Source organism: Syzygium oleosum, unplaced genomic scaffold (genome assembly GCF_021117445.2).
Source record: "Syzygium oleosum isolate NSW1041296 unplaced genomic scaffold, Sole_v2.1 Sole_v2.01, whole genome shotgun sequence".
In the NCBI taxonomy this organism is placed as follows: domain Eukaryota; kingdom Viridiplantae; phylum Streptophyta; class Magnoliopsida; order Myrtales; family Myrtaceae; genus Syzygium; species Syzygium oleosum.
In genome coordinates, this window is record NW_026607485.1 from 26,586,343 (window position 1) to 26,712,757 (window position 126,415).

General features: G+C 40.0%; 9 protein-coding genes across 9 annotated transcripts; all 9 read right to left on the minus strand.

Annotated features, from left to right (window-relative positions):
* Nucleotides 1-1,855: 1,855 nt before the first annotated feature.
* LOC130134357 (uncharacterized) lies at nucleotides 1,856-2,877 on the minus strand. The gene has a single exon (XM_030611591.2). The coding sequence runs from the start codon at nucleotides 2,688-2,690 to the stop codon at nucleotides 2,169-2,171; it is 522 nt and encodes a 173-aa protein (XP_030467451.2). The 5' UTR covers nucleotides 2,691-2,877; the 3' UTR covers nucleotides 1,856-2,168.
* Nucleotides 2,878-5,119: 2,242 nt separating this feature from the next.
* LOC130134992 (uncharacterized) lies at nucleotides 5,120-5,998 on the minus strand. Its single transcript, XM_056303138.1, has one exon. It carries the CDS (start codon nucleotides 5,901-5,903, stop codon nucleotides 5,385-5,387), a length of 519 nt encoding a protein of 172 aa, XP_056159113.1. The 5' UTR covers nucleotides 5,904-5,998; the 3' UTR covers nucleotides 5,120-5,384.
* Nucleotides 5,999-12,577: 6,579 nt separating this feature from the next.
* Nucleotides 12,578-13,311, minus strand: LOC115686336 (uncharacterized). Its single transcript, XM_030611593.2, has one exon. It carries the CDS (start codon nucleotides 13,236-13,238, stop codon nucleotides 12,696-12,698), a length of 543 nt encoding a protein of 180 aa, XP_030467453.1. The 5' UTR covers nucleotides 13,239-13,311; the 3' UTR covers nucleotides 12,578-12,695.
* Nucleotides 13,312-17,201: 3,890 nt separating this feature from the next.
* LOC115686335 (uncharacterized) lies at nucleotides 17,202-18,139 on the minus strand. The gene has a single exon (XM_030611589.2). It carries the CDS (start codon nucleotides 17,953-17,955, stop codon nucleotides 17,398-17,400), a length of 558 nt encoding a protein of 185 aa, XP_030467449.2. The 5' UTR covers nucleotides 17,956-18,139; the 3' UTR covers nucleotides 17,202-17,397.
* Nucleotides 18,140-31,881: 13,742 nt separating this feature from the next.
* On the minus strand, nucleotides 31,882-32,405 carry LOC115686325 (protein RALF-like 32). The gene has a single exon (XM_030611577.2). The coding sequence runs from the start codon at nucleotides 32,375-32,377 to the stop codon at nucleotides 32,024-32,026; it is 354 nt and encodes a 117-aa protein (XP_030467437.1). The 5' UTR covers nucleotides 32,378-32,405; the 3' UTR covers nucleotides 31,882-32,023.
* Nucleotides 32,406-46,980: 14,575 nt separating this feature from the next.
* On the minus strand, nucleotides 46,981-51,417 carry LOC115686324 (selenium-binding protein 1-like). The gene is made up of 7 exons (XM_030611576.2): nucleotides 51,022-51,417; nucleotides 50,298-50,493; nucleotides 49,129-49,356; nucleotides 48,681-48,912; nucleotides 48,454-48,561; nucleotides 47,614-47,886; nucleotides 46,981-47,488 (listed from the first exon to the last, which is right to left on the minus strand). The coding sequence occupies exons 1-7, from the start codon at nucleotides 51,140-51,142 to the stop codon at nucleotides 47,207-47,209; spliced, it is 1,440 nt and encodes a 479-aa protein (XP_030467436.1). The 5' UTR covers nucleotides 51,143-51,417; the 3' UTR covers nucleotides 46,981-47,206.
* Nucleotides 51,418-60,000: 8,583 nt separating this feature from the next.
* On the minus strand, nucleotides 60,001-73,891 carry LOC115686294 (probable acyl-activating enzyme 16, chloroplastic). The gene is made up of 18 exons (XM_030611527.2): nucleotides 73,492-73,891; nucleotides 72,438-72,629; nucleotides 71,463-71,577; nucleotides 69,492-69,579; nucleotides 68,734-68,945; nucleotides 67,829-67,947; nucleotides 66,727-66,876; nucleotides 66,425-66,492; nucleotides 65,635-65,740; nucleotides 64,818-64,976; nucleotides 64,256-64,309; nucleotides 64,103-64,183; nucleotides 63,344-63,481; nucleotides 61,916-62,075; nucleotides 61,491-61,570; nucleotides 61,221-61,366; nucleotides 60,481-60,538; nucleotides 60,001-60,401 (listed from the first exon to the last, which is right to left on the minus strand). Exons 1-18 carry the CDS (start codon nucleotides 73,744-73,746, stop codon nucleotides 60,309-60,311), a joined length of 2,274 nt encoding a protein of 757 aa, XP_030467387.2. The 5' UTR covers nucleotides 73,747-73,891; the 3' UTR covers nucleotides 60,001-60,308.
* A 20,232-nt stretch (nucleotides 73,892-94,123) lies between these two features.
* On the minus strand, nucleotides 94,124-95,563 carry LOC115686278 (probable glucan endo-1,3-beta-glucosidase A6). Its single transcript, XM_030611506.2, has 2 exons — nucleotides 94,267-95,563; nucleotides 94,124-94,161 (listed from the first exon to the last, which is right to left on the minus strand). The coding sequence occupies exons 1-2, from the start codon at nucleotides 95,552-95,554 to the stop codon at nucleotides 94,124-94,126; spliced, it is 1,326 nt and encodes a 441-aa protein (XP_030467366.1). The 5' UTR covers nucleotides 95,555-95,563.
* Nucleotides 95,564-103,445: 7,882 nt separating this feature from the next.
* LOC115686312 (receptor-like kinase TMK4) lies at nucleotides 103,446-107,076 on the minus strand. Its single transcript, XM_030611546.2, has 2 exons — nucleotides 104,790-107,076; nucleotides 103,446-104,315 (listed from the first exon to the last, which is right to left on the minus strand). The coding sequence occupies exons 1-2, from the start codon at nucleotides 107,056-107,058 to the stop codon at nucleotides 103,801-103,803; spliced, it is 2,784 nt and encodes a 927-aa protein (XP_030467406.2). The 5' UTR covers nucleotides 107,059-107,076; the 3' UTR covers nucleotides 103,446-103,800.
* Between the last annotated feature and the right edge of the window lie 19,339 nt (nucleotides 107,077-126,415).

Consider the following 126,415-nt stretch of genomic DNA (forward strand, 5'->3'; position numbering starts at 1 on the left):
TTATTATTACAAAATCTTTTGCAATGTATCATTTTGATCAGTACAATAAGAACAAGGAACAAGATACATAGATGAAGTAACAGCTAAAAACTTTAGTAGTAGTCAGACAGTAAAGTGTGGCTTGACCCTGAGTCCTCTCCTGGTTGGGTTGGAGGCGAAGACCGGTGAAGATCATCATTCACCAGTGGTGTCTTTACAGAAAGGGCGGCCTCGCCAATGAATGGCGATCAGATCAGATAGCCCCTCAGGCAATCAACCTTATCATGTAGACCTACCAATGAAGAGCTGAATTACGAAGCTTACCCATCAAAGGGCAATGGGGTTTATGCATTTCATATTTTTTCAGTGTCTCGGTAGAAATAAGAGTTCCTGAGCAATGGATATCATGGGACTATGTTTATAAGTGGGGCGATAGCCATACTAAAATAGACTGGTGTTTCGCTCGAATTGAATTCAATGACAAAATATCTTTTATTGAAAGTCGTTCTTCGATTTTATTAGAGAAGGCGGGTTTAATGGCGATTTCGGATAGGAAAAATCACAAATAGATAAGAGAATCGATAGCTTCACTTCAAACGAAAATAATGTACACAAGTTGTGTCGGAATTTAATCGACGACAGAGCTTAAGAGCGCGAATATGCAACTCCAGAATTTATAAATTGGGAATGATAGCGTCATGGTTGAAAATGGTGATTTGCTTAAAATTTTCCATAAAGGTGATGCTCAGATCAATTTGGGCTAAAAGAGTATTGACTTAAAAAATCTTCTACTTGTTTGTTAGATGAAAAAGAATTTATTATCGGTAAGCCAATTTATGACTGACTATCCTCTAAATTTTGAGTTCTCTGTCGCTGGTTTTGTGATAAAGGATAGGAAAACAGGAAAAATTCTAACAGTTGGAAACCATGAAGGTGATCTATATACCTTGAAGGTGCCAAAAGAAGCATTATTTTCAAATCAGTTTAGAAAAGCTGATGAAAGTACTTGGCGTCAAAGGTTGGGACATCCACAACCAACGACAATCCGTCATTTGCAAAATAAAGGCGATATTAGTGTTACTACTTGGAATAAACCTACATAATATGTAATAGTTGTCAAATGGGTCCGGCATCTAAACTTCCTTTTATGAAGATATGGAACCCAAAGCTCCGGAGATGTGAAGGCATGACTAAAACTGTTGAAAAACTGCTTATAGGCAATTATGTTGTAAAAACTATAAATACTAGTGTTCTTGTACGGTAAAAACTCCAATATGTAGGCAAAATGTTTCTTAATTTACTCATTATATCGATTGCTCAAGACCTTCGATCTCTATCGAGACCCGATAAAAAAATGAAATGCATAAACTTCGTAGTTCAGCTCTTCGTTAGTAGGTCTGCCCTGATTTGGTTGGTTGCTTGACAGCTATCTGATTGGATCAAATGAAAATCTGCCATTCATCGGCGAGGCCTTCTTTTCTGTGAAAATACTAAAGGTAAATGATGAACTTTTGCCGGGCTTCTCCTCCAACCCGATCAGGAGAGGAGGTAAGGTGAAGCCACACTTTACAGTGTGGCTACTATGAACTTTTTAGCTGATACTTTATCTGTGAATCTTGTTCCTTTTCTTACGGACTGATCAAATTGGTACATTTGCAAAAGATTTCATAACAATAAGTTTCTGGGCTTAATCAGTAGAAGTTTTTTGATTTCTTGATCGCCAATTTGGATTAGCCGTAGTTACTTGAATGACAAAGATGGAAAGCAAATGCCATTGTCTGCGATGGGTGCTGTTAAAGCCCTTAATCGCTCAACTGGATCTGGTCAATTTGTTCATGTGTGCCAATAGTGCTCTCATGAGCTCGGTAACACATCATTAGAGTTTAGAACCTTCAAATCTTCTGCATAAAACATGTGGAATCGTTTAATCCGACGCCTCAAACGACCCATATCATCACACTAATTTGTAGTGTACCATTGCATAATATTGGCACACGAACAGTACAATGAAACTTCCATTAACCTCCACAATACTTCAACCGCTGAATCTGATCATCCAGCCGAATTAACCCAAAAAGATAAAACGGGTACTGGTTACTGGTAGGAACCAAAACAGGAAATCCCCAAAAACACATTATTGCTGACACGCGGCGTCCTTATTGTCCAAGCCCCAACTCCGAGCGTCCTCTCTAGTCTGCAGTCAGAGCGAGAGTACCGAGTTGCTCGGTTATTGGAGTCGGCGTCGCAGCCGCGACTTCCTGCTCCTCTTCCTGTTCCTTTTCTGGTTCCGACTGCCCCTTGGAGGTATGACGCCTCCCGCACCGGCCATGCGCATGGCGCCTCCCTTTGTGACCATGACCGTGACCATGGCAATGACCATGATGACCATGTTTGAAAAATCCATGCCCATGGACTAAAAGACCCCTCATATGATGCCCGTGTCCATGTCCGCGTCCGTGTCCATGTCCATGTCCATGACCCGAAATCAGATGATGCCCATGTCCATGACCATGAACCCCATGTCCAACAACACCCCTCAGATGATGCCCATGTCCACGAAACCCATGCCCTCCGAGACCATGCCCAAAGAGAGGTCCTCCTACGTGGGGACCATGCCCGCCATGAAGCCCATGTCCGCCTCCGTTACCCATCTCATGACAAAGATGTGGATCATGATGATGCCTTCCCTCGTGAGCCATTCTCATCTTCATCCTCTGTTTAGTATATCCCCCCAACACTGCTGTTTCAGTCTTGATACAGGAATAGCCGTCTGGATGATGGGGGATGTGAGGAAGAGAGGCCCTTATTTATAGAGGTTCACGAGGCGGTGGTTCAGCTGTAGCACCCTATCAAATATGGCGATCTTTTCACACGCCTCTTCTCTGCCAAATTTCTTAGCTTAGCTATTAAGTACTTAAGCAATCCGTGTGAACGACGCAATCCGTGTGATCGCTACGGAAACTTGGCAACCACGAACGAACGGAAAATGTCGTCGAGTGTTGTCTTGGGGAGCAAGTTCAGGCGTGAATGACTAAATGGAGGTCGGTTTCTCTGCGTAGGGATATGGGACCAGAGATGGGAATGCGGGATGTCGACACCTTCTGATTTGCGGCTGGACGTTTCGGGCTTGGAGTGCACGTTAGATGAGCGGATAATTTTGCTTCTTTGGGCCACAAAAAGAAAGCGATTGAATTGGAGACCTGCTCCGTGAATCTGATTTGTTTTTGTGCTTATTTTATTAACATTATGTAGATCATAGAGCTACAAAGTGTCATATCCTTCCCCATGTGGATGGGGATGTCTCTATTCGATGCTTTAGCACCTTACGATGTCATTGGAGTAACTTTCACGATCTCATCTCCTTCAAATGCTAAAAATACAATTAATAGTACAAGTTTTACTACTAATTATCTTTCATAGTTTTGTAAGATATGTGTATATACTGCCATACTGTCGGGCAGGGTCTCTCATCTTTTTTGGGATCCTTTCTTGGATGAGCTCGTTTTTGGCTACTTTGATAATTGTGAACAAAGCTCCTTATTATGATGCGTAGACTTTGCTTTTCTAAGGATTGAAATCATATCAAACTAGTTTCGTGCAATTTGAAAGCGAAGAACTCCTTATCCTTTCCAATCCGATCCTTCGAAAATGTGATTTGTGGGAATCCCAACCAACCTAACCCAATTCCTTGATTTGGTGGCTCTCTAGCCATTTTATTAATTAAAAGGGTTAATACCACGAAAAACCCCAAACTGGTACATCTGTGACGAATTTACCCCAAATTAATTTTTTGACCACCAAAAATCTCAAACTGGTATATTTGTAACAAATTTACCCTCCGTTAGTTTCCATTAAATTGTATTAGTATCACGAAAAATCACAAATTAGTATACTAGTGACAAACAGAGGGTAAAAAAACCCAAACTGGTATATCTGTAAACTGTCATGGGTCATCCAACTCAACAATTAGACAATAAAATTTAACGAAAACAATTGGAGGTAAATTTGTCACAGGTATATTAATTTGGGATTTTTCGTGGTCAAAAAATTAGTTTCGGGTGAATTTATTATAAGTGTACCAGTTTGGAATTTTTCATGTTATTAATCCTTAATTAAATCTCTCTATCAAAGGCATGGCACGCCAAATACGATTGAATAAAGTGACAAACATAGACAGGTGATATGTGGCGGAGAAAGAGGTGTGGTTGCACAAGCAAAGGCATTTAAGTAAACTTGGGTGGACCTTTGACAAGGTGATCAACTCGCTTTTCCTTGCGCACTGGCCTTGGCCTTATCTTTGCTTCCTTAATCACCCACAACCCTTTTTTTTATAATTTTCTTCTAAGCATATAGTTAGTCGTAGCTCTATACCGCTTCATAAAAAGAATACTTTCACACAAGCTGTTTTGTTTTTTTTTTTAAATGAGCTGCTTTAAACGACTTGCTGCTAGACCAACTGCATTTATATGGCTTTGGGCTTCTATGTGGTGAAATAATTCATCACTCTTAGTGGAGTCAATTTGCAAATGCTCTATAGTGCTCCACTTCTTGAAATGGTTTTGATGATCTAATCAGGGGAAATAACCAAAGACAGTTCGAATTTGGGTGGTGAGTTTGTAGGCAGAACATTTCTTACTTTGCTTGAAGGGCTATCTGATCCGATCAAATCAAAATCTGTCATTCATTGGCAAGGCCTTCTTTTCTGTGGAGACACCACCGGTGAATGATGAACTTTGACCGTCCTCGCCTCCGAACCGATCAGGAGAGGACTCAGGGTCAAGCCAAAATTTATTGTGCAACTACAACAAACGTATTTGCTGATACTTCATCTGCAAATCTTGTTTCCTTTTCTTACAAACTGATCAAATTGGTATATATGCAAAAAATTCCATATTAATAAGCTTCTGGTCTTAATCAGTAGAAGATGCTTGATTTCTTGATCGCCAATTTGGATTGCCGTAGTTACTTGAATGACAAAGATGGAAAGCATATGCAATTGTCGACGATGGTTGCTGTGAAAGCCCTCATCTCTCAATTAAATCTGGTCAATCTGTTCATGCATGCTAATGGTGCTCTCGATGAGCTCAGTATCATATCGTTTCTAAACCTTCAAATCTTCTGCACAAGACATATGGAATCATTTGCTCCGACGCCTCAAAAGGTCGATATCATCTCACTAATTTGTAGTGTACCATTGCATAATATTGGTACACGAACGGTACAAAGAAACTTCCACTAACCCCCACAACACTTCAACCGCTGAATCTGATCATCCAGCCAAATAAACCCAAAAGGATAAAACTGGTACTGTTTATTGGGAAGGAACCAAAAACACGAAATCCCCAGGACACATTGTTGCTGACACGGCGTCGTTATTGTCCAAGCCCCAACTCCAAGCGTCCTCTCTAGTCTGCAGTCAGAGCGAGAGTACCGAGTTGCTCGGTTATCGGAGCGGGCGTCGCAGCCGCGACTTCCTGTTCCTCTTCTTGTTCCTGTTGCTGTTCCTGTTCCGGTACCAGTTGACCCGCACAGGTATGACGCTTCCCGCACCGGCCATGCGCATGGCGCCTCCCTTTGTGACCATGACTGTGACCATGGCAATGACCATGATGACCATGTTTGAAAAATCCATGCCCATGGACTAAAAGACCCCTCATATGATGCCCGTGTCCGTGTCCGTGTCCATGACCCGAATGGACTAAAAGACCCATCAGATGATGCCCATGTCCATGACCATGACCATGACCCCCATGTCCAACAACACCCCTCAGATGATGCCCATGTCCACGAAACCCATGCCCTCCGAGACCATGCCCAAGGAGAGGTCCTCCTGCGCGGGGACCATGCCCGCCTCCATTACCCATCTCATGACGAAGATGTGGACCATGATGATGCCTTCCCTCGTGAGCCATTCTCATCTTCATCCTCTGTTTAGTATATCCCTCGACTCTGTTTCAGTCTTGACACAGGATTAGCTCTCTGGATGATGAGAACTGAGAGGAAGAGAGGCCCTTATTTATAGAGGCTCACGAGGCGGTGGTTCAACTGTAGCACTCTATCAAATTTGGCGATCTTTTCACACGCCTTTTCTCTGCCGTATTTCTTAGCTTAGCTATTAATTATTGAAGCAATCCGTGTGAACTCTGTGGAAACTTGTCTAACTACGAACGAAGGAAAATGTCGTCAAGTGTTGTCTTGGGGAGCACGTTCAGGCGTGAATGAATGAATGGAGGTCGGTTTCTCTGCGCAGGGATATGGGACCAGAGATGGGGATGGGGCATGTCGACACCTTCTGATTTGCGGCTGGACGTTTCGGGCTTGGAGTGCACGTTAGATGAGCAAATAATTTTGCTCGTTTGGGCCACTAAAAGAAAGCGATTGAATGGGAGACCTGCTCTGTGAATCTGATTTGTTTTTGTGCTTTTTTTATTAACATTATGTAGAACTTAGAGCTACTGAGTGTCATATCCTTCCCATGGGGATGGGGATAGGGATGTCTCTATTCGATGCGTTAACACATTTCGATGTCATTGGAGTAAGTTGCACAATTTCATCACCTTCAAATGCTAAAACTACAATTACTGGTACAAGATTCTACTACTAATTGTATTTCATAGGATTGTAAGATTTGTGTATAAACATGCCATATTGTCGGGCAGGGTCTCTCATATTTTATGGGATCCTTTCTTGGATGAACTCATTTTAGGCAACTTTGATAGTTGTGAACATGAATCCTATCGTGATGCGTAGACTTTGCTTTTTTAAGGATTGAAATCATATCAAACTGGCTTCGTGCAATTTGAAAGCAGAGAAGTCCTTATCCTTTCCAATCCGGTCCTTTGAAAACCTGATTTGTGGGAATCTCAACCAACCTTAACCCAATTCCTTGATTTGGTGGCTCTCTTGCCATTTCAGTTAATTGAATCGACTATTAAAGGCATGGCACGACAGATATGACTGAATAAAATGACAAACACAGACAAATGATTTGTGGCGAAGAGAGAGGTATGGCTGCACGAGCAAAGGCATTTAAGAAAACTCAGGTGGAGCTTTGACACGGTGATCAACTCGCTTTTCCTTCCGCACTGGCTTTGGCCTTATCTTTGCTTCCTTAAACACCCACAACCCTCTTTTTATTTTCTTCTAAGCATATAATTAGTCATAGTGCTGCTATATGGTCATAAGAAGAATACTTTTACACGAGCTGCATTGTTTTTTTTTACGAATTGCTGTTAGATGAACTGCCTTTACATGGCTTTGGGCTTTCATGTGGTGCAATAATTCATCACTCGTAGCGGAGTCAATTTGCAAATGCATTATAGTTCTCCACTTCTTGAAATGGTTTTGATGATCTAATCTGGGGAAGTAACCAAAGGAAGTTAGAATTTGGGTGGTGAGTTTGTAGGCGAAACGTTTCTTACTTTACTCGTGATATAGATCTCTCAAAACCTTTGATCTCTATCGAGACCCAATGAAAAAACATGAAATGCACAAACCCACCCGTTGCCCCTTTGATGAATGAACTTTGTAATTCAGCTCTTCATTGGCAGGTTTGCCCTGGTTTGGTAGATTGCTTGACGGGCCATCTGATCCGATCAAATCAAAATCTGCCAGTCATTGGCAAGGCCTTCTTTACTGGGAAGACACCACCGATGAATGATGAACTTTGCCGGTCCTCACGTCCAAACCGATCCGGAGAGGACTAAGGGTCAAGCCACACTTTATTGTGCGACTTCAATGAACATATTTGCTGATACTTAGTCTGCGAATCTTGTTCCCTTTTCTTACAGACAGATCAAATTGGTACATTTGCAAAAGATTCCATAATAATAAGTTTTTGGTTTTAATCAGTATAAGATGTTTGATTTCTTGATCGTCAATTTGGGTTGCCGTAGTTACTTGAGCGACAAAGATGGAAAGCATATGCCATTGCTGGCGATGGTTGCTGTGAAAGCCCTCATCTCTCATTTAAATCTGGTCAATCTGTTTATGCATGCCAATGGTGCTCTCGGTGAGCTCAAAAACATATCATTTCTAATTCGGAACCTTCAAATCTTCTGCATGAAACATATCAAATCATTTGATCAAACACCTCAAACGACCGATATTATTACACTAATTTGTAGTATACCATTTAATAATATTGGTACACAAACAGTACGAAGAAACTTCCATTAACCTCCACGACACTTCAACCACTGAATCTGATCATCCTGAAGAGAAAAATGGAAGGGAAAGCCTTTTTCATATATGTATTCTGTACAATTACATTGATGTATTTATAGTCTAAGAATGTAAGTAAATAGAGAAGTAATATACAGAGAATTATGAATTTCCTATTCACTGTATCAATCACGGATTTATCTAATCAATCAGTCCTTAATTAGAATCGGCACCACAATCAGGATCTTCAAATATATCTTCCAATAATAACTCTAATACTCCCCCTCAAGTTGGTGAGTGCATGAACATCAACAACTTGTGCTTGAAAGAAAGAAAAAGAGCACGAGAAACGGCTTTTGTGAATAAATCCGCGAGCTGTGAATGGCTAGGAATATGAAGAGATCGAAGTATGCCATCCTAAAGTTTTTCACGAATGAGATGGCAATCAATCTCAATGTGTTTGGTACGCTCATGGAAAACTGAATTAGTAGCAATATGGATAGCCGCTTGGTTGTCACAAAAAAGGTCGGTAGTGGACAACGGGACGGCAAGATCGGTGAGAAGCATGCGAAGCCATGTAATCTCACAAGCTACAAATGCCATGGCTCTGTATTCAACCTCAGCTGAAGACCGACCAACAGTGTGTTATTTCTTAGAACACCAAGAAACAGGGCAAGAGCCAAGGAGCATACAGTAACCAGAAACTGAACGACGTGTGGATGAACATGCAGCCCAATCAGAATCTGTATATCCTTGTAATGCAGGGGATGAGTCAGACGGAAAAAATATTCCAGAACCCGGATCAGATTTCAAATACCGGACTATCCGAAGTGTGGCTTTCCAATGATCATCATGTGGAGCATGCATAAACTGGCCTAGATGCTGAAAAGAAAACAGAATATCCGGGCGAGTAGCAGTGAGGTACAAAAGATGTCCAATCAAGTGACAATAAGGGTAATATTGTAATTTTGACATTTTTGGCTTTATTATAAATAGATAGCTTGGGGTCACATAGACCAAACCAAGCATTCAGTTCAGTTTTTCCTCTCAACATGGTATCAGAGCTTTCCAAGATCCTTTATTTCAAATTCTTGTCCAAGAAAATTCTTCAACCAGCTTATCTCATCAATATCATTTCCTGTGACAATAATGTCATCTACATAGAGAATAAGAATAGTGACTTTAGCACCTGATCTCTTCACAAACAAAATATGATCAGCATTACTTTGTTTATACCCAACAAAGATCATAGCTTTATGAAACCTACCAAACCAAGCTCGAGATGATTGTTTTAAACCATAAAGTGCACGTTTCAGCTTACACACTTTACCTTGAGTTTTGTCACAAGAAAAACCTGGAGGAATCTCCATATATATCTCATCTTCTAACTCTCCATGAAGAAAGACATTATTCACATCTAACTGCTGAAGATCTCATCCCTGGTTTACAGCACACGAAAGTAACACTTGAACAGTATTCAACTTGGCAACAGGAGCAAAGGTTTCTTGATAGTCAATCCCATAAGTCTGAGTAAATCCCTTCGCCACCAACCGTGCTTTATATCTGTCCACAGTACCATCCATCTTCTGTTTGACTACAAACACCCACTTACATCCTACCGGTTGTTTCCCAGGAGGAAGACCAACAAAATCCCACGTGTCATTTTTCTTCAAAGCATGCATTTCCTCCACCATTGCTGTCTTCCACTTCTCATCTGCAAAAGCTTCATGCCAATTCCATGGAATAGAAACAGAAGATAGAGAAGATGCAAAAGTACAATAAGAGCTGGACAAAGAGTCATATGAAACAACATTGGATATAGGATGTTGAGTACAAGTTCTAATACCCTTTCAGAGTGCGATAGGAAAATCAGAAAGAGAAACTTCATCAGAAGAAGTAGTAGAATTCGGATCCGGAGATGATGACTAAATAGGCAATGTATCAGTGGTCTTAACCTGCGTGTTGGTAGTGGAATTCCTACGACGATATGTCTTCAATGTTTCCCCACTATCAATTCGCCTTTGAAAGATCCCAATACTTTGCTTAACAGGTGTGGTCTCCCCCTGAACCTCTAATATCTCCCCCTGAAGTATTGCATTATTCTCTACTTGCGTTGCATCGTTCTCCTCTTGAGAAGGAGAAGGAGAAGGAGAACGATCAGAGACTATTGGAGGAGGAAGAGGAGGAGGAGGAGGAGAAGGAGAATAGTAAGTAATATCTTCAGGAATATCTAGAATTGGCAACACCTCTACACTAGGACACTCCCCCTGAAGAGGTAGAGCGGAATAATAAGAAGTAGACTAATGGAAAATCACATTCATAGATATAATACTATGCCCAGAAGGAGGATGATAACACTTACAACCCTTTTGAGTAGCTGAATACCCAAGAAATATGCAGCGGAGACCGCGGGTTCCAACTTACTCTTAGAGGTAGTGTTACGAGCATAACAAACACAACAAAAATTTTTTGGAGGAAGAATAAAAGTTGATGATCCCTGTAAAACATCAATAGGTGTGCAAAAGTCAAGAATTCAAGTCGACATCTGATTGATTAAATAGGCAGCGGTTAAAATAGCATCACTCCAATACTAAGAGGGGATATGACGTGCAAACATAACAAACCTGGCGACCTCTAACAAATGTCGGTTCTTTCTTTCGGCAACACCGTTCTGTGCTGGGGTATCAATACAACTAGTCTGATGTGTGATAAATAAATCAACTTGCCCACTAATCGTTGATAACGACCTTTATCTACAGGATTACCATCATTTTCTCGAAGACGAGTATGGACCTCGATAGGTGTATCAGAGGGACGACATCCTAATAAGCCAACTTTTGTTAAAAGATCAAGGATATACTTCCTTTGGGATAGAAAGATACCTTTTGAAGATCTGGCTACTTCAATCCCAAGAAAGTATCGGAGCCTGTGAGATTTGCCTTGGGAATGTTTACCTCTTGGAGTAATCGCATGATTTGTTTATATTGCTCACTAGTGAATGGTGGTGGAGGCGCAGAAGAGGAGCTCTCGGGATTGGTGACAGGCTTGTTGTCCGAGGGCTTGGTAGGGGGCTGGTCACGACGCCGTTCCTTATAATTAGCGGGAAATCCATGGAGGCGGAAGCAAACATCACGGGAATGGCTTGGTATATCGCAATGGGCACAACGTTCACAGGCACGTGATGGAGGGCCGCATTTTGCAAGGTGAGCAGAAGCTATCTCGGTGTGCTTATGGTACGAAGCTGAGAGTGACAAATCCGTTTGAGGTGGGATATTTCGCATTGAACCATATGTTAATAGTGTGTTCTCGGTAGAGGAACGAGTCGAGTGAACATGGCGTTGAGATTCGTCTTGAAGAGTAAGTGAGTAAGCCCGCGCAACAATGAGTAATGGATTCATGAGCAGAACTTGACTGACCACATTGGAATACTTTGGGTTTAAACCCACTAAGAATTGATAAAGACGTCGATTCTTAAGTTGCGTCACAAACAATGTCGTTGCCTCACAAGAGCAACTCGGCAAGGGTTCCAAATTGTTCAACTCATCCCAATAACGCCACAAATTATTGTAATACCTAGTGATGTCGTCTTCACCTTGTTCAAGAGTGCATATTTTCTGCTCGAGGTGAAATATGCGGGGACCATTAGATTGCGAAAAACGTTCACGAAGATCAGTCCATACTTTCGCAACAGATTCCGTGTACAACACGGTTGGGACAAAATCTTGGTGGATGGAATTCAAGATCCATGATAGTATCATGTTGTTGACATGAACCCATGGGGCATATGTGGCATCGGTTGATTAGGGTTTCGGGATATCTCCTGTGACGAAACCCATTTTGTTTTTTGCTGATAAAGCAATGATCATGGCTCGTGACCAGCTGTTATAATTATCACCTGTCAAAACCATGCTGACTAAATTCGAACCTGGACTATCGGAGGCATGGAGGAAGAACGAACTGCTGGTCTGTTTATGATCTGATGTGTGGCTGGAGAGTTCCTCAGTTCGGGAGTTTTGTTCGGTTTGGGAGTTTTGTTCGGACATCATAATCAATCCAAAAAAGACGGTGCCCAGAAAAATCAATCGAAGCAAACCGAATGAAAGACGATTGATCTGAAGGAGAAATTGACGGATGGCTGGTGGCAGCCGATAAAAAAGAGAAGGGCTCAATGATCACTTTGCTCTGATACCATGAAGAGAAAAATGGAAGGGAAAGCCTTTTTCATATATGTATTCAGTACAATTACATTGATGTATTTATAGTCTAAGAATGTAAGTAAATAGAGAAATAATCTACAGAGAATTATGAATTTCCTATTCACTGTATTAATCACGGATTTATCTAATCAATCGGTCCTTAATTAGAATCGGCACCACAATCAAGATGTTCAAATATATCTTCCAATAATAACTCTAATACATCCAGCCAAATTAACCCAAAAAAGATAAAACTGGTAATGTTTATTGGGAGGAACCCAAAACACGAAATCCCCAGGACACATTATTGCTGACGCGGCGTCGTTATTGTCCAAGCCCCAACTCCAAGCGTCCTCTCTAGTCTGCGGTCAGAGCGAGAGTACCGAGTTGCTCGGCTATCGGAGTGGGCGTCGCACCCGCGACTTCCTGTTCCTGTTCCCGTTGCTGTTCCTGTTCCGATTCCGGTTGACCCGTACAGGTATGACGCTTCCCGCACCCGCCATGCGCATGGCGCCTCCCCTTGTGACCATGACCGTGGCCATGGCGATGACCATGATGACCATGTTTGAAAAATCCATGCCCATGGACTAAAAGACCCCTGATATGATGTCCTCGCCCATGTCCATGTCCATGACCGTGGCCCGAATGGACCAAAAGACCCATCATATGATGCCCATGTCCATGTCCATGACCATGACCCCCATATCCAACAACACCCCTCAGACGATGCCCATGTCCATGAAACCCATGCCCTCCGAGACCATGCCCAAAGAGAAGTCCTCCTACGTGGGGACCATGCCCGCCATGAAGCCCATGACCGCCTCCGTTACCCATCCCATGACGAAGATGTGGACCATGATGATGCCTTCCCTCGTGAGCCATTTTCATTTTCATCTTCATCCTCTGTTTAGTATATCCCCCCGACTCTATTTCAGTCTTGACACAGGAATAGCTCTCTGGATGATGAAAGATGAGTGGAAGAGAGGCCCTTATTTATAGAGGTTTACGAGGCGGTGGTTCAACTGTAGCACTCTATCAAATATGGCGATCTTTTCACACGCCTCTTCTCTGCCAAATTTCTTAGCTTAGCTATCAAGTACTTAAGCAATCCGTGTGAACGCTGTGGAAACTTGTCCAACTACGAGCGACGGAACATGTCGTCACGTGTTGTCTTGGGGAGCAAGTTCAGGCGGAAATGTATCAAAGGAGGTCGGTTTCTCTGCATGGGGATATGGGACCAGAGATGGGGATGGGGATGTCGGCACCTTCTTATTTGCGGCTGGACGTTTAGGGCTTGGAGTGCATGTTAGATGAGCAGATAATTTTGCTCCTTTGGGCCACAAAAAGAAGGCGCGATTGAATTGGAGACTTGCTCAGTGAATCTGATTTCTTTTTGTGCTTATTTTATTAACATTCTGTAGATCTTAGAGCTACAAAGTGTCATATCCTTCTCCACGGGGATGGGAATGTCTCTATTCGATACGGTAACACATTACTATGTCATTAAAGTAAGTTTCACAATCTCATCTCCTTCAAATGCTAAAAATACTATTAATAGTACAAGTTTTACTACTAATTATCTGTCGTAGGATTGAAAGATTTGTGCGTACACATGTCATACTGTCCGGCAGGGTCTCTCATGATGAACTCTTGGATGAACTCGTTCTAGGCTACTTTGATAATTGTGAACAAGGCTCCTTATCATAATGCGTAGACTTTGCTTTTCTAAGGATTGAAATCATATCAAACTAGCTTTGTGCGATTTGAAAGTGAAGAACTACTTATCCTTTCCAATCTGGTCCTTCGAAAACGCGATTTGTGGGAATCTCAACCAACCCGACCCAGTTTCTTGATTTGGTGGCTCTCTTGCCATTTCATTAATTAAATGGTTAATACCACGAAAAACCCCAAACTGGTATACCCGTGACAAATTTACCCTCCGTTAACTTCCGTTAAATTAGATTAGTACCACATAAAATCACAGGCTGGTATACTAGTGACAAACGGAGGGTAAAAAAATCCAATCTGGTTACCTGTCAACTGTTACGAGTGATTCAACCCAACAATTTGATAATATAATTTAATGGAAACTAATGAAAGTAAATTTATCACAGGTGTGCTGATTTGGGATTAGTTTACGGTAAATTTATTACATGTGTACCAATTTAAGGTTTTTTATGATATTAATCCTTAATTAAATCTCTCCATCAAAGGCATGGCACGCCAGATATGATTGAATAAAATGACAAACATAGACAGGTGTTATGTGGCGGAGAGAAAGGGCTGCACGAGCAAAGGCATTTAAGTAAACTGGGGTGGAGCTTTGACAGTGATCAACTTGCTTTTCCTTGCGCACTGGCCTCGGCCTTATCTTTGCTTTCTTAACCAGCCAAAACCCTCTTTTTATTTTCTTCTAAGCATATAGTTAGGGCGCGAATGATAATCATTATGTTTCAAAAATCAATTTCTGACTAGAAATTGATTTTTGTATTTCTATTCCATGTACGAGTTTCTTTGCCAAAATACCAATTTGATAATGATACAAAATTTCTATTCCTGAAATAGAAATTTGTTTGATAATGACACAAAATTTCTTTTTTCTCAGCAGCTGGCGGGCGGTGGACGGCAGTGGCCGGAGGTGGCCGGTGTTGGGTGGCGACGGATGACGATGGGCGGCAAGGGAGGATGGTGGCGGGAGGACGGCGGCCGATGGTGGGAGGTGGCCGGCGGCCGGCGTCGCTCGACGGCGAAGGACTATAGATGGCGGCCGGCAACGAAGGACGGTGGCAGGAGTGGGTCGATGTCGGGTGGTGGCGGATGACGATGGGCAGCGGCGGAGGACCGTGGCAGGGGATGGCCGACGGAGGACGGTGGCAAGAGGCAGCCGCTGGACGGCGGCCGACGATAGGAGGTGGTCGGCGTTGCCCAACGGCGGAGGACTACAGACAGCGGCCGACGGCGAAGGACGGTAGTGGGAGTTGGCCAGCGGGTACCGACCAACGGCGGGAGGTGGTTGGCGATGGCTGACGGCGGCAGGTGTTGGGCGGCAGCGAAGGACGGGAGGAGGCGACCAGTAAAGAACGGCAAAAGGTGGCCTGGGGGCGATGGTTAACGGCGGTGGACAGCAGCGGCCAATGGTGGGAGGCGAACGGCGTCGGGCGGTGGCGGAGGACGACATATGGCAGGCGACGATGGATGGCCGCCAGCGAGTGGTGGCAAATGGCGTTGGGAGGCGGCCGACGGCGAAGGACGGCGTCGAACGGCAATCAACGACGGTGGTGGGAGGCGGCCGGCGGCGACGAGAGGTGACCAGCGACGACGGCGGGTGACGGTGGGTGACCAGCCGGCTAGTAGTGAGGGCAAGCGATAAGAAGAGTTTTTATTTCAAAAATAGAAAAGTAGATTTTTTTAGGGAAAAAACCACCAAAAACCCCAAACTTTACCACTTGTGACACATTTACCCCGAACTTTTTTTTGTGACACCAAAAACCCCAAACTATCCTATTTGTGACACATTTACCCCATTGTACTTTAGTCCATGGGCATTTTCGTCTTTTTTGCTTTTTCTTTTTTTTTTCTTTTTTTTTTCCTTTCCGGCGAGGGTCGCCCTCTCCTGGGCGACCCTCGCCCGACGCCGGCAAGGCCGCCCTCGCCGAAAAGGAAAAAAAAAAAGAAAAAAAACAAAGAAAAAGCAAAAAAGACAAAAATGCCCATAGACTAAAGTACAATGGGGTAAATGCGTCACAAATAGGATAGTTTGGGGTTTTTGGTGTCACAAAAAAAGTTCGGGGTAAATGTGTCACAAGTGATAAAGTGTGGGGTTTTTTGGTGGTCTTTTCCCTTTTTTTTACTTTTGATTTCTATTCCAAATCTATTTACGGAATAGAGATTTGTTCCAGAAATAGAAAAATGAAATTGCGTTATCAAACGGATTTCTGTTCCAACTCTGCTCCCAGAAATAGAAAAATAGAAAAATAGAATGGTTATCATTCGCGCCCTTAGTCGTAACTCTATACCGCTTCATAAGAAGAATACTTTTACACAAGTTGTTTTGTTTTTTTTTTTAAACGAGCTGCTTTAAACGACTTCTTGTTAGACGAACTGCCTTTATATGACTTTGGGCTTCCATGTGGTGCAATAATTCATCACTCGTAGCGGAGTCAATTTGCAAATGCTCTGTAGTTCTCCACTTCTTGAAATGGTTTTGATGATCCAATCAGGGGAAATAACCAAAGAAAGTTCGAATTTGGGTGGTGAGTTTGTAGGCGGAAAATTTCTTACTTTGCTTGAATGGCTATCTGATCCGATCAAATCAAAATCTGCCATTCATTGGCAAGGCCTTCTTTTTTGTGGAGACACCACCGGTGAATGATGAACTTTGCTGGTCCTCGCCTCCAAACCGATCAGGAGAGGACTCAGGGTCAAGCCACACTTTATTGTGTGACTACAACAAACGTATTTGCTGATACTTCATCTGCGAATCTTGTTCCCTTTTCTTACAAACTGATCAAATTGGTATATATGCAAAAGATTCCATAATAATGAGTTTCTGGTCTTAATCAGTAGAAGATGTTTGATTTCTTGATCGCCAATTTGGGTTGCTGTAGTTACTTGAATGACAAAGATGAAAAGCATATGCCATTGTCGGCAATGGTTGCTGTGAAAGCCCTCATCTCTCAATTCAATCTGGACAATTTGCTCATGCATGTCAATGGTGCTCTCGGTGAGCTCATAAACGTATCATTTCTAATTCAGAACCTTCAAATCTTCTGTATAAAACTTACTTATGGAATCAGTTGATCCGACGCCTCGAACGACCGATATCATTACACTAATTTGTAGTGTACCATTGCATAATATTGGTACACAAACAGTACGAAGAAACTTCCATTAACCTCCACAACATTTCAACCGCTGAATCTGATCATCCAGCCAAATTAACCCAAAAAGATAAAACTGGTACTGTTTATTGGGAGGAACCAAAAGCACGAAATCCCCAGGACACATTATTGCTGTCACGGCGTCGTTATTGTCCAAGCCCCAACTCCAAGCGTCCTCTCTAGTCCGCAGTCAGAGCGAGAGTACCGAGTTGCTCGGTTATCGGAGTGGGCGTCGCAGCCGCGACTTCCTGTTCCCCATCTTGTTCCTGTTGCTGTTCCTGTTCCGGCACCAGTTGACCCGCACAGGTATGACGCTTCCCGCAACGGCCATGCGCATGGCGCCTCCCCTTGTGACCATGACAGTGGCCATGGCGATGACCATGATGACCATGAGGACCATGTTTGAAAAATCCATGCCCATGGACTAAAAGACCCCTCATATGATGACCGTGTCCATGTCCGTGACCGTGACCGTGACCCGAATGGACTAAAAGACCCATCAGATGACGCCCATGTCCATGTCCATGACCATGACCATGACCCCCATGTCCAACAACACCCCTCAGATGACGCCCATGTCCATGAAACCCATGCCCTCCGAGACCATGCCCGAAGAGAAGTCCTCCTACGTGGGGACCATGCCCGCCATGAAGCCCATGTCCACCTCCCTCACCCATCCCATGACGAAGATGTGGACCATGATGATGCCTTCCCTCGTGAGCCATTCTCATCTTCATCCTCTGTTTAGTATATTCCCCCAACTCTGTTTCAGTCTTGACAGAGGAATAGCTGTCTGGATGATGAGAGATGAAAGATGAGAGGCAGAGAGGCCCTTACTTATAGAATGGTTCACGAGGCGGTGGTTCAACTGCAGCAGTCCATCAAATTTGGCGATCATTCACACGCCTCTTGTTTGCCAAATTTCTAAGCTTAGCTATTAAGTATTCAAGCAATCCGTGTGAACGCTGTGGAAACGTGTCAAACTACGAATGACAGAACATGTTGTCACTTGTTGCCTTGGGGAGCAAGTTCAGGCGTGAATGTAGCCATGGAGGTCGCTGTCTGCGTAGGGATATGGGACCCGAGATGGGGACGGGGGATGTCGACACGTTCTGATTTGCGGCTCCAACGTGTCTCGCTTGGGGTGCACGTTCGATGAGGAGATAATGTTGCTCCTTTCGGCCACAAAAAAACCAACGCATTTGTTTCTTGATTAACATTTTAAATAGAAACTATACTTTTACAGTGTAATGTTTTTTGCCCGATGACATTATTATTGATTTAATTAAGCGTGTTTTAATCATTTAAAAAACTAATGACTATTTTAATCTGAAGAGGATTGGCGCCATATTTTCCTCCTATAAGAAGAAATCAAAGATAGACACATTTTTTCCATGAAAAACAAAAAATATTTTTTTTCTCCAAAATAATGGATCATGTTAATTTTTGTTTCAGAAATAATTAATCATACTATTGAGTGAATGTCACTGTTCGCTACATTTGCACCTTACGACTTCATTGGACTAAGGTTGAGTTAGGTTTGGCTTGTTGGGAAAACTTTTGGTTTAATGCAAAGAACTTTATGGCTCCATCTGTTTCGTAAAAAATGTAATATTTCTGAAAAATATTTTTCAGGAAAATGATAATATTTTTTCAGTGTTTAATTGAAACCTAAAATTGAACTGGAAAAGATTTTCTGTTGTTTGTTGTGGAAAATTTGATTTGATTTTCATAAATAAACATACATTGTTCGGGCATTGGTAACTTGCGAATGGGCAGCCATGGACTAGAAACGGGCACTAGAGTCTTGGGTCCAACTCCGATGGACCCCGACTCGGGCGCCAACAATCAAGGCACAGGCACCTTGGCCCCGAGTGCGGCCTTAATAAATTTGAGCATGGGCACCAAGGTCCTGGGCATTACCTCACTGGACTTGAGCTCTGGCACTGGGGTCCCAGGGTGGGGCCTTGATGAACCTGGACACAACCTTTGTGGACCCGGGCACAACCTTTGTGGACCTAGGCCTAAATGTTAGGGATGTGAGCTTTGGTATCGGGATCCCGCGCTCCACCTTTGTGGATTCGGCCCAATTGATAGGGCATTGGGCACGGGCACCAGGACTTCAAGTCCGGCCTCAATGGACCTAGGCATCAGAGTCTCGGGCTCGACCTCAATGGACCCAAGCACGGGCTCCGGTGATTCGAGCATGGGCATCAAGGTCTTGAGCCTGGCCTTGATAGACTTGGGCTCACTGGAGACTTGGTCCTGGACACTGGGAACCAACATTAGGTTTTTGTATCCAAGCGTAGAGGTTTGTGTTCAAGACCCGATAACCTACGTAGAATCGACACCAACATGCGACACGACACGACACAATACGCCAACACGTCATTTCTAAAAAATTGAGAATTTCGATACATTAGGACACATTGTATATTAAATGTATATTTTTATATATAAATGATAAATTATCATTTTTATGATTATTTCAATTAAATAAATTTGATTCAAATCCACAAATAAATAAATAATAAAAAAGGAGAGTATCGGACAAATGTCAGTGTCTAACACGTCTGACGCCAACATGGAGGCCCCCGGAGAGTGTCCATGCTTCCTTCCCAATACCTAGTTATATTTGGAAAATAATTTAAAATCAGAATTCATTTTCCTGAATTTAAGCATAATTATCCGTTGACTCATTTTTCTAAGCGAATCAAACGACGAAAAATGAGGATAATTTTTTCTCAGATAATGTTTTCTTTGAAAAAAACGGGGCCTACGTGAAAGGAAATGCTTGAAATGCAAATAGTATTTGGTAAAGTGTTATTTAAAACTAATTTGGGAAGCAACTTTGATTTAAATAGTATTTGAAAAAATCACACCTATAAAGGACTTTTGTTATTTTTTTTAAATTCTAAACTTGATCCCTTCGCTAGATGCCGACAAAGGGCTCATGCCACTAGCAAGCCAGATTGGTACAGACAGTCATTGCCTGAGGTGACACGACCTGAGGTGATCCCGGTGAGAGTTGCTTGTGGTCTACGACCTTGTTGAGGGGTTGCAGGCAACGTTGGGCGGGGGAAAATGGCGAGGGTATTTTCTAATTTTCGAAAATTTTTGCAAAGGGAAAATTGGAAGGAAAAAAAAAAATGCATTAGCATTCCAGAAATGCTAAAGCCCAAGGCATGTAGCTCCTATGGACATGCCTTGGCTATATGAGACTTTTAGAGGATTTTGGAAATGTAATTACATCTCCCTAAAATTCTCCAAAAAATTGTCAAACGGCACTTGCTTTGCTCAATGACCTTTAGAGCCCCTAAGGCTTTTGCCAAAGTGGTTGCCACATGTAGCCTATGTTTGCACGATCTCATCTCCTTCTAATGCTAAAACTACAATCACCAGTACAAGGTTGTAATCTTGGTTGTATTTCATAGGATGGTAAGATTTGGGTATAAACTTCGGTTGTGAAAATAAATGGTTTGTCAGTGAATTTCAGTGGTTTGCCTTTTGTTCTAGTCTTTTGAGGGAGCTTGGTACTAAACTTTAACTATGTCAATGAATCTTACCCACACAGATTACTTGACGATGGCTTGGTATCTGACTGTAAATCGACTTTTATGAAATCCGAAAAGCCACAACAATCACCTCATTGATGACCATAATCTGTTTATATACACGCAAGGTGATTAGAGTGCTAATTGAGATTGTGCCAACTACGCTGCGTAGTTGGCACAATCTCACTTAGCCTAAGTTTTAATTAGGCAAGTTTTGACAATGGCTTCTACCCGTCTTCACATCTCCAATATCTTGTCTCCCATCTGCACTCCAATAGATTAAGCTTTTGAAGTATATGGTTGCACATTCAATTTCAAATTACTATTTGAGCCGGAAATCTTGAGCTTAATTCCTGACATCCCCATTTCACCCATCTGTGGGTTCCCCTTTCATTGTAAGCAACGAGTTTCGAAAATTCTTTTTGCTCGAATCCATTGTATCGGCACCTCTGATAGCACAGGGCTAAGACTCAAAATGTTTGCTTTTAACAAACTCAAGCGCATTATGTGCTTTGCCTCTATGTGCAATGAGTTTTTGAGATTAAGATGTAAAGGATCAAAGCTGAAAAGGAAATGGACGGAGTGAGGAAGGAGGATGGGAGCATGTAAAAAAAGGCATGGAGGAGCAATTTAGTCAAGTTTCATCATAAAATCGAGTGAGGCTGTGTTCCACATGATACTCTTTTTTTAATTATTTTTAATCTCATGTATCAACTTTCATTATTATTGTCACCGCTATAGCTCCAAAACTACAAAGTTAGAGAAGAATTTTGGGTAAATACGAATTCTTAAAAAAATTAAAAGACAAAAGCCCATATGATGCGTGGGCACATACACTAGTTGATCATTATTTTCGAAATATAAAGTATATTCCGCGCGGCACTCTAATAGATTAAGCTTTTTGAGTGAACGGCTGCGCATTCAATTTTAAATTGGTATTAGAGTCAGAAATCTCGAGTTTGATTCCTCACATTTACTGTTTACCCATTTATGGGTTCCCCTTCCATAATGAGCGATGAGTTTAAAAATTCTTCTGCTGAATACATCGAATTAGCATGTTTAGGGCCTTCATCATTGAATCGGTATTCACATGAGCGAGAGTGTTAAGAGATAAATTATATACAGTATTGCCGTTTTAATAGCTTAAACTTTTGGAGTAAACAGTTACGCAATCAATTTCTAACTCAAATCATGGTATCCAATCACATGTAAAAGATTCAAATCTCGACTCTTCCTCTCAATCTCTTTGCTCATATGGTCGGGTTTCTCCTTGCCCGTACACAAAGGAGCCCTATCAATCATCTCCTAGAGTCGAGTCCTACGGAGAAATAAAGAGGCACAATTTTTTCCAATTTTTTTGGACAAGAGAATCAAAGAACGAAGGATACACAAATCCATTACTAGCAACACTAATATTCTCAAGCAAATAAAAAAAACCAACGAAAACAATAACCAAAAACCAGAGACTCGATCCGAGTCGACCGGCTACAAACCGGCGCGATATCGACAAGTTAAAAGACTAATCGGCCAAGTCGGCGACGTCAACAATGGTGGTGATGTCCTCCTCCAAGCCCATGCGGATGTACTCCTCCCAGGCCGTGCTGATGATGTCCCCATCCATGAACGGGAACAGCATGACCTCCGTTCATGTGTCCAAAAAGACCATGCCCGTCAGGATGGGGATGATGGTGATGAGGATGCAAATTCCCTAGAAGCCCATGTATGGCGTGCCCAAGCCCATGCCCATGCCCCTGCATGACCCCATGATGGCCATGTCCCAGGAGCCCATGCCCATGATGTCCTCCTCCCAGACCATACCTGCCGTAATATCCTCCCCCATGATGGCCATGGCCGTGACCGATATGTCCGCCATGGCCATGGTGTCCCTCACCATGGTGCATGTAGTGATACTGCTGCTGATGATGATATCCTTGGTATGACATTTTTCTGCTCTGGGTTTAGACGCTGGCTTTCAATCTCAAGTTGCTGAAATTTCAAGTATTTTATTGGAAGACTGATTAGATGATGCGAAATGAAGAAGGGATTGGAGCTATTTATAAGGATGAAAAGGCAAGAGGGCTGACGTCGACGAAGCTAGGCCACGGTTTCGCTCGGCCGCCAGATCCTACACACGGATTTCACAGGCAAGACACGTTTCTTCATCTGTGTGCTTAGTTTTTTCTCTGCGTAGCCATTAAGCATACGCGTGAATCTGGTGCAATCGTTTTAAAAAATTACAAGATTCGAAGTGCGGTGTTTGTTTAAGGAACGACGGCTCCACCTGCTCCGGTGGGCAAAGGATAAGATAATTTATATTTGGTCTTGAGATGATGAGATGGTAGTTTCCTTCTGCTAAATTTTCAGCAGGCTTTTCCAGGAAATGTTTCTAATGCTAGCATATGCCCCGCCTCTGATCAGATGAGATGTCATGTTCGGAGATATCTTCGATGAAAAGTACGAGAGATGAGTACACAGAATCTCGTAAACTGGTACCGCCCGAAAACATTTACTCTAAACTTTCGAGTAACCCTGTGCACTGGGTACAACTAAACCCAAGAACCGGACTCAGCGGTTGAAGGCCGGTTCTAGTTGGAACCGCGGGTTCTACTTGAGAACCGATTCAAGCAGTATGTTCCAAAGCGAACCAGTACGGTTCCAGTGTTAAACCGGCTTTGAGCATCTAAAAAAAAATTATTTGCACCCATCAGGAATTAAACCATAGTTTCTGGCATTAAAAGAAACATCTTGATTAACATATATTTTTGTAGCGAAACTATGCACCTTTTATATTTCAATGAAATATTTGATTTTTTTTTAATAGAGTACACACGGTTTCCTGTTCTCAAAATTTTAGAACGTGGAGCCACAAGGTTGGTTCTCGATGAGTCCCTGTAATGACCGAACAGAGGTATAAATCATTGAAAGGTACCAAATAATACAAGACGGGAGTAATATTAGATAGAAATTTATTACATGTAATAAATGTATATTGAATTTATATGTAAGCCAATTTAATTTAGGCTGACTCTATTTCCACAATCATACCATCGAAATCTCCACAACTCCCTCGACACGCTAACTGTCAGCAAGTTTTGACTGTGGCCTCTACTCATCTTCACATCTCCAATATCGTCTCACATCACCAACAGTTCATTTTAGAGAAAATCCGTCAAGATCCTCTTCTCTTACTTTTTACTCCATTTCCCTCCCCTTTCTCCAATTCAGTTGAAAAAGTTTCATGTAGCCCATTATTTATTATGAAAACGATTAGGCGCTAAAAGACAAAACTCATGCAAAGCGTGGGCACATCAAAACTAGTTCCCATTATTCTTAATGTCAAGTCGACTATTGTGATCCGAGATTCGATGAAACGATTAGCGCTAAAAGACAAAACTCATGCAAAGCGTGGGCACATAAACTAGTTCCCCATTATTCTTAAATTGATCCGATCGATTGCCCTTTCGCGATAAATTTTAGGACTTGATTACAGTTTTTGAAAATTTAGGACTCAATTACACTTTTGTGATAAATTTTAGGACTTCTAGTATATTTATCCTTTGATTAATATCTTCTAAACATTTAAGTACACATGCGTTTTATTGGGACTTGGCCCCTTTTTTCTGGCTAGGCAGATGCAAATATTACTTGTAGCGTGACTTAAATAAGTAATTCTCATTTGAGCGCTTCATCATGTTTTGATTTCTGTTAATTTTTTTTGGTCCATTTATTTTGCAAGAGAATAAAAGAACAAATAAGAGACAAATTCAGTACAAGCAACAGTAATATTCTCAAGATTAAACAAAAAACGAACGAAAGAATAACAGAAGCCCCGAGACTCGATCCGGAGACAATCGGCCACAAACCGGCGCGATATCTGAAATGTTAAAACACTAATTCACCAAGTCAGCGACATCATGATGATGGCGGTGATGGTGATGTCCTCCTCCAAGGCCATGTGGATGATGTCCCCATCCATGAACTGGAGCAGCATGGCCTCCGTTCATGTGTCCAAAAAGACCATGCCCATGAGGATGGGGATGTTGGTGATGAGGATGCAAATTCCCTAGAAGCCCACGTATGGCATGCCCAAGCCCATGCCCCTGCATGACCCCATGATGGCCATGTCCCAGAATCCCATGCCCATGATGTCCTCCTCCCAGACCATACCCACCGTGATATCCTCCACCATGATGGCCAGGGCCGTGACCAATATGCGCTCCATGGCCATGATGTCCCTCACCATGGTACATGTGGTGATGCTGGTGATGATGTCCTTGGTGGTGAGACATCTTTCTGTCTCTGGATTTAGACGCGCGCTTTCAATATTTCAAGTTCCTGAAGTTTGAGGTATTCGACTGGAATGACTGATTGGATGGTGCGAAATGAAGAAGGGATTGGAGGGTATTTATAAGAATTGAGCCTGGTGAGAGGGTGGACCTCAACGAAGCAAAGGCCCCAAATTTCACTCGGCCACCCATATCCTAAACACGGATTTCTCTAATAGACGCGTGCCTTGCCCCTGTGTGCTTAGTTTTCTCTGCTTAGCCATTAAGCATCCGCGTGAATCTGGTGAAACGTTTTGAAAACCACAAGATTCAAAGTGGTGTGTTTGTTTAAGGAACAACAACTCCAGCTGTTTGGGTGGAGAAAGGAGAAGATAATTGTAAAATATGGGTTTTGAAAAGTCAAAAGGGAAAAGAAGAGAAAAAAGGGAAAGGTGAACAGTGCACGCTCGGCTCTTTTAACAGACCGAGAGCTCGCGAGACGGAGGAAAAGAAGAAAGAAAGGACATAAAGAAATGAAAGGGAAAGGAGAGAAGAGGGGTTTTGCGTATACTTACCACGGACATCTCGCCAAATCAGATTTACTACGTATAGCAATGCCCGATAAGTACTCGCACCTTCATTTTTCCAATTGGTGAAGTTTTCGAAATTAAGGCTTAAATTCGAAATTTTGTTCAATTCGACCCATGAAGTACAATTTTTGAGTTGTTAAGCTATAGGATTTTTTAGAAATTGTGGATTATGGCGTTGTGGAGCCATGAGTTTGATGGGAGTCGACTTGGAGCAACGGTTTACTCGGAGCGAGAATTTTAAGGTGTTGCACTCAAGCTCCGCATTGTAGATAGTTTTGATTATACATTTCGGTAGAGAGTTTTGTTAACGTGTAGAATCGTTTTGTAAGCAATTCAGCTTAGTTTAGCCTATTTGTAGTTGATGTAGCTTTTTGTTTAATTTTGACGTTATTTCTCACTTACTTAATAGGATTACAAGTTTGACAGTTTGAGTAATCGTTGTTTGGTCGCAGGCATTCCAAGGCGAATAGTGTTATCTCTTCTTCGAGTTTGTAAATTCATATTTCGAAAGTAATATGGATTATGTATAGTATGAGTTATAAAATGGCATTATTGTTGCATAAAAAGTCAGATCGAGCATTTACTACTTCTGGTTATTTATTAATGTTTTAAAAAACGTGTTATGCAAGGTATTATGAAGAAATATATACATGTACATATATATGTGTGTGTTGCTTTGCGAACTAGTTTATTAAAAGGATTTCTGAATGATATGAGAAATGCTTTGAGAAAGGTATTTCTAGCGGATGAGATGTATTGCGAAAAGGTTATATGTTTTGGTTTATAAAATGTATAATGGTTCATGAGGTTGATTTTGGATTGGATTTTTGGTATTGTAGAATGATTGTTTGATGCTCAATATAGTTGTAAACCCAGTCAGGAGTTTATGGGTATGCATATCAGTTTAAAAATACCTTTCTGGGCCGACCCACTGGCTAATATTAGATGGAAACCTTGTCAAAAGGGAATCTTGATTGTCATGTCACTAGGAATTATGTGGTGATCATAGTTTGAAATTGAGCAATAGATTAGTCAATGAAATGGACCATTGGCGTGGTTTTTAATAGAGATTTAGCAATGGACTTGACCATTGATGTTTAATTTGAGATTGTGGATTAAATGAGTATTTTTAATTTGTATAAAATTTTGTTAGAATGAAACAACTTATATTTGATTTGATATGCATGTTATATGTTGGGATTGAAGTATGAGTTTTTGGTATGCATAATGGCTGCTCGATTTGCTTAGAAGAGATGCACTATTTATTGGGTTGTGGTTACTCATCCAATTCATTTTACATATTTTTCAGGTCCCTCGGTTTGTGGCAAGTAGAATTAGAGCGCTATTGACATCAAGTTGTACCGTTTTTGAATTGATACTAGTTGGTTGGCTGAGTTCTAAGTTGTACATATTTTTTTTTTGAGACTACGTCCTTTGGTTGGAAGGATGGCCGTGTCATTCCTCATTCTTGATGAATTCGGGGTGCGACAATAATCATCCAGTATCTTTTGCTGGGGTTGAAGATGATGGAGTAGATAAGACCTTGAAACACTTAATATCATTTGCCTCACCTCTAATTAAGATGAGATTTCATGTTTGGAGATATTTTTCGATGAAAAATATAGAGAATAAGTACACATAAATGTCTAAATTGTAACACTTAGACACATTTACCCTCAATTTTCAAGTAGTGTATAAAAAAAACGCAATTGACATTATTATCCAATTTGTACCCTACCGTCATAATTGATAAAATATGCGGGATCGATTAGACAAAGGAAGAAGAGTGGGAAACAAAATATACTATGCTCCCTTCCTTTTGGATCTAGACATACCCCTGGGGTTGGTAAGGTGAAATGGGGCTACCCTAGCCCAATTCTAACCTTTGATTGATAGATTAAGAGCCCTGTCAAGGCATAGACATAAGAGGTCTTTCTCTTAACAAGCATTTTTTCCTCTCTTTTTTCCCAATAAGTCGATGGACTTTCTTCATAGGATCAAGCGCATACCTAATTCTATGTGGCCAATGACGTACTGCATAGCTTTCTTCAAAAGGGCAATTATTACCTTTCTGCTATTTACAACCTTAGATATTTACAGAATTTGCACTAACGCTAAATTTTCTTTAAAAGGACAAGTTTACAATTGTCTACTTTTTTGCCCCCCATTCCATAGTTCTATGGATGCATTGTTTAACCAGGAATCAAATATAATAGCCATAATCAAACAGTTAATTAACATTAAGTCTTGTTGTATATGATTATCACCCAAGCCACAGAGTCCCTATAAGTCCTCATGAGATTAAAAGGTGTGTTAGGGCAGAAAAAGGGTATAAATTGTTGATATATAACTGATAATATACGAGAAGACTAATATCTACTAGAAATTTGACAATGAAATGGACTAATATTAATAAGAAATTAGATAATATACAAATTCATAAAGCTGTCATGCCATTGATGAAATTCGGTCCTTAACTCGTTCGAAAAATCCTTGATATGAAAACGACAATGGAGAACTAGAGGAGAGATTTACATGAAACAATTAGAAGGGTTCTCCTTTAGTAATAGTGAGCATTTGGTATATAAGCTTAAAAAATCTATATATGGTTTGAAATAAGCATCCCACCAATGGTACTTAAGGTTCCATGATGTCATCTCTTCATTCAGTTTTGTAGAAAATGTCATGGATCAATATCTATACCCAAAGGTCAGTGAGAGCAAAATTTGTTTTCTTGTCCTATATGTGAGTGACATTTTACTTTCAACCAATGATAAGGGCTTTTTACATGAAGTGAAACAATTTCTTTCTAAAGTTTTGACATGAAAAATATAGGTAAGGCATCTTATTTCATTGATATTAAGATCCATAGGGATAGACCTCGAGGCATTTTAGGACTATCTCAAGAAACTTATATCAGTAAAGTCTTAGAGAGATTTCAAATGAAAGATTGATCACCAAGCATAGCACCTATTGTGAAGGGTGACGGGTTCAATTTGAACTAGTGTCCGAAGAACGATTTATAAAAGAAACAAATGAAAAACATATCATATACTTATGCTGTCGAAAGCTTGATGTATGCTCAGATTTGTACTCGACCTGACATTGCTTTTGCTGTAATCCAGGTATGGACCACTAGAGAGCTACAAATAAGGTAATGAGGTACCTTCAAGGTACAAAAGGTTATATGCTTATGTAAAGACGGACTGATAACCTGGAGGTAGTTGGTTATTCGGATTCGGACTTCGCTTGTTGCGTTGATTCTCGAAAATCAACATCTAGATACATTTTTATGTTTACTAGCGGAGCCGTGTCCTGGAGGAGTGTGAAGCAGACTTTGATTGCTACTTCCACAATGGAGGTTGAGTTCCTTTCCTATTTTGAGGCCACCTTGCATGGTGTATGGTTGAAGAGTTTCATATCAGGGCTTAGAGCTGTGAATTCCATTGCTAGGCCATTAAGGATATTTTGTGACAATTCAGCTGTGGTTTTCATGGCTAAAAACAACAAAAATGGTAGTCGAAGCAAGTACATTGACATTAAGCATTTAGCTATAAGAGAACATGTTAAACACAACAAAATGGTCATAAAACACGTTAGCACTGAATTGATGTTAGATGATCCTTTAAGTAGAGGCATGCTACCAATAAGTTATAAGGATCATGTGGCTAGGATGAGAATCAGTCCTATCATGTAAAATTTCTTCATATGAACGAATTTGTGAAACTCTTATTCATTTGTGATGTTTTTCTTGATTTTGGTGTACACATTCATTTATTCTGATAATAACAATCACTTTTGACCTAGAGTAAACATAATGTATATTCATTAAGTTATGTTGTCACATATGGGCTGATTTTGAAGAGATAAGGTGCATTGTGATGCACGGAAGATAATACTCGTTTTAATAGGACTTATCGCCATAATTCATGTGCTTTGTCTCCGGCATGAAGTTTTTATGAATTTGATTCAATATTTCGTTTGATGATATGTTGGGATTAAATGGGAGAATGTTATCATACCGACCGACAATGTGATCCCATATTGCCAACATTAATTAAATTTCGTTGACATTTTATTGTCTGCATTAAGCTGCATGATAACTATAGTGATCACCCAATTTTAAGATAACTATATTGATGGAAAACGTTATCTCTAAGGGTGGGAATGAGAATATAAATACGTCTAAGTCAAACCCTCAGGATATAGAAAATCACACCATCAACTTTGAGAGAGCAATTGGCTAGAAGTACTCATTTACACCAATTGTTCAATTCTTCGTATATCTGGTTTTCGAATTCATCAATGACCGGAGCTCAGTACACAATTTTTCACGATTCCGCATTCAATTCTTATTAGGCACAGTTTTTGTTCATTCATCAATAATCGGAATCTTCGGTCTGCTTGTTCTGCCCATCACAGCATATGACAACACATCCGCGAATTCGAGAGATTGGTTTAAATTGACATTTCTTTTAATTTTTCAAGTGGAAAATATGCCTCGTTTTGCTTTTTTAAGTTGATCTGAAGCAAACAGACACTGTTGAACAGCTAGGATGATGGAATACCCCTGCTAAAATCCCCCACTCGCGAACAAAATTTTTCGGGGCACTTCCATGTTCTTGGTCGAAATGGCCTTTGCAAATTGGAAGAGTCAATGAAGAATTTGGCAATCACTTCGACGGTATTTTCCATGGTTCATCATTGTCACGTATACTGCTGTAATTGTGCATTTTCTTTTCTCTTTTAATGTCAATGCAGATCGTTTCGCCAGCCAGATGTTTCTTCAGTTAGGATCTTATCGTCTTCGATTGGCTTGTTGGCGGAAAAATTGGTCGGCTTGTTCTTGCTAGAAAACATGGTAAATTGACGTGCCTCAGATCACCACTTTCAACTTTTGTGACAAAATGGGGTCTGACTTTTCCCCACATCTCCCGGGATAAGTTTAGACAATGTTATCTCAAAAAGGAGGTTTATGTAGTTAATGTCAAAGCTCAGAAGAGTGCTAACGATATTGTCTTGTCAAACAGTATGGTTGTCCTACCAGTATGTTTCTTCTGCTGTTATAATTTCAAGATTTGCAGATGCATAATTTCTTTCTAGACATGCTAATTGTCCAATCTGCTTTTGTCTAAGCACGCATGATTTGAAAACAAACAAAAGAAATGACTGTGTGATAAAGATTCAAACAAAAGAATCATCATGCATTCTCTCAGTCAAAAGCAGCCACAGATTTTGGTGAATTGTGCATTCTTTCTCGTCCCATTTTGCTATAGTTACCTAATTTTATTTGTTTCAAGTTGATATGACGAGTGTCTTGAATAATCTTGGGACGCCAGAAATTTTCGCTCAAATGTCTCACTGTTTTTGTGGAAATCCACCAGGGATCGGGTGTTTTGAACTTTACAAATTTGTTTGCAAATGAATGCCTTTTCTTTTCAGCCCCTAACATGTTTGTGATAAGCTGAACCAACAATATGAGCTACTGTTTTGCAAGGAATTGATTCTTCCTTGTCAAGTACTTCTGGTTGACACGGTTATCTTTTTGAAAGAAACAGACTTGAATGCTACATACTGAGGATGTTGTTGTACTCTAGAGTATCAGAACATAATCCGAATCAAATCGGCAACCGTAGATCAACCCAATAAACTGATATCATCTTGTTAAATATTATTGTTGTCCTACCCAGTATTATTCTTCTACTGTTCTAATTTCAAGATTTGCAGATGCATAATTTCTTTTTAGACATGTTAATTGTCCTATCTGCTTCTGTCTAAGCACGCATGATTTGAAAACAAACAAAAGAAATGATTGTGTGATAAATATTCAAACAAAAGAATCATGCATTCTGAGTCAAAAGCAGATACAGATTTTGGTGAATTGTGCATTCTTTCTCGTCCCGTTTTGCTACAGTTACCTTATTTTCTATGTTTCAAGTTGATTTGACGAGTGTCTCAAATAATCTCAGGGACGCCAGAAATTTTCGCTCGAATGTCTCCCTGTTTTCGTGGAAATCCACCAGGGATCGGGTATTTTGAACTTTACAAATTTGTTTGCAAATGAATGCCTTTTCTTTTCAGCCCCTTACATGTTTGTGATGAGCTGAACCAACAATATGAGCTACTGTTTTGCAAGGAATTGCTTCTTCGTTGTCAAGTACTTCTGGTTGAAACAGTTGTCTTTTTGAAAGAAACAGACTCATATGCTGCATACTAGGGATGTTGTTGTACTCTAGAGTATCAGAACATGATCGGAATCAAATAGGAAACTGATAGATCAACCCAACAAACTTTGCATGAGGAGATCATTTCGAAGCAGTTCATGAAGTATGTTACCGAAACTAATCAAGAGCGTTTGTGTTTCCATCATCTACTTAGCAAGAAACTCAGAGACTATCACGAATCAGACCTGCACCGGTAGTACTTGGAACAACCTCGGGTTTCGGGATTTGACGGAGGAGGTAGACAGTCTCCACTCTTGCTGTAGGCATTGCCACTCCCTCCCCCATTGCAGACCGGCTGGTCTCTCTTGAGCGCACCAGGAGATATATACTTCTTCTGCTCGAGGATTCGCCGGTTGATCTCCGAGTCCATCTGGAACTCTGCTTCTTCGCTGCACTCAGCTATCGAGCCATTGCACGCCGTGGCACGAGCATTGACCTTCTGGGGAGCAATGTTGCCGGTGCTGAGAAGATAGAGGACCACTAGGAACGCGAATGGGAGAAGCTTGATGGGAGAAGTGGCTGCCATGTCCTCAATAGTTTATGTGAAGTCCACTACGGAGGGTGACTTATAGGAGCATCTGAATCCGACTTTCGTTCCTGTGTAAAAGACGGTAGTGGCAGCCGCACTTGGAGGACAGTGGGGACCGCACTTCACCAAATACATAGACCTCTCTCTTCACACCAAGTTCCTCTTTTTCGGCATGAGAACTATGCAAGGCTTGACCTTTCCCTGATTGTGACTGGGTGAATTGGTGGCACGTGTGCGACTTGAATGGGGTTTGGTATGTTCTTCTCCTGCGTCAATCATGTGCACGATCCTCTCGTCAAAAGATATTTATCGTTTGAATACTCTTTAGGACCGTAAGAAAATATGGCGTCTTGTAGACTTTTCCTCTTATTCGTGAACGGCTGCGGAGGGGCAAGTAGCACTGCTACCCCTTGGCCATTACCATAATAGTCTCACGCTCTTTATGAAATGTTTAGATTCAAATATTCGGATTGAGCTATAACTATTCATTGTAACTATAGATGTATGAACTGGTCTCCGCAGCTCTATTCGTACGGTAGAAATCATGAACTCTCTCCATATATGGTAGCAAATACTCAAGGTGCAAGTTGGCTAGAGTTTCGCTCATCATAAACTCGATGTTGCTATAGTCCATTTACATTTCTTGTTATAATCAAACTTGTGGCTCTGGAATGTTGAAATGAGTCCGTTTTGTTTTTTGTAAGAAATGAGGGCAAAACCCTAGAGTTACACTCTTCTAATAAAACTTGATTTCCTATCAACAACTTAAGTAAACCTCCCGATGACTTATCTAATGCTAGAGTCTCATTTGCATCAAATGACTGAAATATCCAATTTGCTAATCAATTTGCACATGAGTATCATTTCCTAAAAGTATGTACAATTTTAAACTGTTGGAAATACTCTAACATTTTCCCAATTCGAGAAAGGAGAATGTCCCCAAAATTGAGAGAGGGAGTTGATTTCTGAAGAAGGAAAATAGCCGCTTGCAAGTCCACCTCCACGATAAGTTTGCGAATGCCCAATGAGATGGCCATTTTGAGACCCAAATATATGCCCCAAAGTTCTTCTTTGAGGGAAGAACACGCTCCCACATTTTGCGCGAACCTAGCAAGCCAATTGCCTAATTCATTAAGAAGAAGCCCACCTACTAAAGCTAGACCCGAGTTATTTTTAGAGGCCCTATCAGAATTGAGTTTGATCCAACCAAAAGGAGGGACAGTCCAACCCACAAACATATCCCGTTTCTCCCTCTGAGAAGACAATTTGTTTTCAGTCATACAAATCGAAAGGATGTCTTTAACATATCCCAAAATTAGGCTCACGGTGCACTAGGAAGAGAAAAGTTTGCCTGAGATAATCTCGTCTCTCCAATTCCAAATATGCCAACAAGTTACACCAAAAACTAGTGGTCAATCAGCTTCTTTTACCAAAGTTGTTGAATAAGTTTGCCAACAACCACTTGTACAAATCATCATGGGCAAAGAATTTGCCCCTAAGCTTGCCGGCAAGATCTTTTGTCAAACAGCTTTTGCGTACTTACAGTCCCAAAGCACATGTAAAATTGTTTCGCAGGATTGCGAACAAGAAGTTCAAAAGGAATTCGCAGTGATTTTACGTTAGAAACCTTCGTAATTAGTAAGTAAGCGCTAATGAGAAACCAGCCACAAGAAGCTTCTAATCCTCTGCGGCCCATCCCATTTCCACACTAAACTCTAGAGTTTATCTGTAGGCAAATGATGTCTCGGTGAAATAAATTCGTGAGCTTCTTTAACCATGAATGAACCACTGCAATTGCTGCCCCAGACCAGCAAATCATCACTGCCATGGCCTGAAGGTGGGAGCATGGTCTGAATTTGCATCAAAATTGGCCGAGACAAAACATCTGCCGGACTTGTGAGACTCCATTGGTTGTTTTGTGACGCAGCGTTCCGCGAATAATTCAAGCAAAACCTTGCTTAGAGAGAAAAATCTCAAAATTCAATATTGATGATAAGAATGTTCTGTCTTCAAAACAACCCTAAACACCCTTTTATAGGGGTTAAACCTAATTACAATAGGAAACCTAATCATAATAGAAAAGTTACCTAATCTGAATTGGAAACCTAATCATAATAGGAAAGTTACCTAATCTGAATTGGAAAGCGTAAAACATCAAAATTAGAAAAGCGCCTTTTTAAATTAACTCATAAAAAATATCCGATGTCGTCGATCGGGTCCACCGGTTCTAGTCACATCATCTTTCGCCTTCCGTTTGACTTCGCCGTCCAATCGGTCCAAAAACGCACCACTAATAGATTCCGCATCATTCTCCTCCACTTGAAAAGAACTCGTCCTCGAGTTAAAATCGGGATCTGGATAAAACGGCTCGTGGACTCATGAAACGGTGACAAATCAGCAACATTAAAAGTGTTGGATATGCCCATGCTATGTGGAAGGTCTATAACATAAGCATTATCGTTGATTTTCTTGCTGACGACGTAAGGTCCATACTTTTTTGCTGTAATTTATCGTAAGATCCAGTTGTAATCGCTCTTTACGAAGAAAAACCATGACTTGATCACCTACCGCAAACACTGTTTCCGCCGATGCTTATCTGCTGCTGACTTTATACTTCGATTAGCTTCCTCCAAACTTCGTTTGACTTCACGATGTACCTCCACAATCTGTTTAGCCATATGATCCGCATTGTTACACTTTTATCCGCTTGCTTAGGCAAGCTGTACGAAATCCCAGTATGCTTGAGGCGCCTTTGTATAAACAACGAAAAATGCGACCGCCAATAGAACTATGAACGCATTATTATAAGCAAACTCGCTTGTGATAAAGCAACATCCCATTGCTTCGGCTTATCTCCACAAATGCTTGAATCAAGTTTCCCGAGTTCTATTAACCACCTCGTTTGCCCATTAGTCATGCGGGTGAGCGTGCTATCTGAAATTCAAAGATGATTCAAACAGTTTCCATAAAGTCCGCCAAAATGCCCTAGAAATTTACTATCCCTATTCGAGGTAATAGACTTGGGCACACCATGCAAACGAACCACTTCCTTAAAGAATAATCGGCCACACTTCGCATCGAAGTTTTCCTACAAGGAATGAAGTGCGCCATCTTGGAAAATCTCCAACCACAACGAAAACAGAATCCACGCCTCTTTGTGTCCGTGGTAAACCAAGCACAAAATCCATGGACAGATCTTCCTATATATTGTTAGGAACAGTAAAGGCATATACTGACTGTATTCTTATATTGACCCTTAGCGATCCGGCAAACATAACGCTTTTGTACGTACTCTACCGACATCTCTACGCGGGGCCGGTAAAATCGCTCCGACTGCAAGAATAGTTTTATCACGACCTAGATGTGCGGCTAATCCACCATCATGTAAATCGCGAATTACCTTCTCTCGTAATGATGTTAGAGGAAGGCAAAGCTGGTTGCTACGCATCAAATAGCCATCCCGCACATAAAATTCTTGTACTGATTGACCACATGACACATGACTCCCAAATTTTTCCAAAGTCATCATCATCGCATAACAGTCTTTCAACCGCTCAAACCCCAAGATGTCTTGGCTTAATGTAATCAACAAGCCAGCCTCTCCTACTCAATGCATCTCCTACGACATTATGCACACGACTTGTCGTAATCTGAAAGGAAATTTTTGCAAGAATTGACACCATCGCGCATGCATATCTTTGCTAATCCTCTTCGACTATTCGATACTTCAAAGCTTCATGATCGAATAAAGGACGAATTCTTTCCCAATCGATAATACTCCCAGGTCTTCAAAGCCCTTACGACGAGAATAGAATTCTTTATCATAAGTGCTCCACTTCGCCTTGCGTCACGAGCTTCTCACTAAAATAGCAAAGGTCTCGCGCTCTTGAGATAAAACGCTCCTATACCCACTCCACTAGCATCACATCCACTTCAAACAGGTTTATCAAAATCGGGTAAAGCAAGAACAGTGCAAGACATAACTTCTCCTTCAAAATAGCAAAACTATTCTCAGCTTCCTCTCCCCATAGAAATTTGCCTTTCTTCATACATTCGTAATTGGGCTGCGATAGTATCGAAATTCTTAATAAATCGCCGATAGAAAGTAGCTAACCCATGAAAACTCCTAACGTCGAAACTGTTTTAGGAGTCGGCCCACTCTCGATTGCTCTTACCTTCGCCTCATCTACCTCTATTCCTTCAAATAATAATAAACCCCAAGAATAACGACTTATTAGTTAAAAAACTGCACTTCTTAAGATTAATATACAGCTTATTAATCTGTAAGGCTATCAACACCTCCTTTAAATGCATCAGATGATCCTCCTCGGTCTTACTATAAATCAGGATATCATCAAAATAAACTACAACAAATTTGCCAATAAAAGATTTTAGAACCTGATTCATAAGCCTCATGAAAGTGCTTGGAGCATTGGAAAGTCCGAAAGGCATCACTAACCATTCGTACAACCCCTCCTTTGTTTTGAAAGCTGTCTTCCATTCATCTCCGGGCCGAATCCGAATCTGATGGTATCCATTCTTCAAATCCAACTTCGAAAACCACTTAGCACCGTGCAACCTATCCAACATGTCATCCAATCTTGGAATTGGAAATTTGTAATCCACAGTTATTTTATTAATAGCCCCGCTATCTACACACATCCGCCAACTCCCATCTTTCTTAGGAGTCAATAAGGGAACAGCACATGGGCTCATGCTATTCGAATGTGTCCCTTTCGCAACAACTCCTCCACCTTCTCTTTTAGAATCTCGCTCTCTTTTGGACTCATCCCGTAGTGCGGTAAATTTGCGACTAGCATCGGAATTAAGTCTATATGGTGCTGAATATCACGCATAGGCGGCAACCCATCTGGAATCTCTTCGGGCATCGGTTCGCTAAATTCCTTCAATAAAGGTTTAAGCGATTCGGGCTGCTCATCCACTTGTAATTCAGCCTCAGTCTCAATTGCTTGTTTCACGACCAGCACGTGAATCGTTGGGTCTCCTTAACCTCGCTTCAAATTTCCTCGTAAGGGTAAGGAAATTATTTTCGTAGCTTGTTTTCCTTTGTTTTTAGTGGCAAGCAACGTATACTTCACTCCATCTTTCACGAGGTTATATCGATTGTTTCTTCCCGAATGCGAGCATCTACGTCAAATTGCCACGGTCTCCCAAATAACACATGACATACATCCATGTCTACTACATCACAATACACTCATCATGATATTTACCGATGGAGAATGGAATTTTACATCGCTCGTTACCGAATGCTTTCCGCTCCGATTTAATCCATCCTAACGTATAGGGATTAGGATGCTTCTCCACGGTATCCCCAGCCTTCTTCACTGCCTCCTTCCCAATGATATTCTCCATACTTCTACTATCAATAACCACAAGAAAGATCTTTCCTGAATGGTGCACCGGTTCGGAATAACCGATGGCGCGCGAATCATCTTCTTGTTTTGGGGCCAACATCATTCTACGCACCACACAATTTACTTGCTCCTCTTCTTCATCTTCAAAATCATCGTCCTCACCATCCGGCGCACAGCAATATCCATCTTCCTCCTCTTCTCTCGCCGCTACGTTTACGCGTCTTTTCTCCGAGGGCATTCATTAGAACGGTGCCGGGCTGATTACACTGTAACACTTTATCGCGGCTGGTTTAGTATAAGGGTTAGGGTTCAGTTTCGTGCTTGCGTTCTCTTATCCCTCGGCTCGTTCATAGGGCGCTTTTCTACCGCCTTATCTTCTTGATTTCGCCGCTTAAAGCGATTATTGAAACTGCTCTTTTCTACCGCCGCTCGAGCTACTACCTCGATAATTTTCGTAGCCTCTTCTTCCCTATCTTTTGCATCAATTCGCGCCTTCGTCGCCATATTCTTGGCTTCGGTTAAATTTCGCAGAACCGCACTCCAATTTTTCTCGAATGAAGGGTTTCAAACCATCAAGATATCGGCCACCTGCTTGTCCCTCCGTCTCGATAAATTATTCCGCTCCGCCAATCTCATAAATTCGGCCGTATACTCATGCACAGTCCGATTGCCCGCCGGCAACGTTGGTATTGCTTTGGAACATAATCGCTCATAGTCGGGTGGAAGAAATTCTTGCTTCAAGCAGCCTCCTCATCCTAGTCCAAGTTCGAACTCTCTCTTTCCCTTCTCGTTCTCTCCTATTCTCGTAATCTCTTCCACCATGTAGACGCACCGCCCTTTAATCTACAGCTACTAATCGCACCTTTTTCTCACCGGGGTCTCCATATAGTCGAAAAATCTATCTATATCGCCAAGCCAATCCGTAAATTCTTCTATGCCTAGACTACCATTAAAATAAGAGATATCGACTTTCAATTTAAAGTCGTTACCTTCACGATCATCATAGCGTCGTCTTCCATCTCTTCGATCATATCCTCTTTGAAATCCTCCATGACGACGCCTGCCGCCATAATCGCAGACGTTCTCATCAAAATTTTCAGTTTCTTCTTCTTCCGAACTCTCGAAAATAGAGGGTTATTCTCGCGAGACATGAACAGGCCTATCAATAGGATCACCGCGAGCAAGATCTCGCACCCGGCCTTCGTCGCTCCGCCGATTCCGGTTCACATCAACGCCGAGACCTTCGAATCGTTCGTTAACTCGTCAAATCGTTCTTGAAACGACGAAGACTTTGATCGAATCGTTGATCCAAGCGTTCCATTAAACGCCGCTCCAAACGCGTTACGCGCGTCGTCCCCAAGGGTTGGGGCTCGGTCTCCCGAGCATCGTCACAAAGACCACCGCCGGTCGCCATAGGCTCGATACCACTGACGCAGCGTTCCGCGAATAATTCAAGCAAAACCTTGCTTAGAGAGAAAAATCTCGAAATTCAATATTGATGATAAGAATGTTCTGTCTTCAAAACAACCCTAAACACCCTTTTATAGGGGTTAAACCTAATTACAATAGGAAACCTAATCATAATAGGAAAGTTACCTAATCTAAATTGGAAACCTAATCATAATAGGAAAGTTACCTAATCTGAATTGGAAAGCGTAAAACATCAAAATTAGAAAACTGCCTTTTAAATTAACTCATAAAAATATCCAATGTCGTCGATCGGGTCCACCGGTTCTAGTCACATCTTTGTTTCGCCTTCCGTTTGGACTTCTGCTGTCCAATCGGTCCAAAAACGCACCACTAATAGATTCCGCATCATTTTGTTACAAACAAAATTTAAAAACAAGGTAGTCAAGATTTGGAATTGTAGCACATGGCAAAATCCAATGGACCAAGGGACCAACTTCATCACCCAAGTTATCTGTCTCTCATTAACCGCTACCCATCTCATATCGTCTAAGATGTTAGACCATACTTCACTGAGCACTTTCCATAGTGAAGAATAAGTTGTACGAGTTTGAATGAAATCAAGTAGTATTTCAAATCAGTTATACTTGTCTCGAATAAAGTCAGCCATAAGGACTCTCACTTCGAACTAAGGAACAAGCAAGTTTCATAGGCAATGCTTTATTACTTTTTCTTGAACTTCGAAGTCCTAACCCTTCCCAATTCTTCGGTTGGCAAAGCTTCTCCCATCCCACTAGATGCATCTTCTTTTTATCTAACACATCTTCCCAAACAAAACTTCGACAATTTCGCTCAGCTTCGCTGCTTGCATCACATATAAAGGCATAGCCATAGCAACAAATTGAAGTAGGGTGATTCTTCCCACAAGAAATAGATTTTCAGCTTTCCACCCACTCAATTTACTGTGTACTTTATCAGCGGTAGGCTGGTAATTTCTTCGAGTAACTCGTTCATGAAGCAAAAACACTCCTAAGTATTTGCCAAGATTACTTGTAAGAGAAAAGCCTCCCACAGTACTAATATGGAGCATTTTGTACCAAGGGACATTCTTAGAACAAAAGAATTTAGATTTAGTAGCACTAACCTTCTGACCTGAAGCATTGCAGAAGGAGTCAAGGCACCATTTAATAACCTACATTTGATCAACAGAGGCTTCAGCAAATGAAAGGAGATTATCCAAAAACATCAAATTAGAGATCACAGACTTCCTTGATAAGTTCGAAACGGCTTCCAGTCACCCTTCTCAACCAAATCCATGATTAAGTGACCATACAAAGAACAAAGATGTAAGGTGAAAGCGGATCCCCTTGTCTCACACCCCTTAAAGGATGGAACACTTTTGTTAGTTCCCCATTCCAAAGAAGCTACGGACCGTTAGTCATAATACATCGCATGATGAGATCCACCAATGAACCCAGAAGTCCAGCCATGTGAAGGGTCTATTAAATGAATTCCCAGCTCAACCTATCGTATGCCTTCTCCAAATCTATCTTGACTAGCATGTGGCCTTTCTTCCCCTTCATTTTGCGTATTGAGGGAATGATTTCCAGAGCAACGATGATATTATCTTGGATTTGGTGGCCCGAAAAAAAGCTCACTAGGTTGGGTAAAGTCAAGTTTGGCATTACTTCCTTTAGCTGATTCACTATAATCTTAGTGATTATTTTGAAGGAAATGTTACAGATACTAATAGGTCTCAAATTGCTCCAACCTTTCAGGAAAATCAATTTTGGAATTAAGGTAATAAGAGATTTGGTTGATACTTTCCAACTTCCTAGCACCAAGCCAAAGTTTTTTAATTTCAAAATTGATTGAACCCTTGCCAGTTACCCATTGATGCTGATAAAATATTGCTTGAAAACCATATAGTCCTGGCGCTTTAAAAGGTCCCATTCGAAACACTGCATTCTGAATTTCATCCCTACACAGATGTCTTGACAAACGTTGGAGTTGAATATGAGCCATTGAACTAAGAGATTCCTTCAGTGTTTTGTAGCGTACAAATTCTGGAAATACGAGATGGCCATATTTTCAGTTGTTCTTGGTCATCAATCCATTGTCCATCATCTTTTTCCTAAGATAAAATGCCTAAGATTACTCACCTAAGACTTGAAATGAAATCCAACAGCTTACAAAATCTTAGGGTTGGAAGAGAGTGAAGAGTCTACAAACACCTGTCACTCGAAAGGAAGCTGAGTCTACAAACCCTTATGGCTAGAAGATAGTGAAAAGCCTTCAATCCCTTACCATTCGAGAGATACCTAGGGTTTCTAGGAATACATCCTTACGAATCAAAGAAATGACAGCCAAAACTTTAGAGAGCTCTTCCTGAAGGGTCTACAAACCTAAATTTCATTAGAAAGGAATTATATCGGTAAGAGTGGTTGCCCATTGGGTGATTGGCCCCGTTTATCACCTACCACAATGGAAACGGGGCATCTTACTTCTACACTTAATTGGATTCAATTTAGGAACAATACACTCCCTTTTGCGTTGAAGTGGATGATTCAACCTCATCATGTTTTCTTGGTAGGAGTTGTTACCATTGTGGCCAAAAACATTCCTTTATCTGCAAAATAAGAGATGGAACATTGAGGATTTTTACTCTGCTGAGGAATTTCTAGATAAAAAGAGAGGATTTATTATTTCCTGAATTAAGTCAAGATATGTCTAGGAACGAATTACTTCCTGCACATGAGAAAGGAACATGTCATTTGATTGTAAAGCATTGGATGAAGAATCGGAATGAGGTACCCCCTTTTGTGTTCAATCTGGAGATTTTTTTGACTTACCAGTAAAGTGAAGAGAGATGAACAGTTCACTGTTATTCTTCAAGCTGTGGCTCATAAAAGAAGACATGAATAGTGCTTTAAATCTAGTCAGCAAGCCACGTGGATTTATTGCTAAAGTAGAATATTCAAGTTGGATGATCAATGGTTCTAAGTCAAGGGGGACCAAATTTGGGATTTAAGTGAAAGTTTGTGATTTTTTTATGAGACAAAAAAAATTGGGGCCAAAATTGTCACTCAACCTAAAATTGGTGTTTTTTTTTTTTTGGAATTAGGCCGTAAAATTGACCGTAAAATTGATTTTTTTGGAAAGTCCCAACACTTGACGCCCTATCATGTCTACCTGGTAGACCTCTGTTCTGTCTCCACTGCCTACAAACGGGAAAGTAGGTATCAATTCTATATTGAGCTGAATGAAATTTAGGAACGAGATACACCCTTTTCAAAACATCGGGTGATTGTTTGTTGTTTCTATTCTAGGTACTTCCATTGCCGTTCGAGTTCATTTTAGGCAAATATGAGCACCAAGAGCCCGCTATCCAGAGCCTTTGATAGCAGCCTGAACGTGCTGGACAGCGGGCCTTGGGCTCTCATTTGGCTCTAACAATGGTATTGGGTTCTCTCGGGGCGCCTCTTTTTAACCTGAGTGTAAGTATCAGTGTCGGAATCGCATGTTTTAGGGTTATTAAGTTTTTATTAGTGTAACCGTGGTCTTATCTGTCGTTAATCGCACTGTTTATTGTAATCTTGTTGTTAAATCATGATGCCATTAGTATAGGTGAAAAAGAGGCACAAGAACTTGTAAATGGAAAGATACAAGAAAAATTAGCATTCTAGGAGATATGGTGATAGTTTAGTGCTAAACTATAGTTTTTAGTTATGTTTGAGTCCTGGTTTAACTCCATATTGTTCAAAGTTAATTTACGGTGCATCTAGTATTTTTAGTGTAATGTAGATGTTAGGTCATGTTATTCTGAGTAAATTAAAAAAGAAGAAAGTTGGTAAGGAGAAAAGATAAAATAAAAAATAAAAAAAAGTAGTTAGTGTGGCATTTAGTTCGGAATTGCGTTTAACGATAGGCTTAATTCGTTGAGATATAGAAATTATTAGTTTAAGGTACCGCTTACGAGGGCCTATCCCGGGGTGTAATAAAAAGGCCATGTATACTCTTTGCCCGACTCGTATTGGATTTACTTTGCTTTTATCATCCCTTATTACTGTTACCGGGCTTGGCTCCAACTGACTCCTCTGCTCATCGGTGAGTTGTCTTGGAATGTCAGCATGATATGTTGCCGTCGGCGCCGTTGACGACTTAGAATGTCCTACCCTCTCGTTGGTAGATAGTATTTGTGAGTTTTTTCCATCAACATTGTCAGGATCGAGTTGATTCCTCATGCGCACCTTTGTATCTCCTCAAACCAGCCACAATGCGTCCCATTGGGCATATCAAAAAGATGTTTCGCCGGAAATTTTCCCGCGACGAATTATCTTCCATCAAATCTTTCCAGGCCCTTATTTGCTGCAATCTCAGGCCAAAGTCCATCAAAGTCTATCAACCTTCGTTACGTCAAAGATCAGAAAAAACGGTGGAGAGGCCTCCATTTCATCGATATCTCCATTATTGTTACATGAAATGTCCAAAGTTCGAAAGTTGGACCTAAAGCATAACAAGTGTCTTCTATAGGAGACACGGGTCATTGTATTACGCGAGAGAAAGATCAAAACCATCACAATTTAAAATGGATAATTGTTTATTTTGCAATGAAGGCAATTTCTTTGCATCTTCCACAGTTGACTCCTGCAGAAAATAATTGAAATAATCTCATAAATAAAGTCAACTCTTTGACCAAGACTCTATCTATTTCAACCCTTCCCTTCTTCATCTCTCCCCACCTCCGTTCTCATCCGCACAGATCCAACTCCGAAAATGGCACGATCGGTATCGACAGTCTATCTCCGCGATCTCGCCCTGTTCGCGGCCGTCGTCTACTACTGCGACGCGCTCATGTTCCTCCTCGAACGCCATCTCCATTACCAAGTCACGTTGCTGTCGACAGCAGCCTCGCTCACATCTCTATACCACCTCGCGTTCCACCGGCTCCAGCTCGGCAAGCTGTTCGACTCCCACTACTGGAGAGTCTTCTTCCTTGCCTTCGTCGTACCTTGTGACCAGGGAGCACGCGCACCGGAACTCTTGGACCGGCCGGATACTAGTCCTGATGGGATTGTCGTTTCTCTTCATCTACGGCTTGGTCGTTTGGTGGTTCGGCCATCTTCACCCATGGAAGCAGATTGCGCAGGGTTACGAGCACCCGATCACGCCTCTCTCGGTGGACATAGCGTTCTTGCTCATCATTAACGGGATCGCGATCGTCGGAATCGGATTTGTCCCCGAGGAGAGTGTCGCGTGGTCGATGATCGGATCGGCGGTCATGTTATGCGTTTCCTCCTTGTTGTTTTGCTGTTTTGTGAAATGTTCAAGGAAATTAGGAGAGTGCCGTGTCCATAATGAATGATTGGAACGAACATTTCCACTGCGCAATCTTCCCGTTCTTCAGTTGAAATGACAGAAATGAGGACGCTTCGTTTAAGAGTAAGACTGACAATTGGCGGCCTTCTTGGCAAGGAAATCTAGCTGAGCTCGAGCACCCACAATTCATAGTTCCCTAATCCAAAGCCTTAACCCAAGACATTTGGGAAAATTATAAAAAAAAAAAAGAAGAAGTCATAAACATATTGCAATTGTGCGAATTCAAACTTAGTCCTAAATTTTTTGCATTTGTACCGATTTAACCCAAGACACCTCTTGCTTGCTCGAAGCCGCTTCCGATTTCGCCCCCCCCACTCTCCCCGGTTGGGGCTCCGTCGTCCTCTCTCTTGATTTTGTTTCTCTCTCCACCATCACGAACCTTTCTCTATTTTCCGTAGTTGTGGTTCGTTCTTGTCTGTCGTGCTAATTCAGGAGTCCAGAATGACGCAGCTGGGAAGGAATTTGTCGATCGCTTTCCTCTTCCTTCCTACACCATCGCGAAGGCGGCCACGGCCTCGCCAGCTACGGGCGAGGTCACCTTAGCCCATGGCCTCAGCCATGACGAGGTCGGGCGAGGGCCAACGAGGCTCCGTGGCCCTCGCCTAGTGGCCGCCACAGTAGGAAAAAATAAAATAAAAGAAGGAAAAGGAAATGAAAAGAAAAGAAAAAAAAAACTGAAAAGGAAAAATTAAATAAAAAATTCAAAAAATTATTAAAATTTATTCATGAGCGCCGGCCGCGCACGTAGAAAGGTCGGCATCTATGTTGGCGATTTCCGATCAAAAATTTGCCGGATGGATTGAATTGGCACAAATGCAAAATATTTAGGACTTAATTGAAAAAAAAAATTAGGATTGAACTGGCACAACTGCAACAGGTTTAAAACTTTTTAATAATTTTCCCCTATAAAGAGTCCATGATCACGTCTAGATTTGAGGTTTATAGTCCATGCATTGCAAGATTGCGCATGGAACTTAGGTTTTTTCCTCAATAATATATTTTATAGCGTAAGTGCAATCAAGCATTAGAAACTGGAACTACCTTACCAAAAAAAAAAAAAACATTAGAAACTGGAACTATATTCCTTCAAATAACTTGTTATTAAGACATTTCCTAGCAATGCTGAATTTTTCCGAAATACATGGAGGCAGGTTTATTGCCATTGGCAAAAAGAAACACAGAGGCTGAACTCCTGTTATATTTTTTTGCCCACCCCCTTCACCTTTTTGCCCGCCGCTTTGTCCCGACTGCTCTCCCCTTTCTCTCTTCACTTGTTTTACATTCTTTTCAATATTTCAGTCGGACCAATCCTTGCCGGTTGTAACCGGTTAAGAATTGGCGTAATGACACCGTGAAGAAATCCCCAGTATCATCGAGAAACTCCTCAGTATATAACCAGGAGCTTCCTTTGAAATTTTGATATTCGGTTAAGAAGTAAATTCACTAAAAGAATGAGAGCTTTCGCTCCTACGAGAGCCTCCGTGGCCTATTCCTATCCTGTGAGGCGGGCTCTATGGGTGCGTTCCTTATTTTTTTAACATGCCAGTCTCACACCCCAATTTTTCCTTTATCTCTTTCTTCCATAGAGAGAGAGGGAATACCCTCTAAATTGTTTTATAATTCGGTCATCACGAAGTCTGGCACATCCCCACTTGATGAAATAAATACCTCGGGAATATTCACAGGCTGGACAAGCCATGTCAAGATACAGACTGGTCAAAACAAAGCTTGCAGGTACTAAATCCCACCTGAGTCCGGCTGGTAACGAGCCGTCTGGAGTAAGTCCACCCTCTCTGAAAATTCCTAAAGCAACTGGTTTGTCTGTCTTGGAAAAATCAACCTTCGCGTGGGCATTCCCAACTTGATGGAGCTTCATCTTCCTAGTACAAAAACTCTAGTCCCTCCACAAGCCATCTGCCCCAAAGAGTTCTGGAGATTACCAACTCCATTTTGTCTGGAAACAGACAGGAATTCAACCCGAAACGGCAGAGACTGCATAGTTCCAGAGGGTCCTGTCATGGTCTGTAGGAAGCCGGAATAGCGTGGTACATTGGCACGCCAGGAAACCGGATGAGCATCGCGGGAGTTGTGGCTCGATTATGTTCTATTTGGGATGGGTTCGACACAGCTGGTTTACAAGGATCGATATTGATAATATTGGGAAGTCGAATTGAGCCACCGGAACGAGCTTTCTGTCAGGCTAGTCCAGGATTTATGCGTCTTCTTTGTTGTTTCAATAAGAATGTGCTTATGTATGTCTTGACAGACGACTCGAACATAGCTACCTATGATTCTGCATTTTTGGATGTAAGTTCATTTCGGCAGAGCAATTTTAACAAGCAATCCTTTGTTAAGACATTGGATTTCACTTCGGGTCGACAATCATGATGGACCACTAGGAACTCAAAATTAAGCATTAAATACAAGAACTCATAATTGATCAAAAAGCATAAGGTTCTTAACTGGAGATTGGCAAATTCAAATATTAACAGTAAAGTTACATTTCAAACCTTCTTGAAAGCATGACGGACATGGTTATTCAGGAGAGACCATGCCCAGCCTTTCAAACCCCTAGCGACAATTAGTAAAGGCCAATGGCCAGCTCAGCACTGAGACGATAAGATTGCGGCACTTGACTCTTTTTTCAACACATCTAGCATGCTCAAATCCATATGTCCGAAGTGCAATCGCCTCCTGGATACCTCATTTCGTGAGCTAGGGATGGGCCATCAGGCTCGGAGCCAAAGTCCACGAAGAAGTTTGGGTTTATTTTGAGGCCTCCTCTCTCGGTGTCGACATCAATCTGCAGCATGTGCGATCCTTTCTCCAGCAGTTGAGGATAGAACTGGCGATCCCAAGTGCTGAAGAGTGAGTTTGTGACGTAGAGTCGCTTGCCATCTAAGCTACACTGGATCATTTGAGGTCCTCCTCTGAGTTTATTTCCCTGAAGCAATGCATGAAGGGGTCAAAAAAGTAATATTCTTGCAATTATCACGCGAGATTAAGAAATCTGTACCGTAATCAGCTTTTACCATTGTTGTTCCACATAAAATTGAAACAGACATATACCTTTATCTCAGGAACATCAACTTGCCATGTCGTACCATCTTCTTTCTCTGCCACAACTGCGCTTCCCTTCTGAATCATTCCCCCGACCCATACTTGGCCCACGAGCACAGGATTTTCAGGGTCCTCAATGTTATACTGCCTCACGTCCCCGTGAAGCCAGTTCACAAAGTACAAATAACGATCATCGAGCGATATCAAGAAATCTGTTATGAGTCCAGGCATTTCAGGAAGGATCCAGTTTTGGACCTTCAGAGGTTTAACTGACATAGCCACCTGCATAAACCAGTGGGAAAAAGACATTACCGGGCTGCATATTATCATAATAGCGGCAATCTGCAGGGTGATATGATAAAAGCCAAGTACCAAATTAGAAGAGAAAGTATGGAGACATGGAAAAAAAAAAGGCATTGAAAAGGGGAGAGATGACGAGAGAAAAAGTAAAATTCAACCAGATCGCTGATTTTATTAAGAAGACAGGTAAGAATTTTGTTGTACTTCCCAAAGTTGGCGAAACTGCAACAATCATAGGTTTTTGTCAATCAATAACAAGAGTTAAATATCCCTTGTAATTTTATCTTTGCACAAATAAAAGATACATTCATCCCGGTCCTGTCACCACATTTTTAAATGACTCTAAAACAGCACTGACCGCCACTGAGATATTTAACTCAGTTGAACCTTGACTTCATTTTTTTAGACATTCTGGCTGGCTCTCAGAAAGAGTTCCAATACAGGTAGTCTCTAAATTTCAAGAACTTGCCATGCCACTTGACACCACTACTAGAAGTTTGATTTCAGCTATTGCCAAGAGCGAAATATCAGGAATCTAAACATGAATACCTCATGGCTCCACGAGCCATCCTGGGTCTTGAAGAAGCGCACCATATTGCTGGTCAATGCACACCCAACAAATCCCACGTCCTTGGAAGGATCATGCAGGAATCTTATCTACAATAAATCAGCAAGGCGTTGTTCTGAGAATTTTGAGCTTGCAGTGGCTTGACAAGAACCAAAACATAACCAACCTAAACAAAACTGAACCTACAGCCGCTAAGTTTTTAAATTACCTCAAGCGGTAAGAGGCCAGTGTCGCCCAGGTCCAATGTTTGCTTGAGCTCACCATTAGGCCAGCTGTACACATGGAGATGCCTCCCGTATAGACCGTCGGCCACATGCTGAAGGTTAAAACCTTTGATGAAAGCTGCTGGGGCTCCCCACGATGAGCTGATCATCGTCTTGTGCCGGGGTTGGTACCAGAAATCATAACCAAAGAGGGGACTGTGCCCAGGTTTCTCCCACCTTATGTACATAAATCAGTCGCAATTGAAATTCAGAGCCGCATATAGATGACAGTTAGGGTAAAAATATAGACATGATACAAAGGAGAAAATAGAAAGAAAAAACTTGAACAATGCCAGACGCGACAAGTCGAATAAATTGGCACCACCGATTGTTTGACATGTATCCAAATGAAAGCGATGAAAAGATCTGTGCACATGATTCGACAGTTATAACCTTCCTTTCACATTGAATTCTGAATCAAGGAGCAGAAAGCCATTTCCCTCAGCTTTTCCATCTTGGTCACCGAGGCACGACACCATGATATCACCAGAAGCAAGGCAATGGGACGTGTGCGGATAAGCAAGTCCAGTCTTCCCAATAATGTCTTTTGGCTCAACAACCTTATGCAGAGCTGGAGCTTGAGGATTGGTCTTTGTATCGATCACATATATGCGGCCGGATCTGAAAGATGCAATGTACTTTGTAGGCTATATGTATATGAAAGAGAAGCTTTGGCTGCTGATTCAATAAAAGAAAGAGAAGCTACAGAAGAATAATTGCCAATCCAGAGTAAGTGAAGTTCCTAGTTTTCCCATCAAATGGAGGGGCATCTTTCATCGAACATAAGTAACTGTAATAAAAGAATAAACTTACGAGTAGGACATAGAAGCGGCAGGCGATCTCAAAAACTGCCTCACTTAAAATTGTAATCAAGCATGACAAGATTTTATAAAGTCCGGAATGCTAACTACTTGTAAATTGTGCCCAAATGATCTCACGGAATTTCAGCAGTAAGACATGTGCATTCCTTTTGATTCAACTTCAGGTAGGAAAGGCAAGAAAACTGATCAGATGAGATCTCACAGCAGGATGTAGGAATACAGCGACTATGACTAATGAAGATGAAAGACAAGGATGAAGACGGGGTCAATATAATGAATCAATTGCATCCACAAAGCATGAGTTCACTGCGTACTGCAGTCCAAAAGCAAGAGTCCAGATGAATTCCAAAAGAAAAAAAAAAGAAGAAACATTTATGTGAAGACTAAGTACTATGTACAGTAACACCGGTATGATTAAATGGCATACTAATTTGGTAAATAGCACACTAGCGTTTTAAAAAAAAAAATAGACCGCGCTTAACATTGCCAAGAGACTGTCGACATCACTTAGTATGCCAATCAATATTCTAAATTACATGCAATCAGATGCCAAAAGATATTCTGGCAGAGGACTACATAAACTGCAAAGGCTGTTATTGTCAGAAATGATGCACTCAAAACAATGAAACTGCGTCAGTTCATCATAATACCAGCTCTCTCCTCAACAAGTTGCCGATCTTTTTCCCCGAACATCAAGAAAATTGTGAAAAAATAGAAGGCTTACGAGAATAAGGTTCTTACATCAAAGATGGCAGGATCAGAAAACGCCTTACGGCCGACGGATCTCCATGGCAAGAGCTGCATGAGTTCCATCCAGAGTGATGGAGTTCGTCGCCCAAGTACGGCATGGGAACCCTGTGGATGACTTCCGAGTAGCTGAGCGAGCTTGGATCGACGTCCACCGTGGCCAGGTAATCGGGTTTCTCAATTCCAGTTCCTGACCCAACAATGAAAAATTCTCACATCCCTTTTCGATTTGGATAATCCAACCACCAACACAAGCCAGATATCATACATAAGCAACATACAGCGTGTTTGGTGAGCAAAACAAGAAACGACAAGTAGGCGCCGAAATTAGCATATTGTTTTCACCCAAAATGGGATCCCTCAATTTAGGAACAGTGAATTGATTCCTCATAAAGAACCCATTTCACCCATCAAGTGAAAATCAACCACTCTTCCTAGAAAGACCTCACCATATGTTCAAAACCAGTACGAGAAGTTACGTATCGAGAACTAAATAAGACACAGATCGTTCATATCACAGGATATAGGCCAAGACCTTGCCATATGAACCTGGTTCCGTTCTTTGTTCTTGGGTTAATCAGTGGACTGTGTCGAGGAACAGAACAGAACAGAACAGAGGAGAGTACCGAATGAAGATGCCAAGACAAACCCACAAAAAAAAATGTCTAAACAAATCCAACGGGCTGGTTACAAAACGAACGGAGCGAAAGTAACGCACCAGAGTAAACGCAAGTAACGTAGAGGAGCTTCTCTCGCGGGCCGGACATGGCCTCCAACGGCGTCGCGTATCCCGGTCCCTTCGCGCAGTACCCACGACCGTTGCTCGCCTCGACCGCCATCCCTCCCTCTCTGTCTCTCTGTCTCTGTCTCTCTCTCTGTCTCACTCTGTCTCTCTCTCTCTCTCTCTCTCTCGCGCGCACGAAGTCCTTGGCTCTCTCAGCGCACAGCTTTATATCTGACGCGACGACGCAGAGAACTGGGCCTCCAATTTGACCCGACGCTCTTGGCTTTTGACTTGTTCCTCTGGTACTCTGAGATGCCGAGGTGGCGGACTACTTGCAGACCATACCGACCCTCCTCTGCATCTGTCCTTTCATCTCGTCCGTGTTCACGATCTCATCTCATCGAAACGCAAAAGGAAAATATATCGGGGAGATCAATTTACCCAAATTTTCTTTACCAAATTTGTCAGTTGACGTCGCGTCTTTATCGAGGATGGAACTCCCGAAAAGAACGGTGTCTAGGTGGGATGTATGGAGGAGCGAGCACGGGATCAAGTTGAGAGTGATCGGGAGCGACATCACCCGAAAACTGTGATGGTTTTGGATTCTTGCGGGATCTAGACGAGGACGCGCGGGTGGGGCCCCGAGGGGTGAGTTGTACACGTGGCAAATCATCATAGGATTTGAGTTTGCGACGTGACTAGGTGCACTAAGATTATCCTATTGCCTTTGAATCTTCCATTTTCGTTTATTTCAAGGATATATAGGTAAAATTTAGGAGCCAGGTTTTTTTTTTTTTGGGGTCAAAAGGAGTCAGATTGAATAAATTGAAAGTTCGTAAATTATACTGCACATCGGGTCAAAATTCATGAATTGTATATGTCATTTTCTTAGTTAAGATGGAACTTGAAAAAATAGTGTCTAGGTGGGATGTATCGACGAGCACAAGATGAAGGTGAGAGTAATCGGGAGGGACATCACCGAAAACTGTGATGGCTTGGTTTCTTGTGAGATCTTGACGAGGATGCGCAGGTAAGGCCCGAGGAGTGAGTACACACGTGGCAAATCAACATAGCAATTGAGTTTGATCGCAATTTTCAAAAAATAGATTGTTAAGATTATTATCAAAATATTTTACCATATGTGGTGTGGTGTGAGGAAAGTTTAGCGTATTAGATATTATTGTTTTTTTTTTTATGAGCAAATGGGTGGAGATAACCAATCAGTCCGACGATGCACTCTAGGTATTCCAATCGGCTAAGAAAGGTCGTTTGAATCCTAATTAATCCACACTACCCTAGACTTGATGTATAAACCCATTGTAATATTTCAACGTGCTTTTTCACGTGCAAGTTGGATTAGGAGCGACACATGATTTGATTGATGAGGAGTGGACGCACATATGCAAAAGATATAGCATTGCCACATCAAAATGTTCAAGTTAAAAACTTAAAATATTAGGTGAAGGGAGATCACATGGATATAAAGAGCAATAAGATCCGCTGTCAGCAATGTAGGACAATATTGTCAATTTGACTGATGTGGCTTGACAACGAGTCTCATATACTCTTTAAATTCACGTGATCTTCATTCACTAAATAACTTAAACTTTTAACTTGGACATTCTAACATTTGAAAGGTCTCTTCGCATGATGTATGTGGTAACTGGAAAACGCAAATGTAATTTTTCATTTAGTTGTTAAACTAGCACTGCAAGTTGACAAAAAAAAAAGAAAACACTAGCGCTTCAAACAAAGTTTACATGTCATAATGGTCATAGTTTAAGACGAGGCATACCTTTTCCAGTAAGGTTTTATTAGTAAGACAAAATGGCAAAAGAATTGGGAATCATGATTGGCTTGACATCTAGCGTCCGACCTTATCCTCTACAAAAAAAAAAAAAAAGCATTAGCATCTGGGAGACTTCATCAAAGGAATTGATATGGATAGTCTTTTTTTTTTTTTTGATAATCGAGGATTCGCCACCATTCCCCGGGGATAAGCCCGCACAGGTAATCGAGACGCCACGAAAGATTTGTTTGATTCACGACCACTTTGCACCATACAAGACCTAGTGTATGCATCGCAGCCATCAGAAAAAATGTTAGCAGTTAAGAAGTGTCTCGATCCGCGCATGATGTATCTCGTAGTTGGGCAACGTAAATGGTATTTTTTTGTGATCTAGTTGTTAAATTAGGGCTTTGGGAAAAGATTGCATGTCATAGAGTATAATTGATATAGTCCAAAACAAACTAGGATGAGCGCTTAGCTACCTTTTTTTTTTTTTCCACTAAGGCTTCGTTTGTTTTGAGAAATGATTGAGTTAGAAAATATAATTTTTTTAAATGATCATTTACACCGCTTGAAATAATTATCCAATGAAACATATTTTATATCATCGATAATAATTTATGTTTAAATATTTTCATGAATAATCATAAGCGATCATTGTTTGAAAACTAATTTTTAAATTATTAAAATAAGCCTAAGATTTTATCAGTAAGACGATGGACAAAACAATTGGGAATCCCAGCTGGCCACGACATCTAGTGGGGGCAACCCTATCTGCTGCCAAAAAACAAATGTTTTCTCTCCTTGGAGACTTCAATTTGAGGAATTGATATGGATCGATCTTGATTGATGACTAGGACCCATGAGTTTTAGAATTTGTCTCCTTATGAAGACATCAACATCACAGAAAGAGATCAGACGGTGGAGATTAGATGATTTTATTAATATGATCTGCAAAGTTTTCCACAAAACTTTTGGGAAAGTCAATGTGCAGATCCTATCAATCTCTATCTATTATATTAAGCCAAGACAACCAATCCTCTCCCTTTTATTTTCTTCTAATTTTATTAACCCAAGTTTCCAAATCAAATTGAATAAATGGTCAAGTGCAAAAAAAATTAAAATCCAAAACATGAATTCCAAAACCGTCCCCAACTCTGCTGTTGACTTTGTTAACCCAAGTTTCCAAATCACATTAAAAAAACGCAAGTTTCCAAATCAAATTGAATAAATGGTCAAGTGCAAAAAAAATTAAAATCCAAAACATGAATTCCAAAACCGTCCCCAACTCTGCTGTTGACTTTGTTAACCCAAGTTTCCAAATCACATTAAAAACGCAAGTTTCCAAATCAAATTGAATAAATGGTCAAGTGCAAAAAAAATTAAAATCCAAAACATGAATTCCAAAACCGTCCCCAACTCTGCTGTTGACTTTGTTAACCCAAGTTTCCAAATCACATTAAAAAACGCAAGTTTCCAAATCACATTGAATAATGGTCTTTTTTTTTTTGGGTCAAAACATTGAATAATGGTCAAGTGCAAAAAAAATTAAAATCCAAAACATGAATTCCAAAACCGTCCCCAACTCTGCTGTTGACTTTGTCAACCCAAGTTTCCAAATCACATCACAACCCTCCCCAACTCTGCTTATCAGCAAAAATGATGTACAAAAAAAAAATTCAACAACATATTGCCCGAAAATTTAAGAATTAATACAACAAAAAACCTTAAACTGGCACACCCGTGTCACATATACCCAGAACTAATTTCGTGCCACGGAAATCCTCAATTGGTACACGCACACCACATTTACGCCAAACTGATTTTCGTAGCACAAAAAATTCCAAACTATTAAATTCGTGACAAATCTACTCTTAATTAAGTTCAGTTTGTTTTGTGGAAAATGAATGGTTTGGCAAATATTTTTTTACAAAAATATTTTGGCACTCAAATGAGCGTTATACGAAAGTTATAGCAAAATCACCTCCCTAAGTTCTGGTCAAGGAGAATTTGTTCTTCTCCTTGTTAGATCCTACAGATAATGATACAAATAGTTCCTGAACTTTGACAACATGGTCTCTGAATTTTTAATTTACTCAATGCAGTCTCGGAACTTTAACTGTGGTCCTTGAACTTTAATTTGTTCAACAAAAAACTTTTGGGAAAGTCAATGTGTAGATCATATCGATCTGTATCTATTATATTAAGCCAAGACAACCAATCCTCTCCCTTTTATTTTCTTCTAATTTTATTAACCCAACTTTCCAAATCACATTGAATAATAGTCAAGTGCAAAAAAAAATTAAAATCCAAAACATGAATTCCAAAACCGTCCCCAACTCTGCTGTTGACTTTGTTAACCCAAGTTTCCAAATCACATTAAAAAATGCAAGTTTCCAAATCTCATTGAATAATGGTCAAGTGAAAAACGAATTAAAATCCAAAACATGAATTCCAAAACCGTCTCCAACTCTGCTGTTGACTTTGTTAACCCAAGTTTCCAAATCACATTATAACCATCCCCAACTCTGCTTATCAGCAAAATTTATTTGCAAAAACAAAAAATCAACAACATATTGCCCGAAAATTTAAGAATTAATATAACAAAAAACCCTAAACTAGTACACTCGCGCCACATATACCCTGAACTAATTTCATACCATGGAAATCCTCAATTGGTACACCCACACCACATTTACGCCAAACTGATTTTCGTAGCACAAAAACTTCCAAACTATTAAATTCCTGACAAATCTACTCTTAATTAAGCTCCGTTTGTTTTGCGGAAAATGAATGGTTTGGCAAATATTTTCCTAAAAAAATGTTTTTGCACTCAAATGAGTGTTATACGAAAGTTATGACAAAATCACCTCCCTAAGTTCTGGCCAAAGAGAATTTGTTCTTCTTCTTGTTAGATCCTACGGATAATGATACAAACAGTCCTTGAACTTTAGCAACATGGTCTCTGAATTTTTAATTTATTCAATACAGTCTTGAAATTTTAACTGTGGTCCCTAAACTTTAATTTGTTCAACAAAAAACTTTTGGGAAAGTCAATGTGTAGATCCTATCGATCTCTATCTATTATATTAAGCCAAGACAACCAATCCTCTCCCTTTTATTTTCTTCTAATTTTATTAGCCCAACTTTCCAAATCACATTGAATAATGGTCAAGTGCAAAAAAAATTAAAGTCCATAACATGAATTCCAAAACCGTCCCCAACTCTGCTGTTGACTTTGTTAACCCTAGTTTCCAAATCACATTATAACCGTCCCCAACTCTGCTTGTCAGCAAAAATGATTTGCAAAAAAAAAAAAATTCAACAAAATATTGCCCGAAAATTTAAGAATTAATACAACAAAAAGCCCTAAACTAGCACACCCACGCTACATATACCCTGAACTAATTTCGTGCCACAGAAGTCCTCAATTGGTACACCCACATCACATTTACGCCAAACTGATTTTCATAGCACAAAAAATTTCAAACTATTAAATTCGTGACAAATCCACTCTTAATTAAGCTCCGTTTGTTTTGTGGAAAATAAATGATTTGGCAAATATTTTCCTACAAAAATGTTTTGGCACTCAAATGAGCGTTATACGAAAGTTATGACAAAATCACCTCCCTAAGTTCTGGCCGAAGAAAATTTGTTCTTCTCCTTGTTAGATCCTACGGATAATGATACAAACAGTCCCTGAACTTTGGCAACATGGTCTCTGAATTTTTAATTTATTCAATACAGTCTCGAAACTTTAACTGTGGTCCCTAAACTTTAATTTGTTTAATGTGCTCCCTGAACTTGGGTACATGTTCAATTTACTCCCCGAACTATATGAATGTTTAATACAGTCTCTGAACTTAGTCCCTGAACTTGAATTAATAGAAGGATTACATCGAACACTTTTATACACTTTATGAACTAAATTGGACATGTACCAAAAATTCGTGAATGATATCGAATATATTAAAAATTCAAGGACCACATTGTACATTAGGTTAAAGTTTATGTACCATATTGAACAAATTAAAAGTTCAAGGACTATATTGCACACTGGACCAAAGTTCAAGAACTGTTTCTGTCATTTTCCCTAGATTTTACACATCAAATATGGTCATTTTCCCTAGTTGATGTATAGAATGGAGAGTATGTTGAATTTTGCATAACGAGGGGGCTAACTTGTTCTTCCTTTAAGAAACGAGACTTGAGAGAGTTTTAAAGTGAGTCCACCTCCAGGTAAGTTGGAGCAACCAAATGAGAGGGCAAAGGTGGGCAATCGCCGGGAATTAATAATGGCATCAACCCGATTTATGCACATGCTCTCTCCACTCTCACTCACATGGCCACTACTGCACTCCAAAATCTTAATGTTTCATTTTACTCGGTGCCAATTCTTGCTGTTCTGCCGCTGTCCGTTCCCCGCCCCCGAGGGCACCGTGTCGGATTCAGCTGCCAATTTGGCATCGAACTCTTCTTTGGCTCGAATAAGTCTCTCATAGTTCCTCCCTTCTCTATCAAAGCTTGCTATTTATCCGTTTTTAACATTTTCGAGTAATATTAAAGGAGTCTATTTGTGTGTTAACCTGTCTCAATCACCCAAGTTTGATGTTTCTACTTGTATATAGCAATGAATGAGCGCAGTGAAAGAAGAAAATTGGTGATCTTGCCAATGCTATAACTCGAAGCCAAGTGCTTTGAGGAAAGCCAGTGTCTTCAGAGACTATTGGTGTGTCTGTGTAGTTGAAAGTTCATTTTGCTGGGCTGCAATAACTTTATGTAGTTGCTTTTTCTTTCATAATTCTAATGCAAGGATGGGAAGTTGGGTGCGATGGCTGTTATGATCTCTTAAACAAGTTTTTTGAAGGAGTCAATTCAACCCAAATTGTATTTTTTTTTTTTTTGTAACCAAGGGAACCCCCGCACGGCCGACAGCCGGGAGGTAAACCCTGGGGGCGACACGTGCTAGCCACCACACACGTGCACCGGTTAAGTCACCCTGCGGCGCCCGGGATTCGAACACCCAACCTTTTGCGAGAGGAAGAGTGCCCTTTCCAGCAGCGCCACCCAGGCGGGTGGTTCAACCCAAATTGTATTCATACTCAAAACTAACAAGAATCATAAGTAATTGAAGTGCTTTGTGAAATGAGTTGGGAATCATCTCCATAATCATTTTGGACAGACCCTGACAAGTGAGAACATGTACACCACATCTAGCTCCATGAAAGTACAGCAAAGTATATACCCCACTTCTTTGGAAAACAGGGGCAAAAATATATTCTTTTTCCAATCTTCAGTAAAATTAGTCTGCCCTCCTTGAGAGTACTTTAAGAAAGATGAGGCATTACAGGTCCTTTAATTGGTGGGGAGCAATATATTATGTTTCCACAGGCATGCCAGAAAACAATTAGCAGTCATCTGGTGGCTGTCCGGAAGTCAAATGAGGGCTTGAACCATGATCAAAGAAACTATTGCTTAAGGTAGCCGCTCTCTTTCCATGCCCACAAAGAGCGTGATATTTCATGGGACAAATGCGCTTTGTTCCTCGCAACAAACCTTATTTTGTTTGTGCCTCCTACTTTTGAAGTCTTGTAGGTTATGCAGGGGAAAGAAGGATACAAAGGGACGACCAGCCAGTAACCCATTTCTCAGCACCATCACACAAGTCATGCTTGCAAGTTGCAAGCAACGCATGATTTGATATAAGTGCAGAATGCATGATGCATGATGCATCATCCCTTTTGAGCCTGCTAAGGTTTTAAAACATGGTTTTCTTTTCTCAAGAGACTTGTTTGGTGCTTCAAACCACATTGCTCTCCTAATCCCTTGTAGAGTGCCAGTGTCACAACTTTTGATCTAAGAAATAGGGGCATTAGCTCCATGACAAAAGATACACAAAATTATCCCGGTACTCACCTCTATCTCAGTAGTCAGCACCATCTACTTCCACACGAACTCCCGGAGGAAAATCAGCAAAGGTTATATCCATTATACTCTTAGCACTTAGCAGACGGCAGTTTTCGTGAACTGCAATGATGGAGGATCAAAAAAGACTATCAGGTGAATAGTTTTAGGAGGCAACTACTTTACTGCCACCATCATCAAAATTAATCGCCGGTAGGTACATTATTATCATGAAATTCCCCAACATATCAATCTCAATATTTCTGCAGTAAACCAAGATCCACAAAACGACTGAACGTAGATAATATCTTTTCTGATGAGAAGTTTTACAAAACTTAAGCCACTCTTATTGACTCTCGGACATGTAGCAGTTTCATTAATGTCGTGACAATGGCTGACGATAACTTCTGCAACTGACCTCAAAGCCAGTATATGGGAATGGCAAATACAAACTCAATGTGATCACCTGACTGTAGAACAACTCTAAATTCTCCTCTTGTAGATTTTGAATATCCAGAGCATCCTGAGATATCGGAATCACATTAGTTATGTTGCATGAGCACCTGCATAGACCTAAGTCCATCGCGCGGATAATGCCGTGTAAAAGCAATGGTAAATGCTTGGAAACTAAAAGAAAAGGAGAGAGGGAGGGGGACGTGCAGAGTCAAAGAATCCAGGATGTATCATGGCATCATGCGATGTGTGAAAGTGCCACTTCTAAAAACCTTCCAAATCAGAGAAGTCCAACCTCAACATGAAGCCTGAAGGAGGGGGCAAGGACATTCTATTCACCCTTGAAGGTTCTTGATTTGTAGATCTAGTGACGCATGGAATCGTTTTCTTCTTTAAGCCTCACAACTTACCCTTTGATTCACGGTTGATTTAACCTACGGTACTGTCCTAGGGAAAGACCCTTGGAATTGGTCAAAGCATACCTATTGCGAGAGAATTCGGCCCGTTTGATTTGGCGACGCGAGAAATCAGCATATCCAATCCAGCATCAGCTGGCGGGACTCAATAGCCCTTTTTCATGAGAAGTCATTGACCACTACTCGGTTGACTTAACACTTCTTTCATTTCCGCCGACGACATTAGGATGTCTACGTGTGTCCGATGTAGAGAATAGAAAGAAGAGGTAGATAAAAATCTGATCATATAATAAATAAAAATGCTTATTGCTTTCATATATGGAGAAACCCTACATCCGATTACTTTAGTTCGATGCATAGAAAGAAAGAGTCACGGATTTATGAAGAAAGCACTCAAAACCGGTATGCATATAGAAGAGAGAACAATTCATTCATTCTGTGTCCATCATCGATATCTGTGGGTCATTCTGACCAAAAGTTGCTTTACACTCGGGGCCATCTGTGGTCAATTATGTATCACAATCTGGATGAGCTCGCTTTTACACATGTCCAGAGCAGCTTCTTGATTCATGAATTATTAACTTACATGAGCTCGCGGAAACAAGGGAGCGGATGTTCCTGACGTTCCTGTGGTAAACCTGTAAACCTTCCACATTCCATGCTGAATGGTCGATAGATGCAGCACAGAATTGAATGGATCTACTCAATTAAAACATGCATCAGCTGTACAGCTTCGAGATCTGATCTTTGTAAAGGTCTACGACCCTGTCCCTCCGGATTTTCATTGTTGGAGTCATTAGACCACCATCGATCTGCAATGAGAGAGTTCAGCTGAAGTCCATGCCACAATGACAAAACTGCTCGAAAAGTTCCGGGAGCTCAACGACATACCGTAAACGGCTCATCCACGATGATCATTGGCCCAATTTGGAATGTGCACTCTGAGGTCCTGCATAAACATATGTGCTGTCTAAAGTAATTCTTTCGTAGGATTCACACCGGTTAAGAATGCAGATATGGTGCACAATTCATCCAAAGCAAGATTAGATACTTTCACGGAACCGTCCTCCACGATTGACAGACTGGTGAAAAATGCAATTGCTTCCAGATGCAGGAGAAAGTAATATATTTTCTAATCATCAAAACCTACTCTATTCCAGCATAATTAAAATGAAGTGACCTATAATTCATATATAGCCATCAAACTGAACCAACCAGCAACCAAAGCTGTATGCATTGTATGGACAGAAAGCAAATCGTCGGGATGATTGAACATGACAATATAAACATGATACAAATACAAATGCCATGTTAACAACCCTTTTATCAATGAAAAATAGACACCATTTAACTTTGTTGCATTGGAAAAAAAAAATATGCAACGTTCCTCCCCTTTTCAGGGGATTTAAGAGGTTAGTGTTGGAGGTTCTCTAAGGAATCAAGTCGATGTAAGAGAAGATAATTTCCAGCTGAAATTCAGGTGATATCAAATGATATTAAGCTGAAATTGTTTTTACAGAAAGAGCAAAGGACTCGTTGAAAGTTAATGTGCTTTAGGCAAGTCAGCAAAGTTCACGTGCTTAAAGCAAATCAGTAACCTAAAACCAAATTCATAGAAATGAAGACATTACCAGGTTCTCAATTCTTCATACAACAGACTTGACATTTTTTCTTTACTAAGTTCCACAGCATTAGCATCTACAATTGACATCCTTTTAGCAGCCAGCAGGGCCTCTTCTTTGTTCGGCACAATTATAGCTCCTAGACGCCGTTGATTCTGCATTTAACGGTCAATGTCATACAGCAAGTGGATAGCATAAGGAGGCCACAACTGAGTGTGTCACTGAAATAGCAGAATTCAGAGGGAAAAAAACACTTCAGCATATAGTCTCCTTGTTCACCTGCCCAATAACAACTATCTGTTGTATCAGGCTACTCCTCATTGCAGCTTCTTCAAGCTCTGCAGGTTCAACATTTTCACCTATATTCCAGAAATACTTTGATTAGCATAAGACAGGTACCAGAAACAGCATGTTTGTTGTTGACCAATCAATTTGTAAGCCAAAACCTTGATATGGCATTATGGAGAATTTAGACATTGGTTGCAATCATCTTAAGGATCACAAGTTACAAAGCCAATTTGTGTCAGACGGCCACAAATATAAACATTGTTTATAATCGACAGGTTATTCATGCAACAGTGCAGCCTATCATGTAAAGTACGTGTTAGTATGCATGTTCATGAAATTACCGTCGATGTACTAGACACGAGTCAAAAGAACCCTCGTATAATTTTAATTGCAGGAAAGATGATTTGGTATGATACCTGTTGAAAGGACAATCGTGTCCTTAGCACGGCCTTCGAGAACAATCACACCTCCAGAGTTACAGCTTCGCCCTGAAGAATGGTGAGGTGCCATCCAACCAACGTCACCTGAGTTGAACCAGCCGCTTGCATCCAAAACCTGACTTGTAGCTGATGGATTCTGATCCAACATTAACATAACAGATTCGGTTAAAACCATCCATTATAATGATAGAAAAGTCAGTATAATGGAGGCTTGTGCTTGAGCCACTTGTCACACCACCACGAAGTCCATTCAGCTACCACTTACATTTAATTCACCAAAATAAATTGACTGTATCACACTAACTCTACTGGTTATATATAAAAAACAATTCAATAGTTATTTTGTAAAGTATAATGTATGAATCTAAGTAACTTGGATTATTATCATAGCCGCCATAACTGAATCCTCCTATTCAAAGTACACCTATTGTACAAAAATTAAGAGAATATCGCATGTACATCATTAATTCTAATAAAGATCGTGCACATCATTTCTAATTCATGTGCATGATTATGTCCCGTGGTAAATTTAGATTCGGTAACCACTCAGCGAAAAAGATTGGTAAACTAAGAATCAGATTTCTATTTTTCCTAAAGTCCCTCACAGTAGTTATCAAAGAAAGCTAACAAATAGAAGTCTTCACCATGCATAAATGGTGGTTAACCAAATTGACGCTATATACGTGTGTGCACACGCACGCGTTAGTTAATTATGAAACCACTTACATAAATAAATAAATAAAAAGATCGAAATGATCTCAAAGTTCACTGCTACTAACTTAAGCCTTGGAAAATTATTTATACTAGCAATTTGTTAAGTATATACGTAACATGTCATGAAAAGTATCGAAGTTATCAATGTTGACCGAAAAAAGATAATACAAAATCGTCTACTAGATAAACATCACGCCAAAGCGAAATTACTAAGAAATTCCATAATTCATAAACCAAAATATTTATTGAAGTAGATGTGTTTATCTTATGGTCTTCCGCTAGTTTCAATAAGTTATGGCAATCAAAACTTGGCATGAAAAATATGGCCACGTGAATGACTCATTTTAGAGAACTAGCGAATCAGAGTTTGTAAATAGAACTATGACAGAACTTACCCTCATTGAGCAGCTGTAAATTTATCAAAACAAAGACATCACCAGGTTCCCCAATATAAAATCACTTTTATGAGGAAAAATGCCTATACTAGACCTATTTCTCCAAACCAGTACTAAACAGTGGCCATCAAGGATCAAAACGTGAAGGACAACACTCAAACTAAAAGCATGGCTCTTTGCCTAACTTGTATGGAGTAAGATTATACCCTCCATATGATTATGAGACTTGTGGGACCTGGCAAACAGCACCAGGCTTCTAGATGACCTCCAGTATCATGACAAATGGGGTTCTTACCTTGTAATAACCGTTCATCACTTGGGGACCCCTCACTTTGACAATGCCCTTTGTGCCTGGGGGAAGAACCTCATCCGTTTCAGGATGCACAATTTTGAATTCTGTGTATCGAATGGGATGCCCAATTGAACCAAGAACCTTCAGAAATCAAATGGATAACACAATTATATAATGTCTCTCTAGATGAACTCATGATAATAATAAGCGAAAAGCAGTAGCTATGGAATCTGCGAGAGAGAGAGAGAGAGAGAGAGAGAGAGAGAGAGAGAGTATTCTCAGCAAAGAGAAACAGAGTGGCAGTTGACCTAAGGGAGAAAACTCATCCAGCAACTAGAAAGTCAAAGCATCAGCAATATATAAGGTAAGAATGATAATTGAACTCTATGTAAAAGAATCTCTACATAATCAGATCAAGTCATGGATGCTTTGATTTTAATAATTGGATAATTTAACGGTGATGAGCGGTATGATTATACCACCAAACCTTCTTTTATTTCCATTATATCTGTTTTTTCCAAGTTCCTTCTCTAAGTGTGGACAAAGATGAGACACAAGCACAAAAATTGATCATGCAAAGCAATTTCAAAAAAAATTTTTTTTTACTAAAAGTGACATGGGTAACTGAATTAATGGATAATGGCCATGCAACAGCAAACTTCATAGTTATCGAATTTGTTTCCTTCTTGATAGCCCCACATTAATCTAACTAAACGGTAAGTATAGCTGTAAAATCTACTTTTGAGTAGCTTTTGCTCTTACATTGCAGGTAGGTCTTCGAGCAGCAGTAACAGGAGAACATTCTGTTAGACCATACCCGTTCTGTACAGTTACACCAATGGCCTGCAGCAGACATCTCAACTGTTACAAGGAACACCAACATTCTTACGTGTCTTAAGTAAATAAGAGTCCAACCTCAAAGAACTTATCAATAAATGTAGGCAAACTTCCACCTCCACTGATGCCAGCCTGCATTTTTCGAAGACAAAGATTCTCTGTCAAAAACATAAATGTTTGTTGCTGTAATAGGAAGGATAATATACCTTTTTGTTGCTTAATAACGAAAGATAGCTTACTTATTAACAACTAAGAAGACAACATAAATCTAAGTTAATGACAATCATCTGGAAGTACAACAAATCTCAGATTTAGTTCCTAAGGGAGAGGAAAAATTTGTTTGACTTGCTTTGTGTCACCAAAATTGATGGAATTGAAAAATATAGAACTGTCTGCCAACTCCAAACAGTAATGTTTGGGTGGAACTTGAGAGGAAAAGACCTTGTGCAAGGAAGAACATCAATTATGCTAATTGCAGAGCAGAAAAGGAACGCCGCATTTTCATCCTCACTTTCTGACCTAATCATCGTTCAGTTACTGTACCCCTATGCAGTCTGCTAATAAAAATAAACTCAGCTCACAAGGGTGATCTCAACGACCACTGCTCTTAATGCCACATAGCAGATCAGAAGACAAGTACCTTTGATATTCCAATGGCTGAATGAATCTTACTGTAAACTATCTTCCTTGCTAACATGTGTAGGGGCCACAAGATAGCAGCAAAGATTCTTGCCAATAGACAATCCAACATTGAAACAAGATATAAGGGTTCCTTCTGATCCCTCGTCAGATATTTTCCCTGTGAAAAAATACAGCTTATATAATAACTCAAGTGCAGATCTTCTCAGTCCAAGTTTATATTGTGATTATTTAGATCGTGTTTCCTCAAAATGTAATCATTCAACTATATATAGAACAGAGTAGGTGCAGTTGCTTAAGAGTATACAAACAATCAACCCTTCTTATTCAGGAAAGGCTTTGTACAGACTGTTGTTATTTGTTGTACATATAGATCATGATACTTGCTTATGAAGTAAGTTGACATAATATATTGTTAGTAGTAGAACTCTGAATTGCACCTAAGGGCAGGGTCAGGCAGCACGTGAAGGAAGGTTTCACCAGTATTGTAAAAACATAAGTTTGTAATGCTGAATGCCATGAAGATGGTCTTATTCGCAAAATAAATAACACTAACTAGCAAATAATTATGAAGACTGAACCTATGTAGAAAGAGTAACAATTTCAGACACTGGTCTTAAAAAAGAAAAATTGACATACTAGAAAGCTGTATATTTTCATGCTTAATGAGATCTTTATTCAATTAGCTTTAACATAGACAAATGGATCCCAACCATGAAATGGTCAATACAACTCTTTAATGTGGAACCTACAAATTACTATTATCTAGTCTTAGATGATAGACATAGATACTTCGTAAGCTGTGATCAAGAATTAACCTCATATATCCTCTTGAAATCCATAAATGCCATACTGATCTTGATGAAAGTGAATGCTATAAGCTTGCGAGCTGCGGAGCCTGTGGATAACTGTTTCTGAATCCCACTTCAGCAACAAAAAAATTTGAGATTACTCAATGCAACAACAGGTCTTTTCTTTAGTAAAAAAGAAACATTGACTAAAGTAGATCCCATTCTGGTATAAGTTTTGCAGAATAATAAAATGTAATGAAATTGATCTTAGGGTCTGTTTATTTGAAGGAAAACTGTTTCCAAAAAATTGTTTTCTGACTTTCTGATGTTTAGATGATGGAAAACTAATCAATCTACGGAAATTATTTTTCATGAACCGAAAACAACAATCTTAGTTTGGAAGAAACGACTTTCTTTTTTGACAAGAAGGAAATCACTTTCCCTAAACCACCAAACAAATGAAAACTTGAAAATGATTAGCATGGAAAATATTTTCCTTTATAATGAAGTTATCAGTGAAACAAACGATTCACTCTAAGGGCTAAGTCAAGTAGGTCAACAATGTACACCGGCTTCTTGTGCTCTAGATGGCCAATAGGTTCAAGGAAAACACGTAGAAAGAGTCCATGATTATTTTGGTTGGTGAAAGCTCTCCATCACTAGACTTTCATCGAAATATTGTAAAGCTATACAGAATACTATATACTCACTCTTCTATGGAGTAACATTCCATATAGTGTAACCAATAGCATGCCAAAAGACATCTCCATATTATGATGCAGCACTACATAATTATTTCAATGACTGGAAGAGGTACCTGTAGAGTGTCTCATATACTAAAGGGACGGAGATAAGGTAATGTGGTTGGTATTGTTGCAAGTCCTCCTATAATGTGTACAATAAAAGATGAGATAAGAAGATTCATATACTGGAATGAAGACTGTAATTTACAAAATGAATGCCCTCAGCCACAGCATTTAAGTAAATACAGTTTGGTGTAATCGCCCAACACCATATAGAATCAATTAGCAAAACAAAGGATCACAAAATATCTATTAAGTCATGCAGAAAGCTTATAAGTTATGGAAGCAGAAACCTCTACAATCTACCCGATACTACCTTCAGGCACCTCACGGTTGTGTACACTTGCTCAACTCCATGAGTGAAAATGAAGTATTCACAGGCACGTTCATAGGCATGCCATGGTGGAAGGATACTCAGAAATCTATCCCCAGGTACAGCAGGTACAATATCCCACAAGTTCTTTATCTGAAAAACAATTAGCTTAAGAAGTGATGTGCTGCTTCTCATCATGCGAAGCCATCAACAGGATTCAGAAGGAGAAGTGTGTCTTCAAACGGAAAAGAAAAAGGGAAAAAATAACTTAGACATCATGATATTCTTCAGTAGGAAACATTGCTTAAAACTTTCAGTAACAGCAAACAAAACACATGCACCAGCTTGACAATCTTGTCATGGAATCACATTCTCCATATAACAACGAGTGCTCTTAGGTAATCAACAAAATAAATTGAGAGAAAAATTAGTTGCATTGGCATAGTATGAACAGAATGAGAAAATTCACGACTAGGATTAGAAGTCTAGAAAAAGAACAATCACTTTCAGTTTCCGCGTCAGCCAGAATTACTGAAGACCAACTGCAGTTGTGGAATAGGCCTTTCTCTTACAGGTCGTTTTGTGCCACAATACAGCTATTGACAGACGTAGACATACACTTACCCCTGAATCTTCTGATATTAAAAGTCAAGATTGAACTTATCGTAAACTTTAGGAGTTGGTGCATTGGAAATGCCAAGTGAAATTTCATCAATATGTTCAGCTTCTGGCTAGGGTGTACATCATGTGCTGCGGTCATATTTTTTCTACACCGTATTGAAACCCCATGCAAGAAAATATACCAAACTATGCAAAATGCCAGTTATATATATCTCCTAGCAATCCACTTGTCGGTTAAAGCAAAACCTACAGTGCACCATATGATATGTATACATATAGATATTATTTCTTCTAGTCACAAATGATAAGCAAGTCAAAGCAAAGGTACCAAATAAACATTCAACAGAACCATATAAATTCCAAGAAAAAAACTGTGGCAGTTGGAAAACTTACCAAAATACTAGAATTAAGATCAAGTTATTGAGTTATCAGTGCCTACTGCTAAAACGGAAAACCTTAAGCCTCAAAGAGAAACATATAAAACCTGATGTAAGAAATTTCGATGTGTCAGCATGACGCCCTTTGGATTACCGGTGGTGCCGCTTGTATACATAAGCGTAGCAACATCATCAGAGCTGATGAGTTCATAGTCATGGGGATTCCCTGCAATTGGATTACCTCGTCAACAACTTCCTTATAACCTTTTCAAGATAATTACAAACAAGGTTTTTCTTTTGGGGTCAGAATTACAAACAAGGTTAAAAGCGTATAAGTTAGGTTATTTTGTGATGTTTAACTCTAATTAACTATATATCCCTTCACAGTTGAATAGCTTGTTGCAAGAGCCATGCAAAACACAAGAATCTCTCTATGGAAATAGTGTGTAGTACACAGGAAAATTTAAGATAGATAACTAGTTGAAATTTTGCCTTGCTCACTTAGTACTACTAACCCTTGCTCCAAACTATAGCATAAATTCTTTTATCCTAGTTTTTTTTTAAACATTTTCCACCTACATTAATCAAAATCTTCATCAACAGTCTTCTACTGAATTAATCAGTTGTTCAGCTGACAGATCGAATGAAAAGATTTCTAGAGATGCATGTCTGGTACATGATAAGAAGGAACAATGTCAAAAGTTCAAAGCTGAATGCTTCTAGTCCACTTTTAAACACGAGTCTCTAACAGATGGTACAACGTCTAGTCAAGTGTGCTTAATTTATTTGCTTCGGGATCTCTGATGTAACTAACTGGAATTACAGGAAGAGCCAAGCAGAATGGGTACATTTGATTCTGAAATATCTGCTCCCTTATATGTAAACGTAACCATCTTCATCAAATGATTTGTCTCCGCCAAGACATAAAAAAAGGAATTCTTGAAGTAGCCAAAATAAACTTGTGTGATAAACCAGAAGCACTGGTTTCACTTAAGACATATCGGCAACTTACAGGTATCATTGGATGAAAGCAGATATTTACGACTGTCTTGTCCCAAATGTATGATTTCATTGTAGCTAAAGACGGGTATCTCCTCAGTTCCTCTAATGGAAAGGGATGCTTTATCCCCCCATAGTAGAATAACAAATCTCATAGAGGCCTTATCACAGAAGACTTCCGCAATCCGATTGTATAATTCAGGACTATCAACAGCAAGGGCAACACTGTGATGGATTGAAAAAGGAATTAATAGTGCTCCTTGATTCCGTCAAGTTTAAAAGGGAACAGACAAAAAGACAAAAATCACATCTGAAGTTGAAACCAGACACTTAGCAACAAGCATTCCCAAAACCCGAAAGTTGGTCTGGAAAATTGTAGATTATCATCTATCACTGGCAATGAAATATGCCCATAATGGCTCAATTTCCAATGATGGTGTATGCCAGAGATAGAATGAAATAAGAAGCAAAAGTTTGCTAAATGCTTATCCAGTTAAAAAGTTTGCATCGTCTTAAAAAAAGGTTAGCTATGTCCAACTGAATCGATTATTACCCAGGAGGGAACTGGACCTTGCCAGTACTTACATCATTGAAAAGTTATGTTATGGTCTTGCACTGCAGTAAAAGATGAAGAAATAAGCACACTAACTAATGGAGGATCTGTTAAGTTGACTGAGTATATAGCAAGAGAAGTAACATGTATATAACAGGTTATTAAGACTTTTATTTCAATGGAGGATATTAATATCAAGGACAAAAAATTATCTGGACCTTTCAGAATGCTGGTATATTTGCAATAGTTCTTCGACAGATGACCTTGATCCCCTAACCACATTAATAGCTCCAGTGGCCATTATACCTATTTAAACATGTCGTCCCCAATGAGCTCAATTCGAAGATCAATGCATGAGAGAAAATATCATAAATTAAATTGATCAGATAACTATACAAAAAGTCAAAATGCATCAGATGCCAATAAATCCTGTTAACACACTATGTACTCATGAAAAGTCTTTTTACAGGAGAAAGAAGGGCCATTATTTGACGGACTGACAAATAATGAGATACATGGAAGATTGCGCAAGGCATCAAGCAACGACTCTGGCACAGCTCGCACAGCTTCACAAGAGAATTCATAGTAAAACATGACAAGTATACACGTGGCACAGAAAAGAAATGGAAAAGCAAATGACCGTTAGCTAAAAATCTATAGTTGCAAGCTTGCAACCCAAGAAAAAAGAAAACACACATGAGTCCTAACTTGAAGAAGCTATCATACATGGCATCCGCATCTAGCCACAAAGCACTATGTTACATTACTATTAATGAAGAGACACCTTCATCTTAAATGGTCGAAGAAGCATTTTCGCAGAAAGGTATTTGCTAATGAAGGAAGAAATGCATTTAAGATTCAAATTCCTCGCAATATAAGAAGAAAAGCTATCTTCTTTGTCTCACAGTACCTAGGTTCCTATCCCCTTTAAAAACAATAGTTGACCCCTAGCCAAAAAGCAATCAATCCTTGCTCTAGGAAGAGTTGGATTAAATTAAGTTCATATCAATTTACAAGTCTCCTTATGCAAAATAAAAGTGCCAAAAAAAAAAAGCCAAACAAGAATGCTGAAAGATGGAAAGTCGGAGCTCCCAAAAATATGTAAATACAAAAATAAGAAGTTGTCTGTGAGCAGAAAACTCTCTTTGATAGATGTCACAGAAATCAGAAAAGGTTGAGCTGTAACCAGAAAGCATGTATAACTAGAAGAAAAGGGTGACCTAAGAATCATTTGGCAGACCCACTACGGAAATAAAATTTATATTGATTACTTCCAAACGTTAATGTAGCCTTCACTTCTTGTATTGACCTTATGACCAGGCCAAAGAGGCATGTATGAAGATAGTTAGTTCCGTCTGATGGATGACCATCCTAAATACTGGTGGTTTTCTGAAAGAAGTTTGGTTTTCGCAATAAAATCGTAAGGCAAAAAATTAAATCCCTTCCATTGTGGGTGTCAAGAAATAACAGCATTACACCGCATCAAGCCAAAATTCGATGCTGTACACCAAGAAATATTCTACAGGACAAACTACAAGAGAAGTTGCAGGGAACAGGCTTTAGCTACTGACTGGAAACAAAGTAATTACTAAAGGATCACAGAATTGAAGACAGTCCCAAAACATCAACCATCAGTCTGAAAGAAATAGAATGATTTACAAATTGAATAAGAGATGTTCAATATGAAGTAAGAGGAGCACTGAATGGATATATCTGAAATGTAAATATTCAGCCACCAAACAAAACAATCTAACAGCACAAGAAACAGATTTTCTCATTTACAAGTGAGGACTAAGGAGCACTTCACACATCATTTATCGCTTCTTCATCAGTTCACTCAATTCTGCATACATGAAAAGAAAAAGGAACTTCTAGGTCAAGCCTTAAAATAATGTCAAACATACCAAAGAATTTGTAGATGAATCTAACTTGAAAAGGGAGACTACTGCAGCTGAACTGAAGAATAAGCCCCAAAATAATGTCACATACATAGCAAATTAATAGTCAATAAATCTAACTGAAAAAAGAAAAAGGGATCATAGATGAATTGAAGATACGATTAAGCATATAATCAGAAATGAGTAGGGAGGAAAAGACCTGGCCAAAAGAAAAAGAATAGAGAGGAAAGACTACATGTAAGAGTATGTTTCCTCGACAAATAATTGGGGAAAGGTTGCTATATTACATGCCTTGATCGGCAATAAGCCAGCGGCACGAATTATCAGCGTAGAGTGCTAGTTTTTCATCTGGTTTGACTCCAATGACTCTTAAACCTTCAGAGAAATTCAAGATTTCTTGCTCCAGCTGCATCAGGAAATAAAACCAATGACTTGTTTCTCAGCCAGCAATAAGCAACACCATTGAGGTGGTATTCATGTCTAGGTTTTGATCGTCATAAATAATAAGGTGGAACAACTTGAATGATATAGAACATGATCAAGAGCGCTAATTCACTGCACCGCCACATTCACTTACTGCAGAAAGGCTTTCCGCCTACTAATACAAATCATATATGAGCATTCAATGCAGAATGAGATGACTGACCTTATCACACTTTGAATAAACAAGTTTTTTATAGTTTGAAGTCTATATATCCAAGTTCTCTCTGTGAACTAGGATATCTATAGGACAAGTTCTGGAGTTAGCTTGCTTGACAAACAATTGAGCATAAAAGATGAAGATAAAAGGAATACGAGAGAAAAATAACAGATACCATGAATGTAGACAAAAATCACAAGGACAAGAAGCAAACTTTATCCCATTAAGTGGGGACGAATATAAGGATCTTTATGCTATTGAGCATTACTTAGTATCAACTATCAAGTCTTCAGTGAGATGAAGGTCATGATTTTCCCTTTCTATCATATAAAGGGAAAAAGAGAGAAGAAAAATCAAGACAAACCACAAAATACATAGTCTATCCCTTTACATTTTCCCAGTAAAGAACTCTACAAAGTGCTGAGCAAATCCAGAAAGCATATTTGAAAAGATGTAAAGAACTAATAAATGCAGTAGTACAATAAACGCCAAACAACTGAAGAAGGAAACGATGGCCGGAGCCAGGTGGGCAATGTTTCTAGGGAGGAGATTTTTATACTCAAGAAGCGTCATTACTAGAGTTCCCATTTCTCAGCAAACAACTTAATTGTTCCCCTTTTTGTTACCTGACTATAAGTAATGTTTGAAGGTGGGTTGTGATAAGGATCAACCAGGGCAATTCTATCTCCATACTTCTCAGCAGAGAACCTCCAAATGTCAGGAACAGCTGTCCACTCGTCCGATGCCAATCCATCACCACTCGACAATAAAGCGCCTTCCAGAATTGGTGAATATCGTCTCATCTGCTTTTCATCTGTCTAAACAAAAACCATAAACATGTAGAACACTGGAGATTCCTAATCCATTCACTCTCTTTCCGATGCGGAATCATCTTAGAAAGCAAATACAACAACATAAAGTGACTGGATACCTTAAGCTAACAGAAAACTCTCACGGACTTGACACTGACCATGCCCACAAACTCGATAAAGCATTTATATGTAATCCAATTAATTTATGGATGATGGGCACGGAACATGTCGATTCAATCATCTAAAAATGTTACTTGTGGGAGCCTAATGAGCTGAAGACCAAAACCATTCCATCTTGTCCCGAATACAGAGAGTGTTCAGATAATAAAATCGAAACAATCGGCAACAAGAAAGTAAAAATCCTGATCTTTTACCACCAGTGTTCCACAAATATGCATAGCTGGCACCAAACAGCAATACATTTTCGCATTCTAAGTACCAAATGCAGAATCCAGCCTTTCTATCCTTAAGCAAATTATTTGCCACAGCCTGCAAAACTTACTGCTCCGGAAACCATAACATGTTAGGCAAGTGCACAAAATCAGTTACAACGACGACGATCGGAAAGAGGACAGTGTTACACTCCATGTTACACCTACAGAAGAATTTGCTTCTGATAACTTATCTCTACCAGGACTTATCCACCATGAGCTACTTAAATAGTCGAAACATCGTGATCTTGCATTTTAAGTATAATATTTCATGATCACAGCGATAACAGGAGAAGAGAAAGCCCAAACTCGAGAGATTCCCGTCGTGTTTGTGCGGAAGAACACTCTTCAACAACAGATCGATCGTCTCACGAGACGATCGCCGAGCGTACAGAAGAGAGAGAAACAAAGACAGAGCAACCCGGGGACAGAATTACCTTGGATTGGCACGAAACGCGCAGGGGACGATACCGAGACGGTCCCCCGCAGGTCGCGGCAGAGTAGGATCCCGCTCCACCGAGCGCGGGGCGGTAACGAGGGAAGGCGAATCGGAAGCCGCGACGGCGATCGAGAGAAGCCGCGACGGAGATCGACGTCAGAGGGCTCGCCCTCGCCATCGCCGCCGCCGCCGCCGTGGTCGTCGCCGCCACCTTGCTCGGGGAAGACGCAGCAGCCGCTGAGGAGCTCAACATCGAGAGGCGGCAAGCATCAATGATCGAGCCACGCCGGCGCAACGATGAGGAGAGAGAGAGAGAGAGAGAGAGAGAGAGTGACAGAGTGTTTGTCGGAGCGTGCGGGCGTTGGGATTTTCAAGAAGCGCTGTGATTGCAGTGAGAGAGAGAGAGACAGACAGACAGACAGACAGCGGGCGTACTCGTCCAAAACCAACTGTCTGGAAGAGCCCGACACGTGGCGCGCGCTCGTTCGCCGTCCGGTCCGACCACGTTGAAGTGGAGCTCCCCCCGTCTGTCTCCTCGAATGGAATGGAGATGATTTAAAGGAACCGTGGTCGGCCCACGAAAAGAAAAGTCTTAGCCGTTGTGATCGATGGTCATCTTGCTTTGACATTTTTTTGTGAAAGTCTTCCTTGTTTTTTTGGGCTTAGGTTAATGGAACACCGTAAAAAGAAATATCAGGAATTATTTGCTTTTTGCTTTTTGGGTAGTATATATAATATGTGACGTACCGGATATCTCTTATAATTAATTAGGAATGATCAGTTGATTCAGTAAATTTTTGTCCATTTTCCTTTCTCGTAAGCAATATCCTAGATATGTTCTTGTGTTGTGCGATGAGTAATACTAGCAAATCACGAAATTCTCTTAGGCTGCGTTTGGTTGTCCGGATTTCTAAATAGAATAGGACTGGATAGGATAGGATAAGAAATCCTGGGATTTCTTCATATCCTATCCACTGTTTGGTGGACTACGGATTTAAAGTCGGATAGGATAATTTTTTTTTTGTTGCTATTCACGGGTCCGGAGGAGTCGGTGAAGGAAAAAAAGCCGAGAAATTTTTTTGGTGAAAGCGCACAAAGTGTGGGGATGAAGATGACGGCGAGTGGAGCGTAGGGTTTCTGGAAACATAGGTATTAGAAATCCTATCCAGGTCTATCCCACCTCTCCTCGGATTTTTTTATCCGAGCTATATCCGGTTTATATCCGACCTTATCCTATCCTGGACCAACACCAAACACAGGATAGGATAAAACATATCCTATCCTGACTTTTATCCGATCGACTAAACGCAGCCTTAAGGTAGTAACCGTTAAATGGGATTTTTCATACAATAAAAGGCATAGAATTTCGCTCGGGGTAGCTCCGACTTTTAAGTGTTGCATACGAAGGCAAAAACTTTGGTCGGATGGGACAATGTTGACCACCCTTAGAATTTTCGTTAGAATGTGCGTAGGCGACGTCTTAGGTGGGCAAACGGACGCTGACATGATTACACGAGTACCATAACCTGGCTTTCATAAATAATAAAACGGCATCATCCTCCACATATAATGAAAAACACAATGCCGTTTTCAACTGAATTGAAGGTAAGCTAGAGTCACAAATTAGGCCTTGGGATTAGCGTATAGCGAGATAAAAGGAGGCATATTTAGGAAAGTTTGGTGAATGTGCTATGATTTTGTGAGGTACCCAAGCCCCAATTCGTGTAACCATTCTCTCAATCTGATTTTTTTTTTCAAATCTCAATCTGATTTGAAGCCCTAATATTTGAGTTAAAAAACAATGTCATTTCCATTATATGTTAAAGCCACCATCGTTTTAATTGTCCATGGATGCCAATTTGCTGACATGGGCATTCATTATTTGCCATATGAGCGTTCATTTGCCACCTCAAGATCTCACGTACATACATTTTGACAGAAATTCTAACGATGACAAAAATTGTCTCTTTAGTAAAAGTTTATATCTTTTCATGTGGAATTTGAAAGTTTTGGCCAAAATTGTTTTCGGGTGAAAATTGGTGTCTTTTTATGTAAGATTTAAAAGTTGAGCAAATATTACCCCTCATAAGAAAATTTGTGCAGCTTTTGTAAAGAATTCTCGTCAAATATCACGATAACATGTTATATGGTTTAAAAAAAACTAGGAAAATAACAAAATTAATATTTATAAGAAACTATAAAAGAGAAAAGTTGAATAAATGAGAAAATAAAAACATGGGAAGAGAGTGTGCAGTAGCAGTTGATAACCAATCACTTCCTCGAACTCTCGTTAGCTTAGATGATGGTGTTAAATTATTTCTTGAGTTTGAGCGCGTATACAAGACCCAATCCAAACATGGAACATTTATTTCGCATGTAGGACCAAGTAAGAATTTTGGACTGAAACAGTGAACATGGCCTGTTATCTTTCTAATCAATCTCAATTATCTGCTATCGAGTGGAAGCCTCTTTAGGAAATATGGTCGGGAAAACCTATTGACTACTTCAGATTACGGATATCTGGATGCCTGCGTATGCTCATGCGAGTGATGGTAAACTTGAGTTGAGAACGAAGAAGTACATATTTATGGGTGATGCACAAGGAGTGAAAGGTTACTGGCTGTAGTGCACTGATCCCAGATCTCCTGGTATTCTAATTAGTAGAGACATGATCTTCAACAAGAGTGCTATGCTTCGAAAGAGGGGTCTTGAGACACAACCGGCAGGGAAATCGAATTATGGTGTCAGTAGTAAGGTGGAGCCTTCGGAGACCTCAAAGATAACTAAGGAAGAGATTGCGGATGAGGCCACAGTTCCCAAAGACGGTGATACAAAACACTCATTAGAGCCACAGCACAATATAGCCACGGGCAAACAGAGAAGGACAAACAAACTATTGGTACGTTATGGTTATTCTAATATCGCCTATGCATTGAATGTAGATGATGAAGTGGAAACAAATTAGCCTTCCTTATATTTTGAGGCGATGGCTAGTGCTGAGTCGTTGGAGTGGCTAGAGGCTATAAGTGAAGAAATGGAATCACTTTGTCGGAATTAGACATAGGAGCTGGTCAAAGTACCCAAAAGCCAGAAGATTATCAGATGCTCATGGGTCTACAAACGGAAGGAAGGCATTACTGATGTTAAGGCAACCACATTCGAGGCAAGACTTGTTGCAAAGGGGTGTACTCAATGAAAGGGCATCAAGTACAATGAGGTGTTCTCTCATGTGATAAGACATGCCTCATTCGTGTATTACTTGCCTTAGTTGTTGCAAAGGATCTCGAGTTGGAGTGGCTGGATGTGAAAATAGCGTTTCTTCATGGTGAGTTGGAGGAACAAACTTACATGAGGCAGCCGGAGGGATTTGCTATTTCAAGAGACCATATTTGCTTAGTAAAGAAATCTTTGTATAGGTTGAAACAGTTTCCTAGATAGTGGTATAAGCATTTTGATTGTTTTGTAACTAGTAAATACTAATTGAAAAACTAGTTTTATAGCCGTGTTTATTAGAGGAGATTGGAGGATGAGTCTTTGATTTTATTTGTTATTATATGTTGATGATATTTTAATAAAAACTAAACATAGGTCTAATATTAATGTGCTGAAGCAGTAACTAAGTGCTAAGTTTAAAATGAAAGATTTAGGTGCTGCTATGAAAATATTGGGTATAAAGATTTTGCGTGACAAGGCTGTAGGAATGGTGCGCATATCTCAAAAATAATATATTGAGAAGATTGTGGCGCGTTTTAATATGCAATAAGCAAAATTTGTAAGTACACCTTAAGCAGCACACTTTAAACTTTCAAATAAGTTATCACAGCAGACTGAGGAGAATGAAGATCATATGTCTCGTGTTCTTTATACTAATGTAGTAAGTAGTATTATGTACACCATGGTATACACTTGGCTTGATATTTCACAAATTGCAAGCGTTGTCATTCGTTAAATGAAATGTCCAGGTAACACTTATTCGGAAATTGCAAAATGGATCCTCATATACTTAAAAGGGACAGTAAACGTTGCATAGTATATCAGAAGGATGGTAATGGCAATGAGACCACAAGATATGTGGATTTAGATCACATCGGTAACTTGGATGACTGCAAATCATTAGCGAGATGCGTGTTTACGCAAGTAGGTGGTGCAGTAAGTTGAAGGCGTACTTACAGGATGATGTTACCTTGTCTTCAATCAAGGCACAACAAATGACACTAACATTTATATCGAAGGAGGTGATATGGCTCAGGGATTTGCTTTCGGACCTTGGATTGCAGCAAAAAAGTGTCATTATACACTGTGACAACCAAAGTGCGATATATCTGGCTTATAATCCGATATATCACAAGAGAACGAAGCACATCAACATTAGGTACCATTTCATGCGAGATGTCATAGCAAAAGAGAAGATTGTTGTGAAGAAAATAGCAACACCGGAGAACCCTGCAAACATGATGATGAAGCCCGTTCCTTTGGCAAATCTCCAGCTCTACTGGAGCTCGATTGACGTCTGTAAAGTATGAGCACCCGTCAGGGCGTTGGAGAGTTGATATGGATGACGAGCACCATGACTTAGCTCCAAACATTGAGCCAAGGTGGAGAATCATTAAATTATGTCTTGAGTTTGAGCCCATAGACAAAACTCGACCCATACGTGGAACATTTATGTTCAAAGTCACACGCAAAATGCACTATGTTGAGCGGGCAAACATTAAATGAAGAAGAAAACCCTGAATGTCCTCTCCACCTGGGAAGCATGCAAATATGGACTTTTTTTCTCTCTTTTGTTAATGCCTGCACATAGCTCCTGCTTTGTCCCTCTATCATTTAAGGAGCTGAGTGCCATTTTTTCTCCCTCTTTAAATGGATGTCCACGAAAATTGGAGGGCGCCACTGTCGCTTAAGAGATATGTCCCGTGGGCACCGTTGTTGCCTTTTTATTGAGTCTATTTTTGTCCTGTTTCCTTCCTTTTCTCATATAAAAGGAAAGGACGTATAAAGACCAACGAGGTAGAGTGAAGAGTGAGCTCAAGAGACAGAGAGACAAGAGCTCAAAGAGATTTGTGCGTAGAGTCAACTCTATCGAGTTGAGTATAAATTAGGGTTGGGAAACACTCGAGCGTTTAAGTAACTGTTAGCCCCTATAATTCTCAGATTTATTAATTGATCATTTGTTGGCTCTTTCCTTAGACATAGGTTCTAACATTCGGACCGAACCACGTAAATTTCTTATGTTCTTTTTATTGTTCCTCGTTTTATTTCTCTGCGGTTTCTATAGCTCCCAATTTAATTGCAAAGTTGCGATCCACTTCTGCTGCATCACCAATTACAATAATTGGTATCAGAGCTAAAACTTTGCAATAATGTCTAGAGCAAAAGTAAAAATTGAGAAATTTAATGAGTGGAATAACTTTAGATTATGAAGTGTCAAGATAGCAGCGCTATTAACAACTCAAAGTTCGACTGAGGCATCGGAGGGTAAGGCTCAGTTGCCTGAAACAATTAAAGATGCCGAAAAGGGCAAGCTAAAGAGAGAGACAGGGAGTGTAATCATGTTAAAACTATCAGATGAGGTTACTATCCTCGCTTACCCCCAACCCCTCCTCCTTTCTCATTTGTGATCTTTAACTTGGTGTGATCTGTTCCTTGTCATCAATTGGTATTGTCAGCAAAGACCTAGCGCCAAGGTTGACATCCATATCAATATTTACATGCCTATGGACCAATATTAAACAACAAAAAATAAAAAATTAGTTTGAGGACACTACAAAAAACATGGATTTTGCCACGGAAATTTGCGACGGGGAATTTGTCGTCGCAAATTTGTGACGAAATTTGCGACGGAATTTGCCACGAAATAAAAATTCGTCGCAAATTTGCGACGGAAAAGTGGTCATCGCAAATTTGCGACGGAAAACAAATCCGTCGCAAATTAGCGACGACCACTTTTCCTTCACAAATTAGCGACGGATTTATTTTTCGTTGCAAATTTGCGATGAATTTTTATTCGGATTTATTTTCAGTCGCAAATTTGCGACGGAGAAAAAATTCGTCGCTAATTTGGGACGGATTTTGCGACGAAAACGAATTCGTCGCTAATTTGTAGTTTATGATGTAAAATAACTTCCGTGATATCCACCCCACCCGTCAATTTCTCTCTCTGTACTGATTCCTCATATCCCCCTCACTTTTCTCCCTCTTTCGTTTCTCTCAATAAACCTATCCGTGCGCGCACAAATTAATCTCGGTAAAGCTTTTCTACCGGTAAGTATCATAGCTAACTTCGTGACTAATTGGCGACGAATACGGTTCGTCGCAAAACTATTCATCGTTGATTCGAATTTTTTTATTTTATAGACTTTTTTTTGTTTTTTTTTCGTAACTTCTTCGCCGGTCGCCGGCCATGGGGGGAGGCCGAGCGGCCTCGGCGGCCATGGGGCGAGGCCACTCGGCCTCCCCCCATGGCCGTCGACCTGAGCTAGGGGAGGTCGACCGGCCTCGCCCCATGGCCGCCGGTTGACCTCGCTGTCGCCCAAATCTGGGCGACGGCGAGGTCGATCGATGGCCACGGCGAGGCCGCTCGGCCTCGCCAACTGGGAGGCCGAGCGGCCTCGCCATGGCCGCCGCCCAAACCTCGCCGTCGCACGATCCGGGCGACGGCGAGGTCGACCGCCACACCTGGGTGAGGCCGCTCGGCCTCGCCAGCCTTAGTCGGTCGCCGAACCGGCGACCGGAGAAAAATATAGGGGAAAAAAAGAAAAAAAATTTAAAAAAAAGAAATAAATTCTAAATTATAAAAAAAATGAATCTTAAGTGATTTTTTTTTTTAGGTACGTGTCCATTTGAAGGTCTCGCAATCCAAGTGAACGTTGCAATTATCATCAAATTGACCACTTTCCAGTATAAAGATTTCAGTCAAATATTTGAGTAAGTCTTCTTTACATGGTATTTTTTTCAATTTTTTCAAGTTCAAAGCAATTGTTGCGTCAAAAACAAAATTTAAATTTTCATAATTTTATGGTTTTAATTAAGAACAGTAGATATGATATTTTTAATATTTTACGAGATTTTTTTATTTTTATACAGACACAATGAAAAGAGACAGGGCTTGGATGTATAATAAGAACTTACCTGGACGTCGAGGATTGACCAATGAGTTTCGTACTGGGTTGGAACTATTTTTAGACTTTGCTAGTAGTAAATATGAGTTCATGGATGGAAATAAGTTAAGGTGTCCGTGTAAAAAGTGCAGTAATGGTAAATTTCATGTGTGTGATAAAGTTAGAGAACATCTTTGTAGATTTGGGTTTACTCTGAACTATTATAATTTGACTTCCCATGGTGAACCATTTATATCTGATGAAGGATATCGAAGAAGTGACCAATTTTTAGTTAGGGAAGAATGTAGCTATTATGACCAATTGAACCCATACGAGAGGATAGTGATTGATGCAGCTGGTCAGAATTTTGTTTCAGAAGCGAATCATACAAGTACTAGTTTTACTCCTACACTTAAACAAGTGGGTACTAGTCATGCATCACAATTGGAAGAGATAGGAGTAACGGGTTTTGATGAGAATGTGTGTAATGGAACTTTTCCATCTAATCAGTTCTGGGAAGTGTTGAAAGCAGCAAATGAACCTTTATGGACAGGTTGTGACAACCACACTAAGTTATCAGTGACAGCAAGACTGTTAAATATCAAGACAGAGCATAATGTGTCTGCGGATTGCTTCAACTCTTTTGTTGAAGTAATGCGGGAAACAATGCATCATGATAACATCATGTCAAGTGATTTTTACGATATGAAAAAGCTAGTCGATAACTTAGGTCTTTCGGTTGTAAGGATTGATGTATGTAGTAGGGGTTGTATGTTATATTGGAAAGATGATGAAAATGCAGAATCTTGTAAATTCTGTAGCCAACCTAGGTACAAGATTAACAAGAGGTAGGGTCGTAATCAGAAGCGTAGACCATGCAAGCAAATGTTTTATCTGCCCTTAATCCCCAGATTGCAAAGGCTTTATGCGTCTCAAGCCACTGCTGAACACATGACTTGGCATGCAAATCATGCAACAAAAGAGTGTCTAATGTGTCATCCTTCAGATGCAGAGGCATGGAAACATTTTAATAGAACATACCCTGAGTTTGCGATAGAGTCTCGAAACATCAGGTTAGGTCTCTGTGCTGATGGATTTGCCCCATTTGGAAAATCAGGAAAAAGTTATTCATGTTGGCCAGTTTTCTTAACGCCATACAATCTTTCACCTAGTATGTGCATGAAGACACCTTATATGTTTTTGAAATTGACCGTGACTGGCCCGCAAAATCCGAAAAAGTTAATAGATGTTTATATGCAACCATTGATCGAAGAGTTACAACGATTATAGGATGAATGTGTCCTTACATATGATGTTTCTACCGATCAAACATTTGTAATGAAGGCTGCTCTTCTTTGGACGATAAATAACTTTCCAGCTTAAGGAATGTTATTTGGATGGAGTACAGCTGGGATCTTAGGATGTCCGATATGTTTGGAGAGATTAAAGTCATTTAGATTAAAACATGGAAAGAAGCCCAGCTATTTTGACTGTCACATGTAATTTTTACCGATAAATCATACATTCAGAAGGAATAAAAAAGAGTTCATCAAGAATAGGACTGAAAAAACACCTCCACCATTGAGGTTGACCGGCGATCAAATTTGGGAGCGGGTGCAGGACTTTCCAACTGTTGTTCAGAATCCCCACGGCATGACTATTGCGTACGGAAGTACACATAAGTGGACTAAACGCAATATATTTTAGGATCTACCATATTGGAAGGCCCATCTTATTCATCATAATCTTGACGTCATGCACATAGAAAAGAATGTTTTAGACAATGTCATAAATACTGTGATGGATGTCACTGGAAAAACAAAAGATAACTTGAACGCAAGAAAAGATATGAGAGATATTTATGATCGGCCAACACTAGATGTGGATGCAAGCAGCAGGGGACCAAAACCAAAAGCGGTTTATACATTGGATAAGGAGCAGAGACGAGTTGTTTGTCAATGGTTGAAATCTGTGCGGTTTCCTGATGGATATGCTTCGAACCTCGGGAGATGTGTTGATTTGAATGAATGCAAGTTGACAGGTTTGAAGAGTCATGATTGTCACATATTTATGGAAAGACTAATTCCAATAGCTTTCAAGGAAGTTCTACCGAACTTTGTATGGGGCGCCATTACAGAGTTAAGTAATTTCCTGCATGATATTTGCTCGACAGTGTTAAAAGCATCACACATGGAGAAACTAGAGAGAGATATTCCAATTATTCTTTGCAACTTAGAAAGGATATTTCCTCCATCGTTTTTTGATTCGATGGAGCATCTCTTAGTTCACTTGCCTTATGAGGCCAAAGTTGCAGGTCCCGTCCAATTTCGATGGATGTATCCATTTGAGAGGTAAAATTTTTTTAAAAATAAAGTTCAAATTACGATATTATATATTATGTTCCGATAAGCTTTTTTCTATTGCAACTAGATTCTTATATCATTTGAAGAAAAAAGTGAAGAATAAGGCATGTGTCGAAGCTTCAATTTGTAATGCATATATTGTGGAAGAAGTGACAACATTTGCATCATATTATTTTGAGCCGCACGTGCAGTGCAAGAGGCGGAGAGCAGGCAGAAATGATGAGGGCCCCATTGATCCCAATTGCAAATCATTCTCTATTTTCAATTATCTGGGTCGACCAAGCGGCGCATGTAAGTTTCGTTACTTAACAGGCAAAGAATGGCATGCATGCCATACATATATTTTACTGAACTGCCCAGAAGTCGAGCCATACTTTGAGTAAGTGTAAATTTACAAATATATGTATTGTGTGTCAAATATTTGCTAATATATAAATGGTATTTATTACTAGGATTTTCCAAACTTCAATGTATGGACTACCACCAAATGAGTTTGATCGTTTGTGCGATGAACAATTTGCAGCATGATTCAAAACATATGTAAGTTACCTATGGACCAAAACCAAGTTATTAATATTTTATACATCATTTATTAAAATATATATTATTGACTTTGCGTGTATAACCTTAGGTTCACAGTAATCATGATGAACTTGGAGAGCAAGGATTGCTATATCATCTGTCATGGGGTCCACAGTTAAGAGTACGAAGTTGGCTAGCATATTTCATAAATGGATATAATTTTCACACTCAAGAAAATGGATGGGAAAAGCCACAATGAATAGTGGTGTGTCTGTTCGGTTATCCAATGGTGGCATTTCAAAAGATGATTTTTATGGCTTATTGGATGAAATCATAGAGATAGAGTACCCTGGACCATTAATGATGCGGGTTGTGTTATTTAAGTGCAAATGGTTCGACCCCGTCAACGGAATGAAGGTGCATACGAAGTTTAATTTGGTTGAAATAAATCACAAGAAAAGATATATGAAATATGAACCATTTGTCTTTGCACAACAAGCAATTTAAGTATGTTATGCATCATATCCTAGTTTGAAACGTGACAAAGCTGATTAGTGGGCTGTATGTAAAATCAAAACATGGAGAAAAATTGAGGAACACTGGAAGGATAGAGCCTATCAACAAGAGAAAGTTTGTAACACGGTTGAAACTGAGGAATATAACATTCCAACTTTACGAGATCCATGTGGAACAATGATAGATGTGGATCCAACCGAAATTTGCGAATTAAATGTAGAAAATGGTACAGAATCTGATTTTTGAGACAGATGATGAAGATGATGCTCATGAAGAAAATGAAGATCAAGATCAAGATCAAGATGAGGACGAAGATGCAGATAAAGACAAAGACGAAGACGAACATGAAGATTAAAATTTTTGTGACAAAACACTAATGATGTGTAATTATTATTGCGACATGTGTTATTTTGGTTGTTATTATTGTTATTGTTATTATCATTATTGTTGTTGTCGATTATTCTTATTAATGTAATTGATCGTCGGAAAATTTGTCGCTAAATGATGACAAGTCAAATATTATTCGTGCGATGACATTTGCGATATTCTATTTTCCATTGGATTTGGATCATCGCTAATTTCGTCGCTCATTTTACGACAAAAACTTATTCGTGGCTACTGTTCATCGAAGAATTAGCGACGAAAGTGATTTTCGCGGCAATTTTTCGAATCCGTTGCAAATTTGTGACGGATTCGAAAATGCCATTTATTTTGGAATCCCGTCGTAAAATCCGTCGCAAATTTGCGACGGAATTATTTGCGAATTACGGAATGCCATTTAGGAATTATATAATTCCGTCGCAAATTTCCGTCGCAAATTTGCGACGGATTCGAAAATTCCCTCAAAGAGAACGTACTGAACCTCAAAGAGAAAAGCAAATAGATAAAGACATTATCCAGATAGCATATACCTGGATGTGTAAATGGAAGCAGACTCGATCATGCGGAACTTCAACAGTGGAGGCATTCAAAATGTTAATGCCTTCAGCTTCTAAATTCCACAGAAGATTGGAAAGCTTTCCTTAGTCCCTCTTCATACAAATCTGAAGGACGAGTTCACCTTTAGCAATTTCATGCACTGAAATAGTCGGACGACCTTCATTACTTTCCGATGATGTGTGAGAGCTATCGTTGATAACTAATTGCTTGTTTTGATCCATCACAGATAACATGCTTTCCTTCTGGAGGGTTAGCTCCTCGATTTCATTCTTGATCTCTAGAATGTACTCAAGTACCCCATCAATTATAGCCGGTGCACCCTGTCTCTTCTGAATTTTTATGTAAGCATTGTTAATTCATTGTAAGATTGTAAAATAAATAGTCATGGTGAACTGCAAGGGCACTGAAAAAATTTCTCGCTGCAAGAACATTCTTTCAAAAATTGCTCACACATGTAAGAGTACAAACAGTTGATACACATAAGTTTCACAAAGGAATAAACATGACCACCTCCGTTGATGAAGCTAGCGGATATATGCAATATCTGGGAAAGCAACATATTACCTAGCTAATTGATAATTCAAGTAATTAACGATCCGACCTACATTAAATCTCACTTTTCATATTTATGCATCATGAAGATTTGATGTTTTTCTCACTTTCTTTAGCTTGATTCATGCTCAAGAGAATATGTTAACTGTGAAGATTTGCCTCAATGGCTGCTCCTTCAATCTTAATCCTGGAGTGATGGAGACGGGTCAATTGGTGCTACACTAGGAGGCAGGAAGAAAAAAAGCGAGAGAGAATAATTATAGTAATTTGCGACGGAGAATAATTCCGTCGCAAACTTGCGACGGAAGATAATTCCGTCGCAAATTTGCGACGGAAAAATAAATCCGTCGCAAATTTACGACGGATTTTGCGACGGGTTCGGAAATGCCCTTTATTTTTGGAATCCGTCGCAAATTTGAGACAGATTTTGCGACAGAAAAATAACATTCGCGGACGTTTGAAATTTTTTCGCCCCCTCTCTCTCTCTCTCTCTCCCCCCCCCCCCTCCCTGCCCGCGCACGTGCCCCCCGGTCACGTCCGCTCAGGCCTGCATGGCAGACCTTTCCCTTCTTCTTTTTCTTTTCCTTTTTCTCTTCTTCTTCTTCTTCTTCTTCTTCTTCTTCTTCTTCTTCTGTTTGTCGTCGTCCACCTCGGCTCCCTCGCACTGCCCAGCCACCGCAGGCCGGTCGACCCGCCGCCGCACGCCGCCTTCTCGCCGACCCAACCGAGCCGCGCGACCGCCCGTCGCCGGTCCCGCCCGACCGCCGCACGCCGCCTTCTCCACTTGGACCGCCGCACGCCGCCTGCGTCGCTGCGACCCAACCGAGCCGAGTGTCACCGCACGCCCGTTGCTCGCCGCTCGCCTCGCCGAGCTGCGCCGCCGGCCTTGCCGCGCGCCTCGCCTAAGCTCGTGGTCATCGCCGTCGCGGCCCTAGCGCCGCCCCGCCGTCGCGAGTGTCACCGCTCCGTCCCGGTGCTCGCCACTTGCCTCGCCGAGCTCGCTGCCACCCAGCTTGCTCGCGCGCCTCGCCCAAGCTCGTGGCCGTTGTCGGTCGCAGCCTGGGCCAGTGCACCCGGACGCCGTCGCCGCCGCCCGCCCTGCCGCCCGATGCTGTCGCCGCCTGCCAGCTCGCCGGACACCGTCGCCGCCTAGCCGCCGCTCGACGCCGTTGCCGCCCACCTCCACCGTTGTTCGCCCGGCCGTGGTTGAGCGTCATGCCGAGCGCCTGACCGACTAGCCGCCACTTGCGGCCGCGCCCGCGCCGAGCCCGCCACTGGCCAACCGGCAATTTTGCCCTATTGTTTGGTTTTTCTTGACCTTGAACCAAGTAAGCGACTCGCTAAACCCTACCTAGTATAATGGGTATTAATCGGACTTGTTTAGGGATTGTTTAGTGTCGGATATGTTGGCTAAGTTAGGGGCCGATTTCAAGATTGCATGTGGCTTTGATCGATGTTCGCCTGGTTAATTTGTCGATTATGTGGCCGATTAAACGTTCAATGACGATCGTGTGGTTGATTAAGCGTTTTTTCAGAAAATGCATAAAAAATGAAAAATTCTAGAAAAATTCATAAAAACTTCCAGAAAATAAAAAAAATCATATTTTGGGAAAATATGAAATTTGGTGAAATTTAAAAAAAAAGCAAAAATTTCAAAACTTCACAAAATGGCTTAAAATACCTGTGGCCACCCATTTTGAGTGAAATTTAAATTTTTTGAGATACCAAAAAAAAAGAAAAATAATTAAAAAAAAAATTTCCATAACTTTACAAAATGCCTTGTAATACCTATGGCCACCAACTTTGAGAGAAATTTAAATTTTTTTTAGGTGCCCAAAAAAATTATAATAAAATAAAAAATTTCAAGACTTCACAAAATAGCTTAGAATACATGTGGCCACCCACTTTGAGTGAAATTTAAATTTTTTTAGGTGCCCAAAAAAAATTAAAAAATCAAAAATTTCAAAACTTCACAGAATGGCTTACAATAATTGTGGCCACCCACTTTGAGTGAAATTTAAATTTTTTAGGTGCCCAAAAAAGTTAAAAAATAATAATAAAATCAAAACTTCACAAAATGGCTTAGAATACCTGTGGCCACCCACAATTTGTGAAATTTAATTTTTTTTAGGTGCCCAAAAAAATTTTAAAAAATCAAAAATTTCAAAACTTCACAGAATGGCTTAGAATACCTGTGGCCACCCACTTTTAGGCAGAAATTTTAATTTTTTTTAGGTGCCCAAAAAAAAATTTAAAAAATCCAAAATTTCAAAACTTCACAGAATGGCTTAAAATACCTGTGGCCACCCACTTTGAGTAAAATTTAAATTTTTTAAGTGAAAAAAAAATCAACAAATCAAAACAAAGTTCTGTTCCAGAAATCAATTTCTGGAGCTGAATTAGTCATGTTTTACCAAACAGATTTCTCCTTCAGAAATCAATTTCTGGCAAGAATTCCAGACATCAATTTTTGGCAACAATTTGATTTCTGGAGTAGAATGGTTACCATCCGCACCCTTAGTTGTTTAATGCCAATCGTATGGTTAATTAGTTTAATCGTGTGGTTGATTTGCTTAATTGTGGCTGATTGGTTAACTATGGCCCGATCGTGTGGGTTGATTGATGATCGTGTGGCCGAGAACGAAGATCATGTGGCTGAAATTGATGTTTCATGGTTGATATTGTACTTGATGAATGATCGTGTGGTTTGAAAGTGGATCGTGTGGTTAATTATGGCTATTGTTGGCTTAGCATGGCATATCATGATCATATATTGATTATTGATATCAAAATGAGTGCGATTCATAGTATATTTGTTCGTAGGAAATTGCACGTCATAAACACTCGGCATTGGCTAATTAAGAGGATACATTTTCTGCTTCTGAAATAAAATGGTAAGCTTCGTCATGTACGTCATTATGTGTCCATAATATGTGTTCATATTTTTTTACATATTTATCTAACCTTCCTACTTATCAGTATAAACGTGGAGGTCACATGCATAGAAGACCAGCCCCTTCCTCGTCCTCGTCCCCGTCTCTTTCCTCTTCCCCTGCCTTTTCATCTAACCTCAACCACTATATGCTGATGGACAATATGGACACGTTGGCCCTTCCTCCACTCAAGAACATGTTAGGGGACTTGGACACATGCGAACTGAATCTCCTTCAGTTCCATCTCCTTTAGATCCATCTCCTTCCGTTCCACCTTATTATTTAGCGCAACAATCGAATAATGACGGAAACACAGGTGAAGAAGATAACCGATTCATGATATGCCCATTTGGAGATTCGTAAGTACTTCATTTTTTTTAAGTATATGTAATATTTATGGTTTTAGATATGGATGTCAATTGAATTGTCGATGTTGCACAATATCCGTATGTTTGCAGATTCACGAATGCTCCGTTTGTTGTGAGGGAACTGAATAAAATAGTCAAAACTATTGGATGGGGCAGTATGTTAATTACAGCAGTGCTCCACAAGAAGTGAAAGATTTGTGGTGGAATGAGTTCAAGGTAAGTTTTAGATATTCTGTTTTCTTACCAACTAAGTTCGGTGTAGTATATTGATGGTCAAGAATAATGTAAAGGGACCAGAACAACTCTTTAGTTTTCAATACTAAAGGGACCATATATTTTCCCCGAGATGACCTTTACAAAATCTATCGCCGAATTGTCTGGTGCATGATAATGGATATGTGACCATCATAATAACTTTCAGTTGTTTTTGTATTGATTGCAGCGGAAGTTCAGGTGGGATGAAGAGGAAGAGAATGAAGTGAGAAGAAATTTTAAGAAGAAAGTCGGTGATCATATACGAAATGTGATGAATAGAGCGAACATCAAGCAAGTGAAGTCGACTTTCATTACAGCTGACAATTGGACGAAATTAACAGAATTTGGGAAACTGAAAAGAATCAGCAAATCAGTGAGCAGAATAAAAAGAATCAATCTTCTAGTTCTAGTTAAGGGTCTGCCACATATGCTAGGGACTCTATCAACATTGGGGAGCATCGCAAACGAATGGTAAGTCTGTTAAATAAGTTATAAGTTAATTTAATTCAATTACTCATGTTTACATTTTGTAGGCACATGAATTGGGGACGGAACCGATATTTACAGCTACATTTGAACGCACATTTCAAAAAAAAGATAAGACATGGACTGGCGATCGAGCAAAAGTTATTAAGGTATGTAAGGTTATACTTTGGACTTTATGGAAACTAGAATGAAAACCGTGAATGCTTTTAATATTTATGGTAGTTATATATATGAAGTTATTTTATTTTCATCTATATTGTTAATGCTAGTGGTGGTGATGGTGTTGCTGCGTCTGAGCCATCAGTTGACAGTATGGCATAATGGGTGGAGGCAACGGGTGGGATGAAAAAAGGAAAAATATTTGGGATGGGATCCTTGTCAAGGGCATACATGACGAATCATGCTGCAACTTCATCATCCAATGCGGTTGTTTGAAGGAGGACACGACATGACGAGCAATTGACCCAAGAATTGAACCAACTGAAAAATATACTTGTAGAGAAGGACGAAGAAATAAATGACTTGAAACAACAAATGCAAATCGTTATGCAACACCTTAACCTCTATCATGATGAGGTTCCTCATGTACCTCCCGCCAATCCAATAGGTGATGGGCACAATGATGAGTGACACAATGATGCTGAGATTGCTGATGATGATAATGATGATGATTTTCTAGGTCCTTTCTAGTTAAAATTCCCAAAATCGGGGGTAAGCTTGCTTCACAATCTTTTGTGCCATAAGTGCAGTTTGCCTAATATGTTCCTGTCCTACAATTACTTTCTGTGCACAACTCTCTTACAACTAGGTTCTTTGCTTGCGAAAAACTGAAAATTTAGAGATCCTAGGATGACATGCTTGTTACAAAAAAATCATGATATTTGAACATTGTAGAAATACATGCCTTAATTGACTTTGAGTCCTCTCTTCCTGGGAATTGGTCTTGGTAATTCACCTCTCTAAGTCATTAAACTGTTGAATGCTGTTTGGAGAAGGATCTAATTTTTTGTAGGTGACAGAAATACGGTTTACAAGGGTGAAAAAACTACAGTGGATGTTAAAGTTGACTCATATTCATATGTAAGAACATTGATGTTCGTCCTGAAATGTTTTTTTGTTAACCCTTTTACTTGTTTTTTTATACCTAGTTCCACATCCATGCATAAACGCTTCTTTTATATTCTGGACTGATTGAATATCTTTATTTATGTATCCACATTTCATCAGGTGTCGACAAAAGTGACTACTTCTGGTGTCCTGCTGAGTACCAAAGCTGCCCAATCTTGTGTCTGGTTTGTCGATTTTTTGTTTTTCAAGCAGAATCTATGGTTGTCCCGCCTCCTTTTAATGTTTTGAATGTATTATAAGATTGGATATCAAATAGCATCATGTCGGACTTTGCAACTTTGCATATATCATTATTTTTTGCGGACTAGAATCTTTCCTTCAGTTATATTTTTCAATTATATGGCATTGTGTCTGGTTTGTTCGTTTTCTTTTTCTGAAGCGGAATCTATGGTTGTTTCGTGTCCTTTGATTGTTTTCAATGTATTACATGATGTTTATTAATGCGTAGCTATTGCTATGGACAAGATTTGATGGCCCAAATGGTGTATAATTTGCGACGAATATTTAGCGACGAATTTTGCGACCAATACATTTCGTGGCTAATTTGCGACGAATAAGTAGCGACGAATTTTTCGACGAATAAAGTTCGTGGCTAATTTGCGACGAATAAATTTTGCTACGAATTTTGCGACGAATAAAGTTTGTGGCTAATTTGTGACGAATTCGTTGCGACGAATAAAGTTCTTGGCTAATTTGCAACGAATTTTGTGACGAATAAAGTTCGTGGCTAATTTGCGACGGATAAAGTTCGCGGCTAATTTGCGACGAAATTTCAGATGAATTTTGCGACGAATAAAGTTCATGGCTAATTTACGACGAATTTTGCGACGGATAATGTTCGTGGCTAATTTGCGACGAATAAAGTTCGTGGCTAATTTGCGACGAATTTTTTTCCGTCGCAATTTAGCGACGGAAATTGAAATTTTCCGTCGCAAAAATTTGTATGCCGAATTATTCCGTCGCTAATTTCGTCGCAAATTCGATTTGCGACGGATTTTGCCAAATTTTTCGTCGCAAAAATCGTCGCTAATCCCTTGTTTTTTTGTAGTGGGACCCGACAAAATAAATGAAGTGTAAAGCCGATATTAAATGATGGATCAAGGTTTCGGTGTTAGTCATATATCCAAAGAAACAACATCAAGTTTTATTGCTTCTTTCCATTAGAATAAACAGTTTCAGGTTCCGTATAGGTTCCACCTGAAACTTGGAAACTACCCATGGGAACAGGTTCCTCATTTTTTGGAACCTGGAACCTACCATATATACCTTGGAACCTGGAACCTACCTTGTGATAGGTTCCATGGTCGATTTTAGGGTCTATCCACGTTCTACTTATATTATTAATTGAACAATTGTAGTGAATCATCACCTTTAATGACCACTACTTGCTACTACGATCCACTGACCACAACTTATATTTATAGACACGAAGAGTGTGAAACATTAACAATTCATAAAATGAAAACTTAAACTAATGGTTTCAGATTTACACTCATCATTTAATGCCATCGAACACCACAGGATCACGCGAAGACATAGATAAAAAAACTTTTTTAAGATTTCAGGTTCTAGGTTCCACCTATTTAGAATCTGGAACCTATCCGTTGAAATAAGTTCCCAATTTTTGGAACCTGTAACCTACCATGCATACTTTGAAACCTGAAACCTGCACGTTCTCACCGGTCAAGTTCTTAGGTTTCAGGTAAAAATCTGAAATCATGCTCACTCCTACTTTCCATTGCTCAACTCAACGCAACGCAATGCCCTCTATTCAAGTGAGCGAGGAATTAGATTTTTAATTCTATCAATACGAAGAAGTGAGAGAGTGATCGTATGAAATCGTGAATGAAAAGGAAAGAGCAGCTTTTTCCCCTCATTAAGGACTAGACTTCAAGTACCAGTTAATTGATTCTACACTATGAATAAAAATTAGAAGAATACAAATCACTTACATAAATGCAAATAAGTCATGTAAGAATACAAATATATGAAAGCCCACAGCAATCAAAAAGAGTATCTAAGGGAAAATTTCTAAAGTTCATCTTATGTACTTTCCGACTCATTTTGGCAATCCTTTCACGCTTGGGTAGGACGACACATTGCAACGTTGTAAAATAATTTTAGGACGTGTCACGATATTTTTTATGTTGACGCATCATAAGATTATATGATTCACCGATTGTACCATCAAAGAGTCTGTGTATGGGTAGCTCATAGGCAAACACGGGTTAGCAGTTTATGGGTAGAAAACTATGGCGGTAGGATTGCTGGTGAAGAGAGAATGCCTATCATGTCTTGATGAACTGTTTCATGTATCTTGGAGTGCGACATGAGAATGCCTAGCCAAAATTGGGTAGAATGACTAAATTGATAAATTATCAAAAAATTTAGGACTAAACTGGCCAAATTGAAAAGTTTAGGATTGAATTGCTTATTAAAAAAAAATTGGTAATTTTCCCAAAGTTCGACTCGCGTTAATCATTTAGTATCGATAATCAGCATTGACTACATTTTAGAACAATTGTATCAATAGTTATAGAACTTGTCAAGAGAACATGTTTAAGTCCTAAAATTTTCATTTCATTAATTTAAGTCCGAATACTTGCGGAAAAAATGTGAATGACCGATTCTGTTAGTTTCATTAATTGTTTTTGGAATGAATATTTATGTGGCATTTTTTTACCGATTTTTTTCTTTCTTTTGCAAACATATGGAACTTACGTGGTGGTGTTAAGTGAAAAAGAGACAAAAAAATTCAAAAGAAAAATAGAGAGATGAAAGGGTTGGGGGTCGCCGTGGCACAAGGCGCCTTCGGCCGATGGCTACCCTCCCCGACGCCTCGGCGAGGGTGGCCAGCCCTTGCGCAGCCACCAGCGAGGCGAGCGACTTCCATTGTTCCCATCCTGCATATTCAATATTTCAATTTATTCTTTTTATTTTCAAACTTCTTAAAATTTCCATTTTTGCAATTGCGTTTTTTGTCTTCCAGTGTGGCACTAACTTGGCGCCATGTTGAAGGGAAAAATCAATAAAATGTGCACAACTTTTTGTCCAGAGAAAATACGGAATTAATGGAATCCCACAATTGTATTTTCTATATAAATCTTGACACCCAAATGACCTATAATTGAAAATTTTTAAAATTCAGTGAATTATCGTGATAAGATCTAAGATTTCTAGTTGAATTTCCTCTTATTTTTCCTTCATGACGAGAAATCCCATATTAGATAAATCCGATCAATGAAATTCTTCACTAATCTTGTCATACATTTCAATCCCACGTCGGACAAAATAATACTTGTAAAGTGATGATTAAGTAAACGATCCATCCTCTAGGGTTAATTGTTATAATTTGATACATATATGTCCCATTGAGAGGGGAGGGAGATATGGAAGAACATTAGCATTTGCAAATAACTTGTCTCTGATGTTCTGTTATATTGTTCTCTTGAAAATATGCCGAGTCTTTCAAAGGGTCACGCTAGGGAATTTGCAAGATCCACGACCTGCTCAGAAAGAACCAAAATCAACAACGCATGAACACAGACGAAACCAGCAGTTTGGAATTCAAGACTGCGTAATCACTTAAGAGTTCAGAAATTGAAACTCACTTGGGTCTCTAACAGTCTGCTCCGCCAGTCCATCAAAGTAGCACGTCACGCCTCGGCTCCTGAACTGCGCCCAGTAGGCGCTGAAAGCGTAGCTCGCATGCCGAAACGTCGATGCCGGCTCGTGGCACTCTCTCCCGGGTGCAAGCGTGTCGCACATGCCGTTTCCCCTCCTGCAGGCAGAGCTCAATGCCGAGCTGAAATCAGTCGTGTTCGCATCTCTCCTCGCCACACACCACAGTTTTCCCTTGTAGGGCCTGTTATTGGTGGGCAATGGCAGAGGCCCGTACGACAAAGCGGGTCTCTTCCCGGTTAAGTCGATCTCGTAAACACTGCCGCCATCGGCATGTAATAGTCCCCAATGCCGCTCCGTCCCGGGGCCTGCCTTACAGTTCTCATCATATAAGGCAAAGATGAAGGTCGGTATGACGACCCCAGGCCGAGCAGGAGTCCCAGCTGGCGGCTCGGCCGTCATCTTCTTGATCAGATTGCGGTTATACGAGGCAGCATTGTAGATGTTCGCTCCAGGTTCGTCGATGTCGCCAGAGTTTGGCCATCCGGTCTCAGCAATTAGAAGTGGGATGTTCGAGTAGCCGAGCCTTTCCATTGCGAATATTATAGAGTCGAGCATCTGGTCCAGGAGATTAGTATACGTCAACCCGGTTGCAGGATCTGTGTAGTTGAAATTTGCGCGGAACAGCGCAAAGTCCAGAGAGATGTCACCCGGGTTCCGCGACCATGGGAAGTAAGGATACACATCGAGGAAGAAGTAAGACCTCGTGCTGTTCAAGAAGCGGACCAGTGGCATCATCACAGATTCGGCAACATCCGAGCGGAACCTCCCACTCGAGGGAGGGAATGTGGATTCGACCACGTCCATCGCCAGCGGGGTCCCCACTTTGATGTTACGGATGCTGTTTGACCGAAGCGAGTTCTTGATCCTGTGCATCGCAGGGACGAGGTCGTGCCACAATTGGCGGTCTAGATCAGTGCTGTTGTAGCTCAAGACCTCGTTGCCGACTAGGACGAACCGGATCATCGTGCTGGGATAGTATGGGAGGACGTTGCTCCTCACCCATCTGTTGGCTAGGATCTGGCTCGACGCAATGCCTGGGATCTCGTGGTTCTGGACCATGATGGAGACTTGAACCTTGGTTCCTGATAACAGCTTCAGGATCTCCGGGTTCACGTCGTACAGCTTCACGCGCCCAGCTCTCATCGATTGGATGTGCTCGATGGATCGGGATGGGGACGGTAAATTGTTCCCTACACGCCCGTAGTTGATGCCCATCTTGCTTGAGATTTCACCCTCTGTCAACTAAAGAAGTTAGTGTTCTATGTTCAGAATCATCAGCAAAGACAAAACGGGAGAGTGTGGCACTTACTGGTGAGAGCACAGAGAGAGACGAGCAAGAGAGCAACCAAAGGCATTTTGGGAGGTCGGTTCCAACTTGGATTAACATGAAACAAAATGTAACAGTGAATGATGCATGAGCGTGCCTAGTTTTTCTCTCGAATCCTCTACTTATAGGGACACTCCATCAGCATGGTCATTTTCTTGGTGATTTCCTCGGAAAAGAAAGATTCTTTTTATTCATAAAGAGAAAGACCAAAGATAGAGCTGATTTAGTCATAGTAAATCAGTTCATGTCTTGCAAATTGGGAAGAAAGAGAGGTAGCTAAGAAGGAAAGGGAAAAATAAAATGAGACGTTGGGACATGTCCAAGAATGTGAACCGTAGAAAACATTGAAGTTGGGCTCCTAACATTGCTTTCGTGTAAACTAAGAATCAGCCGCACGTGGTTGACCTGTTTTATTATGTTCTCACTCCTATGTATCGCTGACATGGCTAAAATCACGTTGTTTTGGTCAAAATATACTTTTCAATAAGTATTTTATTTAATAAAATGAAAAAATAAGCTAAATAAAAATAAAAATAAAAAGAGGAAAAAGAAGAAGGGAAAACGATGAGGGCCCTATAGGCCCTCCCTGCTGCCACCCCACCATTGCTAGAAAGGCCGGCAATGGTTGGGGATGGCCCGCCAACAGTTAGCGAAGGTCGCCGCCAGTGGCAACCCTTGGCTAGATCTGGGCAAGGGTCACCCTCGCTCGATCTGGGGGAGAACCTACGATCAGCGAGGATCATTGGGTAATGGCTAGGCCAACGACCTTTGTCGACCGCAGGTCCTCCCCCAGATTGGGCGAGGGTCGTCTGCTCTCGCCCAGATCTAACCAAGGGTCGCGACTGGTGACCCTCCACTAGATCTGAGTAAGGGCTAGTGACCCTAGCCCGATCTAGGGGAGGGTCGTGACCTCGGGTGCGGGTTGTTGGCCATTGGCTGGAGCCCGGCGACCCTTGTGGACCGCTGGCTAGCCCTTTCCGGCGACGGTGGGGGCAGCGGCGATGGGGCCAAGGGCCCTTGCTGGTTTTCCTTCTTCCATTTTTTTTAAATTTAGTTTATTTTTTCATTTAATCTAAATAAAGTATTTATTAAAAATCAAATTTTGGTCAAAACGACATTGTTTTAACTTTAAATTTCATGTTTTAGTTATGTCATCGTCACGTAAGAGAAAGAAAATATCAAAAAAAGCCACATTAGCATTTTCCGTTACCCAAGTTGGACGAAATAAAATGAAAGACTCGATTGTACCAATTAACAAGTTTTATGACTTGATTATACTTTTTGTAAGAAAAAAAATACTAAAACTTAGATTCAATTGTACTTTTGTCACAAATTTTATGACTTCTAGTGCAATTATCTCTATTTTTTATGGCACAAAAAATCTGAAACTTAGACCCACGCCACACATTTATCATTTGTCAAGATTTTTTTCCTTTTTCTTTCCTCCTTCATCTTCACCACCACCACCGTCCTAACTGTTAGCATTGCCACCATTCTCATTGTCGCCAAACCAACGAAGAAAACGAAGGAGGAAGTAAAAAAAGAAAACGAAAGCGAGAAAAGAAAAACATACAATGAGTTAACATATTTTTGCCACAAGAGTGCCACGTTAGCATCGTTTGCTTTTTGTTGTCCATGTAGGCAGCTACATAAGATTTTACAGAATTCATTAACGGAATTTTGACGGAGGTTAGATATGTCACACAGATACAAGTTTGGGGTAAATATATCATACAAATACAAGTTTAGAGTTTTTGGTATCATAAAAAAAGTTTTTGGTATATGTGTCACAAATGTCATATAAAAAATTAGGGTAAATGTATTACGATTGGCAGAGTTTGGGGATTTTTTGTGGCTTTTTCCCAAAAAACTACAGTCAAGCAAAAGTTTTTTTATTTTGTTACTATTTATATTTGGGAAAATTCTAAATAAGGGTTTGATATGCCATCATTTTCTGGGAAAATTTCAAAAAAGGGTCCGAAGTGCCTTCATTTTCTCAAATAAAGATCTGAAGTTGACCTCAAATAAGAGCTTGAAGTGCCCTCATTTTCTCAAATAAGGGTCTACAGTGAATCTTGTCTCAAACAAGGGCCTGAAGTGACCATATCAATCTCAAATAAAGATCTGACCTCACCAGCCAAAGGGTATTTTCGTATTTTACTTTTTTTTTTCCTTTTTCTTTTTTTTCTTTTCCTTTTCCTTCTCTTTTTTTTTTCCCTCTCTTCCTTCCGTCGGCCATCGCGATCGCCGGCCTCAGGCAAAGGCCGCCCTCGCCGGATCTGGCAAGGGTCGCTCTCGCCCGCCCAGCCCAGGCGAGGGTTGCCCTCACCCGACGCTGGCAAGGGCGACCCTTGCCTGAGACCGGCGAAGGTTGATGGCCAAGCGCAGTGACAACTGGGGAGGGAAGAAGAAAAAATGAAAAGGAAAAAAGAAAAGAAAGGGAAATGAAAGTAAAAATATATATATACTTATAATTTTTTTGACTAAAATACCCATTCTCCAACAACGGAATAGTCACTGACTGGTCAAAGGTATTTATTTGAGATGATTTGGCCACTTCAGACCCTTATTTGAGATGATTTGGCCACTTCATATCTTTATTTGAGACAATGTCCACTTCTAGCCCTTATTTGAGAAAAAAACTCCACTTCATGCCATTTTTTGGAATTTTCCCTCATTTTCTCAAAAGAGAGCCAAGAATTGACTTTATTTCGAATAAATGTCTCAAGTGTCCAACCTTATTTCAAATAAGGGTCTAAGCTCGCCGACCGGTCAAATGTTCACTGGCCGGCGAGCATGTGATATTTCCAGTCATCACAACAAGGGCATTTTCAAAAGAAAAATTAAATTAAAAAATAGCCCAAAACTCTAAAATTAAAAATCCCAAAATTGATGCTCTCTTCTCCAACCCACGTTCATGAACAAAACTAAATGAAACGAAACTATTGGCCGAAGGAGGAAGTATTGCCAGAGCAAGCACCGGTGGGGCGTTGGTGGCGTGCAACCAGGCGGCGGCGGTGGCGGCTTTGCATGAACGATTTGTAATTGGGAGGGCGAAGGCTTTGCGTGAACCCTAGGAGGAGTTTTTTCTTTTAGTTTCTTTCAAAATCCTTCACTTTTCTAACGTCGCCACCGCCGCCTGGTTGCATACGTTCGTTTGGTGTAACCTGTACAAGATATTTGCGGGAGAAACATAGATAAGGTGCATATTACAAGAACGCAATATACACGAAAGTACATGTCTACATCGATCCAAGTGATGAGAATGAAAATCAAAACTCGTCAAAAGAATGGACGAAGACCGAGGGTTACTCGGCACCAAAATCGCCACGTGTTTGATGTACATGAAACGCGGTACACGCAAATGAATGTTCAAACGTGTATTTTGTTTAAGTCAGGGTGAGGGGACCAGTAGAGTCAAAGTGGGCTTTGATTTGTTGTATATTTTGTTATAGTGCAGAACCGTAGATCAAAACACAATATTCTAGAATTTCTATGGACCTAGGCCCGGTCCGCTCGTTGGTCAGGCCTACGAATGTTGCCCTAATTCCGCGCAGCCCTCTGCGCCCATCACCCATTTTACGGGTGGCCTGTCCAGTCTGCCCGCTCGCTGATCAGGTCCAATCCCACACTAGATTACTCGCTAATGGTCGACCGCGCGATGTTTCAATTTTGTCCCCGCAAAACTGACTCGGTTCTCCTTCGTGAAGCATCACCGGACAGAACACAAACAAACGGTGAAGTGTCATGATTTTTCCATGAACATCATTCGTCATCGAGTGTTTCCTATTGACATGTGATGAAAGGGAGAAGAACCTTATCATATTATGATGATGGGGAGGGCGGGGGCGGCTAATCCATTGCAGCACAATTGGCTCCTGCAATTGCGCCCTTGATTGTGGTACGTAATGGTGTATGTTGGGGGAGGTGACCTAATTCTTGATAATCATGCATTCAAGAGAGCAGAGGCTTTTTCTGGTGGCATGTTGAAATTTTGAAACAGGCAAATGGTGCGCAAAAAATCATTAGAAAATTCTTTGACCAAAACAAATAATAAATGATAATAACAGGGAGGGAGAGAGGGGGGGTCTTCATTGGGACTTTCTAGTCGTATTAAATGACCATTTAGTTTTCCAACCTACCACAAACTATGCTGCAAATCTTAACTATGATGGTTTTTCTTTAATGCATAGTCCAACAACAAATTACTTTTTTGTATCAATAGCTTTTTTTTTTTTTTGGAGATAATGACACCATAAATGTCATAATTTTCGTACGACGTTCACTTTTTTTTTTGTCTCTCCCGCTCTAACTCTCGTCTCTCTCGAACTTTTACTCTACCTCTTTAAATACCTGAAACTAGACGTCCCCACCGCACCCAATTCCTTTATCGCGAGTGTATGATGCTCACTTGAAGGTCGTAAATTTTTATTTTCTATTACTTGATTGCCATGACTTCTAAAATATTGTACACTTGAGTGTAATAGCTCTCAATTGATCACCTGAGTACCATAATTTTTAAAAAATGTTCACCCAACTATTAAAAATTCGACGTCACATGGCACTGTGGTGAACGATTTAAAAAGTTATGACACTTAAGCGATCGATTGAAAAAGTTATATGGCACTCAACTGATTGAAAAAAAAATTTAATGGTGCGCGATACAAAAGTTATGGCACTCAGTCATCAAAAAAAGGTTATGACACTCACGTGAGCACCGTACAAAAGTTTTGGTACTTTTAGTGTCCTTTTTCGCTCCTTTTTTGAATAAATTTACATTGGATATATTATAACATTACAAAGCTAAGAAGACTCTTTAACATTTATATTTCATAGGAAAAATGACATGAATGGCCAATGAACTTTGATCCAGTGTGTAATGTCATCTTTAAACTATTTGTAAATGTCCAATCTAATCCATACACCATATGAAACTATTGAATATCGTCCTTCAATTGATTCAAGTTAACGAAATTTGTTTATGTGACTTTCAATCCGTTAAATTTCAAAGGTAGACAACAAAATAAAAAAAGTTACACGTAGATTATATACAAATAATGATAGACATGTTAATGCCCTAATTTTTTTTCCTTCTCTAAAGTAAATGGATAAAAAGATAGACATGTTGACTCATCATTTTTAAATATACAATTCAGCATATAATAATTCACGTCATCAATTAATGTTTGATTTATTGTATGAGCAAACAAAAAAAGTATATTGAATATTTATCAATAATTCGAACTGTATTTAACAAATTAAGGTAGTCACATTAGTTTAATCATTCAAGTGCATGTGGGACATGTCAAAAGTTTACTATTGTGTTGGAAGAGGAGCCTCTTTTGGTTTAAATAATGAAAGGGAGGTTTCTGGGGAATGCGAGTGACCAATGTGAATTTCCTCAAGTGTGGCCTCAAGATGAGCATTTCTTACTTTGTTTGTCAAATAGATCTAACCGAAGAAATCGAGTGTACACTAGGCGTCGCAAAAGTAAAACTTCAACGTTAAGCAAGTTCCATTGGTGGCCACTAAATTTTAGTCAACTTCACGATTATATCGCCACATTTTAATCGAAATAGTCCCATGCACTTAGCTTCGAATTATTTGTTGTATTTGTTCATTTTGATCCAAATCGATCCAATATTTCAAAGAAGCGCTAACATGGCGGACATGTAACCCAAGATACCGACAGTTGGGTCCCCAACACCCGAACCTAAGACCCCGGCACCACCGCGGGACCTTAGCCCCAGAGTGGCGTGCCCAACCCATGGAACCTAAATGTCGGCACGGAAATTGGGAACACCAGCAGCCCGATTCTGGGTCCTTGCGTCCATAGCTCGAGATCACGATGTCTCGAACCCTGGACTTGATTCCCACACCGAGTTCTAGAGACTTTACTCAAGTCTTTTTTCGAAAAACTATTTTTCGTAGATTTCAGATGACAAATATAAAAAAAGAATGACTTCCCTCCTATTTGCTAAGGACCATCAAACATGGGAAAAATCAAAATATTTTCGTTGAAAACAATTTCTCTTTTCAAATAAAGTTCATTTTTTAGCGAAACATATCAACCTTTTGATTTTTGTTTTTCTCTTCACTTCTCTATTTTGTGGCAAAGAGAGAGAGATAGAAGATGGCTTAAAGAAATAGCACGGAACCTTTTGCCTCGTTTGGAGACAAAATATGGAAACAGTTTCCCAGTTTGTCTTATGCGTGTCGAGGGGATCGAACCACTGCGATATGGAGGGCCACTGGGACAGCTCGATATACCAACTGGATCTTTTTCCAGCGCACGAAGGTCATATATTTGTCGTGAAACCGTTGTCATCATCGTCGAGAACGAGCCTTTGCCGCTAGTTGCTTCGTGATGGTGCCTCAAGATCTTTCATTCGTACGCTTCGAGGCTTTTCTTGTTTATCTTTCTTGGTCTTAAACATATAGAGTTTGCCCTCTTGTTTAGTTCAGAACAGAACTAATCTTCAATGACGTTTGCATATTGCTGTCGATGATTGATGCCATTAGAAGCCATGCAAGTTGTGTAGATAATTTATGCCAATATGAATGATCTTTTTTTTCTTCTTTCTAATTTTGGCTGGAAATTATAGATAAGATTTTGCTTCTAGAAACTACTGCAAACAGGCTCCATTTGGCTGCGACTCCTTAAAAAAGGGGAAATGAAGCAGCATCAAGAAAGAAACTAATTGGCTTTGACAAATATAAAAAAAAAATTAAAGATTTGGGTGAAGTCATGATTTGAGATTCTAAATAATCCTTAAAATGGGACATATTTCCAGATTGTCAAGAGCTATAGTCTTGTTTTTTGCTGCTCATCCATTGATCCACTCGTATCTATAAAGCTGAAAAAGGCAATGGGATTTAGATGGGAAGGTTAAGGTTCCACATTCTTTCATTCAAAACCACATCTATTACTCAAGGAAACAGATGTAAAGGGAGCAACATAAAACCACACTATAATGAATTTAGTAGAAACTTGCAGTCAATTCAGACATCCTTCTATATAAAAGCACAAGTGCATAGATGAGTTCAATTACAACTTTGAGAGGCACCATGTCAAAGAAAGAGGGACAGGTAAGATCACATATCTAAAAGTACTCTTTAACATGACTGTTTTTAAGTGTTATATTCAACCAGCTTTTCTCTCCTCGACAAAGTCCGCGGCTTCCACGATTCAAGGCAAGCCTTTACATCATCTAAACCGTTACTTCCTCGCCAAACAATGAACAGAAAATGAGATACTTAGAAGGTTCCCACAACTCGTGAACCCTGCAAAGTCAAATAAAGGCCCACCTTTGATGCACGCCAAACACATCAATCTCTACACGAGCTCTTTCCGGCTATCATGTGTCGAGATAACTTGTATCCTTAACCCCACCAAATCCCAAATTTAAAAACCATGTTAGGAAAGATACTCTCTCTCTTTCTTCCAGCTCATCCTCAATCTACGTAACCCTTTATCTAAAGATTTCCAGCCTCTGAAAGTCCAAAACAGCCTCTCTCTCTCTCTCTCTCTCTCTCTCTCTCTCTCTCTCTCTCTCTCTCTTCCAGCTCATCCTCAATCTATGTAAGTAACCCTTTATCTAAAGATTTCCAGCCTCTGAAAGTCCAAAACAGCCAACACATCTTCCTTGCAAGTTGCAGAATCCAATGAACAGAATGCTCTATTACACGCTCTAAGGAATGATACCAACGCGAGATGATGCACCAGGGAAGAACTGGCGCACCAATTATTCATGATTTGCGACAAGAGCAAGAAATACCGAGCGTAGGAACATAATTCCAGGCAAATTTAATATTGCTTTCTCTGAAAAGAATCCACAAATCAATCATTTCCCCAAAAAATCCAAGAATGCAAAAAAAAACGAAAAGATCATACATATACAAAAGGGGGGAAAAAGAAACGGTGAACTCGTACCGACTCAGGATTGGAAGGAAAACATACACTAAGCAAAATCGCACGGTACCAATCATGACCACTTGCTCATACAGCCAGCTGCATTGTCTATTTTTGACAGCCTTAAACCAACTTTTTTCACAAGAGCATCTTAATTTCTCTTTCCGCTGGCAACCCATTTCAACAGATACTTTACATGGCCAACCAGACCAATTACTTTCCTCACCGGCAATCAGTTGAGCTAAACGAGTCTGGAAACGTCAAAGGTTTCGGGGGAATGCTAGACTGCGTATTGGAGAAGGACATGGTGTTGAACATGGAGGAAGTGCCTTCGTCAGCTTGCCATCTTTGCAGGGCTTGAGGAAGGCTCATGTGGAGGTTGATACCGGAGCTTTCTTCTTCTTCATGGTTAGTTGGTTTCCATTGCTCCACGAGGGGACCCAAGATATTGACAGCGTGGCCCATGTCCGGTCTTTGGAATGGTTCCCGAGCAGTGCAATGACCTGCCAGCTCAGCAACTTTGATTATACTCTCTAAGGTTTCTTCATTGGGGTTGAGAGTCTGGTCGATAGCTTTCGGGATGTTTTCCTTGTTAATCAATACTCTACGGAACCAAGTGACCAAGTGAGCCCTCTCATCCGGCATGGTGTCGTCTAATGCTTTTCTACCGGTAATGATCTCCATCAAGACAACACCAAATGCATAAACGTCAACCTTTGTAGTTACCCTTCCAGTGGCTGCATGGACAGAATAAGACCCAATTCATATACAAAATTTGATGCAATTTCACCAATAAGGAAAAGAAGAGCCTATGTTCAAATTTCAAGTTAAGAAGATACAGGCAACACAAAGAATGGGCAACATAGAGAAGTCGCCCTTAGTTTCTAATCAACAATTTGTAGTCAGATGATTTCACTATCACCCTAGAGTAGATCAGACCAATTTAACTGATGAGTTAGATAATCAAACAGCAATCATGCTCTTATGACATTTGAGTTAATTGATGCTAGCTGTTCAAATTCTTACCATTTTAAAGCTCAATCTGAACGGAACATCCAACTACAGCGAGGTGAAAACAGAGATATAAAGTCCACTAGTTCGTCCGCAGGACTACTATCCATAATTATTACTGAAAGATATCACACTTATGTAATCTCAACGAAAGAAACAAGAATTTTGAAAACAAAAAGAAACAACAGAGATTAATTTACCTGCATACTCGGGAGCTAGATACCCAAAAGTTCCAGCCAAACGTGTCTCCACGGAATACTTCCCATCGGGAGCATTTTTAACCAAACCAAAGTCAGCAACTTTGGCTCTCATGTCATCTCCCAGGAGTATGTTCGATGGCTTCAAATCCCTATGGATAAAACTCTGTTGGGCTAAACTGTGCAGGTATTCCACTCCTCTAGCAACATCCAAAGCAATTGTCACCCTTTGCTTCCAAGTCAGAGGTGCGCACCCCTTCTCTTGCCACTCGAACAAATGTTGAGTGAGAGTCCCTTGTGGCATATATTCATACACTAAAAGCCTCTCGTCCCCATTGATACAATACCCTAAAAGCGCGACTAAGTGCCTATGCCTCACTTTTGTAAGTACCGCAATCTCAGCTTGGAATTCATTCATTCCCTTGTTGCCCATTGCCACGGATTCCATTCTTTTAACAGCAATTTTGGTGCCGTCGTGCAACTCCCCTTTGTAAACAACACCAAAACCACCTCTTCCTAATATGTTCTCTTCACTAAAATTCTGAGTCACTTGTCTAAGGACTTGAATTGAAATCGCAACATTTCCTCCTTCAAAAACAGGAAAATCACTATTGTCCCCACTGCTTTGGCTATGCAATTCACTTGGAAGCCCACCATGCCCATTCACACCATTCACAGCTCCAGTCTTAGCTGCTTCCATCCCGATTTCAGGATTCTCCACCCTATTAAATTTACCGTGTCGTCTGTTGATGTAACAGAATTTGTACAAGACAAACAACACCACCCCAATGAAAATAAGGACGCCTATGACAACAGCAGCAATCACACCGCCTGAAAGGGAAGAACCATTTGACGTTCCAGGTGAGCCGCCAGTAGTCGAATTCGTTCCTGAAGAATCGGGGCTTCCGCCACCAGAGCTCGATTTACCAATTAACGGATTACCAGTAGTAGTCAATTTCACTGAGGCTGGGAAAACCGGTATCAACCCACTGAGATTATTGTTCGACACATCAAGAACCTGAAGCTGAGTCAGTGTAGTCAAGCTATTCGGAATAGAGCCGGTCAGATTATTATCATTCAACAGCAACGTGCGGAGGGAGGTGAGATTCGCAAACGCGGGAGAGATGGTCCCACTAAACCCCCGCTTCGAGAAAGTAACAGTGGTCACATTCTTCCCAAGGCAAGAAATGGAACTCCAGCTCTGGCAAGCATCATTCCCTGCCCAAGAATCCGCAAGCGTGATCGGATACCCCAACGCACCGGCGATCTCAAGCAATGTAGCAACCTGTGGATCACAAGGGCCCGGCGCAGTGTTGCAAAAGCTATTGGTACCATCAGAAGTAATGTTGATTCTACTACTACTAGGGACAGGACCCTGCAACTTATTATTATCCAAGGACACATTTTGCAAGCTGGGGAGGGCCAACAGCGAGGCGGGCACAACCCCAGTGAACTGGTTGTCCCTAAGCTGGAGATCGAACAAATTACCGCATTTCGAGAGATCGGGGATCGGACCTGTGAACTGGTTGTTCTGGAGCCAGACCTGGCACAGCTGGCTCATCCCGGCCAGCACGTTGATGCCGCCGGACAGCCCCGTCGCCTGGTTGTTGAGCCAGAGGTACTGGATCGCCGACCCGTTGAAGGAGGACGGGAGGGGCCCGGTGAGGTTGTTATAGGAGACCCTCAGATACACCAGGCTAGGGAGGGAGCCGAGGAAGTCCGGGATCGGGCCGGCGATGTTGGCGTTGTCGGCGTAGAGGGTGACGAGGGACGTGGAGGCGCTGAGCTCCGGCGGGATCGGCCAGGGGTCGAGGTCGAGGTTGTCGCTGAGGCTGAGGGTCTGGAGGCTGGTGAGGCCCTGGAAGGCGCCGGAGGGGACGGAGGTGAAGCTGTTGTTGTCGAGGTAGAGGAACCGGAGGGAGGCGAGGCCGGAGAAGGAAGGGACGGCGCCGGAGAGGGAGTTCTTCTGGAGGTACAGGGTCTGGAGCTGGGAGAGGGAGGAGAGATCTGAGGGGAGGGTGCCGGAGAGGGAGGCGGAAGAGAGGCTGATGCCGGTGACGCGGGAGGAGGAGTCGCAGTTGACGCCATTCCAGCTGCAGTAGGCCTGGCCGGAGGACCAGCCCGGCGGCTTGAGGGCGGCGAGGATCGCCGACATGACGGCGGAGTCGTCGGCGGAGGCGGGGGCGGGGGCGGCGGCGGCGAGGAGGAGGAGGAGCAGGAGGAGCAGGAGGGGGAGGAGGGGGGCCGGAGAGCGGAGGCTCCCGGTGGCCATTGTCGCCGGCGTTGTAGAGAGAGACGCGGAAACAAAAGCGAGTGCAGAGCTGGAGAGAGAAAGTGAGGGGAAGGAGTTTGTAGGTCTTAGGAATATATGAACAGACGCTGTCGCAGCAAACGTGAGAAGGACGTGAGAGTTTCGGGGTCTTTTTCCTGTCGGTCTTACTTTTTATCTTTCTTTTTTTTTTTTAAATTTTCCCATTGGTCCAGAGTTCGGACCACGAGCAAAAATAAATAAATAAATAAATAACCAAAAATATTTTCAAATCAAAACCCTACTACCCACAAAAAGAAAAAAAAAATTTAATTCGAGTTCTTTAAGCATTTCAAGACGCATTTTTTCTATTTTAATACGGGAGAGAGTAGTGTCTATTTCAGCAAAATTGTGCTTGTGATTTTGCCATATCACTATGGGGCTACACTATGTGTTGGAGATATTTCTTTTGGGATATTTTTCGGATTCTATGAATTTGTCAAGATTGCGTGTTTATCTCCCTTTAATTGTGCATATTCATTCATTGATATATTAAGATAATCATTTGATGAAGCAGCCTATTGGACTCTGCATTGTTGAATACTTCTATATACAGATATTATATATTTCTCTCTTCCTCATATTTCTTATCTCTGTGAAATGCCATGGACTAACATGCTTGACAATACATATTTTAAAGTTGTTCACAGCTGTAGTTTCCACAAGAAAGCTATATTAAACATGCTCCTGGTCTATTCCTAGATTATGTACATTTTTTTGTAGGTACGAGTCTATCAAATTCGTCCCTACAGTGTGATTTATAAACTTTTGGTATATGTTCAATATAGTCCATGGATTGTATGCAAATGTATCAATGTTATTTTTAAACTTGAATTAACAGAAAGACAACATCGAACAACATGTTCACATGGTTCAGGGACTAGATTGAACATTTACCAAAAATTCAGGGATGACATTACACATAGAGTTAAGGTGGATCACGTCGAACAAATTAAAAGTTCAGAAACGACATTACACATTTGACCAAACTCCAGAGGCCATTTGTATATTTACTCTCGGAATATATCGTAATAAAGAGAACAAGAAATTTCCATCAATAGTGGCAATCCCCTTGTTTGGCTCATATCATAACAATTATTTTAGGAAAGAATATCATTTATCAATATATATATATATATATATATAATATGTACAAAGCATTTCTTGTGTAGTAAAATTTTAAATTTTAGATATTTTGCGAAGAGAATGTTGATGCATGTGCGGGGCAACTGTGGGACAGCTGTGACTTAGCTTGCATGTTGGATTCCAGAGGGCGACGTGTTGACGGTCACGCCTTCCCCAAAGTTACAAATCCCGGCGGGCCCCACCCACCCCCTCTCTTTCTCGATCCCTTTCGGTCCGAAGTTTCCGTTTCGCTTGTGTTTTACCCGATCGAACTTTCCCTGGCCGCAAGGAAAACCGAAAGTGGGCCGGGCCGGGTCGGGTCACGATATTTGGGCCTCGTTTTTGTTGGCCCGGTGCTTGGTGTTGGTCCTCCCACGGCCCGGTGGAAAAGAAAAACGCACGCACGTTTTTGGGCCGGTATGGGCCGGGCCGAAAGATGGGCGACTCAAGCCCGCTTGTTTGCATCATGCCCTTGGGGCCTGGCCGTGGTCGAGTCCATCGGGGCCGCCGGGATCATGATCAGGTTACGACCGAGACGTTGGGGTTTTTGAAATTTAGTAGAGCTGATTTGTATGGGGAAAAAAATTGGCAATCTATGCTGCTGAGTGCAAACCCTATGGAGGTGACCTTAAATTTTATGATTTAATTGAAATCCTGATATATTCTAGAATCTTTAAAAACTGAAAATACGAATATAATAGCAACTCGGCTCTTTTTTTTTTTTTTTTTGATAATCGAGGTGTCCGCGCGCGGCGAAGGGCTCAAACGCGGTGATGCTCGATTAGTTCTCGAGGGGCGAGCGCAGATCCCACCGCCACGACCCTCACTTAAATCACCGATGGCGAGTTTTGAACCAGGACCTCTCGTGAAAGGAACGAGCGCAACTAACACGGCCACCTGTGGGTAGCAACTCGACTCTTTGATACCAAGTTAAACCAAGAAAACATACTAAATTCGGTGAAATCGCCGCACCCCTCTCGTATTTAAAAGAAATGAGGGAGGGAGGGACTTCCAAATTTTGAAAATTAAAATTTACGTATTAACATCCAAATTTCATTTATGGTCGCCAAACTTCAGTCAAATTTATATACGGGTCATTGAATTTCAATTACCATTTCGACAGTCTATCTTGCCTAACTAAAAGAAATAGAAAGAAGAGTAGTGAATGAAAACAAAAGAAAATAAACTACAAGTAGTACCAATCCAAATACCTATACAATACTTTACATAATATTTTTAGCTTATTCTCTGCTCTCTTATATGCTAAAATTTGTAAAACAAAATCTTGATTGGAAGAAAAAAAAAAGCCGATAATTTGAGGGCTTGACTGGTATTCAACTTCGTTTCGCGGAAAATGCAATGCTTTTTGAATTGTCTTTTTATTTTTTCTTTTCTTTTCTTTCCTTTCTTTTTTTTTTTCCAACTCCCAACTATGGGCCGGCGAGGGCCGGGACACCCTCACCGACACTGGGTGAGGGTTGCGGCGCCCTCGCCGGCCAAATCAAGGGCGCACGGCCCCTCGCCTCGGATCTGGCTGGCGAGGGCGCCGCGACTATCAACCAGTGCCGACGAGGGCCACGACACCCTAGCCTAGAGCCAGCAAGGGTTGGGTCGCTGGCCCATAGTTGAGAGTTGGGAAAAAAAAAAGCAAAGAAAGAAAAGAAAAAATAAATAAATAAATTCAAAAACTATTAAAAAAGTATCGATCGTGCTATGTAGAACGGCCGGCGTCCACGTTAGCGATTTCCGGTCAAAATTGGCTGGATGACTCAATTAACAAAACGTGAAAAAATTTAGGAATCAATTGATAAAAAAAAGATTTATGACTAAATTGACATGATTATAATAAGTTTAGGACCTTTTTTTTTTTGTAATTCTCCCCGTTCCTTGATCTATGAGACGTTGAAACTTGTAAAAGAAAACTTTGATTGGAAAAAGAAATAATAGCCCATACGTTCAGGGCTTGACCAGCATTCTCTCAACTTGTTGGAACTTGATCCTTCCCCTCTTTTCTCTTCTTCTCTCTATCGTGCTTTGTTCTATGGGAGAACTTGTAATTTTCTTGTATTGCTCAAGGGACAATATAAATATTTATACAACATATTGCTTAACAGAAAAGAGAAAAAAAAATCTACCAAATATCTCTGACTAATTATAAAAGATATATTAAATATTATGCTAACTAAAAGCAAAAGTAAATCCTAACTAGGGAAAATGACACAAACAATCCCTAAATTTTGATTCAATGTATAATTTTGTCCATAAACTTTTAATTTATTCAATGTAGTCCTTGAACTTCAACCCAATATTCAATATGGTCCCTGAACTTTCAATTTATTCAATGTAGTCCCTTAACTTTTGGTACATGTTTAATATAGTCCTTGAATTTTATAAAAATGTTCAATGTAATCCTTCCATTAATTCAAGTTCAGAGACTATATTGTACATTTTCATATAGTTCAGGGACTAAATTGAACATGTACCAAAAGTTCAAGGACCATATTGAACAAATTAAAAGTTTGTGGACCACTTTGAACATTAGGCCAAAGTTCAAGGACCACTTTGAACAAATTAAAAGTTCAAGAACTAAATTGCACATTGAGCCAAAATTCAGGAACTGTTTGTGTTATTATCCCTCCTAACTAATAATAAGAGATATACTAAATATTAAAAAATAGAATGTAAATCTTCAGCAAATCTTCCGTAATACTCCCCCTCAAGTTGGCGCATGGAGGTCACGAATGCCCAACTTGCTAACGAGAAATGCAAATCGATCTTGGCCCAATGCCTTGGTAATATATTTGCCGGTTGAAGTTTGGTGGGTACATGCTCAGTTATAATGGTGCCCGACTGTACATGTTTACGAATAAAGTGACAGTCAATCTCGATGTGCTTTGTTTGTTCGTGAAATACCGGGTTTGCCGCGATATGTAAGGCAGCTTGGTTGTCACAATAAAGACCCATCATTTTGTCGTGCGATACCCTGAGAGAGGCAAGTAAAATGCGCAACCAAATCAGTTCACTAGTGGCAATTGCCATAGCGCGATATTCAGCTTCAGCAGAGGACCGAGAAACTGTGGTCTGCTTCTTGGTTCTCCAAGACATGGGACAACCACAAAGAAGGACAAAGTAACCCATAACTGATCGCCGAGTGATTGGGGAACTTGCCCAATCGGAGTCACAAAAGGCAGTCAAGTGAAGTGAAGTTGGGACGGATAATAGAATCTCTTGTCCTGGATTTTTCTTGAGATATCGAAGAACTCGTATCTTTGCTTCCCAGTACTGCTCCTTCGGTTCTTGCATGAACTAGGAAAGTATGTGGACAGAATAACATAATTCAAGCCGAGTGATAGCGAGATAAAGTAGACGTCCCACTAATCAACAATAGTGACTTGGGTCTGTCATGGCATGTCCACTTGATGTAGCTAACCGGTGTTGTTGCTCCATTGGAGAAGTTGCTGGTTTAGCTGCTAGCATGCTGCATTCCGGTAGGATGTCAAGAACATACTTTCTCTGACACAGAAATAACCCTGAAGTCGTTCGTGTTACTTCAATTCCCAAGAAAGGTTTTTGATATGAAAGCACTCATCAAGGTATAGTTTGAGCGCTGCGCACTGTTTTGAATTATTGCCTGCCAAGATAAGATCATCAACATATACTAACACGGTTAGAAAAGTATCGCCGTGAGAATACGTGAATAATGAGTAATCTACTAATCATAGATCAAAACCATACTCCCTCAATGCATTAGAGAATTTTGAAAACCAATTTCGAGATGCCCACCGAAGACTATATAAGGACTTTTGTAGTCAACATACACGATTTGAGCCCGTTGTCGTGAAACCTGGTGGAAGTTTCATATAAACTTATTCATCCAAGTCACCATGTAGAAATGCACTGTTTACATCCATATGATGTAACTCCCAATTACGAGCCAATGCAACTGCAAGAAGACACCGTACTATGACTAGTTTAGCCACTGGTGCGAAGGTTTCATGGAAGTCTACACTCTCTATCGAGGTGAATCCCTTTGCGACAAGATGAGTTTTATATCGCTCAATACTACTGTCAGCTCGGCACTTGATTTGTAAACCCACTTGCACCCTATGGGTTTCTTATCCTCTGGCAAAGTTGCTAAAGTCCACGTCTTATTATCTTCTAACGCTTTAATTTCTGCACCCATCGATTCTCTCCACAAAGGATTTTTAATAGCCTTAGTGTAATTCCTAGGCTCAATATCAGAATCAACAGCAGCTAAAAAAGCAATGTGCGGCTCAGTAAATTGTTCATAAGAAATAAATTTCTCGATTGGATAGACCGTACCTGAAAATATCTATGGAGTGGGCTGAGGAGTTGGGGTCTTCGTTTGGACCGTATGGCACACATAATCTCGCATATGGGTTGGCTATCTTTTTTGTCGTGCAGGGTGAATTGGGATTGGAATTTGGTCATCTGGCCGCTCGCTGGTTTGCTCTTTAACTTGGACTGTATTATCACAATCTTGCATCATCGTCCACCTATTTTCTTCATGAACTTGGCTGGGAACCCTCTCTTCCTCCCACTGAGGTTGATTCCACCCCTCATCAGTGGGACCCAATTCTCGAGCCGGTGTCAAAAGAGGAAGAGAGTTTTGATCCTCATGTGCAAATTGCTAAGCAAAAAGGAAATTCTCATCATAGAAAACAATATCACGAGATACCAATAATTCTTCAGTTTCCAAATCAAAAACCTTCCAACCCTTCATGCCGTATGGATATCCTGAAAATATACTTTTTCTTGCCCTTCCTTTAAATTTATCTTTGCCCTTTGACGGTTTGTGAGCATAGCAAAGTGCACTGAAGACTCGCAAATGATTATAATCCGGCAATTTTCCAATCAAAAGCTCGAACGGCGTTTTTCTAGATAATAACGGAGTTGGAGTATAATTGATTATATAAGCAGCCGTTAATACACATTCACCCCAAAAACAAATTGGCAAATTCGCTTGAAAATGAAGTGCTCGTGCTACATTGAGGATATGTCGATGTTTTCTTTCAACTTGGCCATTCTGCTGTGGCGTGTAGGAACATGATGTCTGATGTATCACTCCACTTTTGAAAAAAAAATCTTTCATGGAATTAGAAAGAAATTCACGGCCATTATCACTTCGCACCATTTTAACTACTCGACCAAACTGGGTCTTTACCATATGACAAATATTAACAAAGACTTTGAATGTCTCTAATTTTTCCTTCATCAAATAAACCCAAACTGCTCGATTATAATCATCGACGATGGTTAAAAAATAATGTGTAGCGAAGAGAGACCTTTTTTGATATGGCCCCCAAACATCACAATGTAACAAATCAAAACATCCACCGGCTTTATTATTACTTAAAGGAAATAAGGAACGGGTTTGTTTTGCACGGCAACATATATCACACAAATCATCCCCATCTTTATTTACTTCAACACCGGGGATTAAATTTAAAGCTTGCCGTGATGGGTGCCCCAATCGTTGATGCCAAATATCAATATTCTGCCCCTTTACCGCTGGAAAAGCCGAATGAGTGCCCATACGTCCAAGATAATAAACCCCTTCTCGAAGATTACCCACGCCAATCGATCTCTTCAAGGGTAGGTCCTGTATGGTACATCGAGAAGAGAAGAACATTAATAAGCAATTCAAATTCGAACTCAACTTACCGACAGAAATAAGATTGCACTTAAAGTTTGGGACATATAGCACATCGTGCAAAATAAAATTAGGGATTAAATAAACATCGCCTCTTTTGATGGCGTGAGTCACTTTTCCATCAAGAGTTCGTATAGGTTATGCACCCGTGATTTTTCTGTCCAATTTAGAAGCAAAAGTTGCCCTATCATATGTTCGGAGGCACCACTATCGATAATCCAATTTGTGGAAACATCATTGGGCCAATAGACCTTACCTATGAGTTGATCATTCAAAATATTTAGTATATCTTTTATCATTGGAAATATCATTGGGCCAATAGACCTTACCTGTGAGTTGGTCATTCGAAATATTTAGTATATACAGAAAAGAGAAAGAAAAGATCTACCAAATATCTCTAACTAATTATAAAAGATATACTAAATATTATGCTAACTAAAAGAAAAAGTAAATCCTAACTAATAATAAGAGATACACTAAATATTAAAGAAACAGAATGTAAATCTTCAGCAAATCTTCTGTAATATTCTGCATCAACCTCTTAATAAATATGCAGCATCCAGTGACACCCTGTTATGGTTTGGATCATTTGCAATGCTTATTTTGCTTTGAAAATAACTCAGTTTCTCCTTAACAAAAATGAAAATATTTTTTCTTTATAAAGATTATCGGGATTCAAATCTTCAGCTTGACTAGTCCCCATAATGCATCTAAATCATCTTATCTAGGTGAACTTAATCAGACTTCACTTACAGGGTGCGGACATGACACGAAGTTATGAACTGAGTTGATTAAGATTTGAACATGGAATGTACCGCATCTGGACAAATTGAGCCAAGCCCTCGTGACTTGAAACATATCAAAATGTTTCATTGGCTTTAAGAATTCCAAAAATGTAAAATGCAGAAATATCAGAATGTTTCATTGGCTTTAATTAGAATTCCTGGTTTGTCCACTCTTTTTGTCGTCAACATTTCCATCATCAGTTGAGTGGTAAGAAGAAGATCCAACTATAATCTGTCACTGCTGCTGCTGCAGCTGCCAGTCAAAATGGAGACAACCTTCCGAAACTCAGAACCAAATTACGCGGCCATGTGTTTCTTCCAAGTCATTTTAGTGGACTGGTCGATTTCAGTCGTGCTTTCCAATCCAACAATGTGACAAAAACCACCTCAGAAGAACATCGTGCACGTCTACTTGAGGCCTCGCTTGGAGAGTCCTGCACGTCTCGCTCCGATGTCGTTTTGTTGTTATTATGTTGTTTTCTTGTACAAACTTTTACAGTGAACATAGTCCAAGTGAATACTACTTAATTAATCACTAGATCCGTGCCATATATGCACAATTTATACAAGCGAAAACACCATTTTCGTCTCTTTTCTAGATCTTTAAACTACCATTTCTTTCTTTCTCTCGTACTCGCTCATTAAAATCAAGAAGTGAGATAGAGAGAGATAGGGGGGCCAAATTGGTAAGGTTTCAGTCAAACACAATTAATATCAACACAAAATAAGCAAGAAGAATTTTAACATGACAACGACGCTCTTCCGAACCACGGAAGGGTAACGTAAAACATATAATACTATCCAACTCACATGGGAATAACCTAACATGTTAATTTCCTGTTTCTATTCAACGAGTGTAGTAGTTGTGGAAATATTATCAAGGTACTTGAAGAAAATAAATAACTTGCTACAAAAGTTAACTATAGTATAATAGAAATTAATTATCTAAAAATTAACTAATATAATATTTGGAAATATGAATGAAAGGGGATGGATGACAACGACGCTCTTCCGAACCACGGAAGGGTAACGTAAAACATATAATACTATCCAACTCACATGGGAATAACCTAACATGTTAATTTCCTGTTTCTATTCAACGAGTGTAGTAGTTGTGGAAATATTATCAAGGTACTTGAAGAAAATAAATAACTTGCTACAAAAGTTAACTATAGTATAATAGAAATTAATTATCTAAAAAATTAACTAATATAATATTTGGAAATATGAATGAAAGGGGATGGATGAACTCTATTTTTTCTTCGGGTAAAAAAGGATTTTAGCGAATGACTAACTCTATTAAACTGCTATGCCTGGACCTGAGCATGTTCTTAAAAGGTTTCATCTGAACTCTGAGATGTTAAACTCGGGGGTATTCCCTGAGGAGAGGGAAGAAAAACTTTCACTCCAATTGAGAGAGGCTGTGCGTGCGGGCACCGACACGTTAAAATTAGGAACGCAGTCCTATCAACCGGCCAAGTATATACACCTGGACAGGCGGGGCGGCCCTAATTAGGAAGCGCAAGCTTCCCTTGCTTTGGTGAGTATCATCGGTAATCACCACTAAGGATTCAAGGTAGGCCTCCGGTTACCGAGGATTACTGACTGCTATGCCAAATTGAGTAAAGAAGAACCTTAGCAAAGGACTAACTCTATCAGACTGTTATGCTTGATTGAGTGGGCCCCTATCCAGTTTGGTTAAATTGTTGGGAAAGCCTAGGCTAAAATAAGTGCTTCACAAGTTCTTGGCGCCCCCATGGCGTGCACGCAACAGAGGAGCTAGGAGTCATTACATAGATCGGTCTATATAGACCAAATTATCATAGCTATTGATTATATGGTTATTTTATGTATCCTGAGTTTATGCAATTTCTTCTTGAGAGGGAGGGAGAGATTGAGAGAGAGAAGAGACGATGATAGTGATAGTGTCGATGACGGACGGACAACGATCAATGGACACCGGGCGTCCATGTCGATTTTCAGCCAAAATTAGTTGGATAGACTAAATTGACACAAATGCAAAAGATTTAGGATTTAGTTAGCCAAAAAAAAAAGATATAAAACTCAGTTGGCAAAAAAAAAAGTTTAAGACCCACCCATTTGGGTGGGATGGGATTAGCAAGCAAATCCTACTGTTCTTTTTTGTCTTTATAAGAAATAAATAAGGAAAAATAAAGGAAATAAAAATAAAAAATCAGATTAACATAAGATAGACCTCATCATACCACAACTTTTTCATAATCCTTTTTGTCCATCTACCATAATATATGATTCTTGGTCACAAGAGCTTCGTTGTAAAATCATCATAATATTGTTGTTAGGCTGGTGGGGCTCAAAATAATATATCCGTCTATACTATTATATAAAGTAAGGAGGACCTCCTCTTTTTAAAAGATTTTCAAACAATTTTTTTCCATTCCAAAATATCTTAATTACTTCGTTTACAAACATTTTTGTACCTCGACAAATGCGTTAACATATATTTTTATATTTCTCACACATTTCAATGTTAAATTTTGGATATATTCTATCTTGCGTAATTTTCCTTAAAAGATGTCATATCTTAAAATATTTTCACCTTTCCATGTATTGATACGGTGTATTCTTATCACAAGTTTCTTTTAATTATTTAATGATACTTATCAATTTCATGCGCGCGCACAAAGCGAGTGTACAAGCTAGTACTCATGAACAAAAGTGGACATGTGAAGCGGGGAATATCCCGATTTATTTTTCATCTATTATTTGACAAACTCAGAATCTTTATTACATGATGTAATCCTTTTTAGATTATCTTTAAATTAATAAAAAAAAAGTCGATAGCTCTCTCTATCTGACGCTTTGTGCATGTACGTTTTGCGAGTTTAAGTTTGCGAGTTTTGCTCGTGGCTTTCCCGTTTCCAAGCGTTAATTGGTATCATAGCCTGAAAGATCGTGGAAACACGTATCTAGTGACAACAGCTTTGGGAAACAACCATCTCACCAGCTAAGATTGAGGAGTGTAGGCTCTTTGGAGACAATCTCATAGCATAGTAATTGGTTGCGACACGATGGCAAGATGCGATAACTATGCAGTTGAAAGCTTTTTGTCTGGAGTGACAACCGTAACGGCAATTGATACCACAAATTAATATATTTGTGATAAATTTACTTTCTATTATTTTCAGTTAAATTAAATTAATATCACAAAAAATTACAAATTGGTACACCTATGACAAGCACAGGGTAAAACTCCAAACTGGTACACCTGTCAACTGCCACGTATCATCCAACTCAGTAATTAGACGATAAAATTTAAAGAAAACTGACGGAGGCTAAAATTGTCACGGGTATATCAATTTGGGGTTTTTGGTTGCCAAAAAATTAATTTGAGGTAAATTTATCATATGTGTACTAGTTTGGGGTTTTTCGTCACATTAAACCAATTCCTTTAAGCATTTTAAGATGCATTTTTCTATTTTAATATGGGGAAAGTAGTGTCTACTTTAGCAGAATTGTGTTTGTGATTTTGCCATATTACTATGGGGCTATGCTATGTGTTAGAGATATTTCTTTCCGGATATTTTACTCTGTATATTTCTTGAGATTGCGCGTATATCTTTAATTAATTATGTATATCATTAATTGAATTGTTAAGATAATCATTTAATAAGAGTATTGGGCTCTGCATTGTCGAATGCTTCTATATATATAGAAATTCCATATTTCTCTTTTCTGCTTATTTCCTATATCTACGAAATGCTATGGACTAACATGCTTGGCAATGCATATTTTAAAGCTGTTCACAGCTGCAGTTTCTGTAAGAAAGCTGTATCCAACATGCTCCCAATTTATTCCTAGATTACGTACATTTTTTTCGGGTACGAGTCTATTAAAGCTTCCACGAAGGAAATAAGTATATATCAAAATCGAAAACAATGTCGTCCCTGAATTTCTAAATTGTTTAATGTGATTTTACGAACTTTTAGGCTGCGCATGACAACTTGCCAAATAGTGTTTGATTCTGTTTTTGTTCCCAGAATGGTTTAGGAGCTAATGCGTTTGTTTAATTTTTTGATTAAGGCACAATTTTGTCAAAAATTGTTCCCAGAATCAATTTTCAAGAATAAAAAAAAGTAGCTTCTTGATTCGGAACAATTTTGAGAATCAATTTTTTTTCTTCTTCCTTTTCTTGGTTTTAATGTAGCTTCTAATGTCCGCCCGAGATTGCCATGTAGATCGACGAGAATAAAATATTATTAATAAAAAATATTATTAAAATAAAAAATATTTTACCGGCCATGGCCGGCGACTAGACCATGGCCAAAAAAAAGAAAAAAATATATTTTTAATAAAAAAATTATTAAAAAAAAATATTTTACCTGCCATGGCCGGTGACGAGGCCATGGCAAAAAAAGAAATATATATATATTTTTAATAAAAATATTTTAATAAAAATTATTATTAATAAAAAAAAAATTACCGGCCATGGCCAACGACCAGGCCATGGCCAAAAAAAATAAAAATATATATTTTTAATAAAAATGTATACTTTTAATAAAAATATTATTAATAAAAAAAATATTTTACAGGCCATAGCCGGCGATCAGGCCATGGCCAAAAAAAAGAAAAATATATATTTTTAATAAAAATATTTTAATAAAAAAAATATTTTACCAGCCATGGCCGGCGACTAGGCCATGGCCAAAAAAAATAAAAATATATCTTTTTAATAAAAAAAATTATTAATAAAAAAAATATTTTACCGGCCATGGCCGGCAACCAGGCATAGCCAAAAAAAATAAAAATACATATTTTTAATAAAAATATTTTAATAAAAAAAATATTTTACCGATCATGGCCGGCGACCAAGCCGTGGCCAAAAAAAAGAAAAATACTTTTTAATAAAAATATTATTAATAAAAAAATATTTTCTAGGTCATGGCACGACGAAGCAGGCCATGGTCAAGAAGGAGGAAAAGAAAAAAGAAAGAAATATTAAAATATTTAAAAATATTATTAATAAAAAGAAATTTTGTGGCGTTACTAAACGCATTTACTTTCTTTTCTATTCCGGGATGGAATTTTGGCATTTGTTAACAAATGCCTTAAAATGCTTCGGAATCAATTCGGGCACGAGAATAAAAAAGAATCATTTGAACGGAATGCATTCTCGGGCATAGATCATCATTGTCATGCGCGAGCCTTAGTGCATGTTCAATTCGGTTCCTACATTATATGAAGACATTCAATATTATCTCTAAACTTGAATTAACGGAAAGATGGCATTAGATATGTTCACATAGTTTAGAGACTAGATCAAACACTTGGAAAAATTTCAGGGGCATTGAACAAATTAAAAGTTCAGATACGGCATTGTACATTGAGCTAAGATTCATGGATCAAATCAAACAAATTAAAAGTTTTGTGCGTTTAACTTCGGAATATATCGTAATTTCGCCGGAAAAGGGAAAAATAGAACAAGAAATTTCCATCAATAGTGTTGCACAGTTATAGTAATCTCCTTGTTTGGATCATATCATAACAATTATTTTAGGAAAGAATATCATTTATTGGTATATATATATATATATATATATATGTATAAACCACATTTCTTGGGTAGTAAATTTTTGGCCTAATTCCAAAAAAAAACACAAACTTTAGGTCGAAGGACAATTCTGGCCCGAACTTTTTTTTGTTCCATAAAAAAGCACCAATTTTAGGTCGATGGACAATTCTGACCTGAACTTTTTTTTGTCCTGTAAAAAAGCATTAATTTTAGGTCGAGGGACAATTCTGATCCTAATTTTTTTTTGTCTCATAAAAAATCACCAACTTTCACCCTGATCCCAAATTTGACCCCCCCCGTTGACTTTCTGTCTGAAGTCACCCTTGTTTGAGAAAAAAATGTTATGGTGGTATGGCGTCTATCAATATGCAGTGATCAGCTTCAGATTACGTCTATCCAGAGATATTCAATCTGGAGATGTTTTTGACTTGCCGGTGAAGTGAAGGAGACGAACAGTTTCACCGTTATTCTTCAAGTTGTGGCTCAGATAATAAGATAATGAATATTACTTTAAATATAGTCAGTAGCCATATAGATTTATTGCTAAGATGGAATAGTCAAGTTAGATAATTAATGATTCTAAGTCAATGTGGGCCAGATTTAGGATTTAAGTGAAAGTTGATGTTTTTTTACGGGACAAAAAAAAAGTTGGGGCCAGAATTGTCACTCGATCTAAAGTTTGTGCTTTTTCACAAAACAAAAAATAGTTCGGGCCAGAATTGTCCCTCGACCTAAAGTTGGTGTTTTTTTACGGGACAAAAAAAAAGTTTGGGCTAGAATTATCTTTCGACCTAAAATTGATGTTTTTTTTTTTGAATTAACCCGTAAATTTTTTAAAATTTTAGATGTTTTTGGCGAAGAGAATGTTGATGCACGTGCTGTGCGGCAGTAGTGTACACTACACGGTAACCGTGGGACAGCTGTGACTTCGCTTGCATGATGGATTCCAGAGAGCGACGTGTTGACGGTCCCGCCTTTCCCAAAGTTACAAATCCCGGCGGGCCCCACCCACCCCTCTCTTTCTTGATCCCTTCCGGTCCGAAGTTTCCGTTTCGCTTGTGTTTTACCCGATCGAACTTTCCCTTGCTGCAAGGAAAACCGAAAGTGGGCCGGGCCGGGTCGGGTCACGATTGTTGGCCCGGTGCTTAGTGTTAGTCCTCCCACGGCCCGGTGGAAACCAAAATCGTACGAACGTTTTTGGGCCGGGCCGGAAGATGGGTGAATCAAGCCCGCTTGCTTGCATTTTGCCCTTAGGACCTGGCCATGGTCGAGTCCATCGGGGCCGCTAGGATCATGATCAGGTTATAACCGAGACATCGGGGTATTTGAATTTAGCAGAGATGATTTGTATGGGGAAAAAAACTGGCAATTTATGCTGAGTGCAAACCTTATGGGGGTGACCTTAAATTTTATGATTTAATACTCTTTGATACCAAGTTAAACCAAGAAAGCATACTAAATTACGGTGAAATCGCCGCATCCCTCTCGTGATTTACAAGAAACGAGGGAGGGAGGGATGGACCTCCAAACTTTGTGAATTAAAAATCTACATATTAACATCCAAATCTCATTTGTGATCACCGAACTCCGGTCAAATTTATATACGGGTCATTGCACCCTTATTTCAATTGCCAAACGTACGAATTTTTCTTTGTTGAAAAAATTGTCAAAAAAGTTCTAAATCTATTGCACTTTTACCAATTGAGTCTTAAACTTTTCCCTTGTTGTCAATTGAGTCTATTCGGCTAACTCTAGCAAAAAATCGTTGACATGGCCGCTAGGTGGCTTACGTGGCACTGACATGGACAATTTTAAAAATATATTAATATATTTAGATTTTTTTAATTTTAATTTTTCTTTTCTATTATTTTTCCTTTTTTCTTTTTTTTTCCTCCTCTTCTTCCTTCTCCAGCCGGTCACCGGGCCTCAACAACCGGCTGGGGGGGAGGGCTAGCGAGGCTCAACCTTGCTAAATCGAGGCCACCCTCGCCATGGCCTCGCCCAGCCATGGCGAGGCCGAGGAACTTTTGGGAACAAATTTAATACTGATTAATTTTTGAAAAAATGAATTTGATGACATTGTTTAGTGGATAGATTACACACTACACAATTTCAAAATGTTTTGTGTCAAAACTTTGAGAACAATTATTTAAGTGCCAAAATCTTATGCACAATCAATTTAGTAGTCTTTATTTTAAGTGACTTTGGTGAGTCACCTAAGATGTTCCATCACCGAAGTTATTTAAGTGATCGTTTTCTAAAAATTGTGGCACTTAAATGATTATTGAAAAGTTTCGACTCCAAAATAAGCATCGTACAATAATTCTGGGCCGGTACCGTATTCATCTGTAATGTAAAAGTATACATATAGGTATCGGTTTCAAACGTGCCTCTTTCTGGTCAATCTTCTACTGTTCGATTTCAAGAAACAAATGTCTGCTCCTTTCTCTCGTGATACATGATGAGACTCCAACTTTAAGCTCACCTTTTTAGTAAGGCAGCAACTCTTCCTTATCGTATGGTCTCTCTTTAATAAACTTAGATTGACATTCATCTTTCTCTTTATTAACTTTACTTGTAAACAAACATACTAAAATTGTTTTTTTTTTTTTTGGTTACCAAAAAAAAACATACTAAAATTGTGATCCCCTTTAATTTGAGTACATAAACCTTTCTAAACGATCCTCTCTTTTCCCGTTTGTTGCCATCGCCACTTGCTGCCATCATACACTTCCTACCACCGCTACCACCATTAACGTCACCCCGTTTGCTCTCTCTCTCTCTCTCTCTCTCTCTCTCATGCGTGCGTGCGTTTACGAGCAAGAGTACGCGGTTCAGTGATATCAAGATTTGAGGTCATGTAGCTAGCCTGGTTAGAGAGAGAGAGCGCACCGACTATGGTCTTCTAATTACTATATAAGGGTGGAAGTTCGAGTAGAGTGAGACTGAGAGTTTTTTCAATGTTTGTACAGTACGAGTAGATCGTGTGATGTGTTTGAATTTGTTCACTTCGTTATTTTGCTCGCTGATGTATCGATTTAGAGATGTCTCGTATGTGGCAAAATCAAGAGGAGTGTCGAATAAATCTCTTTATATATGTTGGAGTAGATAAAAAAAATAATGGGACATACATTGAAATAGATATATTTTTTTGATCCAATACTATAGTCCAACACGTTCTCACGGTGAGTTGGGACTTAGAAGCCGCTTGAAGTCAATGGCTCTTATTTGGGTTATGCAGCTAGCTTGGTCATGGAGAGAGAGGACCAACACCGTGACTCTGTTGACACCTAAATATGAAAAGGAAAAGGAAAAGAAGGGACAAAGGGCTGTTCGACCCTCTACTACAATAGCATAGAGTCGCGCGATTCTCTGCCGCCATCTTAAAGGGCCGTCGTTGCCCTTCACAACGGCGGCTTTATATTTCCTTTGTACCTAAAAAGATAAATAAATATAAACAAGACATAAAAATGAATTAGGAAATAAAACAAAATAGAAAATAAACCCCAAATACCAATTCAATTCCCTATATAATAATCTACAAAAAAAAATTCTTTGCTGTTTCCCCGCTTACTTGGACGTTGAAACTTGTAAAAGAAAATTTTGATTGGAAAAAGAAACAACAGCCCATATGTTTGGAGCTTGATTAGCGTTCAATTTCAAGTTTTAGAACTCAATTACATTTTGTGATCAGTTTTTAGACTTATTATACTTTTTGATAATTTTAAAACTCATTTGTATTTTCATGACAAGTTTGAGGATTTTCAAGATATTTACCGAAAAAGAAAATAACCTTCTTTATAAAGAATATCGAGAGTCAACTCTTTGGCTTGACTAGTCCTCATAAATGCATCTAAATCATCTTATCTAGATGAGTTCAATCAGACATCACTTCTAGGGTACGGACATGACCCGAAGTTATCAATTGAGTCAATTGAGAATTGAACACAGAATGTACCCGCATCTGGACTAAATTTTTGTCCACCGAGCCAAGCCCTCGTGACTTGAAACATATCATAATGTTTCGTTGGCTTTAAGAATTCCAAATGTAAAATGCAGAAATATCAGAATGTTTCGTTGGCTTAAACCAGAATTCCTAGTCTGTCCACCCTTTTTGTCCTCAACATTTGCATCATCAGTTAAGTGGTAAGGAGAAGATCCAACTATAATCTGTCACTGCTGCTGCTGCTGCAGCTGCCAGTCAAAATGTGGACAACCTTCCGGAAGTCAGAACCAAAAGTATGCGGCCATGTGTTGCTTCCAAGTCATCTTAGTGGACTGTTCGGTTTCAGTCGTGCTTTCCAATCCAACACAGTGATTAAAAGAAACCACCTCAGAAGAACATCGGGCACGTCTACTTGAGGCCTCACTTGGACAGTCCTGCACGTCTCTCTCCGATGTCATCTTGTTGTTATTATGTTGTTTTCTTGCACAAACTTTTACAGTGAACATAGTCCACCTGAATACTACTTAACTAATCACTAGATCCGTGCCATATATGCACAATTTATACAAGCGAAAACACCATTTTCGTCTCTTTTCTAGATCTTTTGAACTACCATTTCTTTCTTTCTCTCGTATTCGCTCATTAATATCAAGGAGAGAGAGAGAGAGAGAGAGAGAGAGAGAGAGAGAGAGAGAGAGAGAGAGAGGGGCCAAATTGGTAAGGTTTCAGCCTAACACAATTAATATCAACATGAAAAAAGCAAGAACTTTAATATGGCAACGACGCTCTTTTGAATCGTGGAAGAGTAACGTAAGATGTCAAATACTATCCAACTCACATGGAAATATCCTAACATGTTAATTTCCCGTTTCTATTCAACGAGTGTAGTAGTTGTAAAAATATTATCAATGTACCTGGAGAAAATGAATAACTTACTACAAAAGTTAACTATAGTATAGTAGAAATTAATTATCTAAAAAATTAACTAATATAATATTTGGAAATATGAATGAAAGGGGATGGATGAACTTTACCTTTTCTTTGGGTAAAGAAGGATCTTAGCAATGAACTAGTTCTCTTAGACTGCTATCCCTAATTGAGCGGGGCACTGTCCAGTTTGGTAAAATTGTTGGGAAAAGCCTGGACTAAGAAAAGTGCTTCACAAATTCTTGGTGCCCCCATGGCGTGCACGCAACGGAGGAGCGAGGAGTCATTACATAGATCGGTCCATATAGACCAAATTATCGTAGCTATTGATCATATGGTTAATTTATGTATACTGAGTTTACGTAATTACTTTCCAAGAGGGACGGAGACCACATCAAATCACTTTTTAAAGTACGGGGATGATATTGAACCATGAGCAAAAGTTCAAGAATAAATGTGCCATTACCCCCATCCACTAGTTACATGTATCATATACCAATTGGTACATGCAAATGCAATATTTACTATACTATATGTGTCTTCCTCAGTTAGTTAGATGTAGCACATTATTTTTCTAATAATCCAGGATCATGAAGAGAGTCAAAATTCTAAAGAATCCGAGGAAACCCTGTAAGCGTATGAACCCAATTAAGTTTATCTACGTAGGTGGTCTCAACCTAGAGCAATTTGTACACAGTTAGTGAAATTTAAACATGTCACTTCTAATTTATGCTATGGAAATCCCCTTATGCGACAATCAATTAAGCCAACTCTAGTGGGTTTGGAGAACGTGATGTTATTTGCATGAAGGCTTAATTAGCAGCGCTACCCACACAATTATATATTATATTTGAATATAATGGATATTACACATTAATTATATTTTTTTATGTCTGCATGCTAGCACGTTCCTAACTTGAATGTTGAATAACTCTCTTTTTATATGTTGGAGTAGATAATGTACATCTTCAAGAAATACTGTCGTAAAAATTCATTTTATTAGGTCAATCAAATGCTATAAAATATAGCGGGACATACATTGAAATGGAAATTTTTTTTTTTGATATTATAGTATAGTCCAACACGTGAGTTGGGACTAGAAGCCGCTTCAAGTCAATGACTCTATTTGGGTTATGTAACTAGCTAGATAGGCCATGGAGAGAGAGATACAGGACCAGCATCGACAATGGACTTCTAAGTACTATCTCGCCATAGTAGCTACATATAGATAGAAGTAAGTTTAGGGTTTAAGGATTTCGAGTAGAGTGAAATTCATCAAACTTTGTACAGTAGATGTATCGTTGTGATGTGTT

What these genes read in the sequence shown, in the direction of transcription:
- LOC130134357 (XM_030611591.2), bottom strand. Translation starts at nt 2,690, where the DNA reads ATGAAGATGAGAATGGCTCACGAGGGAAGGCATCATCATGATCCACAT.
- LOC130134992 (XM_056303138.1), bottom strand. Translation starts at nt 5,903, where the DNA reads ATGAAGATGAGAATGGCTCACGAGGGAAGGCATCATCATGGTCCACAT.
- LOC115686336 (XM_030611593.2), bottom strand. Translation starts at nt 13,238, where the DNA reads ATGAAGATGAAAATGAAAATGGCTCACGAGGGAAGGCATCATCATGGT.
- LOC115686335 (XM_030611589.2), bottom strand. Translation starts at nt 17,955, where the DNA reads ATGAAGATGAGAATGGCTCACGAGGGAAGGCATCATCATGGTCCACAT.
- LOC115686325 (XM_030611577.2), bottom strand. Translation starts at nt 32,377, where the DNA reads ATGGCAGCCACTTCTCCCATCAAGCTTCTCCCATTCGCGTTCCTAGTG.
- LOC115686324 (XM_030611576.2), bottom strand. Translation starts at nt 51,142, where the DNA reads ATGGCGGTCGAGGCGAGCAACGGTCGTGGGTACTGCGCGAAGGGACCG. An exon ending in ATGGCTCGTGGAGCCATGAG is followed by an intron (nt 47,887 to 48,453) that starts GTATTCATGTTT and finishes TGGTTTATGCAG; the next exon opens with GTGGCTATGTCAGTTAAACC. An exon ending in TTGATGTTCCTGAGATAAAG is followed by an intron (nt 47,489 to 47,613) that starts GTATATGTCTGT and finishes GCATTGCTTCAG; the next exon opens with GGAAATAAACTCAGAGGAGG.
- LOC115686294 (XM_030611527.2), bottom strand. Translation starts at nt 73,746, where the DNA reads ATGTTGAGCTCCTCAGCGGCTGCTGCGTCTTCCCCGAGCAAGGTGGCG. An exon ending in ATTTCAAGAGGATATATGAG is followed by an intron (nt 64,977 to 65,634) that starts GTTAATTCTTGA and finishes ATTTTTTCACAG; the next exon opens with GGAAAATATCTGACGAGGGA. An exon ending in CACGATTGTCCTTTCAACAG is followed by an intron (nt 61,571 to 61,915) that starts GTATCATACCAA and finishes TCTGGAATATAG; the next exon opens with GTGAAAATGTTGAACCTGCA.
- LOC115686278 (XM_030611506.2), bottom strand. Translation starts at nt 95,554, where the DNA reads ATGGGCATCAACTACGGGCGTGTAGGGAACAATTTACCGTCCCCATCC. An exon ending in GCAGACTGTTAGAGACCCAA is followed by an intron (nt 94,162 to 94,266) that starts GTGAGTTTCAAT and finishes CTTTCTGAGCAG; the next exon opens with GTCGTGGATCTTGCAAATTC.
- LOC115686312 (XM_030611546.2), bottom strand. Translation starts at nt 107,058, where the DNA reads ATGGCCACCGGGAGCCTCCGCTCTCCGGCCCCCCTCCTCCCCCTCCTG. An exon ending in TCTAGCTCCCGAGTATGCAG is followed by an intron (nt 104,316 to 104,789) that starts GTAAATTAATCT and finishes CTGTCCATGCAG; the next exon opens with CCACTGGAAGGGTAACTACA.